Below are 144,179 nucleotides of genomic sequence, written 5' to 3' on the forward strand. Positions count from 1 at the left end.
TTTTTCATTGCTTAAAGCTATAAAAGAAAGAATATGCTTATTACCTGAGTTACGAGGATTAAGAAAGGGAATTATCTTCATTGCAAAAGACTACATTGAATTAAAAAATAGATTAACTGAACTTCTGAATTCTTAATATAATGAGATTTGACTTCACTATTAACCATCTGATGGCGTAATTTTTTAAAATCACTATTTAGATGCGATGTTTGCAAATAAGTTCAAATATTTTTCAAACAAAGTGAACTGATACTATATGTTACACGATAATAATCTGATATAACAAAAATCTGTAATCATCAAAATAAACAATTCCAAACTGTGAAAAACACAGGATGCAATAGGAAATGGACTGATTGCCAACCGCGGAAAACGCTGGGAAAGCAGCTGGAGGGTTAATGTTCATTCGCATAATAACAGAAAAGGTGTAAATCTACTAAGATGACATGGTTTAAACTCTATTAGAATTTAAGGCTTAAAAATAGATTTTCGAAGAAATCATGAAAGTAAAATTATACGTAAGATATTCAGATGAAGCACAACCAATATCCTCCGCGAACCAGAAAGTTATTAAAGGCTGCTGGTTTTAAATATTTTTGAACTATTTAGCATGTTTAGAGTTTTTTTTAATTTTCTAAATGATTATACGAAAACATAATGATAAACTTTAGCCAAATTAATTTTGATATATAAAATATTTTTCAGAATTTTTCCGCTACCTGTCGGTTCTACGGCGGCCAAAAAGCGCCAAGAAAAAAATTTCGCCAATTTGGCGATTTCAACCATCAAACTATATAGCATGTGATTTGCTTGTCGAGTATATTTTATAAATTAGAGAAATTTTTTCTTGGCGATTTTTGATCGCCGTTAAAACAGAATTGTTCCATTTTTTTAAGCGTAAAGTAATCAACACTGATATTTACTTTTAACGCAGTGTTAACTGCTGTTGTTCTAAATATCAGTCAAAAACGTACTATCATCTGTTTACACAATTCAAGACGTCGACCAGAAAATGTGGAAGTACGGGAAGCTTGAACAAAATTCGGAAGAAATAAAATCGGAGATAACAAAATTTTTAATTAGAAATTTTTTAAAAATTAACACAGCTAAAAAAAGTGTAAAAAAAATGGCAGAGATATAAAATAATTACCTGACATCAAGTATAGAAATTTATTCTTTTAGATTATTGCGTTTTTTGAGTTACGGTTTTCATAAGATCTTGAATAAGCAGTAGGAGAGATGGTCAGCACGTAGATGGACTATGTCATAAGTTTGACCAGATCTACAGATCTAACAGCACAGCAGCAAGTCATATTTCTTTTATATACATATATAAATTGTTGCATTTTCAAAATAGTGTTTTTACACGCACATAAATGAACATATAGATTTAAAGTTGAAAATTTCATAGCTGTCTACAATTTCGGTGTTAATTTTCGGTATCAAGTTTGTATTCAGGTTCAAAAGAGTTGCGAAACACGGCGATCGATCAAACATTTAAGTTCGGATATTTTGATTATTTTATATTTTCTCTTCAAAAGTGAAAAAAAAAGACATTTGTCATAATGTCATAATTCCTTTATCAACATTAAATGCATGTTGATAAAGGAATAAAAACTATTAATATTTTTTCTAGAAAACATATCATGTTTATATATTTATTAAGTTCCATATTAATAATGAAAGTATGCTCCAATCCACAACAAATACAGACATTGAACAATCAATAACAATTAAAATTGGATTTATGAATGGATTATTAAAATTCCATCATCCTGAAAGGTTAAACAAAAGCAATAATTATCATTATCTTTCTTGCTTTAGCCTTTATGGAATTATCTGTAACTCAGAATATTAAACTTTTAGCCTTCACACGCCTGATATGCTAATACTGTACCCATGGTAATATGGGTTCAGATGAATCAAGTTTAACTTGCCCAATTATTCAGTTAACATTGGCACACTAAAGAAGATTATTGCGGTTTGGTAGAAGATGGCAAATCGTGCGACCTTTTCACTCATCGTTTGAAATATGAAAAATTATTCAATCAAAAGAAAATAATAGTTTGTGAAAGATTTAAAAAATGGTATTTAAAATGACACAACAAAATTCCATTTATTTTGTTCCATAAATGAAATATGTAATTGTTTTTGATAATTTAATTTGTTGCTGAATAATTCAAGACGTTTGCAATGTCTTGGAAAAATCAAATTAAGAAGTCTTAAATTTTAACTCATATTATTTAAAAACTATCTGCAGAGTTCTCAGGCTCTTTATGTTACCCCACGTTGTAGCCTGAAGATTTTACTAAGACTGTTAAAAGCAGCAATAAACTTGGAAAAATGAGCGATATAAAAGCACGTCCTTCTTTTTTTTTTACATTTATTTTTTTCATTTTTAACACCTATAGCAAATAAGAATAGTAAAATCTCTGCTAAAAGTCTCTGCAAAGTCTTTGCTTATAAATGTGATTTAGGGTCATCGAAATTTTTGTACAAACATTTCATTTTGTATAAATAGAAAGTAATAGATGATTGTTTTCTCTAAAAATCAAGTTTCAAGCAAATATGTAATTTCGTTAAGTAATATCAAATTAACAAACGACGATATTTAGTGAATAAAATCAAGATTACTTTCTTAAATCCACTGTATAATATAAAAATGCAACTTATATACATGTTATTAAAGAGATCTATTAATATAATATTTCTTTTCTGTTTAGAACAAGAATTATTATATATGTCGAAACAAAAATATTAGTTTTGGTGTTCGTTTATTACTTTTAAAGAGGACAATTTCATATCTACTTATTTTATTTAAATTTTTAGGTCCATTTTGTTTTCTAAGATTATGCTATATTTAGAATAAGGGTCTTTGTCTCCTTTGTGTGCCTTTATTGTCCAAATGTTTCTATGGACCCGGGGACTTCGCAAATTGGCCAATTATAGTTTTAAATAAGATAAATTAATTATAATTATTGTTAATACATTTTATGGGGAACTAAAATTAGTACTTACGTTTCCTCGCGTTGTATTTCTGAATTATAGTAAACTTCAAAATTAAAGATATGATAAAAGTATGTTTGTATTTTTAAAATGAAAAAAACATTTTTATATAAAATATTAATAATGTAACTTCCAAGCTTCGTGAAACTTCTGGATAAAAAATCTACTATCTCTTCAAATTTACTAAAAATAGTTAATTTTAATAACATATGTAAATTTTTTCCAAATCTTTTGTAAGACATATGAATAAGCATTCAATTTTTTAAAGTCAGAAAATGTGCTGTTAGGGAAATCGTTCTGTGGAGATAAGGTAATTTTATTACAACTTAAATAATGGAAAATGCTTTATTCCCAGAAAAAAAAAAGCACTAAGCACAGGCAATTAAATTTCTCAAAATACAAAAAAACAGATCTTGTAGAAACTCACAAACAGACAATAAATTCCTAATTAAATAACAGCATTCTGCATTATCAGCTCGTAACGTGATCAGCATTCCATGGAGAGAATTACTGAATGGTTTCAGCATCTCGATTGTAATGTTTTTCGACTGGACATGATGTCACTTGGAATTCAGAAAAATCTTTAGCTCTGTTTCTAATAGAGATATGGCTGTAATTCTTGTATTTTCCAAAGCCTTCGTTTATATCTCCAAATGAGCGATAAGTTTGTCGATGGTCATTGGTTGAATTATCTAATTAGCTTTCATTTTTAAAAATCTCTGTCAATCTTACTTCTCAACTACAACACTAACAGCATAATATTACAGCATAAAATATACATTATTTTAATAAATTACGTAATAAAAATTTACACTAGACTAAAGGGTAAAATATGATACAGCAACATATAAATTACTTTCAAATATCTGTTCAATTTTTTTGTTATTCTCTTTATTGAAAGACTACAAGAACAGAATATAAAAATAATAATAATTTATAAAAAAAGTAGTTATCATTTTGAAAAAAACTTTCTTAATGAGCACCACAACCAAGAAATAACTACTTGCTAAATTTGGTAGATTTATGTCCAATAGCTTTCTCTGTAGATTGCTTTGAATGATTTTTCCTTTATCTTACATGTCTTACCACGCATCTCATAAGATGTAATTAGTAGATAATATGCTAAACTTTAATAACTATGTTAAAATTTAAAGAACTGATTCATGGGGAGGGAAGTGCAGCTTCTGTGAGTCAAAAGACTGGAGCACCTGGAGGTAGAAGACTGTCTTAGTTCCTTCACTAGATTAGGGATGAGGACATGAAAATAATTATAAGAACCTTTGAATTCTTACTGATATCCGCAACTCAATGGAACACCTTAACAATTGGACTTATGTTGGAGATAAAGCAAGTTTGTCTATTCTTCAGAAGTTGAAGCTGATTTCACTCCAACATGATATTCATTTCCAGTGAATCCCATCTCATGTGTGATCTACTTGGTAACGAAATTACAGACAGGCTTGCAAAGAAAGGAAGCAGCCTAGCGACTTCATCTTCTGCTGAGCTCACATACTTAGAACTGTTCTCTCAGGCGAAATTCCTAAATAAGAAGAATTGGATGGTTCACCCTACGCATGATTGGTATAGAGCCAATAAGCCGGGCCAGTCCTTAAATCTTCCTTGTGATAGAAAAACCAACACTTGCCTGTCGCGCCTTGCCAGTGGCCACCTTAAATGTCTTTTCTTTTCTCAGGGTGAAAACTCTTGCCCTCTTTGCCCGAAATGCTGCCAACATCGGGCCTCTGCTGAACATATTCTAGACTGTTTAGGACTTCTTTGGGGAGAAATTTGTTCTCCCTTCCTCGTTTTTGACTTTCTTCTTCTCAACGAATTTTTGGATTTGGTCTGACTAAATCAGGCCATGGTGATTAGCAACAACAACAACAATAACAAATTGAAAGAAGATTCGAACCTAATTCAATACATGTTGCGTGGAGTTGTTGCTTCGTTCCCCAGTCTTAATTTTATTTTTCAAATTTATATATTCTTTATTATATAATGTGTGCACAAAATTTTATTTAATAGCGTCCCAACGAGCATGAACATAATGTAGAAAAATAAAATAATGAAAAATATATTGTATATTAAAAACATTTATTATCTGTTTAGAATTACATTGAGGCCGCTACAGTGAAACTGGGTTGCATGCATACTTCAAACTTCATAATATATATATTTCCATTTTTCATTCGTGATTACGATGCAATTATTCTGATTGTCAGCCAAAGTTAATAATTGTAATATAAATAAGGGTCTGTCAACATTGTTTGAATAAGTAAAGTGAATTACATGTGCTTTAAACCTCAAATATGCATACAACCCAATGCCATCATAGCGGCTTCAGTGCAATCTAGGGAATAAAATTAGAAATAATATTAGCATCATTAAAAAGCTTATTTTTGAAATTTTAAATTAATATAAAATTGATTTTGAGTGATATGTTCCCCACTTACTACAGAAAAAATGTAAGATTTCAGTTAAATTTTAATTAAAAGTATAATTAGAATTACAAAATGACTATTTTACCTACCTACTCAAGAAGTAACAACGTGCCAAATTTGATATTTCTATGTACAATGATCTGCCTTGTAAAGTATTTTGCACCATTTTAAATTATATATGTTGCAATTTACAGATAGTATGGCATCCTGTAATCATTAGACATTTAAAATTATGCCAAACGCATATTTCTAGAAAGTAAATTAAATCCGAAATAATAAGCTATATAAATTCATGATCGATTTTATTTTACCATAGTTGAAGCAATAGATCTTATCTATCCTTGCTTCCTTACATAAAAATATAATTTTTATGTTCAAGAAACTCAGTTAATCGCGCCTAAATTCAACAATCATCATGTGTGATCATCTGGGGTCACATTAAAAATATTCAGTGATTTATATTATGATCTTTATGGTTCTCCATCACATTTATACACTTTTTTACATATTAAATAATTTTAGTAAACTTTTATAACTTCGCTAATATGACAATAGCTTGTAAAATATCCATAGATTCGGACAATAATTATATTGACATGTGTGCTACAATTCTGGAAAGCGAAATAATAAATAAAAATTCAAGATCTGTTTATTTTTGCAGTGGAAAATGAACTGACAAATATAATTTGATTCACTAATCAGAACTTCTTAATAACTCCAATCCATGAATACTTCTCTTCTTTCAACTTTAAAAAAGTGGGCTATGAAATTTATTTTATTCCTTCAAAATGGGGACTTTTATGATATTGTTTATTATAAGTCAAGCACTTTCATCTTTGGAGTTCAAACTCATTTGAATGGACACTAAACTGTCAAAACAGTGTTGACAAAATTAATGGTTTTTTAAGGCTTGAAATCTCTCAACTGAAAGTGTAAATTCCATGCCTAATTTCCTAATTAATTAAGTCTGTATTTCAAAGGCAAGTTGCAAAGGCAAAGTTTGATCTGCGTTGGAACCTAGTTTTTCTTTGATTGCTACAATCAGTACATCATCATACGCCAAATAGTAATAAAAGGTTTTTCGAATTTCCCCTCATCGACCTTTTGGTTTTTTTTTATGAATGAACTCGGATTTCGCTTGTGACCAGTGCTGGTAGCTTCTCGAGAAATAAGGCCATAACGCATTTACTATCAGACGATCACCATCTTCCTTCCGCGAATTAACATAAAAGGGAGAGTAAGGAATCTGGTTTTGGAGAGTCCGGACCTTCGACCTGACCCCACAACCGTCTGGGAACGTCCCTCCCAAGGACCTAATTTTACAAACACAGACTCATCTGCCCGCTGGAGAAAACAAAAACAATACGAGCGGAATAAAAATAAAACCACCTGCTCAAGGATTCTACTGCACTTCGCTTCAGTGCTCGAAGCATTTCCCTTCCGTATCCAAATTAATTTTCCATGCGCGTAATTTTTTTTCTTTGCATTCGGCAGCAAAGGAAGGAGGGTAGGGTCGTAAAAAAGTCTCAATGTGGTCGTAAAAGCTTCAATGAGATCTTAAATGTTCCGAATGTATTGAAATCTAGCATTTTTTTATATCGATATATTAATGACTTTCTTTATATCGATATAAAATTGCTTCCTGAAACGCAAGGTTACTTACTCAGTTCTATGTATAATTACGTGATGTGTTTCGCAAATGTACATAATAACCATTTCGTGTGTGTATGATAAAGTACCCTGACTTCCAATTCAAAAGGTTAAAACCTTAATCGAAATATTGGAACGTATCGATATTGAAGATGTGATGGTAAATCTCAAATGTATTTTCTTCATAAACATTTAATTTGAAAATTAAACTAGTTTTTAAGAGAGAGTTTTTTTTCAAATTAGGTCGAATAGTATAAAATTTATTGCGCTAACAATTTTACGACAAATATTCTATTCTAAATACCATCTTCTAGTGTATCAGAATTAATTTAAAGTTATTCAGATAAATTATTAAGTTGTTCTTTAATAAAATGAGAAAAAGAGAATCTAGAAAAGAAAAAAATGCCAGAAAGCATTAATAAGTAATTATTCTAACGTTTAAAAACGTGTTTACATAAGAAATAAGAATTGTTCTCAACACGTTAATTTATGAAATTTGATTTCTTGATTATTCCTTTTATTGTTCTGATAACAATGGTTGTTTTTTAAAAGAAGATACATTTTAATTATTTTTTGGAAAGTAATTAAATAAATTACTGCAATATTTAAATGTTTTCTAATTACTGTTGCAAATTAAATGTTTTCATAAAACTAAAAAGAATCATCATTTCATTATTTCTCACTACTATATTTTCTAGAAAATGTTTCTTTTTTGAAATCGTTTTATGTTGATCATAGTAAACTGCTGATAATTTTATAATAAAATTTATACTTTGTTACCTTTTATTATGCATTAGATACAGAAACAGCTTAGTGTATTAATGTAAAGTTGTACTAATCTTGTATAATCACCAAACTCAAAACAAAGGAGTCGTGACTTAACTGTTTTCTCTCTGGCACAATTATCAACAATAAAAAGATTGGTGTTCTTATAATCCTACTGTTTATTTCTTGTAGCCTCCGATTTAGTGTTAGGAAATTCTTTAATCGTATTTATGAAGATTGCTTTCAAGCATGAGTATTCAATTAAAATGGAATAAAATTTATAAAATAAATTTTAAAACTTCTGAATGGATAATAAAACTATTCGTGAATTCGAGGATTTGTGTTTCAATAACATTTTAGAAGGTTTATAATCGCTTGCTATTAATTTAAGTTTTAAGAATTAAATTTGTATTTCCTATGAATAATAATAAAGAGTCACAACTTTAAAAATTTCATTAAGAATGCAATAATAGCCAAATATTATGAAAATTATGTTGATATTTTTATTGCATTTAAACTTAATATTCGTGTAATATTAAATATAACTGACGATGATGATGTCAGAGTGAGTAAATAGCAGAACGCCTCATAATTGAGGATCATAAGACTGATTTCACAGAAGATCCAATCTGATTCTTATTAAATCTGTTGTCAACATCGTCCTGTGGATAGGGTGTGGAAATTTGGAAATGCAGTTGAAATATCAGGTATCGTCCTCATCATCTAATCTCGATGTAAAAATATTAAGTTCATGATAGGCTCCAAAATACAATGCCAATATAACAAACCAAACCAAATCGAATCAAATCGCAATGAACATAAAAATATTTTTTCCAAATTTCAGAATGTTAGAAAATTGAGAAAAAACATAATAATAATTATATCTAAAGTCTGCAAAAAATAGAGGAATTTACCTTCAAAAATAAAGGCATTGATGACAAATTTGATTCAAAAATACTTTTTAATAAAAAGATCTTAATTTTATCACGTTTACCCGTACAAAAAAAAAAATTTAGAGCTATATTAGAGGTGAATTATAATTAGAATTATTTTAGAGAATTTTTTTAGAGGTGAAACTTTCGATTCTCTTCTCAAGATTCCTTTTAGAGCACATTTTACAATTTTAATGCGATTTTTCAAAATTTATATAGGCAATTAAACATTCGTGGCTTTCTCTTTGAGCTTTATCTTTCTTTATGGTGATGTCAAAAAAAGAAATAAGCACTTACATTGCCTTATCTTCAAAATTTCAGCATTTGTAAATGAAAGAAATGGGACACGTCCTCAAACTCTTAAAAACCGAAAAACAGAATTGTTTTTGTTAAATACAAAATCAATCAATAACAAGTTTGAAGATGTCCTTTTAAACTAAAGATCACAAAGCTACCGGAAAACAACAATGCAGGTTAGTTTTCCTGTAATTATTATTATTATTTTGTTTTGGCATAATCCCAATTATTTCCTTTTTAGTTTTTCATGAGTAGGTCCTTAAATCGATCTTTATTATTCTTGACGAAAATTACAATGATGAATTCTATATTAATTGTTTTTCTTTTTACAAAATATATTATCTGCCATTTTTGCCATAATAAATTATCTACAAGTTTCATATGCAAATTCAACATTTAAGGCAGGTTTTTTTTCTTTATTTCCTTTAACTTTTTCTTTAGATTTTTAGTAAATAAACATTTCGAGGAAAAAACATTCTTTCTTTGTTTTAAATTCTAACTGAAAAACAGTAATCTTTCCTGAAAATATACAAATCCTTATTATTCATATTACCATCATTTATCTGTTTTAAAGAATTGACTGAATAATTAGTAATTCTTTTGATTTATGAATTCTCAAAAATGCCATCTTCTATGTTATTAAATGAATCGTCTTCCATCTTCTACGGTTTCATCTGTATGTCATCTTCGTAAAATATATAGCATACAAATGGAAAGAGAAGGTTTTTGTAATATTAAGTCTAACTTGAGGCTTGGTATAAAGAGTTAACTGTCAAATCAAAGATGTTTTGTCAAATCAAAATTCAGTAATGCCGCAATTCATATTTCTCAAGGGCTAGAATATATCTTCTTTACAAACCACTAGGAATGTTCTCCTTGAACTATTTGGAATGATTACTCGATCTGAATCTTTTTTGTTCTATTTTGTTATATCATTCTATTAGGTTTAAAATTTACGATTACGATATTTAACTTAACCCCATATCAAAATTTAATAATCATATTTACACCGTTTTAGAATTACCGTGTTCATCTACTCACAGACCAAAGTTCGATATTCAATTTATGGATATTATTAAAAAAAAATTAGTGACAGTCAAACCTCTCTTAGCAAGCACTTTGCTAAAGCAACAAATCAAAATGTAAAAATAATAACTCCCTTAATGAGCGAAGTTTCGCATAATGTGTGAGGAGGAGACATCATGACACCACTTGCAAGCCTTGCTCGTTTGTCTTAATCTGTATGTAGACTTGTTTATTGATATTTTCCTTTTTTTTAACTTAGAACCAGAACTATAAATACACTACTGGTCAAAAGTATTGAAAGTTTGAGAAATTTCGCATTTTTTCTCCCAAAAAGTAATATTTTTTACGTCAATATGCTAAATTTGCCTAAAGGCAAGATTTAATTAAGTTATTGAAAAAAAATTATTTAATTTCGAAAAGAATAAAATACAAACAAAATGTACATGCTATCAGTATTGGAATCCATTTTGATTCCCCGTAATAAAATGAAGTAAAGAAAAAAATTTCAAGCTCTTTTGGTGAGAAAAGATAATAAGAGTTCAAGTTAACTGAAAAGCATTTAATATTTGGTTGGGCCGCCTCTGGCTTCGATCACAGCAGTGGCTTTATTTAGGCATGGAATCCACTAGGTTTTGCCACACTTCTTACGGTATTTCATGGTGCCAAACCTTAATTTATGTTTCCCGAAGTAATAGTTTTGTTCTGGGATGATTATCAGTTATTTTCTTTCCCATTATACTCCACAAATTATCAATGAAGTTACCTGGCCATGCGAGAACATTAATACCATGTTTTGCAAATTCAGTCTTAACAAATAATGAATGTTTGTATATAGAGGTCAGAACCTAACTGAACTGAAATTTAAAATTAATTGTAAAGTTTGTCTTAACTTTTTCGATGTATGTCAAGGCGATAGATCTTGCTGAAATAACTATTTCTGCCTTGGGAACATGTCACAAGCACTACGAAGCAATTGATCCTTCAGCACACCATCATACTTGTCACCATTTATGGTTCCCTATACAAAATGAAGTCGTCCATTTGACTGATATGACATACGCCCTCACACCATTACGCTTTTTGGGTGTTTGATGTACGAACCAGGCATTCTGGCCCCATGCTATATCTTGCTTTGCACCAAACGTAACCAGGCTTGTCAGACAATAATGAAAAGTGATTCTCGACGCTGAATATGTTTCCATTCCGAAATACTCCAATTTATGTGTACCTTGGCACAATGGCACAATCGCTTTTTACTCTTTGATTTCGTCAGTACAATTTTTTTCTAGGTACTTGTGCCTTGTAACCAGCTTCACAGAGCCTTCTGCAAACTGTTCTGAGACTGGCAGTGACAGACGTTGACTCATTCCATTCTCTTGAAAGTGTAACAGAGCTTACGAATCTATTTTTACGATATAATCGTGTCAATGTAGCATCAGCATGTTTAGAAGATAACCTTGAACGACCAATTCTATGCTTTTTATCTACGGTTCCATCAGTTTTGAATCCCTTTATGAGGCGTGAAACAGTCGATACATTGCAATCGCACCGATGAGCAATCCTAACATTTGAAATGTTTTCTTGACGCAATAAAATTAGAGTATACAAAAACCGACTTTTTGAAAAACCTGTTTTTGAATTCCATATTTCCAAAAAACTGGTTTTCGCCGGTTTTCGAATTTTTGTCAAAAAATTGAGGAAATATTTTTCCCTATTCTAAGTGATATTTAATAACAAAAAACGAAATCAATATCAATGTCAATATATATATATATATATATATATATATATATAATATAAACATGTAATGATATTTTAAAACTTAATTTAATCCTAATTAATTTCCAAAATTTTTAGCCTAACTCAGCCCATGTCAAAGTCATTCTTAAATATTCTCTTATTTACTGATCCCATTCCACTTTTTCTATTTAATGAATTCAATTGAAGCTTTGTAAAAATAATTGCGTTAGTGGTTCCCACGTGCAGAGTGAAAACATAAAGAATCGTTGATGTAAACAAATTATTTTAAAGGATCCCTCTGTTTCCCTTGTCAAGGTCGACACGTGTGAGAAATTCCAATCAGAATCGACACGTGTCATAATCGACACAATCTCGTTATATTAGACCAGGGATAATTGATGTTTTTTCTTCTTCTTGCCCAATCTGTTGATGTGAGCGGACGTGTTTTGTCCCCGCCTTCTTGTAAATAAATTGTGCCTTCCCAGGATGAATTAAAGCGAATTTTGAATAATATTTATATTTTTTTCACTAATTTTAATTTCTCCTAAGAAAATAGGATTTTAAAAAACACAAAATATCGACTGAACGGTGGCTGTCTTGTTCTTATTGTGGACATATATTGCTTGAAATTGAAAATACTCGTTCACGAGCTTCTGAGCTTAGTTTTATAGTTTTCATGGCATCAAATAACAAATCAAAGATTTTTGTTCTTTTATTCGTTGTCTCAAATAATGAAAAGTCAGCTTTCAGTGTCTTTGGATTTTAAGTTTTTTTTTTTTTTTTTTTTTTTTTCAGGATCTTCAAGAAACGTATGAATTGATTTTTCCATGACTTCTTTTAAAAAAGCATTACTCTGATGAGCAGTTTCTTAGATTTTCTCTTCAGAATCGGTTTTCACATAGGAATTTGGAAATATTCTACACAATATCTTTCCAGGTAACTTAATAATTTAGGTTTTTGAAGCTAAAAAAAGTACACTAGATTTTCCGCTGACTAGAAATGTTTTGTGAATTTTGCAAATACAGCAAAATATTTGCTAATTCTACTTGTCTTCCTTTTTAAATTCGTTTTTCTAAAGCATATAATAATTTCAAACTTATTTCAGTGTTCAAATTTTTTAGTTCATTTAACAGAAATTCAAATATACTTTCACTTGTTAATAATTCGCATCTCGTCGCCTTAATCCCTCAGCTGCTAGGCGAATCGGTCCCAACGGCTAAAATTCAACTTTTTTTTTTTTTTTTTTTTTTTTGAAGAATTGGAATATTCAGACATTTTCGAGAACCGGTTTTCTTACTTTAAAAACAGGTTTTCGAATGTGACAAATTTGCTTAAAAACCGTCAAACCTTAATTAAAATAACAGCCTGGCGCTTCTCAAGAGTTAATTCATACATTTAATAAAAAATGAACAGTTTAAATTGAAAAGCAATGCACAGCGAATGCATTTTGACCACTGAACAAATGAAATGAAATCTTTCGCAGTCGGAGCGATTTTATAATAAACTACCAGGATGGCACAATCGTTGCAGACGATTGATTCACAATGGATGACGCAATAGCTAGAAACTTCACCCCCACATTTATACTAGAAAATCTCACTTTAAATGAAAAAATATTACTTTGGGGGGGGGGCTTATTATTGAAAAAACGTGAAATTTCTCAAACTTGCAATACTTTTGACGAGAATTGTATATAGATAACTGAATCGTCATAAAGATGCAGACACTTTAATAAGCATCTTCTTCATATCACATTGTGATAATATTGAGATATAAAAAATTACTATTTTTATAATATACGAGTATAAATACAAGTGAGTTAATTTTGGAAATTACAGTACTGCGATTTAAATATAGAAAAAAAAATTATATTCAATGAAACAATTTGGAATGTTTCCAATTAGATATCAGTCCGTCGGAATCAGCAGTACTCCTTCACATGGAATCTTTCTACCACTTGCGAAAATTGTATTCAAACTTGTAAATGTGTAATTTTCTTAATATAAAGTTTAATCATGTTTATCCATTTGTTTCCAAAAGAAATGCCATAAGAGGGCATAAATAAAAGAAGTAAAAATCAGTGTACAAGTCTAACGCCAAACCACTAATAATCAAGTACCAGGTGTGAGAGTGGCTGACTTAGAACTCACATAAAAATGTTTACTTGAACGATGTAACGTACCATGTAAAATATGCGAACACCTGAGTTTGGTTTGGTTTGGTTATATTAACGTCCCGTTTGAAGCAACACTATGGCTATTTGGGGACGGACCTCGTAATTTGGAACCGCGGTCAGATGACGAGGACGACATCTGAGCTGGCACCCCCCCTCTCCACACCACACCACTCCAGCGGGAGGACGTTTGGTCATGACGGATTTAACGTGCAACAGACCCCCTTACAAGACGGTTCTTCGGTGGAATCGGGTCACGAACCTGGAACCCACCGGTTCCGAAGCCGAGACCTTACCACCAGGCCACCGCGGCCCGCGAACACCTGAGAGAATTAATGAAAAGCAAAGGAGAAATAAACACTATTAATAAAAATATAATCTATGAAAGGACAAGAAAGAATTTTCTTGAAGACCTTATTGAGAAGATGTAAGGATCATCAAAGCTTGGTAAAAAAAAATTTAAAACGCCATGAGTAATTTAAAAAACTTAAGAAAATAACTGGCATCCACAGCATTCTGCGGCATTGAGAAATAGCAATCCCAGATAAAAAAGACAGCTGAGAACTTCATCAATGAATTCGACATGAATGACATGAACTTGTGAATTCTTTTGTTGCAATGAAATAAATTTATTTTAGAAAAACATGCCGAAGTGAGCTTATATTGCAGCATAGGAAATGGCGTCACTGAATCACAAACCAATGAAAACCCGTCTTAAGTTATTGTTTTGTGCAAATGTTTTTCATTTAAACCACTGCTCGTTTACAATTCGGACAATTCATGATCCTATTGAATCGAGAAGAGAAAAGTCCAAAAGAGCAGGCAGGTTAAATATCATATGGAGGTCCAAGAAAATGTCCTGAGTGACATGTTATTTTTTACAGATTGGATCAATAATATGTTTAGTTCATCTGCAAAAGAATATTTATTTGAGATAAATTTGACCATCTATTCATTGCTTACTGTGGGTAACTATTTTGCACATCATCAAAGCCTAGACTTTAATTCCGTGTCTTCCATTACCACTGCTTTACTGAAGTCCATGGACCGGCAGATTATCTCAATGTTTTAAAAAAGTGCTACTAAAGTACATTAAACTAGTACTACTAAAAATACATAAAACGTTCTTTGAGCGTAACTTTGAGGTAGCTGAAGGAACCAAACTCACTATCAAAAGGTTTTGGAAAGACCACTTTCACATCGTTGCAAGTTACAAGATAATCGACAAGGCTTGGACAGGGATCGCCAAGAGAATCCATTTTTCCACGTGGAAGAAATTTTGGCCATAATGCATTGCCGAACACGATTTTGAGATGTTTGAAGAAGTGGTTACATAGCCTTAATTGAAGAGATTCCGTTTCTAGCGAAGATTATTGTGGTTGAAGTGGATAGAAATGACATCGATGAGCTAGTGGCAAAACATAATGACAATCGAAGAGATTATGCAATTGTATTCTGTGTCACAGCAAGAAAGTGTGGAGGAGATGTCACTCAGGAGAAGAGGAAAAAATAGTCACAACAATCTTGCAATGAAATAATGGAAAGGAAAAGTAAGGAAAGTAAGGAAAACTGTTGCATTGTGGAAGATTGATATGAGCGGGGATAGAACCTGGGACTTTGTGGTTCGCAGCCGAGTAACAAGACCACAAGGCAAAAGTAATACTCATGTCTCGTAGTTATTTTCTGGCTTATAAAGTTCACCGCAGTACTCTCCCTTCAGTGAGTCGGAAGTGAGACGAACCATACGGCTGTTGAGTGATGATGTATTAGCTATTGAGTCTAATGTGCCTGTACCCATTTGAGCAGCGCCAAGCGTTATGGCGAGCGTGTGTGGGTGATTGGTTGCTGTTGCGCCAAGTGAGTCTGACGACTTTGGGTTGCTGTGGGTAGATGGCGCCTCAACAGCTGTACGAAGGTTAAATGTTCATCTTCCGAGGTCACTAATGAGTTATGAGCAATTGTTATGAGCAAGGATAGAACCTGGAACCTTGCTGTTTGCAGCCGTGTAACAAGACCACAAGACAAAAGTAATTGCCTATGTTCTGTGCCAATTTTCTTATAAAAAAAGCACAAATTTTAAATAATTACACAAATGCATTACTAACACATTATCCTATTTTACATTGATTCTTATGGGAAAAATTATTTCGCTAGCCGTTTCACATTATGAGCAAGTTTTGGAAACAAATTATCCTCGTCACTCGAGGTTTTATTGTATGTCTGCAATCCTAGAAGAAAAATGATATGCTAAAATTTACTCATCTATGTTGTTTACTTCATTTATGAAAAAATGGATTGATTGGCAAAAAGTAAATACTTCGATAGATTTGGTAAAAAATATGATAGAAATCTAGAATTCTAGAAATAAAAGTTTGTTAATTTTTTATCTATTTAACTCACTGCGCTTTTGAGTTATTGCGCTCATATACACGTTCACACGGACAGATTTTTATTTTTTAAGCTTTGTTCAGAGTCTACTAGAAATGTATAATTTTTGCTTTAAAGGCTGTAAGTTTCATCCACCTGTCTTGTAATGTTTTTGATCATCATGTTCTCAGACAAAATTTATTATTATTATTATTCAGGAAAGGCAAGAAAAAAAGCTCAGATTCATAAAAAATTTTGACGATTACAACTTTCTCTCTCTCTTTCTCTGTAATAAGAAAGTAAAAATTGCTATTCGTTTTTATTTATCCAAAAATTCAATACTTCTTTAATTCAGTATAAGATATTGATTTTTTTTTCATTTTAACAGAATTAAATGAGCTGGCTGCATTTAAAATTTTTTTTAATCTACTTAAATCTCTAAAAATGTGTTAATTCCTTTTAAATGATACTACTTTTTATAATTTTACTAGAAAGATGCTAGAATAAAGCTAGAGGTTCCTTTTTTCCCACCACGACTGATCAAAACCATGTTAGGGATGTTTGTTCTTGTAGTGAAGCTTATAAGTCAGATAACAACTTCCAGACACGAGTAATTACTTTTGTCTACTGATCTTGTTACTCGGTTACAAACCCCAACGTTGTGAGTTCGGTCCTCGCCAATTCTCCTCATTGGTGACCCTGACTCTGAACTAACAAACGCAACATTCAGCCTTCGTACAGCTGTTGTGGCGCCATCTACCCGCAGCGAAGTCGTCAGACTCGCTTGACGCAACAAGCAACCACACACGCTCGCCATAACGCTCGACGCTCAAAAAAAAAGCCATGCTGTATATTTTTTATAAACTATTTGTGAATGAATGTTTTTTAGAAGTGAATTTCATGCATACAAATGTCGCTTGCTACCCTGCATTTCGCCACCAGAGCAAGAGCAAATGTCAGTTGTTGACAAATTTTAATGTTTAAAATTTGCTTTAAGTTCTAATCCCAATATGGGAATTTGTTAAGCTTTTTAAAATTCAGATCCAGTTTACATGATTGTTGTTAATAACCCAAGTTTATATCTCAGTTAAAGCAATTCCACATATTTAAAAGAACCCCATCAAAAGGTCGATCCCTTGTTTATAGTAGGTTGTTTCAAAATAGAGCATTCTTTGACCCATTAGCAGCCATGCTTTGCAGGGTTTTTAACCACTAGACCATCGATTTGTCCTAAACACAGGATTGACGTTCTTAATCACTGAAGATGTTCGCATTCAATAAATAGTTTTGAATTTTTATAAATTAATATTTGTTTTAATCTGAATGTCAAACAAGCGAAAGGTTATTTAACACATTTCCGCTTCAGAATAATCTTAAAACTGGCAATGGGCAAGGACATAGTTTACATTCATCTAAGGAATTCGTGTTCGCTTAATTTTTCACGGATGCCTTTCACCGCACGATTGGCTATCAAAAGTAATGACACAATAAAACCGCACTCTCTCCGAATTATTTTTTTGTTTGTTTATTTGGTAATGATAATAACCAGATTTCCTTTTCCCCCATCACACTTTCATCAAGAGGAGCAGCTTTTTTCTTCCATTTGGAATATCGGTGATTGCCGAAGGCTAACAGATAATAAAAAAAAGAGTTGACCTTTCGATATGTTACGGCCACTAAGAATGCTGATAATGCTCCAGTCTTCCGTGATGGCAATTTTCTTTCTTCTTTCACATCTGCTTCCTTTCCTGTAACTAACATTTTAAAGTGAGTTGTTTAATATAACATAGGAAGTTCTTTGCTAAACAGCTATTTTACTCAAATAGATTACATTTGTAATCAGTAACAAGGTAACAAGCCAAGAGAACATAATGCAATTATAATTCCAGTTCTTTTATTCTTTTCATTGATATGCTTAATTAACAAAACATGATCTTTTCGTTCTGCATCGAAGCGATTTTTCAAATTTTATTTTTCAGGAGAAGCAGAAATTTCAATATCGACTTTGTTAAATTGGCCATTTTACAATTTACCATTTCTGAGATTCTGTTATAGATATATGGCTGAATTTTTTTATCTAAATAAAGAACACTTTCTAATATGCAAAAAATAACCTTTGTTTTTTTTATTCTAAATTCTTAATTTAAAAAAATTATTGTCCATTTTTTTACAAAAAAAATGTAAAAGATTTTAATTCTTAGTTTTCAGTAAAAAGTTGTTTCAGCATATATTATAAGCATTATTCAGCATTTATTATTGTCCTCATAACAAAACGTTATAAGGACGGGGAAAAAAACAAAAAAACAGAGTACGTATGGAAATTACATTTTGAAGAATATTCATTTTAATTTAAAAATATATATTCCTTTATCAGATTATTTCAGCTCCTAATACTGAATAAGCGCATTCGTTTAATTCTGCTGTCTTTCTTTTAAGTTCTTTCCATACATTCTTAGTTGTTTGTAAATTAGAGTAATTATAATTTTAATATTGTTTCATTATCGAAATGTTACATTGCCCTTTTCGTATAATCTCCAGGTTCTATACTTAATTTTTCTCAACATTTTCTTCTTTTGGAATTGGTTTTTTTTAAATAGTGATGTGCCATCATATGTACTAAAGTAAATTATGAACATACACATTTTTTGAAACAAAATAAAAAATATTAAAAAATATCAATTTTCGGCAATGTAAAAAATTTACCACGTTTGCTTTTTTTCTTAAAGGCTTTTTTAAGAGCATTGTTAGAGCTCTTGAAAATAATTGTTTTTTTTTTTTAGATCAAAATAGAAAACTTAAGGAATTTCAAAATTTCTTAGCTAAGATCGTTATGATTCATAGACATAAAAATAAAATTCTTCGCAAGAAATAGAATAAATATTGTAAATAAATAAATTTCCATATAAATTACACAAATGCAATTAAAATTATGTCATAATTTATAAAAAAAATTTGTTTTTAAGTTAAAGTTAAAATTTTATTTTCGTTATTTAATTGGAAATTTTTTTTCTCTCTCTTTGAATAAATAGCTAAATGGAACCAAAAAAAGTAATTAAAGTATGGTGTTTTCAAGTATATTACTAATGTAGTTTAAAATGATTTTATTTAGTTTTATTAAAATTAAAATGTTTCTCATTCCCTTTTAGGCCTAAAGATTAAAAATATTGTTGTATCTTGATTGAAAACATATAGCTGACGATTATATAAGATATGAATTTGCTTATTTTCGGCCTCCGGTTTTACTTGGCGATTTTCAGATTATGCTAAGACAATGGGATTACTTGGTGACTTTGAGATTACCTGAAGATAATGGTTATGCTTAGTGATATTCAGGTTACGCCAAGATTACCAAATTCCATCATATATAATATGCATGATTTCGCTAAAATGGCGAAGACTTACATTTTTTGGCAATTTATTGCTGGATCCATAAAAATAAGCAAAGTACCTAAGTTATCCTTATAAGGTTATTCACAGAACTTGTACTTCTATATTCAAGGATCTATTCTTTTAACCCTGGATTGGAAACGTGGAATAACAGTGACGCATCTCGATCCATTTGAAATTCTGCAATCGGAGATAGGGGGAGGAACGAATTAACATCCTTTGGCACCACACGCCATTCATTTAACCTTTATAATTCAGCTGTAGATTTTCAAAAATTATGAATCAAATAAACCTCACATTTTGATCCAAATTGAAACAAAAAATGTTTTAGAAAATTTGAAACAACTGATTTGCAAAAAATATCAATTTTCATATCTGCTTCATATTTCAACTTGAAAATGAAAGGTGATTCATTAATACAAATTTTTAAAAATATAATTGATATTTTTAATGTAAAAAAGGCCTTTTATTAATTGCTCTTATATAAGCAGGTAGCACAATATTGTGCGATATTTTATGATATTAATCAATATTCCCCAATAATATACAATATTGCGGATATTGTCCAATGTCATACGATATTATACAATATTTGTGTGCTACTAGAGCATGTTTTCTAAAAACGTGTCTTCTTTCGAAACGAACTAATCTTAAGAGCAAGAATCAAACTGAGTCTGTGTTTCAATTGAAGAATAAATTATGATATTAATCAATATTCCCCAATAATATACAATATTGCGGATATTGTCCAATGGTATTCGATATTATACAATATTTGTGTGCTACTAGATTAGTTCATGTTTCCTAAAATGCGTGTATTCTTTCGAAACGAACTAATCTTAAGAGCAAGAGTCAAACTGAGTCTGTGTTCCAATTGAAGAATAACAGCCTGTAAGTTCTATTCGAGGATTAAAAGTGCCCTGCACCTTTTTAAGTACTTAAGAAGAATCTATAATGCATATCATACATTTTCCAATGATAATGCATGAAGTGTTCATCTTCTTTGACACAAGCCATTTAATTTTCAAAAAAAGTTTACAAAAACAAAAGCTTAAATGCCATTAAAAGCGTTTCATCTTTCGCAAACGCCTTGAAATTCTTATTATCGCATCGGATTATTGCCTCACCTTAAAAGCTGCGGTCACTGATTGCAAAAATATCTTCAAACTCTCAGACAGTGGCAAAAATAAATTAGAAGTATGAGGCAGACATTCAGCTGGAGATTGTAAATCACCTGCTCATTGATAGGAAGTTCATTTTTCCCGCCTTTCATGGGCGGATGTTGATGAAGTAGTGTGTCGTGTTCGAAGACGTTTATGATATCAAATAGGACTTCGAACTGGACCACTGAAGACACAAAAATACGAAGGAGATTCTCGTGGGATTTAAAGTGTTACAATAAATCTTGCTTATTCAAACTTGAAGTATTTGAATTGAAAGGGAGGTTGTTATACTTTATTAGTATCCTGAATTAATTTCGACATTGAGATTCAGAATTATTTCTAAGCAATAACAATTGGTTGGAAAATAGTTTGAAGAAAATATTTTCCCGATTCTTTTAAAGTTATAAGCGTCTAATAAAAGGGTAGAATAATTTTTCTAAAGTCTTTTCTTGAATACGCTTTTGTTTTTATTTGAATGCTGGAGGTCGAAACAGAAACCATAATGAACATGAAGCTCTGATAAAAGAATTCTAAGCAAATTGGAATGTGTCAGATATTTGTAAGATATTTTAATTTTTAATAAGTATTTAGAAATGTATTATGAGATTCATAATATATTGATTTTTTATGAATAATTTTCATTCCATTCTTTTTTTACAAATTTTCCTTTTGACCCCCATATTTTTCACAAAAAATTCTGCATTTAAATACATTAAGAAATAGATGTCTTTTTTTACCTTTTAATTTTAAATAATTTTTAATGTTTATTTATTAACATTTTTTATTCTTCATTATTTCAATTATTATAGAGTTTTGTCATTGATTTTCTCAAATTCATTATCTTTCTATTATTAAATATTCATCTTTCATAACAAATTGCATTAATTCATTAATTAAAAATCACGTTCTGAAAATATTAAAATTTTTATTTTGTGATTGGATCACACACTTCTAGATATTGTATTAATTGGATACAAAATATTATATCTAGCCCTTCAGGAAATGAGCGAAAAATAGAATATAAAATCCATTCTTTATAAACATGAAACTCATAGATATGAATCTCATATAGCTAATTAGAAAAAGAATATTGAAGAAATTATATGCCTAAGGATCCTGTCTGTATCGAAAATTTGTGGGCTAAATATAACTTTTTGCAATAACTTTTGTTTAATTTCTTTTTACAATTATTTTCATTCGTTTATCAGTTTTCATCTTATACTCTTTTAATGCTCTTTAAATGTTAATTATATAATGTTAAATAAATAAAATTTTAAAAAAAAAGAATAAGAACAGCATCCATTTCACTGTAAGCAGCTTTAAAGAAAATTCCTAAAGCAAATATTTCTTTTTTAAAAAAAACCATACCAAAGAAATTGAAATAAATAAATAATCAATAATGTTTTCATTTTACTAGAAAACAAATTACATCTGAAAATTGATTCAAATTTCTACTAACAAAACTGTGATTTCAACTGTTAGATGAATGAAAACCTTCATACGTCGGCACAAAACCTGAAATAAACCTTCTCCCTATTTACTCAAATCTTATTATGACATTATTCAAAACTTTTATAGACTTTACAAGGCAAAAATGTCATCTTATTTATTTTATACATTAATAATGAACTACTACTAATAATAATAAAAGAATATCCGTAATAGCTGCAATAAGATATCAAATGTCTCAAAAATTCTTTTCTTCAAAACATTTATTTTTTAAATAAAAAAAATTGTGAAAATATGACCATCAAGATATCAATATTCCATATTTATAGAACTCATATATTCATTTTTCACAGACAAAAGAAATGATGAGTAAACATGAAAGATTAATCAATTTCTCATCCTGAAGTATATATTTATCTATACTCAATCAAATTTAATTACTGTTTTGTTTTTGACTTATTAACTCGCTTAATAACTATCATAAGCGTATCTGTCCTTGATCAGTGACTTGTTAAGGAAAACTACGGAACACACATTGCATCCTATTATAAACGCCGATTTTAATTTCAACTTTTTTGGACGTCAGTTTGGTTAATCATGTTGTTATAAAAACACTAGGAAGCGCTCTATCATCCAGATATTTCTAGGTGCTTTATATGATTCCTTCGTCACTTAACAGGTTGTCTAATCACCCTCTTCTTATTTGTTTTAAAAGGCAGATTGGCTTTCTCATGCGTTTATTCATCTTCTTGAAAGATCGTGAAAGGTCGATAGTGGCGAAGATAAATACAAGGAGGACGATCTCTTGTTTACCTTGAACTGAATGAGAGCTCGCATAACGCGCGTAACCTAACCAGGTATTACCCACCGGAGAAATGTGACCCGCCCCTCCCCAAACACCTGCAAATCTCTCCCCACAGACAGGATTTGCAAACGACGCGACCAAGAACAAACCGTTCAGCATTGGCCTCTTGGGTTAACGTGTAAGAAAAAGATCGGCACAAAAACCATAACGGCTTCATGAATCTTCCTTCTGGTGAAAAAATTCGAATTCAAATTTAATGATGCAGCTGGCAACAACCAGTTAATGTCAGTTGCGATGGTTTTAATCAGGCTGGAAGGCCATATAAAAAGGAAAAACTAATCAGGGAAATAGTTCTCTGCATTGAAGATAGCCTCCTTGTCAAAAAGGCCGCTACATTTTTCATTAGATTATAATGCTTGCACTGGTATTTGTTCATTTTGCCGTGAATTATAGTCACAGCAAAATGAGCAAGAGGTGATTATATTCATCTTTTGTTCTTTTTCATCAGTCAAAGTGATTTATGATTTACACAAAAGCATTCAGATTTCTTGGGTACTTCATACATGACTATCTAATACAATTGATTATGGCAATTTCAAATTATCCTGTTCAGTTTATGCCAAAAATCAATTTTCGAAAAGATTGAATAGGTTTGAAAATAGGATTGAAAGGTAAGAGAAAATGGCAATTTTCAGGCAAAGTTTGGCAGTAAAAATTTGTATTTATTGCCAAATAATGACTGTTATGATAATAATTAATACATTATAAATAAATATACAATATTTTTAAGAAAGTGATAATAATTAAACAAATTTTAATGGATTATTTTATCAAGCAAGAAAACACTTCTTGAACACTGCTTAAGTAAGTGTTCAAGCATTACACAATGCTTCGAATACAGCAATTCTGCAGTAAAATTTAGAAATACTTCTGACTTACTCAACTTAACTTACTCAAAATTTGCAAAATCGTGCTTTAACGAAAAATTTCATTTTCTTTTACGATTGCATGTACTGCCAAGTAAAATAAAAAAAAGGCGTGGTAAAAACATAGCCATATTTTTAATTCAAGATATGGATTATGGTGTTGACAATTCGAATATTGAAAGAATTAAAATTAAATTAGAATTAAAAATGTTCGAATTAGCTTATTTATCTTGTAAATACAATTATAACAAAAACTTTAAGAAAATTGAATGTGTAGCGTATAAGATTCTTAAATTCTGATATTATTCAAGTGTTAAATTTCGATAAAAAAATATTTTATAGTAAAAGACTTTAGTGTAATAAAAAAACATATGGAAGATTCGACTAACTCAAAGTGTCTCTTATTAATGTCTTAATGTATTCGAATCCCCTTCATAACTGTATTCCAAATGTTATTAAAAAACTTATATTTATTAAGAGTTTTCGCATATCAAAGCAATATTGCCATTACGAAATTGAAAATGTCATTAAAGAGTATAAAAGGAAGATCTAAGTTAGTATCTGCATATCTGATTGCAGAATCTTCCTTTTATAAAAAAGAAATCTGAATAAAAATTTTAATGAAAAAAATGAATAACTCTCTTTTTCTAAGGACTCGTATTGATGGTTCATAGTATATTTTCTCTCTAAATGTTTTTTCATTTCATTTTAATATTCCTATTCAATTAGAATATTTTCTCTCAAAATATTTGTTCATTTCATTTTAATATTCCTATTCAATTAGTATATTTTCACTCAAAATATTTGTTCATTTCATTTTAATATTCCTATTCAATTTATTCTGTGGACACGGTCTTCATTTGAAGATGGAAAATCATCCAACTTTGAAATCGTATCAACAAACAGATTATTAAGGGAATAGAAAAGTATATTATGTGTAGAAAATTATGAGTCTGGTAATACTCATCATTTTTGAAATTTCGAAATTCATTCCTATTTTAGATTGTTGTATCGAAGGTTTGCTGACATATAATTATAATGAGCTTATTTTATACTTTGACAATTACATTGAAACTAATAGGCTAATAATATGTTGAAAATATTCTAGATTTGTTTTCAGGCACTCTTTACTTGGAAAATCGAAAAGTAAAGGAAAAAACCGAAATCTTTAGAACCGAAAAGTAAAAGAGTTAAATCTTATTGTTTATAAGTGTGTAATTATTTATTATACTTATAAAATTCATGCCTTAATATATAAAAATCCCCAACCTTCAGAGCAGTTGAAAAGAGTGCTTTAACTTTCAAATTCTTTCCCGATAGAGCTATTTCTAAGAACTTGTGTAGCATTTCAAAAATAACTATTTAAAATACAAGATAATGCATTATGCTTTAATTTAATAACAATAAATTACTTTAAATTATATCATGTCTGATTTAAAATTGAGTATAAAAAGAGAAACAAGAATGTATTTGCAATCTTGTCTAGTTTATGCTCGTATAAATGCTCTGTTCGTTTTCCGTATCCTGTAAGTACCACTTTTTGGCGAATCTTCCTCGCTAAGGGACAAGATATGGAAGGATGACCGCATCTCAGGAATTTTTCATTATTCTTTGACTTTGATTAGATTACTTTTTCTACTCGATACTTTTAGATTAAATACTTTGCATACCGTTAGATGCTTTTTCGTTTAGTTTTTGTCCCCATGTGTATGTGATAGTCGTGCCATTTTTAACCAAAATTTTTAACTCAAAATTGTGTGTTTAATGCTTATATGGCTAGTTCAGATGACAAAAAAGCTTTCAGGAGTGGCACGAAAAATATTAAAAAGTATATTCTGGTGAACATGAATTTTATAATATCATTGAATGTAACCAAGATTATCTACCTTTATTAATCTCAAAATATTATTTGAAAAATTTATTACCGAACAAATAAAAATTTTAATATAAAAAGATTACATTAAACACTCCCGAGTATCTGGCCTTATGTGACGGAAGGGCAGGTCGGAAAACAAAAAAAGCCAAATAGGTCGGAGTTTTATGAACTCGTATCTTTACTCACCAATACCAGAAAACAAAGTTTCTATAACAAAATTCACTGTTATAACACGTATTTTTTTACACTTCTTATTGAGTACTAATCCCTCCATTTATCTCAAACCACATAGAATGTGAATTTACGAATATTGTACTTATACTGTGCAATTATCATAAGGAACAGTGTCAACAATTGAGGCTGAGGACACGATGACAACGAGCAGAATGCTGTTCTTTTATTGTCAGCAATTGAGGCCCGGTACGCACTGATGACACGATGACAACGAGCAGAATGCGGTTCTTTCATTGTCACAACTTCAATTTTGCTCACGACTTGTAGAAGGATCGTAGCAAACCCCCACTTCCAATGCCTTGGCAATGAAGCCAATGTAACATCTTCCCTTCCTCGTTTAACTGCGATAAAAGAAAATTAGGATAGTACGGGAACCGGATACTCAAAAGTGTACAGTTTTTTTATTTTATTTATTTATTTATTTATTTTTTTTGTCAAAAAGTGAATGACCAAAGTTTTTGAACAAAAATCTTAAATCTTCCATTTATTCACCATAATTTAACAACTTGACCCCTTATAGTAAACAAAAATTGCTCTAATGTATATTATTGTAAATTTTTTTTCGAAAATACGAGCTATCCGCAGTTTTTAAGCCTCCTAAGTTGACATATAAACGAGTTCACCTTATCGTTAAATGTAAACATCTCTTTCTCTATCTATATAAAAAAAATATTTTCCTCTTCCCTCTCACCCGCATTTTGTTTGAACAAACGCATTCTGACACATGCGCAAAAGTAAAAAATGTAAAAAAAAAAAAAAAAATATTTTTGAATATAATAATTTTTGAAAAAAAAAATTCTTTTATTATTAAAATTAGTTGTTTTTAACTGTGAGAAAATCAAGAATAATCGAATTTTCATAACTGATTTTTGACAGCTTGAAAGATGAACCTACATCTATAGAAAAGAATTTATATTTGCCCTTTTTGATTTTTTTTTTTTCAAAATCTCCTTTCAAAGCTTGAGATCACTAAAATTGATGCGGTTGTCTCTTTATTTGATTACCTTATTGCAGGGAATTCTTCTATAATCAGTTCTAATAATCGTTCTTCTTACGAATGCATTGAATTTATTAATATTGAAAGCCCTCTTTTCAACAGAATAACAGATACAAATAGTTCAGTTAATTGCACAACTTTGTTCCTCCATAATGAATGGGAAAATTCAATTCATACATCGAGAAAAATATTTACAAATGATTCTTAAATAACATTTATCAGCCCACCCACAGAAATAGTTTCTGATGTTTACAAAAAAAAAAAAAAATCCCATTTTTTCCACACTGCTCTATAACCTTCACGTGCTGTATGCTTCCACGGCCTTGACCCACAACTATGGAATCTCCCAGCGATATTGTATTGGATAATTTACCAACACACACACCTATAACTAACCTTTACAAGTAGATTTTAACGATAAAAAAAAACTATTTCATGCCACTCCTACGATGAATGCTTATCGACGGTAATTCCTCATAAAACTCGTATAACGGGAACAAATATGCTTCATATTTCACCTCTTCACTGTATGTTAAAAAGAAATTAATCTCGTCCTCAGTGCATCTAAGTAAATGATTTTTTGGTTTCAAGGTGAAGAGCGTGAAGCTATATGGTTTGTCTGCGTTATATTAATGCATTAGATTTAAATAGCGTTATTTTTTTTTTTTTTGCTTCAAGGTTTTAGAGGAGAATAGAGGAGGATTCTGACTAAATGGTATATGAGAATCAGATTACTAGATTTTGGAAGATGAAACATAGTTCTTTTTCCAAAATGATTCTCACAACATCATAAGTTAATTTCACTTCTTCGTTTACGATGTTATCGAATACTTGTTTGAGTAGATTCATTTGTTTATATGTCAAGGATTCACTACTTCTTCGTAAATAATATATTTTTAAGATATCTTTCAATGATATTTAGCTAAGTTTTTCGTAATTCAGGCAAGGGAATTAAATCAAATGTATTTGGCAGAAATTAGATAGTAAAAGTATTTTTAGATCAGAAAACATTTTTGAAATAAACAATAAGACATATTTCTTGAATATATAGTCTGCTGGAGATCTAACATTTTTATACTCTTTCATCTTGTTATTTTCTTTTGGAGTAACTTACTATTTCATTATATAATTTCAACTAGCTACCTCCAGTGATCAGATATTCCAATATTAATAGAATTAATTTTATCAATCAATAAAGGTTTGTTTACTAGATCAAGTTTTATACGTGTTAGTAATAGAAAATTAATTAATAATTAGTAATTAATGAATTTAAAACAGATAGTAACTATACAGATAATTTAAATTTTGAATAAATTTTACTGTACCATTTGAGTATTGGGATGAGGTATTATATTTTCATTTAAATACTCTACAATTCAAATCTTATAAATAAAAATTCATCATTGAATGTAATAATTTTCAAACAAATGTTTGTTTCGTGAGAATATTTTTGCTGTGTTTGTATCCTCTTATGAAAAAAACAGTGCATTCCTCGAAACCACCAGCAATTCACCCTTTCTAACAACCAGCAGGAGTTTTATCCCCCAAACTTTCTCGTACTGTCTTATAAATGTACTTGCATATTATTAACTGCCATAGGTGAACAATAATCACGAAATTGCCTATTAGTGTTCCGCGTTTGCAGATGTGGGGTTGGCGTTTAATCGCTGGGATGCGACTACTACACAAGTTTCAGAAAACTGAATGTGTATCTTGGGTGCCTTTTTTCTGATTGATTAAAACTATAATTTGACACAAAACTATAATTGTAATTACAAAAACACATACCAAATTTCATAAATATAAATCTTGCATTTTTGAGCTATCTTATTTATATGTGTGTGAAAATACTGACGGCAGGCGATCAACTTTTTGACTTATTTAGTTCCAAATATCATTCATATCTACATTTTGGATGTAAAATCTGTGTGCCAAATTTTACTCGTCTAGTTCTCATTTTGTAGTTATTGTATTCATTTGTAATCGATAGCCGGAAAGGCATTTGAATGAATTCCAATGAAAATTTAATAGAAATCCTTATATTTAAAGTAAAAGTCACGTATTAAATTTCATTTATCTAGCTCAAAGCGTTTTTGAATTATCGTGTTCATAGGCGGACATAATTCCAAAAATGTGTTTATGCTTAAATACTCATTTGGATCCCTAGAGTGTCTGAAATGAGAAGATTAATCAAAATCTTGAACTTCAATTTTTGATGATTATAGTACTTTCTTTTCGTGTAATATGAGAAAACAAAATAACTGGTAAATTATTTTGAAACTTAATAAAATCAAATATTAAGCCTCCAATGTATTTTATGCGAATCAAATAATCAGTGTAGTTATGCTAAGAATACATTTAATTCAAAATTTGAAAAACCAAGAACAAAGACTGCACCAAAAACAGAATTTTCTACCGAAATCTATACTACTATTATGAATGTGAAAGTTTGGATGGATGGATGTTATTCAATCACGTCAGAACAGCTGAACGGAATTAGATGAATTTAGCACAGAGGTAGATTATAGTCTGGAATAGGACATAGGCTACTATTTATTCCGTTTAATTGAGTGGTTAATTGTTTATTAATTAAAAACTAACTTTCCCGCCAAAAATCGTCAAATGAGTAAAGCTTCAGGGTTTTTTTCCCCCACGCCAATGAGATTAGGCTTAACATGATTTTGACTATTATTTCAAACGATTCTGTTTATTTTCTTGGTGTTCGATACATTTAAAATTAAATATTGTTAATTAAGCGATCTTTCGGATTCATTCTGAAGTACTTTTGAATTAAAATTTATAATATATATTGCGTTATTCCAACTGGCGTAGAAAATTCATTCATTTCTGTTGCCCCAATTGGCGTTGAAAAAATACGCATGCGCAGGAGTAAATAAATATAAAGCCATTGATGCTATAAATTCCTATCTATTTCCACGCGTACGAAGTCGCGGGTAAAAGCTAGTCTTATAATGAATCCAAAAATTGTGAAAATTGAGATATGTGGAAATATACCCTCTGAAAATAAAATTACTGTTTGCCCTTCCGACAAAATGGGTAAATACCAACGAATATTTGATAAGAACACTTTTATTATTCACGCTTCCAAAGTGAGAAAGTGCAAACGATTCTTTAACAGCTGTTCCATCACGAATTCGTGACTCGATTATTGTTCGTGGCATCTGATCGTACTGTTATGGCGGAAACCGATTCTCCCACTCATTTGAATCAATCTTCATCTTTATTAAATGGCATTCTCGATTGTTTCTTGCGAAAGCTGCTGATGCATTCCAACCTCCGAACAAAGGACGAAAGCTCATCTAATTGTGATGTCGAGATGCGCTTTCAAACTGGAATTTTTAATACTTGTTAGTGACTTACAAGAATGCTGTGAAATTGAATGATGAAAAATTCTTCTGACTTTTTTTGAAAATATTCACTTGAATTAGAGGTCACTAATATCATCTACTTAGAAATTCGATTATGTTATTCAATGGGGAACTATAATTTAGTGAAATCCAAGCTCCATATTTTAAACAATACCTGTTTAATTTACTATACAAAATTAATCCAATTCCATTGGTTGCATGACATGATATTTATAATTAATTTTTGAAAATTCAGTATTAAAATTTCTGTTGAAATGCATAACAAAAAACAGTTCTATCTTAAGATTTTATTTTGGAGAAGTTTTCAAGGATATAGAAATCACATTCACTATTGAGAATAAAGGACCATAAAGGTAATACAAAAACTAAAATTAACTCTTATTTTGATTTATCTGTGCATTTAATAGCAAAGATGAGGATTGTAATTTAAATATTTTATGCATTAGGCAACCAAGCAAAACCGCAACTCTTTCATTGACATTGTGCCTTTTAGGGATTTAAAGTCACTACAAATGCAGTTTTCTTGTCCAATTTACAAATTTATAGATTGAATTACCTTGATTTCTATTTCGAAAAAAAAAAGAAATTTTCATTTTTCCGTAGAAAAGGATTTTGATTTGAAGACTAAAACCATTTGCTGTGAAGCATTTTGAATTGAACAAAGATGAAATAGACAATTTCGTAGTCGAACTTACTTAAACTAATAAAATATTCTAAAAGGTTTTTTTCCCACTACATTAGCGTAGGGATAAGATTCTTTAATACCTACATATTCTTTTAAGGTTACTTACGATTCCCTTTCCTAAGTCAAGACATGTCAAAGAAATCCCTATCAGAATCTCATAGTAAAATCACTGAAGAGAAAAATTTCTGTCCTTTTGCTCTTACGCTCTGGTGCGAACATACGCATTTAGCCTTTCCTCCTCTTGTACAAATTATGGCTCTACCGTAATGAAATAATCTGAAATTCCTGAATGAAATTTTAAATTAAGTAGTAGTGTAAATTGTGATTCTTATAATTCTTTCAACTTACAGACTCATCTTACATGTCTTACACCTTATAACCTTACAGTTCGCCTTATAACCACATGTTTCAGCCGGTGAAATAAATTGCACTTTTTTTGTATAAATCGAAATATCAAAATCGGAATAATATCTGGATTAAATTTGGTTATATCTTGCTGAACATAATGTTTTTTAATCAAGATTCAAAAATTTTTCGTTGTGGTCATTCTGTATATAATCTGTTTTTCCAAAACTTTCTAAAATACTACAAACTGTTTAGAAAATCTTTTTAAAAAATTTCAAAATTCTTTAATACCCAATATTCAAAATAATCTCATAATGATTTATTTTATAAACATTTTAAATTTTAAAAGGGATAATTAAAATTCATATAAGCGTAGGCTTCCTTTCTACTTTATTTGAAACTTAAAAAGTCAACCAAAGATTTTTTTAGTAACGTTAACTGTTTTGACTTTTTTCAAAAAATGCTTATCGAAATTGTCATATACATGTAACATTATTTGTTGTGAAGCATGATGCAGTTTGAAGACAGTGAAAAGACTTTTAATTTTTGTGACGTCGTTTTATTTCATTTTGAAGAAGCAAGCATATGTACAAGCGATGCGCACACAGAGCGACACAGAAACAGAATGAGGAAAAAGCTGTTGGACATTTTATCCCTGGTCTTATATAACCTATGATTTTGATAGGGAAAATATTTCTTTACAGTGCTAATGTATTATGAGATTTCGATAGGGATTTTCATTACACGGGTGGACAAGGTAGGGGAAACACAGGGAGATTTTAAAAAAGAATTTGCATGATCAGCGGTATGTTATCTCTTCACGCGCGGTGTGGGAAAGTTAGATTTTAGCTGATTCAACAATTTAACAAAGCTTCTCTTGAATTAATTAAGTAGAGACAGTGGAATTGGATCACGAAATAAGAGAATATTTTAGAATGAAGTTACTATGGGCTAAATTAAGATAAAATCTTGAAAATTAATTAAATTGAAATTAGAGTTAAAATATCATTACATACATATTATATAAATATAATAATTAAACAATTATTATATAAATATAATAATTTTCATTGAATAAACTCGTCATAACATAAAAATGTTTTACATTTTTCATGACTAGCATGCTTGTCAAATTCAGTTAACTGATTAAAAACAATTCTTCGATTGTATAAATGCATATGCTTCCAAATTAGACTAAAAGCAATTTTTCTTACTAATAATTTGATCTTCAGAATTAAATATTTATAAAGATGAAATTCTTGCATAAATCATATACTAAAAGCTAATTGGATTGCGTTCCATTGTCTTTGTAGCACCATGGTAAAAAATATTTGAAAATGTCCTTTACCTTCCCTATTTTTTGATATTCCCTTTACAAACTAAATATATAACTCAGTTTGATTTATATATTCATTCCAGCAACAAGATAATTTGGATTCTTTATCAAGAAATAAAGAAGCGAAATTATCGAAAGATTTGTACATTATACTACCATCAAATATTTGCACCATATTTTCCAATTCGCGCACAGGCGGTCTTCCCACGTTCTTGATGAAAGCTATAAGTTCCAGATTGCTGTCCAACATTTATGTAATTAAAAGGATTCCGTGACTCAAGATGATTATTCTGCTCACGAAACTTTCACATAATACCAGCATCGTGACTTTAAAGCATTCCGACTTACAACATCATATGAGGATAAAACATTTGTACGCAATTATTCTCGATGTCATATTAAATAATTAGCCTATATGCAGTTATATAGGAAGTGAATCCTTATTGATTTGCTTCTACGATGCTTGGTTCTGTATGAGCTTCATGTTTTGTACAGATCAGAAATATAAAGTAAATCTTTTAGTCATTATTTTTTTTGGACCAATAAAGTTACAGACTAGTTTGAGTTTATTTAGCTATGATGTTTCCAGTTCTTTATGTCTTGAAAATCTATCCATTTGCTAGAAAATCTGTTGTGTTTTAAATAGGTCTAGAAAATAGTATAAAGCAACAGCTTATTTCATGCTCATCAAAATAAAATTAAAAAAACGGCGGGGGTAATCTCCAGTATCTCCCCTTTCTCGTACACTCTCTAATAAACTTGTCATGCCAGAGAACGCCTTACATGGCTTTGGCGTACAATAGTTAAGAAATATGAATCTCTAGCCTAAATTTAGAATTTTGACTGAATCTATGTCATCCTTGGCGAGTTATTTGGCGATTCATTCCTGGCATGAGATAGAAAGTATCTAAAAATGTAATTTGTGTTTTAGACACGTTTTTCTCAACCAACTGGGACAAAAAAGGGATACAAACCTGTACCTGTAGTCACAAAATTCCATACCAAATTCGATATATTTAAGATAATATATTTATTTGATATATTAATATAATATAACAATGATGATATATTATATGATGATGATAATATAAGATAATATATTTGAATTATCATATTTATATGTTTCTGAAAGTACAGACAGACAGACAGTCAACCCGTAGCTGGATTTCGTTCAACATTTGGCTGGTGTCTACATTATATCTGTTAAATCTGTTTTCCAAATTGTATCTATCTAACTCTCTTCGTTTTGTAATTATCGTGTTCACTTATATTCGAACAGCCGGACAGACGGACTTTCTCAAAATTTGACAGAAATCTGCTAATTCGGTGTAAAGACAATATACCGAATTTCAAACATCTAGCTCAAAGCGTTTTTGAGTTTTCTTCATCACAAACAGACAGACAGAGGGATTTTTCCAAAAATGTGCTTTTTGAAATCAGGTAGGTCTGTGGCGGATTGAATTGAGCGAGGAGAGAACCTGGGACATTGTGGTTTGCAGGTCAGTAATATGACTATGATACAAAAGAAATCATTCGTGCAGCGTAATTGTTAACTGGCTTATAAGCTTTCACCACAGACTCTCCCTCCAGTGAGTCGGAGTGAGACGAACGATACGGTTGTTGAGTGGTGATGTTTTATTGGCTGCTGAGTATAATGCGCCTGTACCTATTTGAGTAGCGCTAAGCGTTATGGCAAGCGAATGTGTGTGTGAGAGTGGTTGCTGTTGCTGCGTCAAGTGAGTCTGCCGACTTTGGTTGCGGGTAGATGGTGCCACAACAGCTGTACGAAGGTTGAAGGTTCATCGTCTGAGGTCACCAATGTAGCGGATTGTTATGAGCAAGGGTAGAACCTGGGACCTTGTGGTTTGCAGCCCAGTAACATGACCATGATACAAAAGCAATTGCGAACCACAAGGTCCCAGGTTCTATCCTTGCGCATATCAATTCGCCACAGGTTTAAAACGTTGAGATCCGCCCAAAATCTCGAATTTGAATTTTTCGACGATTACTATACTTCCTCTACGTATACCAGAAAGTAAAAATGCACCGTATTTTTATTTCCTCATAAGTGAAGTATGCAAAGAGAAATTATATAATAGTCAAAAAATTAGATTCGTCAGGATTTTGACGAATCTCCACGTTTCAGGCCCTACCTGATTCTAAAAAACATATATTTTGAATGCCTGTGAACAAAATTCAATGTAAGTTTACACTTGCTTAAGAAACTGAGAGATCGGTTGATTAATGCACAAATTTAATATCAAAAGTGTAGATACGTATCAAGTTTGAAAGTAAATCTGCTCAGAGAAGGAATTCAATTCATAGAAAGTCTGTCCTTCGGTTGTCCGAGTACAAGTAAGCATGACACAACTGCACAATGTAAAAGAGCTAAATAAATAAACACAAATGCTGAATTTGGTGCACAAATTTATCATCTAAATTGTAAATCTGTATCGAATTCGTCAAAGGAGTGACCTTCTGTCGATCTATAATTTTGCATGTATGCTAAACGTAATAACTCAAATATGCTGTGACCAAAATGCATTAAAGTTGGTATTTTGATCTTCTGGGCCAAATTGCTGTTCAAAAATGTATATTCGACTTTATTCACTTTGTGTTATGAAGTACATAGCCATCATTTGCGGGACTGTGAAATTAAAAATCGAAATATGCGTAGTGTTCGCGGCCTTACCCTACCTAAGTCCACAATTTTATGCAGAATCGGGTAGAACAAAACTTTTATTTAAGAGCGTGTGAAGAAGTATGGTGAGACCGCCTGCCCTTAGTAGTAATCCCTCATCAGAAGCTGTGGCCAATTATTCAATCTATTTAGTCAAAAATGATCAATCTTCGCAACGAAACTGTATTAAAAATGTTGTTCTACGCATCAGAGACGATAATGGGATTGTTAAATACGGTGAGTAAAAATTTATTTTTGTAACTATTCACTCAGCAGATATTAATTGCATCAGTTTACAGAATATTTCATCGCACATTTATTGAGCCACAAGCCCTTCTTAGAAATATTGTAGTTATTTTTCATACAAATACAATATTAAGCTATTAACCCTTTCTAGGGCCATGGGAAGTATGCTTCCCACCAAATTTATCAATCTTTGTATGAAATTATGTAGGTATAAGTTCTGACAAATTTTTTTAGTAAGTAAGAAACTTAGATGCTTCAGTTCTTTATCTCAAACAAAATGATGTGTCTTGATTTGTTACTTAATTATTAATTAACCAAATGAATTAATGAATCAAATTAAACTTATCTAACAAGCTAAATGAATCCCTTTTCTTATTCTAATTTCAAGCCTAAAAATAGTTTAACATAATATGACTAGAAAAAAATGGCCCTTTAAAGGGTTAAATTATAAATGTAGAGAATATACAGCCTTATCATTATTTTTGTCTATATCCTTGTTTTGCCACGTCTGCTCAAAATGTTGATTTCTTTACTAACAAACTACTAGATAAAAAAGCAAATGCGCAAGCTATTATTTTGTAACAAAAGACTATTGGAAAAAGATAACCCTTTCATTGAAACACATGATTACTTAAGATTACAACATAATTTCAAGTATCATTACTTCGTATATTCCCTGATAGACGGGTTTAAATGACAAAAGAGGATTGTGTGCTTCCTTAGAGATCTTTAACAAATAAATGTGTATTGTGTAATTTATTGTGAATTTTATTCTATTCTAATATTGAATATGGATCTTTGATAGATTGCTGTTATTGAGAACAATAGGCATCACAGATATGACAGTTAAATTATTAGAAGCTACTGAATTGCAGCTTGTTAGTTGAATGACTGATGAAATAATATTTCAAACAAATACTAAAATTATTTGTTGATAACGATAAAATTCAGAGAATGAAATGATATAATAATGGTTGGATAAAGTAAAACTTTATATTTCATTTCAATGCTATGGCTAAAAACAAATCCTTCAGGAAATGAAAAATGAAATCAACAATCGTCACATACGTCAATAGAGAAATAAACTAAATAAGTAATTTTATTCAAGAGATTTCAATGAATATTAACACAAGCAACTGGAGTGAATAAAAAAAATGACTAGAGTGAATAAAAATTCAAATATGAATGAAATAACAAATAAAAAACAGTAGGAACATTCTTGGACGAATGGGTTTGTCTAGAATAATTTTCGCTTTGAACAATCGCCAGGGTTCAGTTGGACTATATATTAACCTGTTATGCAACCGAGTCAAAAATTTTCAATGACTGTCTTAAACTTTTAATGAAATATTTTTGTTCTAAAAAAATTTTTTTAATATATTTAGATTCTAAAAAGTTATATCCCGTTCTTCTTAAGCTTTTTCATATAATCAAAATTGATGCTTGTTTTTAATTGATTTTATTTCCACATATTTAATTATTTAAGTAGAAGATTTGAAATGAAAATTTAAAATATTAGGCTTAAACTCTATTTAAATTTAAAATATTTTTGTTTTGGCGTTGCCAAAACGGAAGGAAAAATTTTGAATCTAGTCTGGACTTCAAAAACTTCCATAAAAGACAATCTACAAAGCCTTCTAAAAATATTCCCTCTCAACATTCTTTTTCAAAACCAAAAAATTCTCGTAACTTCGAAGTCACAAAAAATAAAACAGAATGATTTCATTAACGATAACTAAAACAAATTTTAAATAGTTATTCATTATAAACTTAATGAAATTTTTTGATCAAGATAGTGTTCTTAACAATTTTTTCTTGTAAATCTTGGGGAAAAAAAACCCTTCAAAAATAATGCACTTTACAAATATTACGATCCCTAGAGGGGTCGCAAGCCACTGTTTATGAAGCTCTACTCCAGCAAGAAAACACTTCAGAACAGCATTTCATTCTCCCGCCTGTCTGATGTGCCCAGCATATGTCCTGTTCGGATTCGTCTCAAATTCTACTTTGACCTTCATCATCAACTCAGAGTCAGTCATCAGATCCAAAACCGTTTCTGCCATAGATGCAGCGATTTTCAGGGATGGCTCCTGGGCCTCTGCTGATCCAGCAAATACTGCGAATCCGGGAGTGTGATTCACGTGCGGCGCTCGAGCCCCGATGCAGTATTCTGGCTGGATGGCTGGCACGACGTGGGAGACATTGCCCATGTCTGTAGATACTGCAGATTCGCAGATACTGGGATTGCCATCTTGAAAAATTATACCTGAGAAGATATTTACAAAGTCTATTTCACAAAATGAATTGCAAATATTTAGTAAAAAATGTAATTATAGAAGGATTTATGATAAGAAAAACAAAGGGAAAAAAGAATAATGAATTTAGTTTATGCTTGCAAATTAATTCAATCTTCAGGGAATTAATCTTTTGAAATTCACAAATAGAAAATTTGATTGATTTTTCTTATTTAATAAATAGTTAAGAAAAAAACGAGTACATATAAAAATTATAAAAGAATAATTTATAAATTTATCTCATTTATAAAATTAGAGAAGTGGTGTGATTCTGAATCCAGTAGAAAGGACAAATAGTTTACATTTTGGAGCACGGTTGTATGTTGTTATTTTTTTCTGTCAAACGAATAAAATTTTAAAATATTATCAGTTAAAGAGACACTGAAAAAATTCCCTGATGAAGATTTCTTTTAAGTTGAAGTTATTTGAGAAATTTAATTCCGCTGATATCATAATTAATATCAGTCGAGACATTAATTTTCTCAATATAAAATTTTTAGAATAACAATAACATTTCTTTAGAATAACAGTATGCTAAAGAATCTATTTATAAACTATTGTTTGCATTTTGATATACAATAAATATTACCTTTGGGGTTTTTTTTCAAATTAACGCTTTAATTTTTATAATTCTTTCTCTCATCAACATTACGAATATTTATGAAAAATTCTATGAATACTCTTACAATTTCGTCTAGATTTCGTTAATAAAATATTAAGAAAATAGCTAAAATCATTAAAAGAAGTATGAAATTATAGATGAAAATGATTTCGTAAAGGAAATGCATGACGTTACAAAACCAGATAATAAATAAGCAAACATAAAGTTGTGGAAATATTAATTATTCTATTTATACCTTTAGAACATCTTTCTAGTACTCTTCAAAGCAAATACTTTATGCATTTTTTTCTTTAAAACCTTTTTGGCTAAACTAAAAATGCAGGAAAATTAATTAATTTTAAAAACTGTAGTCTATCAACATTGTTTTTAAAGCGGTTTAGTTTATATATATGGTATTAATTTCTAATTATTGAAAATTCAAAAAAAGAAAGAAAGGAAAAAGAAATTTACCAATAGATTTATAATTTGTTACAAACTTAAATGTTTTTAGATTTGAATGTAATAAGAAAACGATATGAATCAGGTCTATCTTGATCATTTCCTGTCTTTTTTTGTGTTGATAGTTCAACAGTGTTGGATTTTCGTAGGGTATATTATTTGATACACATTGTCTGGACTTTGAGAGGTCAGAAATAAAATAAAATAATAATTTTTAATATATATATATATATAATAAACTTTTAACGCCAAAACTATATTATGTGGATTATGTCCTATTAAAAGAAATATTACCTTTTGCTTCAGCGTGTCTTGCAAACACTTCGGCCAATTTCTTGTTCGCAATCATGCCCCTATATGAATTTTTTGCATCTTCTAAAAAAGTGTACTCGCATATACAGTCCGTTGTTTTGGCGGCGGCTTCGAAACACTTTTTAAGCTTCTTCTTTATAGTCATCAGTTCTTTTAATGTCGGGGCTCTGTAACTAAAACATAGTTCTGTCTCCTCCCAAGCGCTTCGTTTAATAATACCTGCACATTTACATATAACTTTAATTAATATTCACAGAATAATTTAATATATCGAACAGTTTTTTTAAATATTGTTAGAAATCTTTAACTCTGCTGCCCTGCGCAATTGCATAAAAGAAGAGAAATTATCAGATATTATTAATGGAGGATAGATGTCCAGTTAATAATCATTGGAGACAAACTGGCTATCATTTGGCAATTTAACAACGAATTTGGCGACAAAATGAAGTCGCTCGAAAATGGACTGAAGATCCTTAGTTTCTTCTAGAAAGTTCCATATTCCGTCAGGAAAATTATATTGATACAAGGGAATTAAAGGGAGTCATTCTGGCGAATTTCTTTTATGAGTTTTGATTTCAAAACGTGATCTTTAATGACTTTTTTCTGGATTGTTTTTTTTTATTTATTTATTTAACGATCTACTATTTGTTTGTGCGTTGCTGATTTCTGCATGTTTTTGTGAAAATTTCGGCTGTGTGTTGCTGCCTGCGATCTGTGTTTTCTTTTGGGATAAGATCACATAAAAGAAGACATACATTTATTCAATATGGGGCTTATTAGATTTCTTATTCCTTCATCTATTTGATGATTCCTGTAATATATATGATTATAATCTACGTTTGAGTAGTTAATGTACAAATAGTCAATTGTTCTTGCGTGAAGTTTCGGTAAATAACCCGTAAAAAAGCATGCTGTTAAATAAAAAGCTTCATAGGAGCCAAAATGTCTGAAAATAGACTTTCCAAATATCATTTACCAACAAAGGGGGGGGGGAGGCGATATAGATACTCCATGTGCCAACCTTTTGGAGCGCCATGAATATTTTTGCTAATTGTTTTGCATTTTTAAAGGCAGAAATAGAGAGATGCGACTAGAGAGGAGGGGAAATATTTGCTATGGCTTAGATACCATTTATTCTCAATTTCTAGTTGAAACTAAAATTAATGTATTTTTCTAAAAAAAAAAAGAACATCTACTTAAATAGGATAGGGCAACCTTTCTTTTTTTTAAAAATGAAATTCTCCCCAGCATGTTTCACAAAATATGCAATTATTAGATCTAGCATTCCTGCCAAATATGATTTGTAAGATTATAAGATTTTGTATTTGACCAATGAATATATTAAGTTGTAAGTGATGGGCAGAAGTACTAAAGAAAGAGGGAAGTGCTTCATTTTATAACAACCTGAAGGATAAAATCTATCATCAATTCTATCAAACAGTAGTAATACAAATCTTATTTTCCTTGTCAATAATGACATCACATATATAGAGGAACAATAGATATGAATTAATATTATCTACAAGATGATTAGTGGGCCCCTATATTAGTTACGAGAAGAGGATATAATTTTAATTATTTAAATATGCGATAGTTATACTGAACTTTACACAGAGAGGGAAAACATCTTCCATAGTATTGGTTTTGTATTTGAATGGAGAAATAAGCTTCAGATTTTCTTAGGTGTCCAGCTAATGCAGTGTTCAAACACTTATTACTTTCCCTTATAATTGTGCAATACTAAATTCTTTAATAAGCAAATTTTAGGTAGCAAAAATTAAAAGTTGTAAACTTACCACTTACTCTCCATCTAGGATTAAATCCCTGCCTAATAATAGCGACATTGTTGTAACAAGCAACCGCAGCATCATTAGCATTGACATCTTCCCATGGATCAAGGTCTTCCTTCATTTTATAAGTCACAGTAACCTAAACAAACGAAGTATATATATTTTTTCCAAAATATAACCAAAAATTAAATCTTTAATTTTAGATTTATTTCTTTAATAACGGAATTACAAGGTCCATTCCAAAATAATTCTTTTCAATTTCAAACAGAATCGTTAACCCTTTAATTGGCAGGTGGTAAAAAGTTCTAGTAAAAAATGTCGGGGTACTAAATAAGTAGTATATGTATAAAATATTTATGCTGTCAGAAATTTAATTGATTAATAAAGATTTGTTTTAATTATTACTCCCAAATCTATGTACGAATGTAAAATGTTTGAAGTTGATCTCCTATAAGAGCCATTGAAAGCATATTGTTACTGTGCAATCATACCAAATAGAGGGCTAGTCTAATAAATCAGTCAAAGAGCTTTGCGATGGAAACATAACTATAAAAAAGACTGATCTCAAGCTGAATGGGAATACATATGAATTACGTGAAATAATATAATTAGTATCATTGATTTGAAAATTATGCTCTTAAATATAACTCCAAAATAACACCTGCGATGCAAACTGAAATGCTAAACATTAAATAGCAAATGAAATTATCGTGTTGGCTTACAAGTACTCAAAAGCTTATAATTCTCAAAAAATATATTTGAAGCATTTTAAGCTAAAATTCACTGTTTTTTAAATCCTTTCAATTAAGTGGGGTTACATTTTTTTTCTTGTTTTTTCAACTACAACATTTTAATAATCCTTTAAACACAAAACTTATAACGGTGAATTTAAGCACTTTGCGATCCTAGATTATGTACAGTATAACCCCCGCCCCCCTTCATTTAATTAGATGATCAATTTAGTTTCGCATTTCAGCATATTTTAAACTTCGATTCAAAGCATTACATCGATATGATCTCACGGCTTGAAAATGACGTAACTGGACCTCCCTTGGGAAAACATGTTTCCACTGAAAGACTTTATACGGAAGGCATCTGAAACTGAACCAAATAGTATATAGAGAACTCGGTTATCGACTTTCCCCAGCGATAGCGATAAGATGATCAAAATTGTTCGCTAGTGTCTGAAGACTTACCCTCGCCAAATCTAGAATAAGAGGATAAAGAATGTTGTTCATCTGAGGATGAGCCATCAGTGCAGCATCTATGTCTGTAAATGCACCATTCTCTATCAACTTTATCTTGCCACCCCCGCCCTCCTCGGCTGGAGTTCCCAAAATAACAACCTGAAATAAAAATTAGCGTTTTCAATAAATGCAGAGAAAAAAGTGCAGCAAATCATTACATTTACATTGAATATTATCGCATTTTTTTCAAATTGCATATTTTTTTAATTACAAAGCAACGTTTTGGAAAGCTATCTTTTGAGAAGAATAGAATAATTCATATTTTTCATGTGAGAATGTATTTATCATTCAAAATCTAATCACTTTAAATACAAAGTTACCATAAAATATATTTCCATGTTTGGAAGTATCTGCAACAAAATCTAAAGAACGGAATAGTTTAATTATACTAACGTCCCGTTTCAAAGCTACGTTAGGCTATTTCAGGACGAACCTCATGATTTTGAACCGCATTCAGATGACGAGGATGACATCTGAGTTGGCACTATCCCTCTCCAAATTCCGTACCACACCAGCGGGAGTACGGATTTAACGTGGACCAGACTCACTTACACGATGGGTCTTCGGTGGAATCAAATCTCGAACCAGGAATCATCGTGTCCCAAAAAAGAGACTTACCACTAGGGTAAGTGGTAAGTGGTTTCATTCATTGGACAAATGGAGCCCAATGAATGGAATGAGACTGCATTTTATATATAGACTGTGAACGGCATTGGAGGATGAGTTCCGTAAAAAATCATTTACTAGTGCATGATCTTATACACAAAGGTTAGAGTAGTAGTTGTTGCTGTTGTCGTGTCTATGCATACAGTGCTAGTGCAAAAGATTAGAGTCCTCCAAAAGCCTTGGTGACAAAATCTGCAAGTTCTGGAGCCCGATGGCTATGGAGGATTTCGATTGGGGGTGCTCCAAGTTGAAAGAGAGAACCGATAATAAATAGCCTGGCAGTAAAAACATGATCTGGAGACAGTACTTGAGAATGGGAACAGTACTTGCAGATGGGATAGGATTTTATATTGGTTCGTGAGATCTTCATGCCTTTGAAATGTCCCGTACGTAGCCTAGTTATTGTAGAGGAAAGGTTCCTTGGGCAGTTTAGATCGGGGATTGGTGCCTTGCTAAGATACTTGTTGTAGATCCTTCGCCTGGCGGCAGCATTCGCATCTGCACAGGTAACTACTCAAGGTTGCTCTTCGTCGCGTGCTTCCTTTGCAAGGGCATCTGCACATTCGTTCCCCTCAATTCCAGCATGATCATAGAAGAGGGGTGCCATTGCCTCCGTAAAGGTTAGAGTAGCACCTTGAAAATGTAACCCAAAGCTTTGATTAGTAAAAAAATTTCTTATGAATTTTATACTGCTGTTTATTTATTTCTGTATGTGTATTTTTTATTAATCGAACATTAATCACATTTTCTATAATCCATTTTACGTGTTGCAATCGTTTATTTCAATGTTTTCATTTCCAAAAGCGTCAAAATCTCTCATATCGGTGACTTTTATTACTATTATTATTATTTCTTTTGCAGAAGTATTTTTTTTTTTCGGAATTCGTCTCACATGTCTTCGGCAGTCTGTTTATGAAATTTTATTTTATTCTGTTTAAAAGTCTTAGATGCAGATGTCTCCTTAGATAAAATGGCAATAAACATAGGCAATCTGACTTTTGAATCATATATTTGTGTAACCAAAATGAAGCATTTTCATCTACTTAAGTTAAATACCAACAAAATATTCTGATTATAAAATGTTGTTAAAAATTATTTATCTCTTAAAACATACATTGTATTTTAATTATTTTTATATATAGCTTAGTAAGCGCATCTTCTTGCACATATATATTAGAATTAGGTTAATTTCTTATATATGTCTTAAAATTTCCAATAAAGTACTTTATTAAGGCAGCAAAGTAGAATATTTTAAACTAGTTAATTCTGCTCATTTATTACTTTGAATGTTATTTTCATGTATTATAATATACATAACGAAAGATATACAACTAGAATTGAATTCTTCGGATATTTCATTTGATTTCTGATTTCCTTTAATTATGAAATAATTACCTTTCCACAGATAGAAGAATCACTTTCCATTGCGGCCTTCACAGCGATTCCAGCAGCTAATCCGATTTCAGCTATCAAGTTGTGACCACAAGCATGACCCATCTCTGGTAAGGCATCGTATTCACAAATGATGGCAATTGTCGGCCTATCTATAAATCATTAATAATAAGCCAGAATTCATTTTTATTATGATAAATATTTATATTATCTCAAAAAGACGTGTGATATACTAACAAGAGGAAAAGTATAAATGAAATGCAAATCGCGAAGAAATAATAGGTTTTTAATAATTACTATTACGTCGAACTCGCCACATTTTTTCATCCATTTCTCTTCACTGCATTTTAGGAAAATTTTGTACTATTGTAGTGAAAGCTTATAAGCCAGTTAACAGCTACGCAACCTGAGCAATTGCTTTTGTATCGTGGTCATGTTACTGAACTGCGAACCACAAGGTCCCAGATTCTATCCTCGCTCATTGCAAATTCGAAACACTATGAAGAAAAGCAATTCAGTTACATATGGCAAGTTTTTTTTACCCTGTCTTTTCTTAAGCCGTCCCGTATGATATCATGGGATTCGTATGTCATACCCTGCAATTTTTCAGTGGCAGATTGTTTGTGTTGTTATTGTTGTTTGTTTGATTCCAAAAGGTGTCAAACAAAAAAGAGATCATAACTCAGCATGCTGCAAAAACTTAGGCTTAACAATTGAAATTGGTTCATAGTTTTAGCATCTAAAATTTAAATCTTTATCAGATATGAAACCAAATCCCTCAAAAAGTTGACCATATGTCAATCTGTATTTCCGCTTGCATATAAACGCTATGATTTGAAATCAAAAAAATTCTGTATGTGTTCTTGTGACTACAGCTGTAGTTCCATGTTGGCTTTAAAACATGTAAATGCGATAACTCAAAAATGCAATGACTTAAATATATAGATATTTGGTAGTTTTCTGATTGCAATTTTATTTATGGGTCAAATTCAGATTTCAGTCGATTGAGTAAAAGGTATCCAAAATACAGCTGGAAACCTTTTAACATACTATTATTATATCAGCATATATTAATCGTTAGGATTCTGTTATACTCAAATTTCCTAGTATTTGAGTTATAACAGCATCCCAGCGATTAATCGCCAAAAATCGCACACTAATGAGATCTTTCGTGACTATTGTTCACCAAATAGATGTTCAAACTGTATATAAAATGGGGCCCTATTTAACATTTCATTTTTGTTATATAAATATCATAATCTTGACTCTTCCTTCCTTATATTAGTTATAAGGAAGGAATTAACCATTATATATTAACCATATAACAATTACCATTAACCATATAATAATTACGGCTCTCGGGTGAATTTAATTATTTTTAAAAACAAGAAAGTTACTGCAATACCAACAATAAAAAAATTGCAGAAAAATGATCTATAAGTTGATTGGATAGATAACTGAATATAAAGAAAAATATTTATAGAACTTGTTAATAAGCTTCCCCATATTTGCCCTATTTTACTCAAAATATAGAAAATAAAAGTTTGATAAGATGTCCGCTTTTTGAAAAAAGATAAAGCGAGAAATAAAAAATTTAGATATTTCATGTGACAGAAAACAAAGGAATGAGTTCAAACAGATATCTTACGCAATTTCAGGTTAAAGAGAGGAGATATGAATATATGTCTATCAAAGCGATAAGATTTTTAATATCTTTCAACACATCATATCTTGGCGAAACTAGATTTTTATCCAAGTTTTTTTTATCTAAATATAAATGGCTTGGTTGCGATTTTAACTGATTTAATTTAAAAAAGGAAATAGGCTTAGTCTTCAACAATAACAAATCTAATATTTGGTATTATGTATAATTAACCACAGTATTACAATTAATCTGCATTATATATATAATATACACACAATTAAACTACATTATATAAATAGAATATTTATATTTTAGGATTGCCACCAGCTGCATCGCCGGAAACATTGGTTATATTTTATTTTAGTTAAATCGTTTGGATATAGCTTCATGCCCATGGTTCCGCCAAGTTGTCTGATATTAAAGTTTGTCTTTAATTGTCTCAGATATGGTCTGCTTATTGTATGCAGGCACCTTTCTAATGGGAACAAGTTCCATGATATCATAGCTCTATTAAAAACATAAATGTTTTTTCATCAGTTCACAAGATGCATGGCTACGTAAGGTTCATCGGCATAAACGCTGTAACTAAAAAAAATCTAAAGCATTGATGTAAAATATATTGAAAAATATTTCAAAAAATTTATTAAATTAAAAAATTTGAATGTGACGAAAATGTATATTCCTGAGAAACTTGTTTTTCAAATATTAAAGGAATGTTCAAATGGTTCATGAGCATTAATTCGCTCACAAATTAATGAGAAATGTAATAATTTCGATTGGTCTAATTAAAAATCCAATTATAATTTTGGTAGATAAATTTCTTAGTGAATATACCCTACTCATGAAGTAACAAAGAGCCAGCTTTGATGTTCAACTGCTTGTTCTACAGAACGTTTGGAACAATTTTTCCATTATGCATGTCGCATGACACATTTAATAGATAGTATGTCAATTATAAACATTATCATTTAAAATCCATATTTAATTCGAAACATAATCTTAATATAATTTTAGGTATGATTTTTATTGTAAATTTAAGGAACATACAATGTTATTTGTAAAATATATTACCTATTATTTGATATGACCGGCTTTACTCTGGTTCAAAAATCTTTTCATGTGAAATATTTTTACATGAAAACTAATTTTGTTTAAAATATTATACAAAATCTTTTCATCGCCTGATGTTGATTAAAATGACAATATTAATTAAACCAAACGATTTATAAAAAAACAAATTATTTTTCTCCATAAGTTATTTATCGTTATTATATTAGTTTTGCAATTTTTTTCACAAATTCCGAAATATAATTAAAAACGGCTGTCGTCATCTAAACGAATGACTTAAGCTTAATTTTAATAATGGTTCAAATCACTATTTTAAATAACCAAAGATTATGAAAAGTCATATCAAAATACAAAAAGAAACTAAGAATAATTTAAAGTCTAAGAAAAAAGAAATTTTGTTAAATTTCTAAGCAATTAAATACTTAATTAATTTTTGTGCTTACAAAAATTGATAGTATTCTTTCTCATGTTTATACGTGTACTAAATTTAGTTTAATAGTTTAATAGCCACAATAACTTTTATTTATATTGAGATATTAAAAAGAGGCAATAAAAAAACGATCAACAATCAAGCATCAAGTAATAATTTCATATATACTTGAAATGTTTTCAATTCGAAACTTTAACAAATTTCATAAATGATTGGAAGTCTTACCTTTGTCATTACAAAATTCAGCTCGAAAGGCAGTGGGCAAAATATATTGTTTCTCAACAACAAATCCAAATTTTTCAAGCGTCGTCGTCAGCAAATCGTGAGCATAAGTTTCATGAAAAGATAATTCAGGATTCAACCAAATTTTTTCACTGATATCTCTTAGCAAAGATTCGTTTTCTTCAATCACTTTCTCCACGAGACGAGACATAAGGCTCAGCTATCAACAAAGAAATGCAAGAAAAATACAGGTGTCTTTCAACTGCTCCTACGCATTCTAAAATTAAAGAACGGAACGAATTCTAAACAAAAGCTATGCAAACATGTGATAAGCTAGTGTTCTACATTTAGCAAAACATTTATTTAGGACAAGATTGTTTATCATATCACTATCGCATGTGTAATCTAATTATTTCTTTTTCCTCCTGGAACTGGAATAAAGAACTGGAACTGAATTCTACAGCTGATACAGTTCAGATGTAGAACTGAAATATCAAGATTGTACAAAAATACCATTCGATTCTTTATCGCAATATCAATTCGCAATATTAACCCTAAAAGAAATTTTAATTTTCAATCTATTCAAATATTAACAAGAACATGAAATATATAGTAACATAAGACTAATTATTTTCTCAAATATAATTTTTTTAAAATTAATTGCCAAGTCTTAACTGTTTCAGAATACCTTAATGTTACTGATGTTACATTTTTTCGAATTGATTCGAACTTCTGAAATAATACATCTTCTTAGTGTTTCAGTAATATTTGCAGCAATAAATATATTGTTGATTTCATTTTTTTTGAAGTTTTATTTGTACTTTATTCATTTTATAGATATCATGATGTAATTTTAATTTATTTACTTAGTATTGATAGACAGCCTTAGCCAAATAAATATTAAAAAGTATTTGCGTCAAATCTGGCGACCAAAAAAACTTTGAGATCCATAAATGTTTACAAATTCTCCTTAAAGCGTTAATATAGTAGAAAAAGGTGGAAAAGGAATTTATATAATAAAATTCTAAAAAAAGGGCGGGAATGAAATTTATGTATTTATAGCAATTTAAGTTGATTTATTGTATGGATTTAATTTTATTACTGATTTACATATAATTTCAGTGCGATCTGAATGCTAAATACATTTTGCTACAAAAATTTAATTTTTGCTTTATATCGAATGTTAGAGAAAATCTTATAAAAACGATTCTTAATTCAAAATCAGGATCAGGAAATTACTTTAAAAATCATCGGAATATCATTTGCAATAAAATCATGTTTGAGGCTGTTATAATAATTTAGTGTTATAAGCATTTCAACTTTGAGATATTGATTATTTTAGATTTCTCCGAATCCGAAAAAATAACTATATCTTGAAATTCTATCTTTCTCTGAACGCGATAACGCAGAAACGTAACAGGCTAGACGTATAAAATTAGATATGCTTTCAAACAAATATTTCATGCCAAAAATTGAATAAAATCTTTTTTAAAAGAAGTTTTATTTGTCCGTCGATTTTGTACTTGAACTTAACAGTTCAAAAAAGCAACAATTTAAGAAAGATGAAATTTAGCTTTTGGCTTCTTACTAGAATTGCACATCTCTATTAAATATTGGAAGAATCAGCCTTTGGATAAATTGTTTATCTATTCTTGCTTATTTAAAAGTAATAATTCAAAAATGCAAAAAACTAGATTAAAACTTCGGTATATAACCTCTAAATAATCACTAAAGACATATTTATAATATTATATTTAATCTGTCAGTGGATAAACTGTTTATTTATCAATCCAAATATATATGAATACAATAACACAAAATTCAATAAACAAGATACCTGAATTTTAATATGGTATCTTGGTACCTTAATTGAAGATTTACAATAGAAATTTTGGACCTAATCAGTCAAAGAAAAAAAATCCAAGATATATACATACTCGATTCTCTTCAATTTGTTACAAAACTAAATTTAAAATATGGCATACTGAGTAAGAATACGAAAAAGCGGACGGGAAATATCCGGCTGTTTTTGATTTCTTATCGTAATTCTGAGCTATTCAATAATCATCAGCCTGTTATTCAGTTAATAAAATCATTCATTATGCTTTTTTTCCAGTAATATTACTGATTTATGATTTCTAAAAAGTGTAATAAATTTATTTCAGATTGTCAGCATAATCATAACTAGATAATGATAATCACATTCATAGTTTCTTGAATAATTAATTTCTTAGTAACGCAAATTGCATATTACAAAACTATTCAATATATTAAAAGAGAGCCAATTACGCATAAATATATTATTTTTAATTCTTATATATATTCAATTAATAATATCATGCATATAAAATGTGGTCAAAAATATAATGTTATGACTCTTTTCATATTTTTAAATAAAAAATTCTTCATTTGATAAACAAATAGTAAATTTTCAATACTCAATATGTTAAAAGAACATACAGGTAATTTTATATCTTAAAGAATACATATACAGAGAGTATTTATGTAAAGGAAAAATATATCCATTTGGCGAATAAATAGCAAATTTTTCATATGCAGTCTGTTAAAATAAATATTCAAATAATTTACCTTACGTTCTGAAGTGAAAGGAGGGAGTAGTTTCGAAAAGAAATGAGATTTAAATTTTCACAATTTCGACGACACAAAAATAGGCATATCAACAATCTTTGCACTCAGAACAGCCTTGATTACCGTATCAGCCATTTTTTCTTCAAGATACTTGACATTTTTATCAAGAAGCTTATCTTGTTTCATAATACAAAAATTGTCATGAATCTGCATTTTAAATAATTTCTAAAGCATATTTATAAATCGTGTACATTTGTTCAAAAGAACAATTTCAATTTCCATGAATTATTAATACAATTTTCTTTCAGTTGACTGGTTTTTCTTTTTTCCATCAGTTTACAATTTTTCATAATGATTTGTTTGAATTTACATAGTGTGGTAATTTATGGAGAGAGCAGTTTTGATGTCACAAAAATGTAAAAAGGCATCTAATGTATAACTTTGAAACACAATTGTGGTTTAGATTTATTTACAAAAGAAATAAGTAAAGATATAAACTTGTTCTATAAACATTTCAAAATGATTGAAACACAACTGAATTAGAAGAATTCGTTCACGGTGCCAGTAAATTGTTAATGTCAGTAAAATCAAAATTACAATAATTTAATATAATGCCGTAAAATCGAAATAAAAAAATTTAATGATTTTATATTTTAAATTTTCATGAGAATGATATCGTTTGGTGGATTACAGTCGACAAAAATAGAAATATTTGGAAATGAAGACGTTCTAAACAATCAAATTTGAAAACTTAGTGCAAACGATGCTAATAGAATTTAAAATACAGGAGAATAATTTTCATGATTTCTTTAATTTTCCCAATTGGCTCCTTGCCAAATCAGCGAAGAAAAACTTTACCTATGGATTAGCGTTTCTGCTGCGAATAAGCGAATTAAGTCATAAGGAACACAATTATTTAAAAACCAATGAAAAAAGATATTTTGATTGTTCTTGCTTTAAATTAAAGAAAAAGTTCAAAAAATCATCTCAAAATAGTTTAAAAAAATAGCGGAATTCGAATACTGAATGTAAAAATTTTAGTTTCGATTCTTAACATTTTTAGGAAAAAGTGATTAATTTTTAATATTTTCTCAAAAATCAGTAAATTATGTAAAAAAGATTTCTTTTAAACGACAATTGTTTATTTATATTAATCCTAATGAATATTTGTTTTCTATAATCATTAGAAACAATACCATGGGCAAATATGTGCAAAAAATCCTCTAAAACAAAACAAAAGATTTAATTTTAAAAATTTCTATGCTGAATTTTAGAAGTTGGGTTTCCAAAGGCAATGAGTCATCATTGCGACCAAGTTTCATCACTATAAGTGTGATAGATTTGTCTGATCATCTCAGATACAAACATACATAAACATTTTCGTTTATAAATAAAGGTAAGCAATTTGGTGTAAAAGGGTATACGCAAAACATCCAAAAAAATTTCGCCAATTTTGTAAAATCTTAATTTTACATTTAATTACCCCATGGTGAAAAATTCATAGTTTGTATTAGTTTCTACTGTCAGCTTCAGGAAAAAACGGGAAACTTCATTTCAGCTCAGTGAAAAGACTATAAAATGAAACTATTAACTTTTGCTCGATTTATTCAGATATCGCCAATCTTATTCAAAATGTTCTCCAATCTTCCTTTCTGCATTTAAAACTATGCCTTCTCAAAATCTTCGCAAGATTATACTTTTCGCTAAAGAAAGTATTTAAAAAAGAGGAGGCTGTATTACAGGCATGATAAAGAGTTTAAAATTCAATTAAAAGAATTCATGATTAATTAATGCCTTTAATTTCAAAGGAAATGTAGATATTTGCTATTTACTCACATGTGATGGAAAGATTTTTTTTTTCCGAAGATGGGTAGTTAAAAGAAAGATAATTGGAAAGCATAGTTACAGAAATCAGCCTTACAGTTATTTAAAAAGATTTTTGTATGTTCCATAATTCCTTATTCGGTTATTTTTTTTATATCACTGGTTTCATGTGAAAGGTATCATAAATGGTCTGTGAACGCGAATTCGCCAAGAATTATAATTTAATGTTGTAGTCAGTTACAAAGAAAACATATTCTTCCATTTGAACTGTTAAACATTCCTGGTTTCTATTTTATCATTAATACGTTCATTGCCACGGTTCAAGCCTTATATTCGGACCACCTATCTAATTAGATGATATTTCTTTGCTGTCTATAAATTATAGTAGAAAAGGGGTCATCTAATCAATTAAATGATTCGGCACAATTAGGAAGTGTGTGTGACCCACGATTGATACTCAAGGCAGTGAACATGTTAATTAACCATTTTCATTTTGCTTTCAGCGTTAATTGAATGCGCGTCTTATTGAAATTAATAACAATTAAATTTGTTGGAACAATTTTTTACTAGGCTGTCTGTCCTTTCATTTTCATCAAACTCCATGTACACTCTCATCAACAAGAGTTCTATTTTATATTAATTCCTTTGAATCATTCCTTTGTTATTGTTGATTTCTTTTCAGAGAAAAAAAACTAAAGGACATAAAGAACTTATCTGCAATCTGAGATAATTTTGGCATTTTTTATCTTATCATTTATAATTTATTCAGCTGTTTCCTTGATTGCAACCATCTCTGTCATAAAAATTGTGCAATATTTGTTCAATCTAAATATTTTAGGATCCCTTTCTTGATTGTTTTGATAAAAGGCAAAGGCATAGCCAATTCTGTTACTTTGTTTTATTCTATGTATATAAACAAAGTTATCAAAATTTTCATTTGATTATGTATGCATCCCATGGTCTGATCAGTTATTAATCATCAAAATTCTATTATTATCCAATAAAAAACTGCGTCACTTTGTTTCCTTTTAGTAACTTTGTCATTTACACTTTTTCCTTAATCTTTATATCAATTATAATGCATCCATGTAGCTTCGTTTGGAGCTTTGCTGTATACTTTCATTATTAACAGACTGAATCCCTCAAGTCTCTTGAAATCTTACGTACTTATTTTTTTACTGAATTTTATTTAGAGAGGAAGAAATTCTGCATTAGAATCAAAAGTGATATTCAAGTATTTTGGGTATGAAATTCTTTAGCCTTTGAGTGAAACATTTGGAAACCTCTAAGGTCATTTCTATTCTTGATAAAAAATAAATTTAGATTTATTCTAATTAAATTTCAAGTTGTATTCTTGAAATTTAATCCAAATCTCTAAGATTTGTTGTAAGGTTTTGTTGAAAATTTTATATGTGATATAATGAAATATCAGTGATATTGCATTATCGCCAGCATAAATAATTTGATTTTATAAATAAATGACAGATCTTTCGATACTAGAAAATCTTTATGCAATTATTGTTTCCTCGCAATTGCAAATATTACAAATCAACAATTTTCTTAAAGGTTTATAAATAAAACTCAAAATAGATGATAAATGTATTCTGATTTCCACAAATGTATTAGAATACATCATACTTTTGAAAATTTCAAAATGCCCAAATCTTTTCGCAGTATTACAATGATCTGTATTATGCCGCCATATGAAAACTTATTTAAAAAATATTAAAAATATTTATAATAATTATGTGGTATGTTAATCATAAAAATAAAGACATTTGTATGGAAGAAAGAAATAAACTGACTAACTAACGTCCCGAAATTTACTCACATACTCTATAATAAAGACATTATTCCCGTCCCCTCCGCATAGACTTTGTGCAAAACGTAATGCCACAAGTACTCAGAATTTTATTTTCATAGTTCTGCACATGAATTTTGGTACTTCGCAGTGAAAGATTTCAAGAGAAGAAATCCGAGGTTGCATTTTGGATGCTGTTTTACAACAGCTTGAAACCATGATGTGACACATAACAGCAATTTTAGTCGTAAGATCATATACCATATTTCATCTATCTAAATCGTTGCAGTTTTCAGCAATCGGGACCGACGACTAGTCAACCCGTGGGCATATTTAGTTCAAATTTGATAGAGACCTACTCTTTAGGTGTTAATTCTATGTCCACGATTTTATCCATCGATTTTTTTTTTTAAATATTTTATTGTTATCGTGTTTTCTTGATCTTAGACTTACAGACAAAATTCCTGTGAATGGATTTCAATCCAAATTTGGTAAAAGGCTAAAGCCATTAGTGTAAGTAAGGCTATTAAAAAGGTAAAAGGCTATTAGTGTAAAGACCACATACCAAATTTCATCTGTGTAATTGAAAGTGTTTCTAAATTAATTTATTCACAAGAATAATGACAGACAGACACACTTAATTCCAAAATGTGTTTTCCTGGGACTCGTAGAAATCTAAACAGTAAAGATTCTTAAATTCTTGAGATCGGATGTTTTCTCTTTATATAAGGAAGTAAAATTCTTATACAAGGAAGTAAAAAAAGCTGTATTTCATGAAAATTTACCCATACTATTTTCAGATAAAGGTTATTCATTTCACAAAATAGCTATCTATAGTTTTAATTGTCTTTCAGTTTCTATACGTCTACAAAATTTATACACCGGAAAGAAAAGCTATTGGCAAAAATATTTTCTTGAAATTTATGGTATCTACGTTTAATGCTTAATAAACAATTTACAAAACACAAGACTGAAAATTTAACTACTATCCCTTGTATTTCAGTGAGGTTTTGAGGATAAAAATGTTACAAAAATACTTCATCATTAACTAAATGTAAGATCTCAAGTAGTAATATATTTATTTTAAGTGCTAATTTTCCTATAGAACATTCAATATTTTGAAAGAACCATTTAAAGACAGAGACTTCTTGCCCTGTATCGAGAAAATTGCCGTGAATTTTTAGCGAACAGTAGATTCTTCCATCATATTAATCGTTTTAATTAAGTAGCTTTATTTAGTGCAATAAACACATTTCAATTTGGCTTTTCAACTTATTCATTTTGTGTATATTGAGAGCATTTATTTTTATAAAAAAACAATAAATATAAAGAAAAATACAAAATAAAACAATGCATTAATAATTTATTGATTGGCATTTCGATTAAATTTTTATGCATGTACAACATGATAATGTAGTATATATTTTGCAGAAAATGAAGATAATGATTTAGGAATTTGAAGTATACTGTTCAAAAAGTATTAAGATAATGAAGTATTAAAATAATCACACATTAGATGAATGATGTAAATTAATTTCTACGTATATTTTTATTCTGAAGATAAAGAAGTTTGCAATTTTATTATGAAAAGTACAAACAAATATATACAGTAAATTTCAAAATCATTGCAACCAAATAAATCCTTCATCTATATACAAAATTTATCATTTTTATAATCCTAAAGTATAATTTATCAAATGCTCATTATAAAACTCTCATTGAGGGGGAAAAAACTATAATATTCATAAGCTGCCATAATCTTAAAGGTAAAATTTTTGACGAAATAAATTTATTTTTGAGGTTTTTAAAGAAAGCTAAAGATTATTATAATAATTTTTATAATAATTATATGGTTTTATTGATTAGAAATTTCGTATTTATGTTAGAACACAATTGAATATATTTATAACCTTGGAGCAGACCTTTGTATCCTCAAAAACTTTTACTTTAAAAACAAAATTTGTAAACATATTCGTTTGAAATGCTCAACAAAGTATATCTATAGCTTTAAATGTTATAAGAATCGCCTAATGAATACATTTAAACCCAAAATACGTCACATTGCAAATTTAATCTAGAAACTAAAATCTTGTGCTTAAAGTCCGGCACACGGTGAGAAAACATTTTTAACATCTATAAGGTATAAAATTCCACACGTTTTTTCATTAATAAGTATCTCCGAAATAGATTTTACTTTTATTAAGAAAGTAAAAAGAATTTCTAAACGCATTACGCATAAGTATATTTTTTAAATATATATAAATTAGGAAAAATTTAATAGTAAGGAATTTTTACAATTGGAAGTATAATTTGTCAAAGATGTGATAAAAATCTTCTGTGTACTGATATTTTCGGAAATTATCATTGAAAAAAAATCGAACATTTATTTGATTTTAAATTATTAAAAGATCCAAAAAAATCGCTCCGAGAAACTTATTTTCATCTCACCTACCTTCCAAATTTACATTTGTTATTTATACCAAATTTGGTAAATAAGGATCAAATTATCTGCCTGGTAACCGATATATATACATTCACTTTTACTCTTAACCCAAATAGATCTTAATTTTGTTCATATGAACTGATAATTTTTAGGCTTCTTATGAAATATTTCACAAAAAAATGCAATTTTTATTAAGTAAGTGAGAATTCTAGTTATATAAATACGAAAATTTCGATTCAGATTTCTAGTCATAAAAAAAATTGTTCTATGGTTAAGTAAAAATTCATTTGTTGCATTGTTATTTGCATTCATGCCAAATAAATTTTTGTAAAATAATCAAAACATTTTCTGAATACACCGAATTTATTAATTCGTTGAATAAATTTATAACTTCTAATACATCGTATCTATCCCACCAGAAGAGCCAACAATCACACCAGAAGCTTTTCATGCCCATTCTCATTGAAACTTCTCCTCATTGAATGTACAATTTTGAGCCATATCCTACACGGAGTTCATAGTCTGTTGCATACATATAAACAAGATAATTTAAAAGTGCAAAGGCTTAAAAATATGAATTTAAAGATACAATTCTAGCATGTAAAATGTAGATATGTGTCAAAGTTAGAACGAAATCTGTCAAAGAGCTGCTATCGGTTTGTCTCGTACACAAGTAAAAGTGATGATTCAAAGGCGTCTTTTAATTATTTCGTTTATGATTATGAATAAATTTCGTATATTATTTTATCACTAAATTTGCAGTAGTGATTCAATTTGGGTTTCATTCAGATGTAAAGAAAATCTCCCAAATTCATAATCAATTTTTCTTTACTATACTATGAAGCATGCAATTCTAATGTACAGAACTGAAAAAAAAAAAAAAAAAAAATCTCAGTACAAGTGGCATTCCCGGTTCGAAATATTATGCAGATGTGATTATTAGCCTTTATAAAGAATTATGTAAGAAAGTTTCGAGGGTACCACTCTTTCTAATTCATAAACGATCGAATCTATCGAAAAACTTGTTGCATTCTTGGTTTTTGGTATGGTGTCGACAATATCATGCTAAAGATTTTTGTCATAAACGTCAAGATACCATTTTTTTTATCTAATTAAATTTTAATCTTAAATATATGAATACATCAACAATTGGAAAATTCTCGTCTCTATTACCCCATGATTAAGTGTAAGTGCACACAGGTCTTGCACTTTTCTAACAGATTCAAAAATTAATATATTGTATCGATTCAAAAATCAATGTATTCTTTTATTGATACTTGAAATAATTAGAATATTACTTTTTCAGACTGAAATTGTGAATTACTTAACAGCTCCTTTTACTAACCCCTTTGCTAAATTGGTGGCATAACACATTATGGCATAAACTTCTCTAATAATTCAGTTGTTAAACGCGAGAAGAACTGAAGTGAATAAAAATATTATTTATTTATTTACTGTGAATTTCGTGCAATTACAGCTGGAAATTTCTGGTACAATTAATAGAAGTTTCTTAATTGACCTCGAATATGTCTGAATATGAATCAGTGACTAAAACACCTTTGAGATTGAAGAAAGATTCTGGAATAAAGAAGTAAGTCTTATTTATTTAAATAATTTGATGCATATGTTGAGAACATTCCGGAACTGGTATGTTGTCAAAAAATACAATCTTATCAATTTTTATCTGTATTAATAAAGACCGTATGCAAAAAAAAACACATTTTTTTCCCCTTGTTTAAAAATATATTATTATTTATTTTTAATATCATGACTTTCTGTTTTAGCAAATTGCACGTTATATAGATTCTTAAGTAATTAGTTCTCAACATAACTATCGTATTTCCACGTAGTAATAAACTTAAATAAAAATAAAAAAACAGTTTTTAGTAAACAATTCAGCATTTTTTAGATGTTTAAAGGAAACTTTTATATGATAAATCAATTTATGTGGTAAGACAATTAGCACTTTGTTTGAACTCCAGAAGGGAAAAAAATGTCTTAAGAGATATATATTTTGCCTTATATGCATCATATTCTGCTGATCATTAGTTTAGCTAAGTTTTTGAATAATGAATTTTCATATTCTAAATTATTTAAATGTATGTGTTGTAAGGAGTGTTTTTAGGGAATTAATATAAACACATTGCATTTCACATTTTTGTACTATTTTATGTTAAATAACTCATTTGGTTTATATTAAAAGTAAGGTGATTAAAGATATGGTGTAGTTTTAAAAAAGTTCTTGTAATTTTTACATATTAGATGTAATATTTTGCTAGATTCTAATAATTATATTTCTTGCTGATTCGCATATGCATTTTAGTGATCAGTACTCATTAAAAACAGTTGTTCAGCTTAATAAAGACTAACATTATTTCATTTTCAATAAAAGGAAGAAAATTTTAAAAATATCTGTTTTGGTATTGTAGTTTTTGATTAAGGAACCTAAAAAGAATTGTGTATTTGAGAGTATTCTGTTCTAGGGGTTTCTTGTTTCATATTTAAAATATAATACTTTGGACGATAATTTTGTAGCTGGACATGTTTTTAGAAAAAAAAATCAACATTGTCTGAATGTTACATTATGTAATAACTTAATACTTTTAATTTACTTTCCCAACCTGGGAAGTATAAAATGTCCTAAATTACATGCTATATTATCTATTGTAAAAATTATTAGCATCTAAAGTTTTTTTAAGTTCTTAAAGATTGTAAATCTTTCATACTTTATTTTAAAATTGAATTATTTGATTTTATTTTTAAAATTATATTAGTGTTTAAATATAAATATTAATCTTAAAATTTTACATAGAAGTAAAATGTGCTTATTTGCATGTATTTGAAATCTCTTTACAAAATGCTTTGTTTGTCCATTATATAATGAAATACCTGGAAAATAGTATTGGTGATTTATCTTAAAAAGTTATGGTTTTTAGATATAACATGCCATTTACATTTTTTTCCCTCTAATTAGAAATTCTAATTTTTAATTGCTGGTATGATATAAACTGATTAATTATATGTTCTGCCACAAGACATTATAAAGGTTTGGCTATTCTTGCAGCTTTTTTCAACAAATAACTAGTCAGTGTTTGAAATTCAAGGCATTAATTAAACTTTGCGAATCTGCCATTTATATTTAAGAGACATGCACGCTTGTTGGTTATGTTTTTGCTGCATCTTCTTTTCTTTGTTATTTTAGAAAAATTGTTTTAAAACTAATATAATTACAATTAATAACTACATTACTTATTTGATGACTAATAAATGAAAACTATATAGAAGGAAATTTTTATAACAGCTGGCAAATTCTGTTATCTAAGAATATTTTTGAGCAAAGAATAGCTACCTCTTTACAAAATGAGTTGAAATGAAAAATATTGAAAGGAAAAGCAGAACTGGTATAAAAAATTGAATATGTGTCACCAGGTGAAAAAGATAAGTCTGACAGCACAACAAGCATAAATTGTAAGGTTTAGATATGACATTCACCAAAAATTTATATGTTTGGAACATTCTAAGCATATCTGCATGGGCTTGAAAGATGCTGCGAAATGAATATGAAAATGATTTCTTTCTTTCTTTATCTAATTTCAATTGATTTTTTTTAAACTTCCATACTGTTTTTACACCTTTATATACAAGTGTAAATATTTCAATTGAATATTAACATTTGCATATATTTTATTTCCATACCGTTCAACTAATTTTCGGTCATTAAAATTCTGTGTGTGTTTTATGATAAGATTATTTATGTTTCATTTTAATGTTGTTTAAAACAATTGTACTTATTAGCCTATATCCAATTACAATATCAATCTGTTGAAAATTTATATTTTATAGTAACAATTTTAACAATAAGTAATTTTATAGTATCTAAGAAATATGCATTATCCTTTATGTTGTTATAGAGGATGTTCTCGCTTGAAGTTTAGCGTCAAAATTCATCCTCGGTAATTTAGTGTTAATGGAAGTATGTGCATATGTCAACTATTAAACAAATCAAGGCATCTTAATTTTTTTTCGAAAGGATATCACTGAAATTGTTAATGAAAATGTTTTTTGATTTGTTTTGAAAGAAACTAAATATCCAATGAACCTTTAATATATATATTTTTACACAGGCAATATTACTTTTCTTCTAGATGATATTTACTTTTAAAAATTGGCATTAAAGTAAGTATATGATATAATCAGTATTGTGATTAAAAAGTGAATTGAGTAATACAAGTTAAATTTCTTGCTTTACAGTTTTTAAAATCTGCACAAAAAAAAAGGTATTTATGTGATTTGTATTACTTCCATTATAGGAAAAAGAAAAACAAGGAAAAGAAAATTTTAGAAACACTTGCCAAGGTTGAAAAGACTACTGGAGCTGAAAATACACAAGAGGAAAAGCCTCAAACAGTACCTCTCACTAAAGCAGAAAGAGCTTTTCTTTTAATGAAAGAGAAAAAGGTATACATTTTCTTTCTTTTATTATAGCTTGTTCATTTCCAATTATTGATTCTCAGATTTTTTTACTGATTAATTAACTAAAATTAATATTGTATATTTTTTTTCTACAAATAATACCAATATTACAAATATTAATGAAGAATTATGTTGATGTAATATAGAGTTTTGATGTGCAATCAATGTTATAAAATATTATTCAAGACTATGAGTGTATAAAAAATTTATGTATAGGATGTAAATAGGTTGACATATTAACCCTTTGCACTCGAATGGTGCCTCTCACTCTCCATTTAAGACTATTTTGATGTTTTATTTTTGATTGTTCAAGTAACTGTTGAATGGTAAAAAAGATGTAAATTAACTTTTCAGGGAAATTCAACTTGAAACAATTATGTATATTTTTTGGAGCAATAAACAAGCCCTTGTATTAAATGAATAATTATACATCGAATTTGTTTTTAACACTGGTGCAGTAAAAAATATGTATATGAAATGTCTTTTACATCAAAACATTTGTTTGAATACTTATAAATGTAAGTTTTGAAAAAATCATGCTATGTATCGTGCCAGCTAGTTAAATGTCTTGAATGTGATTTGAATGTATTCAAAATTGATATTCATGAAAGTTTTAAATATCACCCTTCCATAAATGTATAAAAGTCTATAAGTCATGATGAAAATTATGCAGCAGAAATTATACATCCTTAAAATGTATAGAAATATATATCATTCATTGTAGACAATTCTTATTTGTTGGTGGATGTAGAAAGAATATTAGTTTATCACTTGAAAATAATTCTATTTTTTTCATTAATTATGCAGGAATGATGTTGATATATTTACTTGATTTGTAGCTCAAATCAAACATACTTAAACTATGCTGTTTTATTTTTTAGCAAATGGAACGAATCCTCGAAAAAGCATCAAAAACACACAAGCAAAGAGTTGAAGTAAGTGATATTTTAATAAGCTATAACATTTTATCAAGCTTAATTTATCTCTTTAACAAATTTACTCTTAAAACTATGCTATGCAATAATCTATTTATCTGAAAAATGTAGTATAATACATTTTTCTAATGGCTAAAACATGAAGTACATGTCAATTATTAACGAATATATGTAATATGTGTTGTTTTACTTATCTAATGCTAATTATTTATTCTTCAGGAATTTAATCATCATTTGGATTCCTTAACTGAACATTATGATATACCAAAAGTCAGTTGGACCAAATAATCTGGTTACCTTCAAGTGCTTGTTAAAGAATTCATCGTACTGTTCAGTCATTTTCAAGATTTCCATTTATATTCATTTTATCTTGATGTAAATAAAATTCATTGGGAAAAGTTGTAAAATAAGGTAATAATTGGAATCTTGCTGTTTATCAACCACAAAGTATTTATTAGAACAAATTTATTTTTAAGATGGTTGAAGATATAAGTTTATTTAATAGCTTCTAAGGGTTAGTACCAGGATGTCTAGAAAGTAATATTTCTTTTCAAATTGAATCTTATTTTAGATCAATGTAAAAATGAATTTGGCATTTGTTCTCCCATTATGCATTATATTATAGATTAATAGATCTTTTCTAAAATATAACTTAGCATATTATAAAAAAGTAGGCATCCTAAATTATTTTTACACATAAGATATATATTATGGATAATTCGTAAGGTTTCCATCAGTAATGAAACCTTTTAAATATACTATTTGATGAAGTGGAAAAAATTCAATGATTTTTATGCGTTAAAACATTTGACATTATTATGTGCTGCAATTCTAAATGATAGAATTGTTAATTATTTCTAGAAGAAAATTTGGATGGCTTAAAATAAAAACCCATTAAGAAACAAAATGGAATTTTAAAAATTGGAAGGCCATAGCTTTATAGGATGGCACTTATGTTGAGTACACATGCCACTGGCAAACATAGTCAGTTGACTATGCTGATGAAATTCATTTGAAATCAATGTATGCATAGAAAAATTGTTTCTCTGTATCTAATTTTTAGCAAGAAAGCAAAGATCATTATACTTTGTAAATGTGCAAATGATTACAAAATTCACCAAGGTTTTAAAAAATAATTCTTATTTAATTAGTTTGCTATTATTGATTTCTTAATGAAGAATTTTTTGAGTAAAGTAATATATCTTTTAGAAGAACATCAATGTTCATATTTTCAATATTCCGTTTGAACATAGAGCTTTTAAACACATAAATATGCTTTTTGTAAAAGAGCTTTATCTTGAATTTTCAATTTGACCTCAATCTTCTGCTTCAATTCCTAAAGACAAAAAAAAAAAAAAAAAAAAGTATATTAATAAAAAAAGATTTTAAAAGAATATTCATATGTTACTTGAAACATAAATGTTGTGTATACTTCAAAAATTGGGTTTCTTAATTCTTGATATGACAGACCATGGCCATCACAGTAAAATATTTCTTGGAGTTGAGTTAATGTTTGTAAAGCTGCCACAAAGGCAGTTTTTCTCCTAAATATGAGAAATGAACAGCGCTGTAAAAATAAGACATCGGTTATAGTTTAATAAAGACATCCTATAGCGAAACAAAATAACAGTAAACCAGTGACACTTTTCAACATAGAAAAATGCTGTTATACACAAAAATTATAGCAAATTAAGATATTATTACAAAATGTAGTATTATAATATATATCAGATTATAATATTATTTAAAAATTTGCTTTTATAATTTACTATAACATTTATTTACACTTTGTGTTGTAAAAGTTAAATTTTAAGAATTTAGAAACTGGTGAAACATAGTTAAAAAAAAAACCAATAAAAATACAAAATTATTCATTTTTTACTAGTTTTAGAAATATAGAAAAGGATTTTGAGATTTAACTTATGTAAACGAAAATTATCTTAAAATTTAATTAATACAAATGAATTTTAAAACGATCATTATTATTCATTTTGAAAAGAATTAAAGTAAATGAATTAATTTTAGAGAAACAAATGGGAATTATCTACCTTTTCCATACTAATAAATTTAGCTATTTATTTGTACAGAATGGTTATTATGTTCTTTTTGCCATTATTTAATTCATCACAAGAACACATTATTTCCACTTACACCAAATAGTGCTTTTATTTCTTTTGATTATTAGAATCGTGCTAGAGTCATTTGATATTTCCTATTTTGTAACAGTACAGAAGCCCAAATTACTCTATCATTTACAAAAATAAAATGATTATTTAAAAAGTACATAAGGATGACATTTGATATTATTATGATGACAATAGTTCAGTATAATCATAACTAATGAAAAAGAATGGGTTTGAGGAATTTTATTTTATTTATCAAAGATTCATGCTTTGTGCCTGTATCAAATTTCTGATCGCTTCTTATTTTTTGCTATTCTGTAGAGAAATGGCGAACAATAAGTGTGGTTTTGATGCTCAATATTCTTATTAATAACCCAAATGTAAGATATGAGATAAAGAAGTATTTCATAAGTTTAAATTATTAATAATCATTTATGCTGTTAAGCAATATATATATATAATTTTGAACAAATGTAATTTAATAATTCTTAAATACTTTGGAGACATAAAAAGATTGCTTTTTAATTGAAATCTCCAATTTGCCAAATTCTTAATTATATTATTTTTAACATAATTTATATTTTATGAAGTAAATACTCAATTTAAATCATTACTATTTTTATATTTATTAATCAGTGCTTTTCTTATTATTTTATTTAACATTTTAAGAGTATTTACTATTATTAAAAGTATTTACAAATTTTTTTAAAAAAATTATATTTCCAAAAAAAAAATAATAAATAAATAAAATTGACATGTACTTGTAATAATAATTTGTAATTTATCAGTAACCAAACAAACTGTATTATACTTACTTTATAATATCCCAATCCACGTTTTACACTGGAAATAGCAATTATCCATATATGCCTTAGAATAATATAAAATGCTTCAGCTTTCAAATTTAAGTAAAATATTTCTAGAACCTTTTCTATGTAAGCACATGCCTCTGCAATTATCTGAAACAATAAAGATAGCATTTCATTTCACTATATAGATTTAGAAAAGTTAATGCATAAGAAAGAGTATTCATAAAAACCAAATCTTATGTTATTTTTAAGTATTGCTTTTTCATTAAATATTTGCATATTCTTTATTTCATTGCAACATTTATTTTAAACAAATGAGAAAAAAGGTATAGATATTGGAGAACATATGAATTTTAAATACATATTATTGGAAAGAAGAACAATCGTCACAGAAATCCAATTTAGGTAGGAAAATTATATTACTTACTAGAAATTTAAAAAATAAAATGCTTCATTATATGTTTGTATTATTTTAATAAAAACATGTTTTGATACTACAGTGATCAAATAATGCTAAAAATAGTTTTGCTACAAGAGACAATTTGAATATAACTAATACAAATCTACAAAATGTTTTCAGAAGATTTGGATTTAGAATATTAAAAAGTGGAATACATATATTCAAGTCTGTAATTATTCTGTTATTCTTAAAGATGTTTAATGACATTATTATTTAAAATTCTATAATAATTATAAAGGGGAATGATAATTTTTTTTCCTGCTTCCTAATTTTATTGATTGATAAAACTTTTAATAATTTAATCAAAGTTTGCATTCCCTCAACTCCTAAGATTCTGATTAATGTAATTTAGCCCTATATTTTAAAAATCAGTTTCTTCTTTCTACAATTCATTTAATTAACTTACCAATTTATGAAAGAAAATGGTGAACTATGAGGGGAAAATTGTATGGTATCAAATGTTTTTTTAAACAATCAAAATATGATTTCTTTTATCAATACATTCATTCTATTTCATGATTGAATATTATTCATGTAAAATTCCGCCTTGGTACATCTATTTAAAGAAATTCCTTCTCAATTTAAATCTAATTGTTAAATTTTGGAATGAAATAAGATGTTTTTTTATGCAATGTAAACAACAACAAAAAAAAATTATTCAACTATGTTAAGTATTTCTTAGTTAAAAACTAATGTAAATTGTTAGCATTTTACATACTGTAGAACTTGACATAAAAATATCCAGAGTGCCTCTTAATACTCTTTTAATGAACTTTTCAAATATTTTCTTTATCTGTAAAAAGAAAATATTCATTTGTATTTCATTTAATAAAATAAAAAAGAAAATTAATATGTAATATGAGCAATTAAAAATTGGAAGAAAAAAAAACTTTATTAATATACATTTAATTGGAATCAATACCTTATTCATTGTTATAATGATGATTATTTTAACAAATATGAGTTCAATCAATGATTAGAACCCAAGATAAATCATTTCACCCTTACTAAGTATTTAAATAGAATTTAATTTCATTAAAATATTTAATTATTAAAGTACACTTTCCATCATTACAAATTTCATGTTTAAAGAAGTGTAGAATAAATTTTGACAATAGTTTGTTTCAAACTTTATTAATTTGAAATACTTTGCAGATTAAGTTATTATAATTAAAAAAAACGAAATTAAGTACCTTTTTTATTTTGGTTGAAATTTAAAGATTAAATGTAGAAACTGTACAAATGTATTCCAAAATTTGAAAGGATTTAAAAATCTAGCCAATGTTTATTGAGTTTTTTTTTTTTTTTTTTTTTTTTTTTTTTTTTTTTTTGTACATTTACAAAATTCTTACAGATAGTATAATAAATTTTAACTAGAATATTTTAAATATAGGAATTATAAAGAAAGAAATATTTATGATTCATAGCAAAAATGCAACAATTGAACAAGTTTTATATACATTTCAATTTTAAAACTTAAACCATGCTAAAAATGGAGCTTTTCAAAATTGCTGAAAATTAATGAATTAAAAATATCAATACAATTATACTTTCTTCATCTAAGATAATCAAGTAAATAGCCGAGATCTCTATCTGCATTTGATTCCCAATGCTGGCCATAGGATCCATAATAGTGAAACCATATTTTGATTCGGCAATTCTCAGAATTCCTTTAATTTTATTTTTGGTAGCATAAAGATGTTCAAATACAGCATAAGTATTACTCATGGCCACACAAAGCTGAAAAAAAATTTATATGATCAGAAAACATTTAAATAAATATTTTTCAATAAGTATCTCTCATGCAAATAATATTCATGGATCACAAATTTCAATTAACTTTTAATTAATTATATTACTCATATAAAGACAAAATCATTATAAGCATGAAATATAAAAACAACTGTATATAAAATAAAAATGTGGTTTATCACTGACTACTTTAGACTCATGCAGAACTTAAGCACATTTTACCACCTTTCCACCAGGTTTCATCTGCTAAAATAATTAGTAGTAAGTACTGCAGAATAGTTTTCAAGTTTTTAAAATATCTTTTTAATAAAAGATATTTTATCTATAAATAGCCTAAAATTTTTAATTTCAAATCACATATGAAATTTAGTGCATTTTATTATTTATGGTATTAATTCCATGTAGTTGTCAATAAAGAATTATGTGAATGGTGAAGTGATAATTCAACAGATAAAAATCTCAGTCTTCCTCACTATTCATACTTCCATCTTCATCCAGTCTACTTGATAATGTTCATTCCAAAATGAATATCAAATACGATGTGCAATAAATGATCTGCAACATTTATCATTTTTTACATGCATAATAATTGATCCCTCATAAATTTTTTGTATCTGAATAATATTTTGCAAAATTATCTATGTACCTTTTTCCCAAAAAATGGCAATAGCCACTATTAACAGGAAATTTAAAAACAGTCACATATATAAAAAATGTGGAATATCAATTAAAAACTCAAAAGATAGAAAATGAATATTCAGTAAAGTATGTATTTCTCTTAAAGCAATAAAAATCACAACTCTTTAACACCCAATAAGTGAGACAGGGGATGAGAAAACAAAAGCAGATTTTGAAAGAGAGTGCGAAGGAAATTACTATGCTCCAAGCTGGGTCTACTCTGATTGTCACTCAAGCATCTTTAAATTCAAAATTATATATATATATACAGAGAGGGAGAATGTTAAAGGCATGAATATTCTTAAAAAAGATTTTTGTTATAAAGTTTATATTAAAGATTTATTGATTTTTTTATTTGTAAAGTGATTATGCAGTTTTAATAATTTAAATGCAAAGTTGAGATATCATTCTTAACAAAACTCTTAAGAAAGCATTCAAATAAAAAAGAAGCAAATTCGAGAACTTTCAGGCACATAAAACAAATTTAGAAACTTCAAAAAGTTTTTAGAAAATTGCAAAATTAAATGACAATATCTATGCTAAAAACTATTAATAAAAAATAATGAATTTTTTACCTTTTGATTAATTCCTAAATCAATTTTTGCTCCATAAAAGTCTTCTACACAAAGCTTATCATAAACAGCCTGGACATAATCCATAACACAAGTTTTCACTGCCTGGGAACATATAATTAATACAATTGCTTTTAATAAAACATTCCAGGATTCAAGTTCCAAAATTTTACATTTTATAGGATATTTCATTAAATATAAGTTAAAATATTCCAAACAGTTTCATTAATAATTATTTATAAAATTAAGGGTAAATAAGATGAAACAGAACCATACATCTAATAAAGCAGCATGAGTATAAAATTGTTCTTCCCATGACAACTTTGTCCAGACATCAACAACCTAAAATGAATAAATATATTTTTCTAAGTAAAATTTCAGATGAAATCATAATTTGGCATTAAAAAAATCCCATTTTCAAAATATTTATAGTACCATTAGTTAGCTTAAATAAATGAAGCTCTGCTACTATGAGACTTTACGATTCAGTTTAAGACTGAGCAAAGGTGATACAATTAAGGATTAATTTTACAATTAGCTATAAAATGGCATATGCAATGTGTTAAATAAGAATAAAGTGTTTTAAATATAATAGAACACCAATTATCCAAATTATTAATTATCAGTATCGTTTTGGGAGAAAAAAAATTTTTGTAACAAAATAATTTGCCACATAAAAGCTGCAAAACAAATTACTTTGACTCTTTTACTTTAGACAAACTCTTTTTTGTAATCATAAAATTTAAACATTAAAAGCAGATTTTTCAAGAAATAACTTTTTTTGTCAGTCATCTATTTATCTGTATATTTGAATATTCAGGTTGAGTACGGTCCCAATTAATTTAAATAGCTAGAATTCTACTGCAGTTAAAAACAACATCCATTGCAAACATAGTTTTTATATTGCTTAATATAAAAGAAATTTTATTTTAACAGCATTAAAAATTTTTTTTCTATGCAACAGAAGAAAAAAATTCAATATATATTTAAAGAAAAACTGTAGCATTTAGTATTTATTTTTCTAAGCAAAGGTAAAATAAAAATTCAGTGCTAAAATTAAATAAATATAACATACCATTTCATCAATTATAGATACAACATCTGGCACAGAAGTTCCATGGGGAATGTTATTGTTCAAACGTTCCATCTATAAAATATCATAGAATGCAATATATTACAATTTAAATCTTTAAGGTTAAAAAAATATATATATTAAAATTACTTGTTTTGAAATTATGAAGTATAAATTAATAATATTTAAATGGACAAATACATAATTGAAATTAAGGTCAAATATGAAAAAAATTACAAAGCAGAATGATTACATTATCAGCAACAACAGCTCTTTTGATGAAAGGCTTTGTATACATATCACAAAGTAAAAACCATTCAAGAATAAGATCTTCTCCAAACCATGAAGAAAATTCATCCATTGATAATACAGCTCTGCAGGAAAATTTTCAGTTAGCTTAGAATAAGAAAAATTGCTGCTCAAGAAGATTTCAAAATCACATTTTATCTAGAAATATTTATAATTAAATTATATGCACTCCGTAATGAATTTATATATTATTTACTTAACGTTACGCTCAAGACAATTCATACAGGGAAAAAAATGAATTTCTTTTGATGTAAAGCATTAAATGTTTCATAATGCATATAAAACATTTAAATAAAAAAAGTAGATAGTAAAAGCAGCAGATTTAAACATTTTGTGGCCCTACATAGTGAACATTATGAGACCTACCTATTAATAAGATGGTCAGTTTAGTTTTACATTTTTAATGCTAATGCACTAATTTTAAGTTAATATTTTTAATGATGTGCTATGAAAAAAATATTAACTTAAAATTAGTATTATTTTATTAGCTTTTTGAATATACATATGTTTATTCTTTATGATTCCATAAAGCTAGGCATCCATATTTGTATACTATAATGAAGTAGATGTTCAGTTTCATAAATATTCTGACAAATGAAACATACAGCAATCTAAACAATTATACTTGATAAAGTGTTGAATCTTATCCTAATTTCTTATCATTCATAAAATTTATTTTGCAACCAAGTACATTTTTTTATTATTATTTATTCTTTTGCTTAGCAGTCCCTCCTCAACCAACAACCCTGGACAACTGCCCTATGTACCTAGCTGGAAATTCGCCTCTCTTACTAATTCATAATATCAAATAATTTAGCAGACAAACTTCAAGCTAACATAGAATATATATATAATTTGATATTTCTAATCTCATATTTAAAATTAATGATGCATAAATTTTGATAAATGTATTTTTAATGTGATGCTTAATGCAAATTAATCTAACAATAACCAATCTAAGTTGAATATAAAAAGCAAGATTAACGAAAAAAATGCCATTTAATTGCGCATAATTGCTTCAAGTAAAATTAATTTCTTATGATAAGTAAGAAATATGAGTAAAATGAATTTTTTAAAATTCTCTATCATAATAATAAAAGAGTAGAAATATATGCTTGCACACAAGAGTAAAAATATAAGCAAACACAAGGAAACATACGTTGAAAGTTTGTTCGGTATTTGTTGGTTGTAATTGCAAAAGCCAGTCAAAATGAAAGCAGCATTTTTTAAAATAACAAAAGATAACTCAATTTCAGGAAATATTAGCTTTTATCTCAGGTTTTGCTTCTTTAATTGTTAGAATAGCACACTTAGGTAATGATTTCAAATCCTTTTAATGATTAGTCAAATTCTAATGACTAAAGAAGTATTCGAATTAAAGTTTCTGATAGGTTACAAGTAAATATTTGCAAATCAAGAGAATTGTATTTGATTTATTTATGTCTATGTGATATAAATTCCACTTAGTAATTTTTGTTATAATATATGGCTGCACTATTGGTTGGACATGCACACTGAGAAAAAATACTTGACACTCTGACATGAATATTGATCAGCAACAACCTTCCCTGACAGTGAAGAAATTTCTATTCATGGACTTAATATAGAAATTCTTATTCAATATGATAATATTTAACATTTATGCAAAGATAAGAGAGAGTTTTTATATTCAAGTCAGATTTTCAATAAAAGATTTAGAAATGTGTATTGTTTATTTTTAAATATTATATATGATCTATCAGGCTTAAAAGCAGAAAGTATTTATATTAAATATTTTTTTAAAAAAAAAATATTAATATTTGTGTTAAATATTCTAAAATATTAATATATAGTCTTTAATATGAAATTTTTTTAAACTATTGAAATAATTCTTAATGAAATATTTCAAACAGCAGAAAGCAATATAAAGTTACCTTTCAGAAGGCAAATCATTAAGCACATACTGGACTAAATTTCTGACATTATGGTATAATTGAAGTAACTGCAAGGATTCTTTTATTACTCTTTTCCTATCTGGCTCCCTCATGAGGACCATTAGGTGTTGAATGATTGGCTTTATTGTATCATTAATCTGCAATTAAAATTATATTTGATTGCAAATATCAATACAAATTAATAGGAAATAGAACACTAAGAATATATATCCCATATTCTACTGAAGTAAAAAGTCGTAATCAAATAATTTGCAACATCTTTGAGTTAGTAATATTATAGAAATATGCCACTTAGTAACAAAAATTAGAGAATTCATTAAAATGCTTTATGTTATGGGTACTTAAATATTAAACATTTTATTAATTTTCAGACTAATTCTATTAATTACATTAAGGTGACAAAGTTTATTTTTAGAGATCAATGCAATCAAATTTAAGAAAGGACTTTCACAAATATATTTTTAAAGCAGTGAATGCAGATTTAAAACATTTTATGCATACCACAGCATCCAATTCATTGAATGTAATTTTTGAGTAGCTCACATTCCAAGCCCTATAATAAATCAAGTTACATATAAATTTAAAAAAAATATATTAACTGGAAAATAAGAAAAAATATTATAATTTATGTATATTATGTGATACATTTTTCATTTATAAAATACTACAGAATATATTCTATTTTTTCATAAACACAAATTTCATAATTTTAATCTGTATGAAAACATTTGATAAAGATCCAAAAGATAAGTTTTCCATGGATAACTTATAATATAAAAGCTGTCAAATATGACTTTTGTCTTATAGGTTATTCAAAAGAATCTATATTATTAATACTTTAATCATCACATAAAGCTAGTATGTCTCACAGTAATACATGTGTTTGGATTGCATGAATCAAATGTGCTTCATGTGCTTGCATACATAATGAGTCAGTTATTTCCTGTGATCCAGCAAAAATCAAAGTTTTGTGTTGTGGTGATTAACATGTTAAAATTTATTTTTAATATTTATTTTAACATATTTAAAATATAAAGAGCTTTATATTTAAAAAAAGAATTAAAATTAAATGCTTTTATGAAAAAATTAAAGTGAATTGAACAAATACAATGAATGACTTTTACTGAACACAGAAAATATATAAAAAGGAAAATTTTAGAATAAGGTTTATGAAAATAGGTTTTTAAGTGATTTAAAAAGATGAACAAAATACAATATTGTATTATATGTCATCAATGAAAGCAAAGCTGTCATATTATTATATAACAGCATGATATTATATGAAATTTTCAATTTTTTATACACATTTTAATTGAAATAGCTATAAGAATGCAAATTATTCCAGAAAAATAATAAAACTAAAAAGGAAAAACAGTGAAAATTTAATTTTAGAGACAGAAAAAATTAAAGTATCTCTAAAATTATTCTCTATATTTGATCATAGTATATAATTATTGTTTTTTGTCTCTGCTATGAAATTCCTTAAAGTTTTAATTAAAAGAAAAATTAACTCATTTAATAAGATGAGATAACATAAAATGGATATTAGGATATATGACCAAAATAAATATTTTGCTTTATTGCTAGTCACTTAGTTTTTCTAATGAAGAACTTAAAATTTTTATGCTTTATTTTAAATTTTTTAGCATCCCAAAAAGAAAAAAAAATCAAATATTATATTAAGGAAATAATTTACAATGCAAAATTCTTCTCATTAAAATTCTTACCCAAAATATTATGAGATCACAGCTTAATTGGTTAAAATATGTACTCTTTTTTTTCCCATCATCATGATGAATTCCTAATTCAATAAAACCTAATTTATCTTACCTAGTAAAGATATCATCAAGTATGATTTGATTTTTTAAGAAAATTTTTATTATCTTCATTAGAATGTCACACACCATTTCAACAGAAGTGTCATTTTCCTGTGTTTCAAAAAGGATAATAATTTCAGTGAAAATTTTAAAGCAAAGAATATTAGTTATTAATACATTATAAAAGAAACGCCTAGATAATTCTTAGAAACATTTTCAAGTGTAACTGTAATTTAATTTGAAAGGATATGAAAATTCAATTAAATATTATGGATATGTAATTAAAAAGCAGATCTTCAACATTCACATTTGAATTCAATACTCCTTATTTTGTATCTCATTATTTCTTTAACACTTTTTTTTAAATTCATTATTGATAAAAAAAAAAAAAAAAAAACCCTGGAAATTAATAGAGTGCAGATAATTTTGTATAATTACTAATTTTCATCACCACGTAATAATTAGTAATTCGAATCACAGCGTAATAATTACTAATTCTAATTACACCAGCTTCCTGAAAACTATTTGTATTGAAATGATGCCATAAGGAAAGTGGATAAAACAAAATCTTGAAAATTTCCAAACCAAGAGATGCCATTTGACTTTTCATGAAAAGTTAATAACAAAACCATTATTAGGCTGCTGGTAAAGCATTGACTTTAAAACTATATATATTTCTCAAATGATAGATAAGTTCACAAGATTTTAAATATAAAATGTTTAAACTGACATTTAATAACTGTATTTAGTATCTATTAAAAAATAGTGAAATTATAATATTAATTTCAAAAACTTTTATCAAATATTTATTCTACACTATATCCACAAATTATTACAAAAACCACAGTAGGTTGCTTGAAAAGAATTGACTGCAAAAATATTTTTATTTAAAAATATATTTCTCTCTATATAAAATTCAATTATTAAAAAATAATATCAAGTATTAATGAAATTAATCATCAAATGCATGCAATAAATTTATTGCAGATTTTTTTTTCTCCATATTTTAAAGTTTATATTCTTAAAATTTCCAAGTTTGATTTAATAATTTAAAACAGCAAATATTTTTTAAATGTTAAGCAAATCCAAAATATGAATTAAAGAATACAATTTTTGTTCACTTTAATCATCCAAGTCCCAATGAATCCATTGAATTATTTAAAGAATAATAGTCAAAAAATATTAAGCAATACAAGAAGTTTTATTGGGAAAATAAATCAAATGCTCTTTAGTTTATTTTCATAAGAAAACGTCATGGTTGCAATACTTAAGATATGAAATTAGAATAGCATGAATCATAATACATACAAAATTAGTTTCACAGGTAGAGTGAATAGAGGTAAATCAAACAAAATTTTAAAGTATTATTATCTTTATAATAAATATATAGAAAACATAACAATGTCATAGCATACCTTTAAATCATCTTGATACTGGGCAAATACACTCAAATACCATGTATGACTTTCTCCCTGAAAGATATTGAGTTTATAATTAAAATTTCATGATTGTCTTTTTAAAAATAACAATGAGATGCTACCTTATACTTACAATTTACATAAAACAATAAAAAGCAGTATTATATATATATTATGATGATAGGATTAATATTGTAATTCAAATATAATATATATTGGATAAGATCAAAAAATTAATTATGTTTTTATTCTTAATAATACATGAAAAATATTAATGCTCTTTCCATATTGCTTTAATCCAAATCTAATGAGCTTTTCACTAACTGAAATATTTATAAAATATACACAAATGGAACAAGAGATTGAAATTTTTCAGCAAAATTTAAGTAATTTAATATCTAAGCATAAAAATATTTAATTCTGCAAACTCAAGAAAATTAAAAATAAGCAATATGAGTAGACATAAAAATTAATAACTGCATTCCAAAACACATTCTGTGCAAACTTTTGAATGAGTTAATTCCTGTAACTATTGAAAAAATGTCAGAATTAAATAACTGAATCTAGTTTCAAAATATTTCTAATTATGTTCCTTCATAAAGATGGAATCGAAATTAGAATAATAATTAATTGATGGCTTATTTTGGGAAATAACAAAATTAGTAATAAGCATTAATTAAGAGAAATAGTTCTGTTATGAATATAACCAAATTAATTCCTTATCTATTAAAATTGCATAACAATTATTATCATGAAATTTTAGTTCTTTATCACAAACAAGCTACCTTATTTTCTCAGTTAAAATATTTTTTAGAGGAAAATTGAAATTTTTATATTTTTGTGGAAAACAACTTACAGCAATAACTACGTATGAATCCAAATAATTACTATATGTCTGCATTTCCACCCCACACATCGCTCTGTATGAAAAATATAAAAATAAACAAATGAATCAGCAAGTGAAAGCCAAATATTTACAAAATAATAGATAGCAAATTCCTTTTTTTTTTCACATTTTGTAATAAAAGATTTTATTTACATATTTTTTCTTTAAAATAATAATAGACATTACCTTATACTAACAACTTATATAAAATAAAAAAGCAACACATATTATTTACAGAATGTGTGTGTGTGTGTTATGATGAGAGGATAATGGCTCTTATTAATTCACATGCGACCTTTAAAAAAACATGCACATCTTTGAACATGCATTGGGATATCTCCTTCCTGATAAGCAATATACATTCCAAGTTATTCTTTTGATTTGTTTCCTTATTTTTCTTCATTTTGCAATGCACATTTTTATAGTCTGTGTATTTTCTGTAGGCGGTTCAAGGTCACATTTTCTACTGCGTTACTAGTGCCAGACAACCAATAAAGAGGTAGAAAATGTGACCTTGAACTGCCTACAGAAAATACACAGGCGATAATATGTGTTTATCGTTATATATTTATATATTGATCTCCATTGTTTTATTTAATGATCATTATAAATTACTTTATTTGTGTTTCCTTTTAATATAATCATAATACATGATCTAATTATTTTTCTCTACCTTTATAAAAACAGTGAAGTTATTAACATGAATGAATTGCAAAAAAATAAATCAAGATTTAATATGTATTTTATAAATGAAATGAATATTTTTAAAGAAGATAACTTGTTATTGAATATAATAAGACATGTATATAAAGATAACTTGAATGAATATAATAAAACAATTATATAAAGAAGATAACTTGACTCCGTGTTTTTATTTCTGTAATTCAAAAATAAAGTTGCTTTACAAACATTTAAAAGAAATATTCATATCAAATTGCAATTTGGCAACAGAAATTGCAAGTTTACTATTTTATTTCATTTATGTCAATTTTTTTACTAATTTATATTTCTTCATAAACAGATAAAAAAAATAAGAAACATTTAATTAGGCTAAAAAGTGTAGAATTATGTTTTAAGATGTGATTCAAATTTGATTTGTGGAAAAGAATGGTATGTCATTTCAATTATACATATTTTTTATATAAAATTATTCTTTTATACAAATTACTGTTATATTGCAACCCCTTTTTTTTTTCTTTTTAATAAAGGGCTATTTTTATTTAGTGCTTGCTTAAACACATTGTCAAAATACTACACCAGCCAAGCTACAAAGAATAACTGAGATAATTTCTGTAGTGCCCAAAACATGAAAGTTTAATATTTTCAATAAATTAAATCTTAAAATTCAGCTAAATTAGCAAACATTTTCATATGATACTGTCACTTGTTTGATTTTACAAAAGTGATCCATACTTTAATAAATAGAATAATTCATCAGCTTCTTCAATAATTTGAACTTCAAAACTGTTATGAAGATTTCCTAAAGCTGATTTGTTGTATTCGGCAAATTTTGCAGCACCACTACTCAAAGCTTCTTCTAGATACGGTTCTATAGGATCATCATAAATATCAGCAATCAATCCTTCTAAAAGTGTATACAAGAAGTAAAAACTTATACGGTCCTCTTGATGGATCTTCAGTGATGAGGCAACAATCCATGAACTGTGCAAATGTTAAATAAATTACATTCCAATTGTATGATTTTGAAAGATCTCAACAAGATATAACATAAAGTAAAGTAGTTTTTCTTATTTTATTGATTTCATAAGACTAAGAAGATGAATATATATTCCAACATATATTTCTTAAAAAGTTGAGTTTCCAAAATTTAAAGCGTATTTATAAACAATTCAAAATAAAGCTATTTTATAAATTTAATAATCATTATTTCAAATGTTATTTAATTCAACCAAATTAATATATTAAGATTACATTTTTCAATTCAAGTATTTACTTAGTTTTAATTTGACTCAAAATTATATGAATATTGCACATTTCATTTATATATCATTCAAACTGTATTTTGATGAACATATAATTTTAATTAATTAATTCCAAAAGAAAGTGCTTAGTTAAAAACAATAAGTAATTAATTACTATTCATTTTATTGAAGTGAATATCATTCATTCATTAATTTAACTTAAAATTTATTTAACTATTTTTGAAAAAAATTAACATTAAAAATGAGATGAACAATATTTAGTTGATTTCATTTTTTGACAGTGTATCAAAACCAACAATAAAGTATATTTCATACTAAATATGAACAAGATGAAAAAAAAAGTTTCCAAAACCTTTCAACATGATTATATCAATAGATTATACAACTAACACTTATTTAATAATATTTAAAAAAAAAAAAAACAATCAGCTATAATGTTTTTTTCTCAAAACTGAATAGCAAATTTGTTCTATAAAAGAATAAATCTGATAATTCATTGTCTGATAATCATTTGAAAAGCATTTATTAAGTTTCAATTGCAAAAGTATTTATTTAAAAGTCTAGTAATCAAAAATATGAAAATCTTTTAAAACAAATTGATTAATTTGATAACGAATTTATAATATTAAAAAAAATTAATCTAATATGAATTTTTAAAAAATACACCTAATACTATTGAAATTTTACAATAAAAAATATCAAGAAATTACCAAACACATTGCTCAGTAGGAGTAATACCATGTTGCAAGGCATGCTGTTGTAGCAATGTCACAGCTGCATTTGGAAGAACTTCAAGCCAGTTTTTCCATTTTTTATTAATCTAAGTTAAAAAAGAATGAATGAAGTTTGATTCAAAAATTATTATTTGATAAAAATAATATTACAAAATTGGTAGCTTTATTTATCAGATTATATTTTCTCTAAATATTATTTTAGCAACTTTTAACTGTTTTGCTTATTTGAATTATTACCTATCATTAATGAAATAAATTTCAAAACTATGCATATAATTTCCAATGTTTGTTTCTGACAATTGCAACTAAAGGTAGTCTTTATTCAAATATGGATGAGCCTAGAATTATCCTAAAATGAAAATTTGCTAGCACCCCATGATAAGTTTTTGTTTAAGTTTCAGAGTTTGAATTCAAATTTTTCACCAGCTAACAGGAGTGTTTACCTTTCAACTTTCTGCAAAGTTAAACAATCTAGTGGGTTTTTTTTTTTTTTTTTCCTGTTTTCCTTCTATCCTCCTTTGGTCATAAAGCAGAGATGGGGCAGTGTAGGAAAAGAGACAACAAATCCTCAAAGTTTGAGCCTTCATTTTCACTAATTGAATCCAAAATTTGAAACAGGTCTGCATTTTCCTACAAGACCACATACTAATTTTCAATTATCTAAGTCAATGCATTTCTAAATTCCCATTTTCACATACAAAAAGTTCAGATTGGCAAATAGTTATCCTCCTCTTAACCAGAGTTGGTCCAAAATTTAATAATAATTACAGTTCTGATGATAAATCATAAAATGACATTTCAACAATATAGCTGTTTGTGATTTTTTTATTATTATGCTCACATATATATGGGCAGACAGTCAAATTTCTTTTCAATGGATTTTTCTCAATTTTTTATAGAAAGCTAAAAACTTGTTGTTAAGCTAAAAATACAGAGCAACAAAATTTCAAGTTTTCTCGGGAAGATTTGAAAGATAAAAATTTATCAAAATTTCAAGGTTGAATTTTTAAAAAATAATACAGCATATAAATTATTTGTTATTTATATAAGGTTTCTCCCTAGAAAACATTTTTAGAAATTTCACAATAAAGTTTTATCTTTCTTTGTAGATGTATTATTTTTAACATTATTATTTGACTCCCACTTTGCTTTCACTGTATCTTATTAAACTATTATCAAAACAACTCGTTTTAATTTATTATTATGTATTATAATAATTCAGTATCAATATATCAATATCTTAATGTTAAATGAATGGATAGTAACATTAATTCTCAATTTTAGAGCAATTATACCTGTAATGATGGCAGCTGTTTCACATAGCACTGTTTTAATATTTCCATCTGCATTATAACGTGCAAAACATGATCTGGTCCTTTTGGTGTACCTAACTGAACAAATAAACTCAATTGCCCTCTAGTATTCATCCTTCGAGGTCCTTTTCTAATTGTCCACAGCATCTCACGTCCAACACAAGGAAGATTCTAATAAATAAATACTGATAAATTAGAATAAAAAAATGATAGCTGAAAATGAAAATGAAATAAAGTGAAATCCACATTCCATGAAATATATTAAACTCCATATTTGAAACATACTGAAATCTGAAAAAAAAAAAAAAAAAAATCTGCATTTCATAATTGAAAATACTTAATAAGGATCAAATAAAGAATGTCATTCTGATTTGCAAAGAGAGAATTATTTATGATGATGCATTAAAAAATAAAAAAAGGAATTCAAAAAAGAGGTTCATTTCTTTAAATATGAAAACTCTAAATGGTACAGAATGATTTTCAAACAGAGAAGCTTGGTAATATGTATCTGCATATTGCCAAGCTTCTCTTTTTACATTGTATTTGAAACAAGCATTACAAAAATCCAACATACTTTCACTGGTTCTGTAATACTTCCAATGCGATAACGTGTAGCTGGAGCATCCACAGGTTTTTCACTAAAAATTGCAGAAAAGTACTTATAGATAATTTAATTAGTTTATACAAATAACTTTTTTTTTCATTTTATAATATAAAGAGAAATATGGCAATGAAAAGAACTTAGATTTCTAGATAGAAAATTTTTTGAAATATTATTTTCTTTTCATGCAAATGCTTTAGTTTCAGTAACTGATTTGCAATAATACATAAAATAATAATTTTTTATAATCAAATTTTAAGATTGGATATTGCAAGATTTCTCACTTAACATTTGTGAGGATATTTTACGGCTACGATAAAAGGAGTATGCTTTTTTTTTTTAACTATAATGTTGAATTTCACATCATGAAAAATTATTATAAAGTACTAAGAATATTAACTATTAAGTAAAAGTACTAATAATATTAAGCAAGTTTTATTTTTAGTAATTTCTAAAAATATTTTAAAGCATTTCAAATGTTAAGTGCAATTATTCTTTACAAGCAAATATAATTTTTGAAAAATGCTTTTTTTTTTTTTTTTTTTTTTTTTTTGTAATATGCTGCTTTTTTTTTAAAAATTGATTTAAGAAAACTTTATTGAATAATCTTGTGACATAATGCATAAATCAAAAAATATATTCTTATAGTACATACAAAACTTTAAAATTGAATTACCCTTTTTTTCAACTGCTTTTCTTTATATTTTATGAATTTAATTCATCCTTTAATTTAGCAAACATGTTATTGGATTAGTTGAAAATTAATCACTTCCAATTTAAAATTAAATTTCAAATTTTAGGTAAAATGAAAGAATTTTTTTAAAAATGCAGAGCAAGATGGACATAACTGTGTGAAGGATTCTAATATTGATATTACTTACATGACTGTAAATTGTTGATTAATAATATTCTACAGAGGAAGCTATTACAAAAACAATAGAAAATAAATTAAATTTGAACTATCTGGTTCATCAAAGGCAGCTAGTGTGAGATAAATGGAAGTGTTTTGTATTCTGGAGATTAAAAAAAATAATTACTAAGAGATATCACATTTTCTTCCCATAAATAAAAACATTTTAAATATGCTAATATTTTAACAATGAATCATAAATTTATATATTATGCATATTTAAATAATTATACATTTAAAATTTTACAAAACAAATCACCTAACCTTTTCAATAATCTAATAACAGAAAAAAACTTAAAATATCTTTGATCTGTTTGTTATCATGTTTGATAAATAAATATTAACTGTAGTTATGATTTGTTAAATAAAAATGTGCAGAACAGAAGTAAGAGTTCCTTAAAATTAAAATATCAAAATCTGTACAAAGTGCAAAAGTAAAACATTAAAAATTAAAATATTACATAATTTTTTAATAAATGCTTCTAAAAACCTAATAAAACATTTTCAAAATGACTGAATAAACTATAAAAGGAAATTAATAAATAAAGCGCAAAATAAGCTTATCGTACTCATCAGCAACTGATGGTGTCTCTGTTGTTTGTTGGGGATGTGCTGACCTAAAAATTAAAGAAAGTAAATAACACTTAAATGACATAAAAGCAGGTTACCCATATTTTATAATAAAATGTGTCATGATTTATGAGTTTTTATTTTATTAAAAAAAAAAAGTATAAATTCTCCTTACCAAACTTCTATAGTTATTGCGTTATTTTCATATGAAGGCACATCCCTGAAAATTGCAGAAAAATTACTATGACTTATTAAAGAACAGTTCAGAAAAATTTACACATATTAAAACTATCACAAGTACAATTAATACTTTAGTCCTTAAATTACTACTTCAAATATCTACATAAGGTAAGTGCAAAATATATAATGATAATCTATATTTTAATGTCCAATTCATACTAATTTTTTTTAAATTTAAGTCACTTCATTCTGCTTTTTAAAAATAATGTCTCTAGTTTATAGAACAGATTACTAATATATATATATATATTATATATATACATAAATTTAATTATAAAATAAATCAGTCCTAAACTAGCATTTTAATAAGAAAGTTTTTTTAAAAATTATTAAAATATTTTTTTTAAGTTATAAGAATTTTTCTTTTTTAATTAAGCTTCTCAAAGTTATGGTTAAAGCTGGATAGAGATCTTTAGAAATAGTCCTAAGAATCCCATCACTGTTAAAGGTTGCCAAATTATGATGTCAAGATGCAAGATGGTTACGAATATAAATAATTAATTTGTCTTCATTGACTGTTTGCCATAACGACAAAAAAAAAAAAATCCTCCATCGTACTGCCCCAGGCACTGTAATCATACCAGAAAGTAGAATTGAAACAAAAGTGAATACTTACAATTTAAATACTTCGTCCCAGAATAAATTTGTTTCATTTTCCTTAACAGAAGTATATTCTGTACGTCCATGTGATACTGAAATCTTGCAATAAACACGAGAAAAAGCTACATGAAAATTCAAAGGCAATCAGTTTCATTGCTTTATCAAAAAGTAACAAATATATGGCAATAATGACTTTTTATTTAATAGAAATATTTAAGGATATTATTTAAATATTGTTTAAAATCAGCAAAATAAAATGATGAAAATATGGCTTTAGGTAGAATTAAATCATACTATCAAAAGTTAATAATGAAAGATTTCAATGTATATTTAAGCTTATAAATATGCATTTAATTTTTTAGATTGTAAAGTACAAGTTGTAATGAAAAAAGTATATTTTCAAACAATGTTAATTTGTTATAAAGCTTTCCTCAATGCTGATTCTTTCCCTTCTTTTTAACAATTGATTTACAGGAATAATCAAGAAGATTCCGAGGCATTTACATATTGACATGTCATTGGTGAGCCTCACTATTAACCATATGCAGCTAGCAAACATAGTCAAATTTTAGTTATGAAAAAAGAGGATGATCTCTTACAGTTAATTGCTGACATATGGTTAAAATATAAATACCATTTTTTTCTAAACTATATACTATTATCTATAACAGAAGTTCCCATATTTTTAAACATTTATGCCCAATTTTTATAAACAGAATCTATAACAAATCACTTTATTCTTGGTACAATGATTTTTTTCAAAGAGAAATAGCACATGTTCTTCCTTAAAGAGATTTATAAAAAGGACTTTATGGAAGTAGAAAACAGTAATTAATTAATAAAGAATAAATATTAATAAATAATGTTCCTAAAATATATTTCTAATGTATAGCTTGATAAAGATTTTAGGTCTATTTCATATTTTTGCAAATTGCAGAAAGATACATAGATATTCAATATCTTGCAGCAGTGTCAACTAAAAGATTCGCAACCCACAATTTGGTAACCAAATTTGTCACATCTTCAATTATATTAAAAGAACAAAATATAAAATTTAAAAAATATTTTAGTTTAATTTTTAATTTAATAAGTTACTCAATAATATAAATAAGTTACTCAATTTAATAAGTTTTAATTTAATAACTTTTTAAAAATAATTATTTTAATTGACATTTTTTTTTTCACATTCATGAAAATTTTCTAATCTTACCAGAATATTTAGGGTGAACAATCTTTCCTTCTCTTAAAACCAATGTCACATAAACTCTTTGTATCTAAAAAAAAAAAAAAAAAGAGGAAGGGGGAGATCAGTGCAGAAAGTAAATAAAGAAAAAATCCACTGATTGAATTGTTTCATAAGAAAAGTCTCAAAAACTGATATTTGATAAATAATAAATAAATTTTAACACTATAAAATGTAAAGCAATCTGAATAAAAAAAAAACCTGAGCAAAATATAGATAGTCATTCATCAAATTAATTTTTCGCATTTAAACAAATCACAATTTTACAAATTTTAAAACTATAACATTTTATAATATGCAGATCTTCCATTTTCATAAATAAGCAAATGAATAAGTACTCTCTATTCTCAAAAATGAATAATAAAATATTTATTCCTCAAAGCAAAAATAAAACTTTTGGATTTTAAAGAATGTTCAGACTTTTTTATTTACACAATACATATTTTTTTTTTAATTAATGGAAAATTTTCTAACAGGATATTTGTGTTAATACTTAAATTCCAAGTAATCAAAATCAATATAATACTGAAAGTAAGATTTTATTTTACAGCTGAAGTTATGAATCTTTAGAGATCAAGAGTTTTAGGACATGATTCAATTTATTAAGAAAACAACCTTTAACCACAGAGATAAAAAACTGTTTTTATTTTAGTCAAAAAAATGTGACATATAAATAAAGCAATACTGATAATTTTACAATATAGAAATTACATAAAAAATATCTTATAAAAGTCAAAGTAATAGATGCATTAATATGGCTTTCCTTTAAAATAATCCAAAACTTTTGAAAACATACTTCGTCCTCTAATAGACCACTTTTTGTAGATACATTTTCTTCTCCACACAAATATCGTATATATGGATATAACTGTCTTGGATAGGTTAAGAATGGATAATATGGCTGGCCAAGATAATTTTTCATGACATTGACAGAAACAGCAAATATATTTTTAGATTCCTAAAATCACAAAGCTAAGACTTAAAATCCTTCAATTAAATAAAACGACAATCTTTAAAAGCAACAGGGATTGAAAAGTAAGAGACAAGGTAAATTTATAAATATTAATAAAAACAGTCAATTTTTTTATTTAAAAGAAAGAAAAAGCACAAAAAGATAAGTATAAACAATATATTTACAATAAGAAATATTGTTCATAAAAGGAATAAATAGGGTGTCTGTTCTTATTGTGACCCAATATACATAATTTCTAAATCACTCAAGATAAATATATAATTGCAATTAGAAAAATACTTTAAATGATGTAAATAGCAATATTTTATATTGTTTAATTCAATAAACAAACTGCTAAGAAAATTAGAGTCTAAATCTGCATAAGTTTCCCATTATTTTTTTTAAATATTTTTTTCACACAACAGTTTAAACTTTAAAAAAAAAGGGGAAGGGGGGATCCATTCTTATATAATTCTGAGACTAAAACTAGCTATTCCTATTTTTTATAAGTTAATAGCAAAATAAAGCAAATATTATCCATAAATTGGTGAATCTTCCTTGCAACTGCCATTAAAACTATCTAAAATAATGATAGTCAAAACTTCATAGCTCTATTAATTTTAGCCAGACAACTTTTTTGTTTAAAATGTTAGCAAGTCCAGAATATTTTATTAAACATGGCTAATAAGACAAAAGAACTGAAAGAATTTTTAGGCTTTGTAATTGTTTCAGCAATCCATTTGCTGTTTCAAAAAACACAAAATATAATATTTTACACAATTTAGAAATCAGTATTGTTTGACAATGGAGTCTAAAACCCTCCAAGCTTTTATTTATGTGTTAGGATGGGTTTAATTTGTCAAAACAGGGGTGAGAGGAAAGATAAAAGGAAGGGATGTTTATATTTAACAACAAAATAAACTTGGATTACTCACAGACTGAATTAAAATAATACAGTCATAAATGACACAATATTCACATATACGTGGGGGGAAAAATTGGACAAAAAGTTCTAATAGGGTGAAAATCAAGATCAGAGACTGACGAAAAATTCCGGAAAGGCACTCATCCTGAATGAGATAGAGTTGCCAAAAAGTGGTCATTTCAGATTACTGAAATGAACAGTAATTGGGCTACAATTATATTGAAACATATTTAAAGGTCTCTGTAAAAGAAATATATTTACTATCCCATAAAAAAGATTTATAATAAAAATTGCATAAAAATATACTGAGATAAAAAATAAATCATTTGTAAAGGAACATTGTTCTAAATAGAATACAATTTCATTAATATTAAATTAGGTTCTAGAAAATCAATACCTGTATTTTATTTTAAAAAGACCTTTTCATTCATAACATGCATGGAGAATTGCTGAGTTTGGGATTTAAAAAAGTAAATAAAAGTTGAAAGAGGATATTTATTAATTTGGGTTTAAAAAAAAAAGGCTGCTTAGATAATTATGATAGCAGTCATAGCATCTGTTACATAAAAATACAGGTAAGATAAGTTTAAGATCTCTTTCAATTATTTTTATCCCATAAAATTTAAATATTTTACTAATAGATATAAGCATATTTACATGTCAAATAGTTTGTAAGTTATGCAGAGTAATAAAAAATAATTTTTGCTTAAATAGATTTGTAGAAATCAAATGAAAAGCTTATGATTCATTTTAAATATAATTAATAATAATTACCTGACAAACTGTGGCTATGGCTGTGTAAGGCATGGATTTAACACTCCTAGGAGAAGGTAAAGTAACTTCATTTTCTGGCTCTCTATAAAAACAAATTTTGAAAATTAAAATGAAATTTATAAATCTTCAGAAGTATATAATATAATAACCATATTTTCTAACAAATGTTCCTACATAATTCTGCAAATCATTTATTTTTAAGAATTGAGCTATGACACTATATTGAATCATTTGAACTAGTTAATTGAGTTTTTAAATTCATTAGTCAACCAATAACAGCAGATATTTAATTTTTTTTAATTCCATTTCTTATTACCTTATTAAATTATTGATAGCAGTTACATGGCTAAATATTCCAACAAAAACAAGGCAAAAAGCAAAAAAAAAAAAAAATTAATGATATTGGTAATACAACATTTGTTTGTATCTATACAGATCACAAATTAAACAAGAATTAATCGCACAAGAATTTACAAAGATAAATAAACAAACTAGTTAAATATTATTACCATTACAAATTAATAAAATCATTTGGCGACGGAAAATGGTTCGAAATTACCATTTTTAATTATGAAAAAACTGTTAGAAATTATTATTATATTCATTATTTTCTCGAAATTATGAATATTTTTTTTTACTAGAGAACGAAAAATGTATAAAAAAGAATCTTTCGAAAGAATCTACGCAAATATTCAACTGATAACTTGTACTTTTAATCGCAACGGAAAACAAAAACTAAACTACAAGGGATAAATAATACTTTGTTTCACCAGCCGGGTCACAACAACCACAGCAATTCATGATGGTCAAAACAGTTTACTTTTTTTTTTTTAATTTCTAGACCAATGAATTAGAGCAAAATAAAAAATATCATTTAAGAATATTTTTACAAACTTTTTAAAATTAAAATTCAGCGCTTTTTTCGCTAGACGTTTCATCTACGGAAGAGTTTAGTAGTATTAATCTTGATCCGAAAATTATGTGACATCATATGACATCATAATGATAGCTCTAGAGCGATACCAAATTGTAATAGTACTTCAACTAACAGCAATATAAAAAAAAAAATTTACTTTTTAAAATCTATTCTTGCTTAGTAATGAACTTTATTATCACAAAATACTCAACAACATTGTTAGAATAACTGCATGATGTTCCTGGAATTCAAAATATGGAACTTAATCGGAAAAATATGGATTACGAAAATATCGAGCAACCTGCAGACTTGTTCCTCTTGTTCTTTTTTTCACATCGGAAAAGCCGTAGCTTCTCTTCCAAATAATTTCATTTTCTGTAACATGATGAAGTTTTTCCCTAAAATGTACAGTGATGTATTGTTTTTTCGATTTATCTCGGTAAATGTTAGAAGGCAGAGCTGGAGACCCTTGACGACCTAACAATAGATCATGAGCTTTCATGAAAAATTAAAATTGTAGATATTGGTTCAGCAACTTTGGTTAGCTGACTTTGTTACCAAATTTTTCGTACAGAATATATACAATCAAGCAATGAATCTTCAATATTTCTCGAAAAGGGAGAATAGGGTGGAAGGGGATAAGAGACACTTGATTAAATATCTGAGGGTCAATAAACTTCCGTATGGAATAAAAAGTATCAAAATTCGTTCAATGGTTTTGCAGACGAATTCTGTCGTGAAATTTCCTCATAGAGAATATATAATGAAGTGTTTCTTCAATCTGCCTCGAAACTGGAGGCAGAAGGGTGGAGAGGAGCAAATGATCCTTGATAACATATATAGAATTCATATAATGACATCTATAAAGATTAAAAAAAAATTAGCGAAATCAGACTAGTGTTTGGGGTTGGGTGGCTATTTCATTGTTTTTCTTTCTTATTATTTTAAATATATATGAAATATTTATAGGATGATATGTTGTCTGCAAATTGGATCACACGATATGCATCCTGCCCATTGTACCTTGAGTTACCAAATTTAGCTCATAGTTATTGTGAAATAGTCGAAGTTCTTAAGAAAAGTATTGAAACATTTTAGTAATATTTTCAATAAAAAAATTTATGAACATTTAAAAATTTCTCCTTTAATAACATTGAGGCATATTATTGCAAGAAAAACTAAAGTTACACTTTTTTTTTTAAATAAAAATTTCTTAGAGGGTTTTTTTCGAATCTTAATATTTTTTTTAAAAATAGTTTAAACTTATTTTACAGAAATGCTTTTAATAGTTTTGCTATTGCATTTAACACCTGCTCGTTAATTTGATATCAAGCCTATTTTTTGTAAACATGCTATTTTCTCAGGTTTTTTTTTTTTAAATTCTTTTGCGACATGAATTAAACATACAATTCGAGGGGCTAAAACATTATTATGCTAAGACATTTTAGAGTAGATGCTTGAATATTTATTATTTTTTAATGATCCGATCGTATAACCTTTTGAACTCTTTTTAATATCTGAGCTTTTCTATAATCAAAGTAAAGTATTTGAACATCAACCATTTGTCTCCAAATTTCTATTTATATCCTTTTAAAAAATTAAATTTCATTTTGAATGGATAAATCTTGCCTCGTCACCGTCATATGACAAGTGTGATTACATCAGATCATCTAACATTTCCTTTATATTTTATACTAGCCGCCTTTGGCGACCGGCCGGTTCACCAGTATTACCGCTCGCTACAATTTTCAATTAAATATTTTAAGTAACTGGTCTTTTAATAGATTCTCAAACAAAACATTTTTAATCTTCAAATTTCGATAGTCATACCAAACTTATACTGTTGTTTAGATCGTTTCGTTCAATTTACTATATATATTTTGCTAATGTGTTGTCAATTCCAGTAAAACTTCAACTTTAATTTAAAGTGGAAATGATGAAATTGCAATTAATATAAAGATATTTTTTAATAAAACCAAGCGTTGTATTTTATTTATCATCTTTATTGTTATTTATTTATTATTATTATTATTATTTAATATGAGTATTGCAAACAGAATCGCTCGGTATTTAAGTCTTATGTGAACTACAAAATATTTTTCATAATTTATGTAATATCTCAAAGATTAATTCAACAAAAATTTCTCAGATTTAGCATAAAATTCAGTTTTTAATTTTGCTTTCAAAAGGTTGAAATGAAATCAATAATAATATTTTGTTCCGGCCTATATATATATTTCAAAAATTATGAAGTCTTAATTTAATGCTGTAAGGTATCATATTCTGAGAAATATTCTGGACTCACCAAATTTTAAATAAATGAATGAATGTTTCTATTTTCCAAGATCAACTAAGACTTATTTATGAAGTTTTGAATGTTAAAAATTTAGAAAAACTCAACATTTTCATAATCTTAGGCCAATTAATCTTGAGAAACCTTCGCGCTGATTGGCGTATTTTATTCGAAACGATCGATGGAAAATCTAAAGGTATCCTTTTTTTATTGAATAGTGATATTCAAATTTTCATAAATCAGTCAGTTTAAGTGATTGATTTTGTTGATTGGAAATTAACTCTTTTTATTTAAAATATTAGTGTTTCAAGAACATTTTGCTAATTGTGATTTCCACAGCAGAAGCTTTATGTAAAATCAAAAATTCGTTATTTATTAGAGCATTTATTGAATCAAGTTACATAAAATATAATCATTTTCCATTTAGACCATTTTAGCAGATCTGTGTCTTACTAAAGGTTTACAAATTAGCTGTGTGGCCCTGATTTGAATGGATATCCTGTTCATATTAAACAAAACTTGCCTTAAAATAAAACTGATTTATTGGATTAATAATATAGAGAGTGTAAAAGATCATAAAATAATTTTTCTTGAATTTATTTTTTAGAAAAAATTATATTTCATATTTGTTTCATTTCCTACAGACACTTGCCGAAAATTATATTTTTGCAGATTTCATTTCCAAAAAGATTTAATTTATTTTTAATTGGAGCTTTAATCAATGTGATGGCAACACTTTGAAAAAAGCTAATTTTCCCCCATGAATGCGAAACGTGCTCGTGCAGCTTAAATTTTATTTTTATTTTGTACGAAAAAAATTGCTGAAAAATATAGTTAAAATATTTATTTAAAAATTCATTAAAAATAGAAATTTAATTTTAAGGTTAAAACATTGGTATCATTTAAAAGATAAATTTTTGATCTTTAACTTCATGTAAAAATCTTTTTTGTGCGATAATATTTTCGGAGTTATAGCAGAAACACGCCAAAATTTCGCTTAATTTTTAAATAAATAAAATTCTAATTAAAAATTCGAAAAAATAACCCCCAGGTGCACATTCCCGGCTTCCAATTTATACACGTGCCAAATTTGGTAGCTGTAGGTTAAATGGTCTGGCCTGTAGAGCGGCAACACACACACACACATTGAGCTTTATTATAAGTACTAGCCGCCTTTGGCGACCAGCCGGTTCGCCAATCTTAATGTTCGTTAAAATTTTAATAATTAAATATTTTATGCAATTCCAACTTTAATAGATTCTTCAGCAAAATATTTTAAAACTTCAAATTTTGATAGTCATATAATTCACTCATAATATTATAAAGGCCTTCAGTCATAACGTGATATGTATCTGTCTAATTTTCTGTTAGTTCTCGTAGAATTTATGCTTTAAATTAAAGTGGAAAGAATTAATCTTCAATTAATATAATAATATTTTTTACTGAAACAAAGCATTTTTTTTTAATAATATGATTACTGATAATAGAGTCACTGAGCGTTTAAACTTTATGTTCACTAAAGAATATCTTTCTTAATTTATATAATATCTCAAGAATTTGTCAACAAAAATTTCTCAGATTGATCATGAACAGATCGATTCATTAACAATGTTTAAATTTAAATGCATCAAATACTAAGAAAATAAAACGAAGCGTTTAAAATAAACGGTTGAAAACAGGTTTTAAAAAAACTACTTAAAAAACGATGTACTTAAAACTATAAGCATATACAAAAAATATATAACTAACATAAATACAATTTACTTACAAAAGCATGCAACTAACCCAAAAAGTAATGTAAATCATCCATTGATAACGTTGTCATGGCAACAATCAGAACAGAATGCGCATGTGTGAATTTTTTTCGCCGGTTACGTAACGCAAATACGTGATTTTTTCTACGCCAGTTGGGGTAACGCTATGCGGATTAGACATTTTTAATTTCCTTTATTCTGTTTTATTTTAATTCAAAAGTACTTCAGAATGAATCTGAAAGATCGATTCATTAACAATGTTTAATTTTAAATGCATCAAACATTAAGAAAATAAACAGAACCGATTGAAATAATCCGCCGAAAAATTTTAACCCTAGCCTCATTACTGTTGGGAGAAAAAAAATCTGAAGCCTTTCTCGTTTGGCGCTGGGGATAATGGAAGATTTTTTTGGCGGAAAAGTTGGCGGTGGGGAAAATGGAAGATTTTTTTCGGCGGGAAAGTTAGTTTTTAATTAATAATTAAAATTGTAATTAAAAATTCGAAAAAAGAAACCCCAGGTGCACATTCCCAACCTCCAAGGTATACATGTACCAAATTTGGTAGCTGTATGTCAAACGGTCTGGCCTGTAGAGCGCCAACACACACACACACACACACACATTGAGCTTTATTATAAGTATAGATAGATAGATGATCAGATGTTTTTTCTTCACTTGTATGATATATGGAGTGTTTAACAAATTAATTGTTATGTAATTATGAATACATCTAACTGTTATAATATGATAAGGTTACATTCCGAATACTGTGCAACAGGGCAAAAAAAAAAACGAAGTTTTCCAGCTCTAAATACGATTAGATTTAATATGGACCAGTTCCAAATACAAGCTGAAGCTAATGGTGCCATACAAGGGAAGCTAAAAAAATTGCTTGGCTCCACTTGAAAAACTTGAATAAACAAAAATTATAGTGTTTCTTACTTTCTCATACACGTAGTATAGATAAAGTATTGTAATAATAAAAAAATTTGAATACGAGATTTTGATGAATGTCCACATTTTCGAAAACATGGAGATCTCCCCGAGTTCGAAAAATACATTTTTGGAAAATGACCATCTGTCAATGACAAAAATAACTCAAAAATACTTAATACTCAAAAATAACTCAAATATACTTAATAAAAATACTAGTGTAGTTTAGTTTAGTTATATTCATTAGTTATATTAGGGTCCTTTTTTAAAGTAATATTAGGGCTGCTTTGGGACGGACCTCGTAATTTTGAACAGCGGTCAGATGACGAGAATGACCTACATATTCTGTTTGGGTAACACATTCTATTTCACAATATTATGCATTATTATATTTTATAATTCAATATTTAACAATATTATACAATATTGTACAATATATATGTGATACAGGAGGACGAATTAAGCGGGTGAAATTTGGTATGCGGTCTTTACACAAAATTTGTAGATTTCTATCAAATTTTGAGCAAAAGTTGTTCAGAAGAAGTCAGTCAGTCCTGGCTGTTCGATTATAAATTAACATGATAACCATAAAATAAAGAGAGCTGGATGAATAAAATTCTGTACATATTGTTACAAATTTTTTTCTTCTACAACAAATACCGTCAATTAATCTTAATGACGCAGCGCATTTAATCTCTAATAGTTCATTAGTTCAGCAGCTTTCTTGCTGTCTAATCCTCCAAGATCTCTACGTGTCGGCGACTCCGACTCTCACCACACACCGCCTCTTTTTACGATCCACACGACTTCTTCTTCCGATACACACGACACGACTTCCTCGTAGCTTGATGGTTGGGTTGACGGGGCGCCTAGCCCCGGCAGGGGCTTATCCCCGGTAAGGAGAGACTTCACAGTGCTTTGCTGTCTATACTTTGCCGTGGCCGTCTTCGACGAAATTTGGAGATGACGAGTGTCAGGACTCATTGTGATTGTCTGATATTGGGGGGGGGGTACGCTGCCGTTGGGCTTAGTAAGTTTTTACTGCTTGTGAGCTAAAATTGGCTATTGAGAAACAGTATAATTTGAGTTTGAAAAAATAAAAGTTAGGAAGAAAAACTAAGGGGCTGAGATAAATTAAAGTAGTATATTACGGGGTCTTCTAGAGTTTGTAGATGGTTTATATTTAGGGATTTTAGCTATTGCTTCATTTTCATTCTTATCCATGTTTTTAAAGAAGTTAGTGGCTAGATTTTTAATGAATTTTTTAAGAGGGGGATAGTCTAGGCATAAGTACATATTTGTATTGGGCATGTAGTATTTCATATTGCAGAAATTTCTAATTAAGTTATTTTGCTGGCGTTCAATAAGTCTAAGATTAGTCTTGGCAGCATATCCCCACACAGGGCAGGCATAAGTTAATACTGGACGCAAGTAGGCAGAGTAAATAAGCATTTTATTTTGTCTACTCATTTTGGAGTTTCGAGAAATTAAGGGATAAAATTTACGAGTTAGGTCTCGAAACTTTTTAGCTGTGTAAATAAAGTGGGGTTTCCAAGTTAATTTACTATCTAGAATAACACCTAAATATTTGCATTCCTTAGACCACGGGACAGTTTGATTTTTAATTTTAACTGGGGAGAAATTCTTTTTACAGTTATTTTTATTAAAAACTATAGCTTCAGTTTTACTAGCATTTATTTCAATTTTCCATTCGACGAACCAGTCCTCAAGAGATTTAATATGTCGGTTTAAAGCTATGGTAATGAAATTTTGATTTTTGTTTCTAGCTAGTATTGCAGTGTCATCAGCGTACATGCACAACATAGTGTTAAATTGCTTGGGGATATCATTAATAAACAAGGAAAATAAAATTGGCCCTAGTTTAGATCCTTGAGGTACACCTGCAAGAATAGGTTTTACTTCCGAAAATTCATTGTTTATCTTGATTTTAAAGGATCTGTAACTGAGGTAAGAAATTATAATTTTGATAAGGTGAGGGGGTATGTTGTAATTAATTAGCTTGTATATAAGACCATCTTGCCAAACTCTGTCAAAAGCTTTCTGAATGTCAAGGAAAACCGCTGCAGTTTTTTGTTTATTTTCAAAACCTTCCTCAATGAATTCTACTGCTCTAATTAATTGGTGGGTTGTAGATAGGTTACGGCGAAATCCAAATTGTTCAGGTGTTAGTATATTATGTTCTTCTAGGTAATTATTTAATCTATTGAGAATTATCTGTTCAGCAATTTTGCTGACAGAAGAGAGTAGGGATATGGGTCTATAACTGCAGGGATCAGTTGGGTCTTTTCCTGGTTTTAATATGGGGATAACTGCAGCTGTTTTCCATGACATGGGAAAATATCCTAATTTGAGAATGCTATGAATTATATTAATTAAAAATTTTAGGTAATTGCCCGGAAGTGTTTTTAACATTTTGTTGTTAATACTGTCAAGGCCAGGGGCTTTTTTGATATTAAGTTTTTTAATATGATCCTTTAATTCATCAGTTGAGGGAGGGGGAATATCAATAAATTTTTGTGACAATGAGTCGAGAAAGCCTTTGACTGTATTATTTACATTATGTTCTGTGGTGAAATTGCTCAATTCATTAAGTTGAAATTGTTTCTCAAGGCTAGCCGCCAGGCAGTTTGCTTTTTCTTTATCAGTTATTGCAATACTAGCAGGGCCTTTAAGGGCCGGAATTTTTTGTTTTTTACTTTTAAAAGATTTGACAAGTTTCCAGATTGATCCGTCTTCTGTGTTAACACTAATTAATTTGTGTATAAATTCATTGCTTTGGATTTTATTGTTAAGTTTTTCAATTTCCTTATTAATTTGGTTCATTAGTCTCTTGAAGACTGGGTCTCTGGTTTTTTGAAAATTTTTTCTGGCAAAGTTCCTGTCCCTGATTAGGTCTCTAATTTTAGGGTCAATAAAATTTTGACTATTTATAATGGGGGTGGAGGCTAGATTTTTTGCATTAATAATTTGCGATTCGAAGATGTTTACAAAATGGTCAAGTTTATCTGGGTTTGTAAATTCATCAATGTTTGGGGTTTCTGATTGACTGAGGGTTAATTTAAAATTATTCCAGTTTGTTTTAAATTTATTAAGATTATTGGGCAGGGAATATTTAAAGAAAAAATTTAATAAGATGGGATTATGGTCAGAGCTAAGTTCAGGTAAGGAGTGAATTTCATATGGGTACAGGAAGTCTTTAATTAAGGTGAGGTCTATTGTATTGGCTGACTGAGGCCCAAATCTAGTGGGAGTGGACGGTGCTATAATGTCTAATCCGGCCTGAAGGGCGAATGATTTTAGGGAATTACCTTTTGGGCAGTTACGCTTACAATCCCAGCTAACGTGGTGAGCGTTAAAGTCTCCGCAAATTATTTGATTAGGTCCTGTTTGCATCAGGTTTTCGATGTCGAAAATAAAATTGGAATTATCTGCACTAGGGGGGATATAAATAGAGATTAAGGTTATTGGATCTTGATTTTTAAAATTTAATTTTACCACGCTAGCTTCTACATGTTGTAGTAAAGGTGGGGGGACCTCACTGTGAGGTAAACCATTTTTAATTAAAATTGCAGTACCGCCGCCAGCCTGGTTAGCTCTGTAACTGTAATATGAGAAATAGTTTGCCAGGAAAAATTTTCTTTGTGGTCTAAGGTGGGTTTCTTGCAGTAGGATTACATCGGGGTTATACTTATTTACAAAATTACGAAGGTCAATTATTTTATTGTTAATGCCATTTGCGTTCCAATAGACTATGCGAAGGCTATTGCAGGAGAAAACTAGTTAGTGACAGGTAGACTTGGGTTATCGAATGCCTTCATGAGTATATCCAGTTTTTCCATAACAGTGTTTGCGGTTTTTAGTTTTTTAAGCTGTGAAAAGAGTAAAGGGTACTCGGTCGTTAGCTTTTTCAGTTCTTTCATTGCTTCTATAATGTCAGCGAAATCATTGCCTTCTAAAACGGTGTTGTTGGCTTGTTTGTGACCATAGGTTTGTGGCGCCAGCTCTGGTGGGCTTGTGTGGTAAGAGTGTAATGGAGGCGCTATCTCATGATGGCTTGTGTTTTTAAAAAGACCTGCAAAACTGACATTTGGCCTGATCAGAGCTTGGTTTTTGTGAAAATAGTTGTCCCGATTTTTTCTCGCAGACTGAATTTTTGGGAAGGCCTCGCAGCCGCGGTAAGATGCTATGTGCCCTTGTTTGCCGCAATTGATGCAAGTTGGCGTTTCAATTTTTTCTTTTATCACGCAAGCATTAGTTTCGTGGCTTTCGCCACACTTCAGACATCTGGGCTTTATGTTGCAGTTATTCGCTGCATGGTGAAAAAAGTTGCAACGATAACATTGCGAGACTAGGTTGCGACCTCTGTAGGGCTCTACTGTGATACTAAGGTAATCCAGATGTTCTATTTTAAAGATTTCCTCGGCTTTTTCAGTTTTATTAAGTTCAACCATATAAAATGGAAGAGGTCTCTTAGTTCTTAGCTGGGTAAGTTGAACAACCCTAGTCACTGGGAAACCACTATCAACTAGGTTTTGAGCTATTATTTTTGTGTCGTATTCATGGGGGAGCCCTTTGATGACTGCTTTTAATGGTCTTTTGTTTTGGGGGGTTATGATATAATAATCATAACCCTGCTGCCTGCAGAAATTTTGAATGGCTTTGTGTTGATCAGCCGATTCTGGGAATATTTTTATGAACCCTTTATTCAGTTTGTTGACAGTTTTGCCGCAAGTTTTGGCAATTTGGGATAAAATTTCATTAAAGTTATCTGCATATTTCAACATTATTGGTGGTATTTTATGTTCTGCAGTGTTGGGAGTTTCATTTTCAACTGGAATATTATTGAGGACTTGAAATTTATTGCTTATGTTAATTACATTTTTAGGGGGTTCCGGTTTATTTCTGGCAAGTTTCCTCTTTGTTGGAGAAACGAAATTATCATTACTCAGGTTCAGGGAGGGTTCCTTAGAGTGTTCACATTTCGAGTCCTGACAAGAACTAACAAGGTTCATCTTACCCAGAAGGGTCTCCATCTCCTGAATCGCTTGTTTTCTTCTAGACTCCATGGCTGCAAGATGCGGGTGAGCATAATCAATCTGCTCCCTCTTGGCATGCCTTGTGGCTTGGTTGATACCTTCAATTTCAAGTCTTAGGACTTTTACCGCATCGCGGATCATCAATCTTTCCTTGCAATGGATGCAAGTGTATTTCTCTTTAGTTTGAGGCAGATCACTATGATTGCCATCAATGATCATTTCTTCATTCGTCTCCGCGCATCTGCGCTTTCCACCTTCTTCGCAAACACTACCGTTCATGACGGAAGCTAACACGAGAATGACTTGACTTCCTCGTAGCTTCTGAGTGCCCGTCTTTTATAGTTCCGGGAGGCGGGGCTGGAATCTTCGGACCAATCAGGGCGTACCTGGCTGTATCTCGGGTCTTAGTGGATGGATCGTGAAAGTTCTCGAACTTTTCAGTAGTATCCATTTAGTCGCCAAACTAGCCAAATTCGTCGCCAAGTCGCCAAATGGTCGCCAAGCTCACAGGTCATTGACGCACAGGACAGATCTTACAAAGGGTCTTTCTTACGGTGATACTAGCCGTGATGGGAAGCAAATTACAAGTTTGTAACAATATAGATGCAGTAAACCAAGGTAATATTTCGAAACTATTGGACACTATTGGATGCCCGGCGTTCACTAGGATAACACATTTATTAGATAGTATGTGAGAAAGGTTTGAGGAAACTACTCCCGCTGGTGTTATTTCATTTAAGTGCAAAATTAAATGATATGCTAAAAGAAAAGAATAAATATTGAACTTCTGAATTTCAGTGCCATTAAAATAACATCTCAGAACCTTCATTAGATGTTAAACTTGGAAGGCCTTAAAAAAAGACCTAAAAAGAAATTAGGTGATGTCACTTCCACTCTTTTCTAAAATATCTTCCAAACAGTCATATTAAGCACATTTAGAGCTAACTGCATTTTTAGAGCTAAAAATTTGCATTTATGGGACGAGAACACGGCACTAAATATACGAAAGTAGTTTTTAATATTTAAAAAATCGAAGCTATTGACAATATCTTTGGAACACAATTTATCGCCTATAATACCTAAATTGCATTGAACTGACTATCTTATTCAACAGATATTGATATCATGATGAAAAATATATATGATTTTTTATTTTTGGTATCATTCGAGAGATACGTTTCATGCGATTACTCCACGTTTCAAACCTCTCTTAGTCCAAAAAAACATATTTTTGGAATTAAGTTTACTTGCACACAAGCTAACTAAAAAAAATCCTTGAGCTAGTAAGATGAAATTTGGTACATAGACTTCATACCAAATTGTAGATTTTTATTAAATTTTAAACAAAATCTATTAAGAGGAAATATGTCTACCTTGCTGTTCGAGTACATTTGAACTCCGTAACTACAACTCGTAAAAAAGCGTATACAAAATTTGGTACACGAGTTTAGCATCTAAAATATAGATTCTTATATAAAAACAAAATTGATGATCTGTCAGTATTTTCGCATGCATGTAAAAGAAGGCGAAAACTTACGAGTGATTTAAATAAACGAAATTCGGTATGTTACCTTGTGATTGCATTGAATACCGTGTCAAAATTTGATTTTAATCGGTCCGAAAAAAGACGTCCGAAATACATATTTGCAATATACAATAAATAAAAAATGCAAGATTCGCGCCAAAGATATGTATTTGGCACTTATTCACCAAAGTCATGCAAGGCATTCGTGATCTTATTGAAAGTCCACGATTTTATGACTTATTACGAAGTAAAGTCTTATAAATTATTATTAATAAAGATTTTTTATTAGGGAGCACGTGAGAAAGTTTCGAAAAGACCACTCCCATCGGTTTTAATAAGGAAACCGGAAAAAAATCAGCAGAAGGAAGTCTCAAACCTGAACTGAGCATGCTCGAATTCCATATATCCGAACTTTCAGGTGGTTTTCAGAGTATGATAAATAATTTTATAATTACAATATTGTTACGAAATTTCCGGGGTTCGTTTGGATAGTGGGAGTTATATGGTGTGGAGAACACTCAATCAGCAGGCGGCAGTAGAAAATGAAACAACGACGTTTATTCACACGAAGACACACAGGACAGCACAACTATATGCAGCACAGAAGCCGATTATCTTCAGCCGAGACGTGCAGCATACAACAGCATACACATAAGCATACAACGAGACTCTACTGCAGACAGTAGCGCACAGCTTAGTTCAGCACTAGCTTGACTCCGTCGCTGCTCCGCTTATCCCTGGAAGGCCAGTTCTTCACCGTCGATTCCGACTACCCTCGACTCTGACTTTTCCGACTACGACTCTCCGATATGGTTCACGACGACTCCCCGGCAGCTGCAGCTCCTTTTATAGGCCTCAGGAGGCGGGGCTAGAAACCTCTCAACCAATCAGGAACGTTCGAGGCATATCTCGGTTCCTACTGGACGGATCGGGAAAATTCTCGATGTTTCGAGTATAATCTATTTTGGCGCCAAAGTCTCCAAATTCGTGACCAAGTCACCAAATGGTCGCCAAGTTTGTCGCCAAGCTCTGGGACCTCCTATGGAACGAACTATGCTGGGAAGCCGCATCACAGATTCGTAACAATATATTTAAACAAAAATTGTCACTTAAAGATATCGAATTTTCATTAGTTAATTTTGATTTAAGTTTATTATTTGTATATAAAATTTTCTTTTTTCACAAGGCCCATACTTTTTACTAATAACAGTGTATTTGGTCAAACTTATTTGCAAAATGGTTATTTCTTAAATGTACATCCACATAATTACGATGTATTACAGAAAATTTCATGCCAATCGGAAAAAATTAATTTTAACTGCTATGGGTTAAGAAATCAATCCAAAAATGTAAATATTAGTTACAATAACGCACTCGTAAAAACTTCATTGCCTCTGTTCACAATGAATTCATTAAGATAAAATGCACAATCACAGTAGTTTGATAGAATAATTAGAATACGTGTCATGATATGAACAAATTTAATCTAAATTGTCATACTTGCACTTTTCAATTTTTCTTCTTTTTTTCCATTTCTAAGAGAGGCAAATAATTGTTCATCCAAATAAGTAAATTCAAATGATAGAATCTCATCCGAAAGAATAAGAATGGTTGCATGATGAAATGTAAATCCTTCTAGATTCAAGCGAAAAATTCTAGAACTGTGTAGGGATTTTTAAATGTAGCGTTTAAATTAAGGAAGAATTTTACTTTCAAATTTTAAAATTGTTTGTCTCAATCTGGCATTACCTTTATCTTCAGTACTTTTGAAAAATAATTCAGCGCAATGAAGTTGCTTTTCAGTCATATTTCAACAAACATAAGCGATGATCAATCGGATAATTAAAGTTGCTCTTTTCTCTCAAAGACTGTGATTGATATTTGTGATGTTGCAAAGAAATTATCTCAATTTGAGTTCTGTAGAGTAAAAAAAAGTAGATAAATAATTTTGTTTTGCCTTTTTAAAATTAACTATTGATTATAATTTAAATTGAACGTAATCCATTTTTTTTTGCATTGATTTTCCTTTATGAAATATGTTTTCTATTTAAATTTTTAATTTTTCTGCATACTTTCCAACCCTTTGTTTGTTCAACATCATATTACTTCCGAATGTCTTTCATTGCACATGCCACAGAAATAAATATTGCAAACGATAAAATCTCATAAATTTTAACAGAAAATAAAGAATATTACTTATTAATACTGTACAAAATGATCAAATTTTATATTAAAAGTTTTTCGATAGTTGCAATTGTCTGAAAAGTGATTTTCAGTTTCTAGCTTTAATTAATTTTAGCATGATCTGCATAGCCATTTAAATAAATAAAAGAAATTTTCTACATTTTCTTTCTTTTGAAAATTTGAGATTATTTAAATAAACTGGACTAATGTTTTAATAGCTTGAAAAACGCCGATTCAATAAAAATAAGCGAAAGGAAGCCTTTATTGGAAATATTAAGTAAAAATGACCAACCTTAAAAGATTTCAGAGATTCTGCGTGATTTAGTTCTTTTAAATGCATTGAATTATGACAATTATGACAATTTATTTAAATGTGGTAATACAGATCGTTTTAAATATTTATTTTGAAATTATTGCTGAATCATTCGATATAAATAAAGTCTTACGTATGGTCGCTTTAATATGTAATATTTAATCCTTTTCGCCTAAATATTGAAAGGAATTTGAAAATATTAACTTGGATGTTAAGGAATCTATCTTTACCTTCCAGTTTGCAGAGTTTTTTTTCTTCTTTTTTCTATGCATATTTGTCTATATTTGACGTTTACAAAAGGGGAATTTAATATATTCATTAACCTTTTACTGTTCTATTATAACTGGAAGATTTTCAGTTTCTAAGGAAACGCCTTAATTAGGTTTAATGTTTCACACACTTCACTTGTCAGCACTTTGAAACCTTTTAACCTTCATGTAACTCAAACTATTGACATGGATGATGGAAAGTTTCAGTTAAAACGCAATTTTCTATGCATTTCTAATAGAAGCAATTACCAGATTATTCTCTAACTTTATTTCTAGACACATTTGACGTTAATATAAAGAAGTCTCATAGCTTTCTTTTTCTTTTCATCAATTTCATTTTAAAAAGTTTCTCTCTCTCTCTCTCTCTTTTTTTTAAATCTATTTCATCTATATAGACGAAAAAAGATTTTTAAATCAAAAATTGATTCACCTTGCTAAACTGTTCTTTACTAAGACGGCGGCAGGAGGAGGGTGGGGAGGGAGAGGTAGGGAATAAACGAAAGAAAAGATCAATCAATCTGTATTCTTCGTCAGAATGCGAAGCACGTTTTCTTTTAACGGATAATTTCTGTGGACATGGGAAATGTATTCTTTGAGATTAACTGATAAACAACGAATTTGATTAAGATCTGATAAGAATTATCTTTTAATCAAAGATGAGATAAATTTGTTTTTTATAGTAACAGTAAAAGAGATTTATTTATAAAGTTTTGTTGAGTACAATGTATCAGTTCGTCTTCCTATCTTATTTTTAATATCCTTTTTATGTTTTTATTATGCAAAATATTGCAATTATCAAAAATTTCGACCTCGAGATTTTAGAGTATCTCCTCTTTTCAGACGTTCCTTATTTTGAAAAACATATTTTCGAAATTATATCTGTTTGTCTATAGGTTGATGTACATGATAATTTACAAAGGAAAAAAATCTATATGCATGTAATTTGGTAGTCTGTTTTCCATCAAATTCGGAGAAATCTATCCTTCTATATTTATGTAAAACACAATAGCTCAAAAACGCAGATGGCTAGATGAATGAAATTTGGCATATAGATTTATCATTGGAATTGTAGATTTGCATTAAATGACTAGCACAATTGTCCCAATATCCATCTAGAAAAAACGCATATCCTTTTTTCTTCATAGCTTATGAAGGAAGGAGATGCTGTCCCAATTATAGCCTACTATTCCTTTAAAGAGACGGTAAAGGCAGATTTCTAAAAAAACATTTTAGGCAGTAGAGCATTTTTTGGGGAGTCTGAAATCTTACTATTCATAAAAACGTTGGGTAATTTTGGTAAACAAAAGTCAATTAAAAATATTCTACTGCGATAGACTTTCTTAGTTCACATTCGTTATTCCAATACTATCATTAGTCTGACGCACATGTTGGAACATGTTACTTAGTGATGAGTCTTTTTTTTACTACTTTCTCGTACACATACAGTACAGAGAAAGTATAGTAATCATCAAAGAATCTGAACACGAGTTTTTGTTGAATTTCCATGTTTTAGACCACGCTGAGTTCGAAAAACCTATTTTTAGAAAATGTCCGTTCGAAATATCGTTGTCTTTCTGTGACAACAATAACTCAAAAAAGATTTCAGCTAGATGGTTGAAATTTGGTATCCAGTCTTAACACCAAATTTGTAGATTTCTATAAAATTCTGTGTAAATTCTGTTTAGAAAAGGTCCGTCTGTACGGCTGTTCGAGTATAAGTTAACGATATTTGCGAAACGAAGAATGCTAGATAGATATATAAGATTCAGTACACAGATTTAACATCTATAGAGTAGACACATGTCAAATTTTGAGACAAATCCAACTAAAAGTTGCTTGTCTGTAGGTGTGTACTTTCAGAAATAAGTAAACGCGATAGTTCAAATAACTTAAATACACTCATGTCCAAAATTAAGGTCGCAAACATAAAATCTGCGAAAAATCAAAAACTATTCACTGTGTTGCCACAAAATTTGGCACAGAGGTACATTACCATGGAAGAAAGAACATAGACACATAACAACACGGAAAAGATTTTAATTGAGAATTAAGAAACAAGGTATATCAAAAAGTGTTACATTATGAATCAGAGATACAGCATTTATCTCGAGGAAAGCCTGTCTAATATGGAGTGTGACCATCATGCACTGCTATACATGCTTCGCAATGAGCTTTCATGCTGTTTATGAGGGTGTCAATAAATGTTTAGGGCAACAAAGCACATTCTTCAAAAATAGCGGATTTTAACTCTTGGAGGGTATTAGGAGAAGGGTTAAGCTGTGCAACGGCTCTTCCGAGATCATGCCAAACATGTTCAATAGGATTGAGAACCGTAGACATCGAGGGCCATTCCATACGTCGAATATCCTCTTCCTCAAGAAAATCATCAACTACCTGGGTTCTGTGTTTACGCGCGTTATCGCCCATAAACATGAAGTCTGGGCCAAAAGCACCCCGGAACAGCCACACATAGGCTTCAAGGATCTCATCCCTTTAGCGATATGCATTGACAGTATCCGCATCGAAGACGTGCAGTGGTGTACAACTGCCCAACATTATGCCACACCAGACAAGAATTCTTCTGCCACCAAACCTGTCGATTTCTTTTACGTAGGAGGGATGATAGCGAGCTCCTCGCTCTCTCCAGATGAATATTTGACAAGTGCCACTCTGTGTGGTAAATCTCGACTCATCACTGAAAAGAACACACCCCCATTCTTTCTGTGCCCAAGACTGATGTGTTCAGCACCACAACAACTGGGCATTTCTGTTGGATGCAGTCAAAGGGACGCACTCAACTGGTCGCCGGGCATAAAGGGCCCTCTCTGCTAGACGTCTGTATACTGTTTGGCTGGAAATTCCTGGCTTATTCCAGACGCAGCAGCAAGGTCACGAGCAAGTTGAGGAGCCGTTGTCAGCCTATGCCGTCGTGCGCTTAATAGAGATCATGTGCAGATGTCGTTGCTTTGTGAGGACCTTGGCCGGCCTTCCTGGTTACAGTACCACTTGTTTGGAATTGATTCCACAACCTGGATACCACTTTCGGTGCCACTTGTAACCATCGAGTCACCTCCGCTTGAGACTGCCCAGCTTCAAGCCTGCCAACGGATCTCCATCTCAAGGCATCGTCTAAACGATTATGAGAACTGATTCTCACTGGAAACAGGTTAAATTTTTTGTTTTAATTCAATATTCACAAAATTGCAGGCAAAACTCCCAGATGCTTAAACGGTCTAATTTCAGTAGTTCCTCAAAAACTAATGCTAAACAACATTTTTTTCCCACAACAAAGGTTAATATCGTGTTACAGCTCCTTCTTCACAATATATAAAATATAATTTGTTTAAATTTTACTGGTAGCCATTTCAAATTACTTTGAAAAACACTTTTGTGTCCTTAATTTTGGACATGAGTTTATATCAAATTTGGAAAGAGAATTTGTAACTACAATGGCAGCTTTGTATCAAATTTTTGCTTCAATCGGTTGAGAAAAACATGTTTAAAACACAAATTTGATTTTCGGATTCTATTAACCGCATTCATGTATTTTTGTATTTAAACGGCCAGTTCATATATATTTAAGATTGAAAAATATTCATATGTAATCAGCATTTTGTGATTCGTATCTAAATATTTTCTCTAAAAAAACACAAAACCACATGCCCAGCGAAGCTTGGTCCTCCATATCTTTACAATATTTATTAAAAGATGTGTTTGTGACAAATAATATATATATATATATATATATATATATATTATTTGCAACACACTTTACATGTAAATATGCAATAGCGTTAGAAGATTCGTTTCTATTTCCTTCTGTATCCATAATGTTCATACCAGAAATAAAATAAAATCACTTCACTTCATTAAAATCGAAATTAAGTGCTAAAATCGAATCGAAACAAATAGAAGTCCACTAACAGAAAAAAAAAATGCAATGCTGAATACAGAATTAAAAAAAAAATGTTGAAAGAAAATATTAGCAATAACCTGCAATTTGGTTATTCAACGGTGAATATAATGAATTTATATTCATATTTAACTTTATTCGCACACCGATAAATCAATCAGTTTACAAACACACACACACACACACACACACACGCACACACACACACACACACACACACACACACACACACACACACACACACACACACACACACACACACACACACACACCTGTTTCTGTAGCTGGACGCCGAGACAGAAGTTGGGATTTTGCATCCGATAATGATGCAGACAAAAAGGGGTAGGAGTACTTTTAACTCCGTCCAAAATTATAGACGGCAGTGGACAATTATATACTAATAAAGTCTAATTAATTGCAAACGCAAGCGTCAATTCCAGGCAGTCACGAATCCTAATAAATGCATAAAAATATATGTATTTCATATATTTATTTTGCATATATGCAAAAAATGCCAAATACATGCACTCGCATGTTAATTAAGTTAAAAATGTTTTCAATTACGAGGCTTAATAAAATAGTTATTATAGAGGAGCTTCATCATGAGCAATGACTAAGGTAGCAAAATGCATAAATTTGCTCCTGTCTGCAAGATCGCTAAACGAAACTGCTGCAACAAGAAATGCTCGGGACATATTTGGAACTTACGAAAGTGTAATTTTAAATTGGCTACTCCAATCCGCGGAATGCACACGGAAAAATAATGACCCGACCGCCACAATACCAATATTGACGGGTCATCACCAACCTCGGTACAATCCTTCCCTTGGGAAGTATGTCCCATCATCTATGAGAGGAGCCAGACCCCCACCTTTTTCTGTACCCAGCAGGGCGGCGAAAATCAACCATCATGCCGGAAGCTTCTCATTCTCAATTACGAGATGCTCCCCTGGGGGAGTTACGAAAATGTAAGGAAAACCATGCGCTGGCTACGTGAAGTTTTTGTGAGACTTGGAGTCACTTTTACTGATTTGCTCAATGACATATTACATTTAGGTGAAGCCTAAATAATCCATGGGGAAAAAAAAATTAGATATTTATTTTATCTACTAAAAATTAATAACTGAAAATTATTTATTTACAGCTAAATTTTTCTTAAGAGCTTTTTATCTAATGCCAGAACCACGGCTGTTTTTGAAAGCAAAGAACTAAAATTTCATTTCAATGAAAAATATATTCTTACGAGAATCCGGAAGTGAAAAGCAAGTTTCTTTTGTTCTGAGATGTACGTACGATAGCAGGGATTTTGTTTTCACTCACAGTCGATATTATCAATAAAGGAAACACTACCAATCACTGAAATTAGCATCACAGTAAAGAAAAACAAGTTAAATTGTAAACATACATGTTTTATTTGCAAAATTGTCACACTTCAAGACACGTGTTGATTCCAACATTCCATGTTCTGTTCAGATGAATTTTTAACCTTCCAAAGGACGCACGCACCCTCTATACTAACAAAGAAAAGATCGCGCATATTTCCTAGATACGCTATTATAAAGTATAAATTTTTAAGAGGTTAATTATTAAAATTATATTGGAAATAAACATGATGGATTGAGATTTTTACCTGAGTACACTTTGCTTATTCCTTCAAAAACTAGTTGTAATTTTTTCAGACACTTTTGATTTTAGCTCGCTTTGTAAAAAAAGTAAAGCAAAAGTAAAGCATCAGCTGTCTTATTAGATATTCGTCTCTAAGTAGCATTATTATTATTGTTGTTGTTTGTCCATTGAATAATATAGAAGTTGATTGCAGTTGCATTATTTTTTAAAACAATAAAGAAAGATGCAGCAAAAAAATTAGCTGAAAGGTCGCGCGTATTTCTGAAATACAAATATCAGATTCAAAGTTCTGTTAATGTCTCAAATTCCAAATGTTGACTAATAATTCGTCAAAAGGAGGTACAAGAACAGCCAAAGTCATGCTTCCGTAGAGCTCTGTGGTAAAAGAAAATAAATAAATTAAAATGAAAATCTTGAAAGAATGAAAAATTAATGCACATATGAAATTAAAAATAGTGCCTCCCTCACATATGGTTGCAAGCTGGAGATAAACAGTAGGGTATATGAGTATTACAGTTGGCAATGAAAACATCTGACCGAACAATGTTTTTTTTTAAAGAACATTTTAGCTCTCCTCCGTTATTTCTACATACGATTTCGTAGACATATGAAAATGTAAGAGAATTCAACTAGGCAATCTAGATGAATTCCTAGGGAAAAGTTGCAGGCAGATCAATTAAGAAATGTCAATATTTTTGCCAAATAAATTTATAAAAAAATATAAATTCGATAAATTACGAAATATTAGAACGGCAATATGTATTTATATTGAATTATTAAAATCATTGTTAAATAAATTACAATTAATTAATTATTTTTATAACACATTGAAATATTAATTATTAATTTAGCTGATGTGTTATATTTCACTTGAAAGGCCCTGTAAAATATTATTTTGAATTTTATAACTGAAGTTCTGTGTTTCCTGATAAACTAACATACTAATTAAGTGCTTTTATTTATAAAAATGGAAATCATTAATTAAAAATTAAGGTTACATTTCCAATAACTTTATTACTCTACTTATTTTTTCATGATGTAGTATAATATATATATCTTTTCATAAAGCTACTAAAATAACTGAGTGGGAGTAGTCTTCTTTAAACTTTCTCGCATATTCTCGAATAAATATGAGGTCGCAGTAACCTGATGTTAAGATCCGGATTCGAAACCTGGTCCCACCAAAGAATCGCCATACAAACTGATCTTCTGTGCTTAAATCCATCAGGGCCAAATGTCCACCTGCTGTGCAGAAGTTTGAAGGGGGGGGGGCAGTGCAGATATCATCCTCGATAACTGATTGCATTTGAAAATAAGGAAGTCGGTCCTAGAGTAGCCCTAATGTTACTTTAAAACTGGACGTTAATATAATTAAATAGACTCTAATAAATACTCTTGTTTATTATTAACCATATCGCTCAGTTACGGTTAATAAAAAAAAAGCACCAGAAAACTAAATATGTATTTTGAACACCATTTTTTATTGAATAAAAGCAAAATTTTTCATAGAACTTCAATTGTAATTGCAAAATTTCATACCAAATTTTAAAGATTTAAACCATTTCGTTTTTCAGTTGTAGTGTTTACATGCTTGTGAGTATATAGACGAATAGATAAGTGATCAACATCTTGACTGATGATGTTTCAAAACTGATACATATTCAACATTTTGAGTGTAGATATATGTACAAATGTTTTCCCATGCAGCTCTTTTTCGTTTACATGCTTGTGAGTATATAGATGAACAGATAAGTGATCAACATCTTGACTGATGTTGTTTGAAAACTGATACATATTTGACATTTTGAGTGTAGATATATGTACAAATGTTTTCCCATGCAGCTCTTTTTCGTTTACATGCTTGTGAGTATATAGATGAACAGATAAGTGATCAACATCTTGACTGATGTTGTTTGAAAACTGATACATATTTAACATTTTGAGTGTAGATATATGTACAAATGTTTTCCCATGCAGCTCTTTTTCCTTTACATGCTTGTGAGTATATAGATGAACAGATAAGTGATCAACATCTTGACTGATGTTGTTTCAAAACTGATACATATTCAACATTTTGAGTGTAGATATATGTACAAATGTTTTCCCATGCAGCTCTTTTTCGTTTACATGCTTGTGAGTATATAGATGAACAGATAAGTGATCAACATCTTGACTGATGTTGTTTCAAAACTGATACATATTCAACATTTTGAGTGTAGATATATGTACAAATGTTTTCCCATGCAGCTCTTTTTCGTTTACATGCTTGTGAGTATATAGATGAACAGATAAGTGATCAACATCTTTACTGATGTTGTTTCAAAACTGATACATATTTAACATTTTGAGTGTAGATATATGTACAAATGTTTTCCCATGCAGCTCTTTTTCGTTTACATGCTTGTGAGTATATAGATGAACAGATAAGTGATCAACATCTTGACTGATGTTGTTTCAAAACTGATACATATTCAACATTTTGAGTGTAGATATATGTACAAATGTTTTCCCATGCAGCTCTTTTTCGTTTACATGCTTGTGAGTATATAGATGAACAGATAAGTGATCAACATCTTGACTGATGTTGTTTCAAAACTGATACATATTCAACATTTTGAGTGTAGATATATGTACAAATGTTTTCCCATGCAGCTCTTTTTCGTTTACATGCTTGTGAGTATATAGATGAACAGATAAGTGATCAACATCTTGACTGATGTTGTTTCAAAACTGATACATATTTAACATTTTGAGTGTAGATATATGTACAAATGTTTTCCCATGCAGCTCTTTTTCGTTTACATGCTTGTGAGTATATAGATGAACAGATAAGTGATCAACATCTTGACTGATGTTGTTTCAAAACTGATACATATTTAACATTTTGAGTGTAGATATATGTACAAATGTTTTCCCATGCAGCTCTTTTTCGTTTACATGCTTGTGAGTATATAGATGAACAGATAAGTGATCAACATCTTGACTGATGTTGTTTCAAAACTGATACATATTCAACATTTTGAGTGTAGATATATGTACAAATGTTTTCCCATGCAGCTCTTTTTCGTTTACATGCTTGTGAGTATATAGATGAACAGATAAGTGATCAACATCTTTACTGATGTTGTTTCAAAACTGATACATATTTAACATTTTGAGTGTAGATATATGTACAAATGTTTTCCCATGCAGCTCTTTTTCGTTTACATGCTTGTGAGTATATAGATGAACAGATAAGTGATCAACATCTTGACTGATGTTGTTTCAAAACTGATACATATTCAACATTTTGAGTGTAGATATATGTACAAATGTTTTCCCATGCAGCTCTTTTTCGTTTACATGCTTGTGAGTATATAGATGAACAGATAAGTGATCAACATCTTGACTGATGTTGTTTCAAAACTGATACATATTTAACATTTTGAGTGTAGATATATGTACAAATGTTTTCCCATGCAGCTCTTTTTCGTTTACATGCTTGTGAGTATATAGATGAACAGATAAGTGATCAACATCTTGACTGATGTTGTTTCAAAACTGATACATATTTAACATTTTGAGTGTAGATATATGTACAAATGTTTTCCCATGCAGCTCTTTTTCGTTTACATGCTTGTGAGTATATAGATGAACAGATAAGTGATCAACATCTTGACTGATGTTGTTTCAAAACTGATACATATTCAACATTTTGAGTGTAGATATATGTACAAATGTTTTCCCATGCAGCTCTTTTTCGTTTACATGCTTGTGAGTATATAGATGAACAGATAAGTGATCAACATCTTGACTGATGTTGTTTCAAAACTGATACATATTTAACATTTTGAGTGTAGATATATGTACAAATGTTTTCCCATGCAGCTCTTTTTCGTTTACATGCTTGTGAGTATATAGATGAACAGATAAGTGATCAACATCTTGACTGATGTTGTATCAAAACTGATACATATTCAACATTTTGAGTGTAGATATATGTACAAATGTTTTCCCATGCAGCTCTTTTTCGTTTACATGCTTGTGAGTATATAGATGAACAGATAAGTGATCAACATCTTGACTGATGTTGTTTCAAAACTGATACATATTCAACATTTTGAGTGTAGATATATGTACAAATGTTTTCCCATGCAGCTCTTTTTCGTTTACATGCTTGTGAGTATATAGATTAACAGATAAGTGATCAACATCTTGACTGATGTTGTTTCAAAACTGATTCATATTCAACATTTTGAGTGTAGATATATGTACAAAGGTTTTCCCATGCAGCTCTTTTTCGTTTACATGCTTGTGAGTATATAAATGAACAGATAAGTGATCAACATCTTGACTGATGTTGTTTGAAAACTGATACATATTTAACATTTTGAGTGTAGATATATGTACAAATGTTTTCCCATGCAGCTCTTTTTCGTTTACATGCTTGTGAGTATATAGATGAACAGATAAGTGATCAACATCTTGACTGATGTTGTTTCAAAACTGATACATATTCAACATTTTGAGTGTAGATATATGTACAAATGTTTTCCCATGCAGCTCTTTTTCGTTTACATGCTTGTGAGTATATAGATGAACAGATAAGTGATCAACATCTTGACTGATGTTGTTTGAAAACTGATACATATTCAACATTTTGAGTGTAGATATATGTACAAATGTTTTCCCATGCAGCTCTTTTTCGTTTACATGCTTGTGAGTATATAGATGAACAGATAAGTGATCAACATCTTGACTGATGTTGTTTCAAAACTGATACATATTCAACATTTTGAGTGTAGATATATGTACAAATGTTTTCCCATGCAGCTCTTTTTCGTTTACATGCTTGTGAGTATATAGATGAACAGATAAGTGATCAACATCTTGACTGATGTTGTTTCAAAACTGATACATATTCAACATTTTGAGTGTAGATATATGTACAAATGTTTTCCCATGCAGCTCTTTTTCGTTTACATGCTTGTGAGTATATAGATGAACAGATAAGTGATCAACATCTTGACTGATGTTGTTTCAAAACTGATACATATTCAACATTTTGAGTGTAGATATATGTACAAATGTTTTCCCATGCAGTTCTTTTTCGTTTACATGCTTGTGAGTATATAGATGAACAGATAAGTGATCAACATCTTGACTGATGTTGTTTCAAAACTGATACATATTTAACATTTTGAGTGTAGATATATGTACAAATGTTTTCCCATGCAGCTCTTTTTCGTTTACATGCTTGTGAGTATATAGATGAACAGATAAGTGATCAACATCTTGACTGATGTTGTTTCAAAACTGATACATATTCAACATTTTGAGTGTAGATATATGTACAAATGTTTTCCCATGCAGCTCTTTTTCGTTTACATGCTTGTGAGTATATAGATGAACAGATAAGTGATCAACATCTTGACTGATGTTGTTTCAAAACTGATACATATTCAACATTTTGAGTGTAGATATATGTACAAATGTTTTCCCATGCAGCTCTTTTTCGTTTACATGCTTGTGAGTATATAGATGAACAGATAAGTGATCAACATCTTGACTGATGTTGTTTCAAAACTGATACATATTCAACATTTTGAGTGTAGATATATGTACAAATGTTTTCCCATGCAGCTCTTTTTCGTTTACATGCTTGTGAGTATATAGATGAACAGATAAGTGATCAACATCTTGACTGATGTTGTTTCAAAACTGATACATATTTAACATTTTGAGTGTAGATATATGTACAAATGTTTTCCCATGCAGCTCTTTTTCGTTTACATGCTTGTGAGTATATAGATGAACAGATAAGTGATCAACATCTTGACTGATGTTGTTTCAAAACTGATACATATTTAACATTTTGAGTGTAGATATATGTACAAATGTTTTCCCATGCAGCTCTTTTTCGTTTACATGCTTGTGAGTATATAGATGAACAGATAAGTGATCAACATCTTGACTGATGTTGTTTCAAAACTGATACATATTTAACATTTTGAGTGTAGATATATGTACAAATGTTTTCCCATGCAGCTCTTTTTCGTTTACATGCTTGTGAGTATATAGATGAACAGATAAGTGCTCAACATCTTGACTGATGTTGTTTCAAAACTGATACATATTCAACATTTTGAGTGTAGATATATGTACAAATGTTTTCCCATGCAGCTCTTTTTCGTTTACATGCTTGTGAGTATATAGATGAACAGATAAGTGATCAACATCTTGACTGATGTTGTTTCAAAACTGATACATATTCAACATTTTGAGTGTAGATATATGTACAAATGTTTTCCCATGCAGCTATTTTTCGTTTACATGCTTGTGAGTATATAGATGAACAGATAAGTGATCAACATCTTGACTGATGTTGTTTCAAAACTGATACATATTCAACATTTTGAGTGTAGATATATGTACAAATGTTTTCCCATGCAGCTCTTTTTCGTTTACATGCTTGTGAGTATATAGATGAACAGATAAGCGATCAACATCTTGACTGATGTTGTTTGAAAACTGATACATATTCAACATTTTGAGTGTAGATATATGTACAAATGTTTTCCCATGCAGCTCTTTTTCGTTTACATGCTTGTGAGTATATAGATGAACAGATAAGTGATCAACATCTTGACTGATGTTGTTTCAAAACTGATACATATTCAACATTTTGAGTGTAGATATATGTACAAATGTTTTCCCATGCAGCTCTTTTTCGTTTACATGCTTGTGAGTATATAGATGAACAGATAAGTGATCAACATCTTGACTGATGTTGTTTCAAAACTGATACATATTCAACATTTTGAGTGTAGATATATGTACAAATGTTTTCCCATGCAGCTCTTTTTCGTTTACATGCTTGTGAGTATATAGATGAACAGATAAGTGATCAACATCTTGACTGATGTTGTTTCAAAACTGATACATATTTAACATTTTGAGTGTAGATATATGTACAAATGTTTTCCCATGCAGCTCTTTTTCGTTTACATGCTTGTGAGTATATAGATGAACAGATAAGTGATCAACATCTTGACTGATGTTGTTTCAAAACTGATACATATTCAACATTTTGAGTGTAGATATATGTACAAATGTTTTCCCATGCAGCTCTTTTTCGTTTACATGCTTGTGAGTATATAGATGAACAGATAAGTGATCAACATCTTGACTGATGTTGTTTCAAAACTGATACATATTCAACATTTTGAGTGTAGATATATGTACAAATGTTTTCCCATGCAGCTCTTTTTCGTTTACATGCTTGTGAGTATATAGATGAACAGATAAGTGATCAACATCTTGACTGATGTTGTTTCAAAACTGATACATATTTAACATTTTGAGTGTAGATATATGTACAAATGTTTTCCCATGCAGCTCTTTTTCGTTTACATGCTTGTGAGTATATAGATGAACAGATAAGTGATCAACATCTTGACTGATGTTGTTTGAAAACTGATACATATTCAACATTTTGAGTGTAGATATATGTACAAATGTTTTCCCATGCAGCTCTTTTTCGTTTACATGCTTGTGAGTATATAGATGAAGAGATAGATAAGTAATCAACATCTTGACTGATGTTGTTTCAAAACTGATACATATTTAACATTTTGAGTGTAGATATATGTACAAATGTTTTCCCATGCAGCTCTTTTATGGTTTACAGTTATCCTGTAAACTTATATTTGAACAGAAGGATAAATGGATTTACTCTGAATGGATTTAGTTCCAAATTTGGAATTTTGTATAAAGTTTATATAAAAAAATTCATAATTCTAAAACTCAAAGCGTTTTTTTTTTTATTAAATTATCTTCTTCACAGACAAATAGAATATTTCTTAAATGTGTTGCTCAAACTCTGGGTGATAGGTCTGAAACGTAGAGATTAGTCAAAATCTCGAGTTTAAAATATATTTCATTTACGGGAAATTTAAAATCAAAACAAAACAAACCCCTAGATACACGAGTCGAAATCGTCATTGAAACCGAAGGGCTTTAAATCTTTTTAGTCAAGATTCGCCTAAAAAAACAAGCCATATCATTGTAAAATATCACAAAAAATATCAGCAGCTAATCTTTAGAATAATTTTTTAGATGTGCAAGCAGACCAAGAGCAACAATTTTCACACAGAAAGCGAGCCAAGGACGAGCATTAATATTAGAATTCTCTCTTCGAAATACGCAAATGATCGGTATTAGGTAAGTAGTTGAACTTCCGGTCACGACGATTGGAAATTACTTAGCACGTGTGTTTGGAAGGACATATTTTCTAGAGTTTTCTATGCATTGTTTTTGTTGCTAAGAATTTGCGTTTTAATATGAATTCAATGTTTTATTGCGAGGATCAAATAGCAACAACCTTTGGCGTAGATGTTCTAGACACGTAAAAATTTTGATAGAAACATAAATGGTTAAAATGTGTATAAAAACTTTAAAAGAAAAGTCACATGGCAAAGAAAAAAAACATATGAAGGTTTTTGTTCTTTCGATTCATAAAATATTTTAATTTGTTTTCATTTATTTAATAAAAATTGTGTCTAACAAACAATGAATATTTATCGTTTGGTTAATTTCGAAAGATGCTTTTGTATTTGTTGCCAGTTTAATAATTCTCTTTTCAAATTAAAATTAAAACTTTAGGTGAGAATTATGAAAGAAAAGAGGTTAAGAAAATTGACAAACAAATCGAATCAATCGCATTCAATTACATAAAAATGACCATATGTCACGGATTATGGAAATAGATACGAATTTTGATTGTATAAGTGCTCCGAATTTATCCCGAATATGAATTAAATGCTCCGAATTGTTTTAGATTTAGCTTATAAGCAAATAGGCCATAACAAATGCAAATATGAATTAAACTATTTGTAATTTGAAAATATTATCAAAATTATTTAAAAAGTTACTGTCTAAAAAATTCTCTTTTCCAACTTTTTTATACGTATCTAAAATCTGATAAATTTTATATAATCTAATAATTATAATATCTGATCTTTAATAATTATAAAATCTGATAAATTTTATAAAATTAATATAATCCATTTGAAATATTCAACTTGGAAGGAAAATAGTAGAGATAACAGCAAAACATAATATTTACACTTATTTTTCTTTTCTAGTTTTTTATGGAATTTTTCATAATTTATAAGTGATTGTTTTTAATCATTTTCATTTATTTAGTTATTTTGATTCCCTGTCTGCCCCTGATAATGCGGGTTTAGTTTCTAAATAGAAGTCTAAATAATCTGGCCATTTTAATTGATCCTCTTTATCTAGGCATTTATATAACCTTATGCTTAGATTAGATGACAAATTCTGTAGACATTTACTGTTAGAAAATCTGACCATTGAAACAATACCCTTTAACTATAAATTTATATAACCTGCTAATTAGATGATGGATTCTGAGATATTTATTGCTATACAGCTAGTTCATAAAGGATACTAAAGACGCTTAATCATTGTAATAGAGATTTTGCCGTTTAAATTTACTTCGTTACAGATTTGAATATCAAAAATCCTGCAATTCGATGCTCGACACATTCTTATGCAAAGAAGTCAAAAATAAAATTCCCATTCCTCCAAATGGTGAAAAAATTCCCCCAAAACGATAAAAAGAAAATTACACATACTTTTGGATGGATCGGTCCCGATCTTTTTTTGTCAACTTTTCTTGTCAATTGAAGAACTTTTGTGCATATCGTTGCTGTTATTCACATTTTTTTTCAAAGAATTTGATGCTTCTGAAAACTTTGCCTGGAAATTGAAAGAGAGTAGAATATCTAGAAAGAAAATATATAAATATAAAGCAAAAACTGCATGCAGTTTTTGGTCCGATTGTCACAAAAATTCCTCTTAAACAGTAAAAAGAAAACTACACATACTATTCAAGGCCTCATTTCTAGATGAGCCATTCATTTAAAACTTTAAAGTTACTTATTTTCGAACGATATTTAAATTAAAAAATAACCAAATATAGGCCTTGTTGCTCAGCTTTGTTGTTTATAAATTCTGAAAAAACTATCTCACTAAATTAATTTATATACAGTCTTGAGAGAAATAAAAAGTTAATAATAATCTAATTACCATATAAATTTTTCTTTAATTTTCATAAATTTTTAAACATTTACTTTAAGTGTTACAATTTATACCAATATTTCCCTTTGTTGTATTTAGATTTAATTTAATTAATTTAATCTTTTTATAAATTTTTTCACTCACGTGTTTTTGTGAATTATAATGTTACGATAAATCATTGCTTTCTTTCCAGATAAAAATTCCAAACTCTTGCTAGGAAACAAATTACTGCGATATAGATCTTTCCTCGGATCACTGATTTGCTACACTTCCCGCTGAAGCAGCTAAAACGCATGCTAGAAAGATAGAGATATTGCAATATCTGAAGATGCAACAGATTTGTCTTCCCCCTGTACATTAAAAATACCAAAATCTTAAACTATATCACGCTTACTACAATCAGAGAATATTTCCAAAAAACTGCTGTTATATTTTTTGCAAGCTCGAGAATAGTAAAAATGCATCCATATAGGGAATTCTTGTATGGCTTATATGGTAAAACATTTCTGGTTATTGTCAGATTTTGTTTGAAAATTGTTTTTAGAAATGATAAAAAAAAAAAAAAAAAAAAAAAACGTGATAAAAATAATTTAAATTTAGGTGCAAATCCTTTTCCATATTACTAACATTTACCTTACTGAAGGGGAAGATGAAAGTTCTCCGAGTCTATGTAAACCCCTACTCCTGCATCATTGATCAATTATTACTTTCTTCTGACCTTAATTTCAAGGTAGAATCTTCTCTTCTGTTTTTATTTCGTAGTATACATATCTTTCAATATGAACACGCAGTTTAATTTAATTACCAGACAATGTGTGTTGAATTTTCACAAATTTTTACAATTCAAGAATAAGGACATTAGGGAAAAAAAAGAAGAAGCACTGTTTGGTCAGATATACACGTAAACTTAAAAAAAGAAGAGAATAAGAAAATTCTATCTACACCAGCGATTCTCAACCTATGGGGCGCACCCACTAGGGGGCGCGAGCACACTAGAAGGGGGGCGCGAGAATATCCAAAAGAAAATATTATTTAAAAAAATCGATTAACTGACTGTAAGGATAGCACACATACACATAGAAAAGAAAATACATTTCGACACATTTAATAACTTATTACAGCAAAACAACTTACTTACTCAAAACACTAAATTAAAAACAAATTTAATAATAATTATTATTAGTGACTTCCTTGGGCCTGTCTTGCAAATCAAAGTTTTTCGAAGGAAGGCTTAATATTAGAAATAGCCACTCTCAGTTCTGTTTCCATATTTTGTTTTGAAAAACGCCACAGCAGAAAATCCAGTTTCACAAAAGTTGGATGTTGAAAATGGTAATAGAATGTGAAATGCCCTTGTTTTTAGTGCAGAAAAATCATCCTTACTCCTGCCCAAAATTCAAATAGCGATTTATTACTAAATTGTCTTTTAGTTTCGTCACTTATCGTGAAGTCTATGAATGTTTCTTCCTCATCAATTGAGAGTCCTTCGGAAGTCTTATGAAATGGATCCTTAGCCCACTCGTAACTTGCTATCAGTTTGTCGTCAGTAAGAAAATACTTCTTAAAATTCTTTACCAGCATGGCTAAAAGATTTTCAATGGTTACAAACCAACTTTTACATGTTCTTCTTCAGCCTTGTAAGTTTTAGTACAATCATCCATGAAAATTTTAAAATTGGTTTAACACAATGTCATTTATTATTTATGAATATTATAAAGGAAAAACTATGACACAAATTAAATACTTAAATTCAAAGAATAAAGAAAATGCCACTAATAAAGAACAAACAAGTTTCCGTATGGTATTTATATAGTACATGAAAAACCTTTTTCATGCTGACCAACTTGTCTTTATATAACGGTAGACCTTTCTTTGGCCTTTATCACTTCTCTCAAATGTTGTGGCATAATCCCTATCAGTTTTTTTTTGTTGTTGTTTCTGGAGAAATACGACTCTAAATGTTTTGAATGACCCTTTTGAGTTCACCCTTGTATCATATTTTTTTAGTTCACGACCGATTTCTTCCAATAAATGTCCTATAAGGATCAAATTGGGTGACTGGGAAGGGCTATGAAGCTGTATTTTAACATTATAGAGATATTACTCTTGACAAATCTTGGAGGTGTGCTTAGGATCGTTACCCTGAAGAAAAATAAAGTCTATTCAAAGGGACAGTTTATCTGTATTGGTTAAAACGTTTTGTTTTAGAATGTCAAGATATATGTACCTATACATATTTCCATTTATAAAACAGAAATATCCGACAGCAGCAGCACTTATGCACCCTCATACTATCTTCCAACCATCACCATGCTTCACAGTTCCACAAAAATTTTTAAGTAACATATGCTGTTTTGATTCCCTCCAGATCATAACTCGACCATCTGACCCAAGGATATTAAGTTTTGATTCATCACTAAAAAGGACCGATTTCCAAAAAGATAGAGGCTTGCTTATATGCTTCTTTGTAAATTTGAGACGCTTTTTCTGTAGCAGCGACATGTAACAGACTTCTTACAGGCCCCACATCCATTATAACCTTTTTTTAAAATGACATTTCTTACAATTTAAGATGCGAATTTAATGTTGTAATTACCGTTAAATCAGTTGCAAGTTGAGGTGCACTAATCTGAGGGATTATCTTGCACCTTACACATGATATTTCTTTTATGCAAGCGATTTAACTTCGGAGTTCTTCTGGATCGATCTCTATCCTCAAATGTTTACGCATCACGGTATCTTTCAATAATATACTGCACTGTAGACTTTGGTTTGTAAGTCATTTCACTGATATTTTTCATAAATACTCCATTTTTTCACAACCGAATCACTAACTCTCGAATGGATTTCTGAATTTCCATTTTAAGACGATCAGCGAAACATTGGAATTACACAACTGTTGTTATGTCGTATTCTTTCTTCACTTTGACAAACCATCAAACTTCAAATATTTACTGTGGATTAGTTGTAGAGCACGTCAGGAGGAATTTGCATATTGCGTACGGAAACTTTTTTTGCATGATACTTCGTCATTTACCTTAAAAATTGCAAACGGACTTGCTGAGTTTTGCAAAAAAGAGAAATTTATTATGAAACTCCCTTTTAAGACTCATATTAACAATATGTAACTAGTTTATAAAGATAAAAGGCAAAGATTAGAAATTATGCTAGTTAAAATATGTTTCAAAAATTTCCCACGTGATAACCATCTTGCCTCTCAATAAAATAGTAATGCTGAATATATTGAAACCCATGTCTTTACAAAGTGCGGAAAAGATTCTCAATTTCAGGGGTCTCATTTTTATATAATTTACTACAGTTACAACCGTAGTTAACACAATATTCAGACCAGGACTCATTGCTTTCGAAGCCAATGCTTCTCTGTGTCACGCAACTTCGAGAAAAGCTGACACTGTACATCTTCGGCTATATCGCCAATTCGACGAGAAACAGTATCATTTGAAAGAGGTATGGACTGCAATTGTTTTGAAAAATTATCTCCAAACATAGTTTCTACAATCTCAATTACTTCTGGCAAAATAAGCTCTTCACCAATGGTGTGAGGATTTTTACATCTGGCTATTTTATATGAACTTTGTAAAATGTAATTAAAGCTTTTTTATTCACAAAGTTTCTTTAAAAATTATTTTTGCTTTTTATATCATTTTAATTTTAATTCGAAGAATTCTCTGGGTTTGTTGACATACTCACTATGAAGCGTTTCCAGATGTCGTTTAAGTTTATTAGGTTTCATGCTATCTGCGGCCAGCATTTTTGAGCAAATGATACACAGGGGCCTTTCTTCTTCATTTACTACAGCACTGGTAAACCCATAATTTAAGTATTCTTGAGAATATTTTCTTGATTTTATTTTCGGAACCACGCTCGTCTGTGTACTTGTTAATGCTTGACTATCGTCTAAGGCTTGCTTATTTCCGCTTAAAAATTTATCCATGAGTCTCCATAAATCTACTGCGGTGAATATTTAATATGGTGAATTGCAATTAACACGAAAACATATATAACATACACATTCACTATAGATTCGATAGCTATAAAAGGATCGACTCGAATGAGACTGGCTGGAATTGAAACTTGCGTTATCGAACATTTTCCTTCTTCCTATGAGAAAACATTTGCTCGGCTCATACTCAAGACGGAATACGTCGTGTGGATTCCCTTCCACAAACATTGCTTATTTTTTTCACTTTTGTTTAGTTATGCTTTTGTTTTATTTCTTTTATTATTCAAAAAAATGTATTCCCAGTTTCTAAATTTAGCTATCCCATCTAGGTTAACTTTCATTAACGATATTTTTTTTTTTACTTTCATATTATTTTAACGTTATTTCCCTGTTTGGCTTTCATTTCAAATATAATATTTAAATTTCCCCCGCTTTCATTCATTTCATCTGTTTACTGCCGGCTTGTCCAAAATGCAAGATGTCGTTTCTCTCCAACGTTGGCTCGCTTTTGCTCTTGTTTAGGCAGTTAGTCAAAAATAATTTGAAAACAGAATCCAAAATACTCAATATACATTATTGTTTTATACATTTTATTGTTAGCGGGGGGCGCGATGAAATTATGATTGAAAACTGGGCGGCAAATACTGAAAGGTTGAGAAAAGCTGATCTACATTATTGCATTGAAGGGAACAGAAAAAATTCAAAGTACAGAGACAAAAAAAGGGGGGGGGGAAGAGTCAGAGAGGGAAGGGGGCTTAGCTGCTGGCCGAGGGGTCGGACGACGCAGAAGACAGATCGAAAATCAAATGAAAATTACTAAAATAAAAACTATTTATTAAGATTAAAGTATTGTAAGCTTTGCTCATCTGCTTACGAAATCTGCAAAATCATCAAAGCCAGAAAGATCACATGATACAAGGGAAGGAAGCCAAGAGAGTGATTGGGAGGATATGGAAATATGGTAGATGAACGAATATCAGAAGAGATCTCTGTGTGGCGTTGTTCGCCATGAATCGATGAAAACTTGTTTTTTGATTTGGGATCTATATATTAATACTTCTGTGTGTGGATGCAGAGTTATGTTAAATACATTAATCAGAAGCGAATTCACTTTCTTAATATGATTTATTGAGTTTTCATTTGTATATTCTAATCAGATGAGAGAAATTAACAAAAAGCGATGGTTTAGGTTCAAAAAGAAATTGTAACGCCAGTCGCAGTGAAGCTCTAATATGAAAAAGGAAAGAAAGACCCTTGACTATTGTTATAATTATTTAAACTTGAAAAATAGTCTTTATCCCGAGAAATGTTGTGTATACCATCTAACAATTTAAACTTAAATAAAAGAGAGCGGTAAATAACAAATATAAAAATTTCAATCATTTTTTTGAAACATTAATGACATATATCAAAGTAATATTTTAAAACTTATCGAAAGGAGAATTTTATCAATAAAGTAAATGCTTGCGATGTAATAATCTAACGAAAAAAGTCCCAGCAACATTTGTTTCTATTTTAAACTGATAAAAGCAATTTTACACAATGGGGTGATGAACTGAAAATGAGATAACTCTTCAATTATCTGATCAAAATGAAGAGAGGAAAAATTTGTTCGTAGGTAACAGGTTCTGTAAACAGTAAATTGCGATTACCAGAGTGCAGTTTAAACTAAAAGTGTCGCATTAGATCGAAAGAATTAGAAATGCTTTTTGAAATGTGACTGTGGATTAGTTTATTGCTTGGCAGTGCTTCCGAATTCCATCATGTGCTACTTTTGCTATCCATGTTAAAATGCTGCTGGAATCCATGTTTATTGAAAATAATAACAAGTAAAGATATTAATCTTCCTGGAGTGCATCTCAACCGCTTTTAAACGAAAAGCATTAGAGAATCAATAGAATTTTTGCAAAATTCAAGATTCTTTTGAAATGCAATGGTGAATTCTACCATTCCTCCGTCTGACAAAACTGTTAGCACTCTACCCACAAAACTTACGTTGAATGGTCAAGGGTCTGAAATGAGATTCAATTTTGAGAAAAGACCACAGTGCAAACACATTTCACAATGTGCAAGTGTGAAATCAAACAGTGCTATCTTACCTGGTAGAGCATATTTTATTCAACATCGTTATTTATATATCCAGCAGCGGTATGAATGGCGTGAACTGAAGAAAAAGTTGTGGTTTGTACCCAATTTGCAATTCATATACGAAGAACCCGATTCACATTCTCCAGTATCGACTGTCGAAATTGCAAATGTGAAAACTCCTGAAACAGACCAAGAATTGCTTGACAATTCTTGGAGTGAAATTTCCATGGAGGAGAGAAAAGATTCTGCTGATTCTTGTCAAAAATCATCAGGCAGTTTCGCTGAAATAGATGGTGACCAATCAGATGTTTTACCGACAATCGACTACAGTAAGCATATACGTCGTGAAAAAAAGACCAAAGTATTGAAATATAAACATTTGAAAAAGAAGATTAAAAAATTTCAGTCATTTTGTAAGTGAAATTAACTTAAAAATGTATAACAGATCGTCATGAAATTTTCAAAGTTGTAATTATATACTATTTACTGTATATTTTCCTGAACAAAAGATCTTGAAATCTTCCGAATTGTTGAATTATTTCTCATAATGTTTATATAATTCTATCTCTATAAATCAGTAATTATATTTTGAATCATATGGTAGAATTATTCAAAAATGTAATCCTTTAAGTGATATCATTTTCTTCAAAACAATGAACTGCTCAGCTATTATTAGTTCCGTTCTAATTCGTTTAATGGAACGTTGGATTCGTTCTTTTAAAAACTGGATTAAAAATGCTCGTAAATCCTTTCAAATTAAAATTTCAAAAATTTACAATTGAAATATATTCTTTAGATATTGCATAATTATTTAAAAATAAGCTGTAAATAAAGAATGGCCACTTGAAAATCTTTGATTGCAAGAATTGAGACAGGAAAAAAAAACTATATTATTTTTATTATTATTTAAAAACTATATTATATTTTGAAAAACAATATATTTATTTTTAAACTATATTATTTTCAAAGTTGTCAAAATTAATTTGGAAAATGCGTATAATTGATACCAATTACTATAAGCTTTATTATAAGTTAAGTCGTATTAAAATAATTAGATTTGATAATATAGTAAAGGTAAGACTTACGAAAAAATAATATAGAAATAAGAATTTAATATTGTAATAATCCTTTAAAATTTTATTCAAGTAATTTATTAAATTTGAAATAGCTTTCTTCGAGATTTTGTTTATAAGCATTGGTTCAAAAAGAGGATTAGCAGCCACTTAAGTTTCTATTCACAGAAATAAATTTTAAAAAATGAACCATTTTTTTATTAGTTTTAGACTTAAATTCTCCATGAGCCTTTTTAAAAAACTTTATTTCATTTAACTTCTTTGTTGTTTTCAAAAAATACTATATAACAAAGGCTGATCATTTTAATTTATTGTAATTTGTGTTTTATTATAGTTTGTTAGATAGGATAAGTTTTAGAAATACTTTTAAAGATATTTTCAATATGTAACAATAGTTTTTAAAATACGAAGTATCTATTATTAATTAAATGCAATTAGCAGTATAATTATTTTTAAGGCAAAATTATTATTAATTTTTGCTTTCTAATCCTCTAATGTATAGATTGTTATTTAGATGCAATGAACTCTAATTACTATTTATTTGCAACTTTAAAGTAAGTAAGGGGTTTACTAAATTATATAAAATAACTGAGATGCGATTTCTGCATACTTGACATAAAATGGTTAAAAAATAAAATGCTATAAAATCTAATAGATAGGGATTGCAATACCGGTATTCGGTATTTTTTAGATCTTAATACCGGGATACCGGTTTTAATACCGGTATTAGAAATTTTAGAAAAAGAAAGAAAACACACGTGTTTCTTTGTTTTATTTGCCAGTTTTATTAGAAAGGGTAAATATTACAAAAATAATTTGTAACTTATAAATTATAACAGTATCTAAAGAATTACAAAAAAGTAAAGGAACAACTTATTTATTTAAATCACAAAAAATTGAAAATATCACTATTCAGTCTGTGGTACTAATACAAATTTTTGAAATGTGATCTTAAAAAAACATAATGCATCGATTGTACTATCATTAAGCCTGAAAAGTAATTTTGTGCAAAAATTACTAGCTGTCCAAGTATTTACCTCTAAATCCCTCATCTTCAAATCGCTTATCGGATGGTTTTGGATGTAGCTGATTTCTGTATTGTATTTTGGTTCGTTGAAATTTTCTTATTTATCGCTAATTCTAATTTTTGTTCAAGAGACAATTCCTTTTCACTATCGACATGAGTGTCATCATAATCTTCGATAACTGAACAGAATTCTTTTGAATGTGGATAGGTTTATGGGTAACAAATTTTAAGAAAATTTACTATAAACTTAATCAGATTTGAATTGGTTATTTACTTTTCTTCTTTTTCATTTTTATTTTAAAAATCATTATAATTATGTAAATACCATAAGACATTTTCTATTTTGATATGCCTTTCTTCTGTGTGATTTTTGAATGTAATATATAATCTTCAGGTAGTGATGTGTGCTGTTCTAGTGTGATGTGTGCTGTTAGGAGTAAACGGTGCCAACGTGTTTTAAAATCTAATATTAACATATATTCTGTTTTATTTTCAGTTAGTATGTATTTTAATAATATGTCATCTTTTATAGAGGAACGTTGAAATATCTTAACAATTTTCCGAACTTTATAAATTATAGGAAGCAATACTTGATGGGTTAATATTTCATCCTCATTAGCAATAACTTCTTCAACAATTACATTGTTATTATCTTCATTGTCAATATCACTCTCACTCTTTTCAAAGTTGGAATCCGAAGTTTCTATATCCACAGTATTTGTATTCTTCTATTCTTTATTTTTTTGGTATAATACATCTATTATTCCTAACAGAATTCCATGAGCATAGCACAATTACTGATTTGCACCAATCAACTTTCCAAATTTTCTTAATAACTGTTGCTTCATCAGTCATTATGGATACAATTTCTTCTTTCAGGGATAATCCATGTTTCGCTAATTTAGATTTAAACAATTAATTAAGCCATTAATTTGTTAATTAATTTCGCCCGTTAGGGAGACATAAAAACAAAAACCTATACTATTTTTCTATGTTGGCGATACCTGAATATATAGTGGAGACAATTTTAAAAATTTCTAGTAAATACCGAAAAACCGGTATTTAAGCTTGTGAATACCGGTATTACAAAATTGTACAAATGGCTCAAAATACCGGTATTCGGTATCCCGGTATTGCAATCCCTACTAATAGATAATAAAAAAGTTTTAAAACATTGGAAAATTAATGCATCTATTTACCATTTGTTTTATTTTAAAAAGTTAAAAAAATAATAAACTCATTATATATATTGTTGTTGAAATAAATATCTTAACTATTTTTGGAAATAAGGCAAAAAAATTTTCTAAAAAAATGTTAAATTCAGGAAAAATTTGCACGTTTATCAAATCGATATAATTAAAACGATAATTTTTGAATTTTGAACACAATATAAAAATTATTTTATGCTATTATATTTTCGGGAATTATCTTTAAAAAAACCCCTCAGAATTCAATTTAATTTCTAATTAACTAAAATTCTAATTAAAAATTCCAAAAATTGCCCTGACATACACATTCTTACCTTTCGAAAATATATATGTGTCAACTTTGGTAGTTACAGATTAAACGATCTGCTCTAGAGCGCCAACAAACACATACACATTTATTTGTATTAGGTTTTAGCACTCCTAGATCCAGTCTGTTTGGAGGCCGCGGTGGCCTGGTGGTAAAGTCTCGGCTTCGGAATCGGAGGGTTTCAGGTTCGAGACCCCATTCCACCGAAGAGCCGTCGTATAAGGGGGTCTGTTGCACGTTAAATCCGTCCTGACCAAACGTCCCCCCGCTAGTGTGGTGTGGAGAGGGGGTGCCAGCTCAGGTGTCGTCCTCGTCATCTGACCGCGGTTCAAAATTACGAGGTCCGTCCCAAAATAGCCCTAGTGTTGCTTCAAACGGGACGTTAATATAACTAAACTAAACTAAACCAGTCTGTTTGTTACTGTGCTGGATGTAGTATTTTCACGTTCTTGTTGGATAATGATTATTGTAAAACCCGTATAATAGCAAAACTTTCCAAAATAATTTTTAGGAATTATAATAAACCTACAACAATGTTCGAGATTTCTAAGCACTAAAGGGAATTCCCAATTATCACATACAGTCTGTCAAAAAAGTATTGGGACACACTACAAGTTCACAGATTTTATCCTAATATTTTACATAAATATACAAATGAAACCAAAACAAAGAAGTAAATATTATTTTGATCTATACAAATCATAATAATTGAAGCAAAACTCTCATATTAATAGCAATTATTGCTATAATTAAAATTAAAACCAAGTAAAAACATGTGTTCAAAAAAGTATTGGGACACTTCCCAATAAATTAAGAAAAACAATGCAAACTTAAAAGTTTATATCTTGTTGGGCCACCCTTGCTTTTTATGATCTCTCGTAGTATATTTGGCCTGGATCGGACTAATTTTTGCAAAATGATTCATCGATTTTGGCCCATTCTTCGACAAAATGTTTTTTTAAATCCTGCTTATTAGAAATTTGATGTTCATACAGATATTGCTGCAAATAATCCTACCCATGCTGAATGGGATTAAGGTCTGGACTTTGTGCAGCAGTCAATTACACTAGGGCAGTGGTAGAGGACCCATAACTTGTAAACATAAGCATAACTTTTAAGTATGTCTCAGGTCATTATCTTGATCTATCTTAAAATGTCTTGAGATTCCCAGCTTGCTTGCATTCTGCTTTAAATTTCGCTTGAGAATGTCAAGATAGACATATTTATTCATTGTTCCATCAATAAAATGTAAGTTCCCGGCAACAATGTTTGCCAAACAACCTCAGACTATTTGATTGCCACCTCCATATTTGACAATAGGCCGTAAATTTTGGACATGCGTTGCTGTATTCCGTTTCCGCCAAACTTTTTGCTTGCCGTCCGATCCGAAAGTGTTTTATTTGCTTTCATGAAGAAAAATTATATTTTCCCAAAATTCTTTTGGCTGCTTTGCATACTTTTAGCAAATGCCAGCCTAGCTTGTAGATTAGCTTTGTTGATGTAGGGCTTTCTTTGAGGTATTCTGCCATTATACTTAGGTTTTCTTAAAACATTTCTGACAGTTTCAGGATTTACAGATTTTCCTAACTTATTTTTACATTGCAGAGTCAATTTTATTGCATTTGTTTTTGGATTAAAGTGAACTTGTTACACAATCCATCTCTCTTTGCGTTCATTAAATGTCCTTGGAAGCCTTGACCTTTGCTTGTTTTCAACACTATTTGTTTTTGTTTTTTTTGAACCTTGAATAATGTTAAAAACAGTAGACTTACTCAATTTCAAGATATGTACTATACAACTAACTGTTTTTCCATTTTTCCAATGATTTATTACAAGATTTCGCACATCAACCGATACATTTTTGTTTCTCCACTTTTTTCTATAAGTAATCTTATTTGTTAAAACTTTTATGTTTAAAATTATAGTCTAAATAAGTAATAGTAAATTCAATTTTATTGATGAGCTTTATATTTGTTGAATTTCTTATTTCAAAAGTGTCTGAATACTTTTTTGATTCCTATTTACTTTTGAATTATATTTGAAAAGCTATATCAAATTATAATTCTAAAATACCAATTAAATTTTCCTTGTAAATTGTACACCAAATGTTAAAATATCTGTTGATTCACTTTGTTTTTACTTTAATGTGATAAATAGTTTTATAAGTAGCTCTGCAGATATTCACGCCAAGTGTCCCAATACTTTTTTGAATGACTGTATGTATAATAAAGCCTCTCATTACTTTTCGTAGTGGTAAGTTTTAGTAGTAAAAAATAGACATAGATGCTAGACATTTTTTCATTCTACATTTATTATTATATCCACTTCATAAGATTTTTTTTATACAAAAATAAAAATACTCCTTTCTCTTTCAGCAGGTATTAATTTCTGAAATCAAAACTTTTCCGAATAATTTCTTTGGAATACAGTTGTACATACAGAAAAATAAATGGACCGACAGCTACAAATATACAATTGACGATATAATTTCTCGTAATTGTAAACCTTAAGAAAACTACTTAAAATTAAAAGAAAAACAAGATGAAAAATTCTACATTTGCTGAAGGAACAAAAAAAAAAAAAAAAAATTCTAACAGGTGTCTTAAATATTTGAACGCATTCAAGCTTGTGATTTGAATACGATTCTCCCTTTTAAGAAATAAATGCTGTTGAAGACTAAACACTGTAATCAGGAAATAAATATCCGATTGTTACGGAAATAAGTAGTAGGTTGATCGCTATTTTAAATAAACGGCCGCAAGCTTTCTTTTTAAGGAAATAAAAATGACAGTGAATAAATGAACTGGGAAAATCATTAGTTATATATAAACCTTTTTAACTTCTTATTACTTTTTATTGTTTTTACAGCTAAAATTTTTGGTTTTTATTAGAAAAATTTAATTATGTTTGGCTTAGCATTTTATAAATTCCAAGGGTAGAAATAAAATAACTTGACCTGTTTTTGTTTTTCCTTATCTTTCCTTTCAAATAATTTTGCTTTATCAATTTTCGATTTTTTTAAAAATCTTATTCATGTTTTCAACGACAAATTTTTAACATGAGATGATTGTTTTAAAAGCACTTTTATTTAACTTGAGTTGTTTCATGTTTGTTAAGATGGAGTTTTATTGTTGTCTTTTCACCCATTCTCTGATATATTATGATTATGAAATTTCGCATATTTAGTAACTGTTGATGAAAATACAAATCTTGAATGTCATTAGAACATAATTATCTTTTATTTAATAATTTAATTAAATTTTGATTAAAATGAATGATACCATCTAGTTGTGAATTTGAAAAACAATGAATCCTTAAATAATAAAAAGAATTTTTAAAAACTATTGCTTAGTACTCTAACAAAACTGCGCTTTTAAAACCTATTAAAATACTTTTATTTTTAATCTTGCTTATTTTAGGTTCAATGAATTTTGTCAGGCATCTAATTTTTCTGCCGTATCGCTTTATTTATAAACTTATTAAACTTTTGATCATTTCTGTATTCTTTAATAAACTTCATGAGAGAAATTAGGAGTCTCTAGATTTGTTTTTATATAATATATTTAGCTGAAAATATTTATATTATTATTAATCTTATACCATATGACTCATAATAAAAATCTCGTAATTACTCATATTATATATAAGATCAAAATCATTGTTGATAATTAACCCTTTTCCCTAATGGTCGGGTACCTTTGAAGACGGTGCATTATTTTGAAGTTTTAATTATTTATTTTTCAATTTTGATTGTTAAAAACACCTACAGAATGGTAAAAAAAATATATATATAATTTTTTGGGGAAATTCAACTCGAAACAATTGTATCTATATTTATTTATCGGAACAATAAAAAAGCCCTTGTATTGGGTAAGTCAGCCATCTAACTCTCCGACCCGCCACGAATACACACGGATTTAAACAATAAAAACTGAATGACCGGACCGCAGCAACATCAACATTGGCGGGAACTGTGGTTGAGTCCTAAGGGCCGTCACTGGCCACGGTACAACCCTCCCCGAAGGAAGTACTTCCCGTCATCGATGGGAGGAGTCAGATCCCCCACCTATTAGTGTACCCTCCAGGGTGGCAAGATCTAACCACCATGCTGGAAGCATCTCATCCTCATTTCGAGGTGCCCCCTCCCGGGGGTACCTTGTATTGGGTAAATACTTTTGCATCGAATTACTTTTCAGAGTGCAAAGGATAAAAGGTTAAAAACTTCGATGACGTTGTGTATGAAAGCGTGCAGGGCAAAGAATCCTTTTATTCCTGCTGACCATCAAGTTTTAATGTTAATTGATGGTAAAATTTAAATAGTTCCCATTATACAAAGAGGTAAAAAAATATATAAATTTCGTGAACACTATTGTAAAATAAATGGTTTGGTTGTCAATGTGATCTTTGTTAGGAGTTTTCAAACATCTGAACATTATGATGCACTTTTTAGAATTCGAATCTGTAGGACTTACTAGATCCACGAGGTAATAATCTTTTTATTGAGACGAACAACACACTTTTTTTTTTTTTTTCAAAAAGGTATTTTTAAGCCCATAAGATTTTTTTCAAATTGTGATATACTGCATATACATTAAAAATCTTGTAGCGACCCACTGAAACTTAATTCACGATTTTCCAGCGGCATAAATAAATGCTGTAGAGTTGTGTTTAGGGATTGCAATACCGGTATACCGGGATACCGAATACCGGTATTTTGAGCCATTTGTACAATTTTGTAATGCCGGTATTCACAAGTTTAAATACCGGTTTTTCGGTATTTACTAGAAATTTTTTAAATTGTCTCCACTATATGTTCAGGGATCGCCAATATAGCAAAATAGTATACGTTTCTGTTTTTATGTCTCCATAACGGGCGAAATTAATTAACTAATTAATGGCTTAATTAATTGCTTAAATCTAAATTAGCGAAACATGGATTATCCCTGAAAGAAGAAATTCTATCCATAACGACTAATGGAGCAACAGTTATGAAAAAAATTGGAAAGTTGATTGGTGCAAATCAGCAATTGTGCTATGCTCATGGAATTCAATTAGAAGTAATAGATATATTATACCAAAATAAATAAAGAACAGAAGAATCCAAATACTGTGGATATAGAAACTTCGGATTCCGACATTGAAGAGAGTAAGAGTGAGAGTGATATTGACAATGAAGATAATGACAATGTAATTGTTGAAGAAGATATTGCTAATGAGGTTGAAATATTAACCCATCAAGAATTGCTCCCTATAGTTCATAAAGTTCGAAAAATTGTTAAAATATTTAAACGTTTCCCTACAAAAAAATGTCATATTACAAAAATATATACTTACTGAAAATAAAACAGAATATATGTTAATAATAGATTCTAAGGCACGTTGGAACAGTTTACTCCTAATGATGGAACGATTTTCGAAATTTAGAAATCGAATCCAAAAAGCAATAATCGACTTAAACCTGTAAATTAATTTTTCAGATCGTGAATTCGACTTAATATCCAGAGCTATATCAGCTCTACTTCCAATAAAACTGACTACAGAGGCATTATATCGGAGAAATTAATTTATTAACAGCTAATGCAACAATAAATTTCATGTTGCAGTCATGAAAGAACAGCACACATCACTATCTGAAGAATTATATATTACATTGAAAAATCGCACAGAAGAAAGGAATACCGAAATAGTAAATGTCTTATGGTATTTACATAATTATAACGATTTTTAAAATGAAAATGAAAAAGAAGAAAAGAAAATAATCAATTCAAATCTGATTAAGTTTATAGTAAATTTTCTTAAAATTTTTTACCCACAAACCTATCCACATTCAGAAGAATTCGGTTCAGTTATTGAAGATTATGATGACACTAATGTCGATAGTGAAAAGGAATTGTCTCTTGAACAAAAATTAGAATTAGCGATAAATAAAAAAAAATTCAATGAACCAAAATGCAATACAGAAATCAATTATATCCAAAACCATCCGAAGAGAATTTGATTTATTTGAAGATGAGGGATTTAGAGGTAAATACTTGGAAAAAGTATATCGCGCATTCCTAACAGTATCACCAATTATCGTAGATCCGAAAGAGTGTTTCCGACAGCTGGTAATTTTTATACAAAATTACTTTCCAGACTTAATGACAGTACAATGGATGCATTATGTTTTTTAAGATCACATTTCAAAAATTTTTAATAGTACCACAGACTGAATAGTGATATTTACACTTTTTTTTTGTGTGTAATTTAAATAAATAAGTTGTTCCTTTACTTTATTGTGATTATACTGTTATAATTTATAAGTTCCATATTATTTTTTGTGATATTTACACTCTCTTATAAAACTGGCAAATAAAACAAAGAAACACCTGTGTTTTCTTTCTTTTTTCTAAAATTTCTAATACCGGTATTAAAACCGGTATCCCGGTATTAAGATCTAAAAAATACCGAATACCGGTATTGAAATTTTGGTCCGGTATTGCAATCCCTAGTTGTGTTTAAAGAGTAACTATGAGCGTTGTTTTCTCACATTATTAACATTTAAAATTAATTTTTGTAAATCTTCTTATAATACATTAGTTAATTCTATCCTTGTAATGCCGAAAATCTTAACAGACCTCAAAAAAGTTTCATTTCCACACCAGCATCACTAACGGTAAAATGCCAAATAACTATAATCATATTCATGATGAGTTCATTCTTGTCAACATTTTAAAATATATCGATACTTTTACGTAATTGACTATAATTTTAACGATATTGGAAAGAATCAACTGAACAGTTTCAGTGTGACTTTCTCTCCCAAACCGGATGTCGTCCTCGTCAACTGACCACGGTTCAAAATTACGAGGTTCGTCCCAAAATGGCCCTAGTGTTGCTTTACAACGGGACGTTAATATAACTAAACTAAACTAAAACTTATATTCCAAACGATGAATAAATTCCATTCTTTATTATTTTCAAACGCATTTGCGCCTCTTTGTTTCTCAATGGATTCGGAGTTCTTCAGAAATAGAGTTTGAAGAAGCTGCATACCTGCTTACTACCTGAAGACGGTCCAAGAGATGAAGCGATTTACAGGGTTATGAAAGATGGCACAGATTAAAAATGTCAGGAAAACAGAAAAAAAAAAAAAAAATCTCAATTGTTGCACCATCTCGCACACATAAGGGTAAAAAAATTTGACAATGCAACTGTACTTCTCGTAATAAAAACGTTAAAAGCTTTCAACTCTAAGCAATAATGATACAACTATTATGGAGTTTATAAACTTCTTCTTTGTAATGTTTTATGTCCATAAAATAAGATGTGAAACACTTTTCCGGAAAGTTTTCTTTCAGCATGAGTAGTTAAATTTCATTCATAATATATCGCAACTCTTCATTTATAACATCGACCCATTTTGTCTACGAGCTAAAAATCAAAAGAGAAAAAAAAGGGACAAGAAATTGCGGAACTCAAACCCACGCTCATTAAATAGCAAGCAGTAAGCGATATCAAATCCCTGAGGCTTTGTTTGTACTTTCAAATTCCCAAACAAACCTTGAAAATACGAATATGACACAAACAAGAACAACTCGCCTTGTTCTTTACACCTTTATTAAGGTTGCTTTCCAGTTTATCACATTTGGCGTGTATTCGCTCTTCAAGAAATTCAGAAACGGGCGAAAAAATGACTTCATTTTTGTAGGGAAGAATCGTCTACACACTTTAAATTGTGTGAAGTGTTACTTACAAAATATAATAGCTGAAGAGAAGACAGGGGAATCAAGCCTAAAACATTATCATGCTGTGATGTTACGGATTAAATATTCGAATATACACAAGCAAATTTCTTTTTTCATTGTATTTTTTGTGTTCCTTAATATGATTTACACAATTTTTAACCATTTTTTTAAAATTATAAATTAAAATATTTTCATATGCAGCATGATGTTTGGGGAATTAAGTTGCATTAGCAAAAGGTACTCAAGATATATACAGAGAGAGTCAAAAGAAAGTAAACACCTATGATTGATATCGAAAATGTTTTATCTCAAATATATTATAGACTTATAAAATAAAATAAATATATGCAATTGTTAACTTATTCATGTAGGATGTAACAACATGTAAACATTTAATTAAATCAAAATGCAGAAAGAAATAATTCAACTAAAAAAGAAAAGCACCACATTTCATGCGTCAAAAAAAAAAAAGTAAACAGAGAACACTGGCACAGACAAAAACAACTAAAGCTGCAATATTAATATTTTGTCTGCAGTCTTTTAGATTTTATCACTGCCTTTAATTGTCTAGGTACAGCTGTGACAAGTTTTTTTGCTAGTTCGTAAGGTATTTTTTTTTTTTTTTTGGCCATTTTTCTATGACAATTTGTTTCAATTCTTCTTTATTAGAAATGATTCTTTGTCTATATTTTTTGAAAGATATGTCCATAAATTTTAAATTGCATATAGATGAGGTGACTGTGGAAGATGGTCAACTCGGTCAACTCTTCTTTGCGACTCGATAGAGTTACTATTCTTTCAAAATCTTTTATGTGTGTTTGGGATCGTTATGTTGGAAGATCTAGGTTTGTGACAATCCCAAAGTCACAACACTAGGGACAACATTATCTTTTAAAATATTTAGGTTGTCCATTTTGTTCATTGTAGATTCGACAAAAACTAAATAACATACCCCTGCTGCCACCATACACCCCCAGATCTTTGCGGATACAGCCCCTCCTCCCCCCCCCTCCCCCGTGTAAATGTCTTAACTGAATACCTATAACTGGATTCTTCATTTTTTTGGTTTCCATTTGTTGAGAGCTTCTGTGTGCGAAATAATTAGTTTTTTTTTTAATCATTACTAAATAAAATATTATTACAAAAATTTAAATCCTTATTAAGGTACTTTTTGGCAAACAGCAGCCGTTTTTCCTGGTTCCATTTCGTGATGAATGATTTTTTACATGGAATCCTACCATGTAACCCATGTGCATGAAGGGTCCTCCTTATAGTGCTTGCACTTACTGCCTTCTTTGGTCTTTGTGAGATGTTTTCAGATATTTTACCAGCACCTGCAGCTGGATTAGCTTTGATCTCTTGTACTACTGCTCTTACCTCTATATCAGCAAGTCATCTTGGTCTGTCTGTTCTCTGAAAATCTTTCATCTGCTTGTATTTGGAATATTTGTTAAGAATTTTCTTTTCTTGACTGTGCAAGGGCTACTTTAAACAATTCTTTTTATTTCATGTAAGGATTTATTATTTTCCTTTAAGTTTATTATCAGTTTTTCTGTTTCTGGTCTTATTCGTTTCACCATCGCAAAATCTCCCAGATTTTTCTAGAAATTTACATAAATTGAAGCAGAATATAAAACTTTAATTTATATCAAGACCCTCCAGGAAAAAAGTGGTAATATTTATAAAATTAAAACATTTGAAGGAGAAAAAGTTATGAGTGTTTACTTTTGTTTGGCGCGTAAAATTGGATGTTTTTGAATTCAAATTGAGTTATTTCTTTATGTTTTTTTATTTTAATTGAATGTTTATAAATTATTCAATTCTGCTTAAATAAGTTAATAATTGCATATATCAGCTTCATATTATAACTCAATAATATATTTGTAATAAAATATTTTCTAAATCTGTCTGGGGTGTTTACTTTCTTTTGACTCTCACTGTGTATAATTGAATTAAAGAGATATCATTGGAAAAATTATATATAACACAATCAATGGATAATTTGAAGAGAAATATTTAAATTCATTGGTCACAATTTAATCAGTAAATTCATGGTTATTTAAAATTATGCCTACTTTAGAAAAAAAATTCTACAATTCTCTATTAATAATAAAGATAAATGTATGTGTGTGTTGGCGTACTGCAGGTTAAACCGTTTGATCTATAGCTGCCAAATTTGGGACATCTATATACCTTGGAGAGCGGAAATCTACACTACGGTGTAATGTTTTAGAAATTTTAATTAATTAAAAATTAAACTAAATTTTGATGTTTTTCAGCATTAACTTCCGAAAATACTATTTGACAAAAATAAATTTTATAGCGTTTCCAAATTAAAACGAAATATTTTTTTAATAATCCATTACTAAGTAGTTGTGTGGATTTTTTCGGAATTTTTTTTTGCATTGCGTTTCATTGTTTCGTAAAATATTTAATCGCGGGGCTTCTTCCATTGGTAAAAGGTAAGGAAGAAGAATTCTGTTTAATAACTGTGTAGTTTGTAAAACAAATAAAGAAAGTGAAATTACAATACTACGAAATTTAGAAGTAAATGAATCAGATATTTCCGCTTTTAATAGCGCCATGATGTCATGAGTCTGCTCTTCATTCGAAAGGTACATGTATCCAATAAACAGATCTTAACAAAGGTAATTAATATCAAAATATTTGAAAGAATCATGGCCATAAAATTATAACTAAAAAATTTATCTAAGAACAAATATTCCCAACGAACCACTAGTATGACTAGTTTCTTAATAAAAAATTTGCCCGCGTTTCGCGTTTCAAGTTTGCATTCATTCAAGTTGCACCTGATAGTTCAAGTTCAACTATCTTGGTTTACGGTCCATTAATTATTACTCAACCTTAACTAATTCTTTATTGATTATTGATATTAACATTCCAAACAAGTTTGTTCGATTGTTCCGAAAGAAAGAATAAAATGTAACATGAAGTACATGTTAAAAACAAATAAACTTGAATTCACTTTAAACGAAAGAGAATAAAGCACCGTTTCTCCAAACAATCTATATAAAATTTTTATTCAAAAGTAAATTTTTTTGGTCTCAGATGGTAATTTACTAAACTGATTAAAAAATTAAAAATTTTAAATGGCCGAATCACTAGAATCTGAACTTTAAAAAAAATTCTAGAAAATCGAAATTTTGTAAAAGTTTTCAGCATTATTAAAATTTTTACAGTTAAATAACTTGGATTGTTGCATCTTTGTAAAGATGGAATTTTGTATTCGACTTCTATTCCCTCTTTGATGTTTTACGGTTTTAAAATTTTATATTTTTTTAGGTGTTACTAATGTCATCAAATGTTTTATGGATTTGAGAGGGTAATAATTAATTAATCAACTGATTTGACAGAATTTCAGCTCAATAAGAGAAATGTTTATCAGTAATGAAATTTGTGAAAAATGATTTCAATATAAAATAATATTTTAAGTAATGAATAATATATTAAACATAAAGATATTTAAAATAAAACATTTATTTTTTTACATTATTTATAAATTATTTTGAATTTAATATCATTTTTCATATACTTTACGTCGCCATATTAATATAAGTTTGTTTTTAAGAATTGTTTTATTCAGTTTATAATAATTGGTTTTAGTCTATTTGGAAGATAAGTAATCAAAAGTCAAAATCTACGAGTATCTTCTTTACCCTTCTGAGTTTTGTTGTTGTTACTTATGGCTCTTTTGTCATAGACAAGCCCGCTGACAAAGTCAACGATTTAAGCCGAGTTTGCGCAGTAGCTTCTGAGAGTAAAGGCCCCTGAGCACCCGACGACAGAAGTCTGACTTCTAGCTCATATAAAGATGACACTCACATGCTCGCTTGCACAACCCCTTTTTATTTACAGGGGGACTCTTTCACACCCCTTACAGATAGAATCGAACAAACATGCCCGAACCAGGGCTCGAAACCGGGTCACCCAGACCACGGGGAAGACGCGCCACCCGTAGGCCAGGACGCCGGCTGGAGTTTTACTATATGCTGTTTAATCCACATTGGAGTTTCGAAATCGTGAGTTCGAAAACCAAGTCCATTCACAATTTACCGCGCGCGTTGATCTGGAGAAAATTAAATCAGCTTGTAAGATTCAAATAGCTTCTCTGTGTTGTGGCATGGAAGTGAAATATCTGCTCAGTTGTTGTCTTCAATTTCTGACCATGACTCGAAACTACAATATTCGAACCGAAATAGTTTTCAAATAACTTGCAAACGATACATTAATGCTTCTAAATCAGTGTTTCCCAAAAATTTGTAATTCGGCATTCTGGAAGGTCATGCCTTCCTCACAAGAGCGTTATAAAATATTAAATGATCTCATATTTTTATTTATTTCATTTTGAATTTTATTTCATTGCCATATACTTTATGCTGGCATCTATATGGTACATGGCTGTCTACAATTAAAGATTGTTATTATAGTTATGGCTTATTCAATTTTCAAATTATCAGGTCTCTTCACCCCATTTTACTACCAGGTGACGGGACCAGAGTACCAAATATTAGATATCAACAGTGATTGTAGCCTGTAGTTATCCTTTAGTTAGCAATTAAGTGTAGGAAAGAGATGTTTTTATTATCTGATCTTATAAAGGATAAAGACAATATTTTTAATTTAAATACCAAAGTATATTTCACGAAGAGGTTCATGCTCCCACTGATTATTATATTCATTAAAATTCGTTTAATAAGTTTTTATGTGACTTAAAAAAAGTTGGTTATTTTTACTTCATTTTTATAAAAGTTATTTAGTATTCTGAAAAAAAGTATATAGTAATCATTTTGTAAATTAAAGTGAACTTAGCTTAGCTCTGAGCTTGGCCTCCCTATAGGAAAGAAAGTTTCTGAATTTTACCCAAATTGAATCAATTACCAGTGATAGGTAATCTTAAAATATTATCATTAGCACAGTCTGGAAGTGCTGTTTTTGAAGGGAGTGTTTGATAAAATTTAAAGGGAATTCGGACCCCTAGTTGAAACATTGTCGGATGATAATGTTTTAGGCTTAATTCTTCTACCTTAGCTTTATTTTTAACATTTACTACGTACACAAATAAGGTTTTAAACGACGTTTAATAAACATTATTTAAAATGACTTTAAAGTTTTAAAAGCTATTCAATTTTTTAATTACATTTAGGATTTCATTACATTTGTTTTCTGTCTGTTCCTTTTGAACTATCACATCTTGATTTTTAATTATGTTTTACATGTACTGCCGGTTTCATTATCTTAAAAATTTTATAAATATCATTGGTTTTATATCTAAACATGTGATTGGTGCAGTTTAGCCAAGCTTGGCTCTTGCGCCAAAAAACACCAAGCCAAACTAAACATCGTCGCTACGCACATGAATAATCCAGAAGTCCAGCAATTATAAAACGCTGTCGTGAAATATAATACAAATATTTTTAAAAATTTACAAAAATTATAGAAGAAATTGTTCGGAAATAAAACACTAATAATTAAAAAGCTAGATTTATTTTTTAAAATTTTGCAGTGTTGTAAAAATATGTTTTAAAATTATTGAGCAAAAACAAAATTTTAATTAATTTTTAATTTATATATATTTTATAATTTGAAAATCCCTTTTTTATTGAGTACTTCTTGCCCAAGAAGATACTATCTGTCTCTTTTAGAAGTTCTAGCACCAGCAATCTGCTCCTGTAAAGCATTTTACATAATTTATCATCATAGAAAATTTCATCCCACAATATCCTATGTACATCGGTCTATAAACATTATTAAGCTAAAAGTAGATGGTACAGAACGATGAGATGGCTAGACACTCAACTAGACTTTTAATAGGTCACGGCAACGGTTGCTACCACTTCCGCCTGAATCAATTCAATATCGCATTCGCCCTACTGACAATGTTTTACTACTTACATATTTCTCTCATTAACTGACACTGAAATTCATGCGTAAAAGCTGCATGGGATTACTGAGGACACGTGCCATAATATGAAACATCATCACGTACACGGGCAATATCTGAGTCTGTTTTTGTCTACAGCATCAGATTTAAGGTGCAATCGAACATGACGGAATTAGAAGTAGAATCGGGTTCTGAGAATCAAGAGATCTTGAGGAATGCAGGAGCTCTCGATATTGTAACCGAATCTGCATTTTTCTGAAAATAATTAGTACATTGATCTTGGCTGATTATTAATATATCATTAAATTTGGTTGTCACTGTTTTGATGTTTTCTTATTGATATTTTTGATACAAGATTTTAAATATAAATACGATTAAATCTAAACGCGTGTATAATTTATGTTTGATAGAATATTTGAATTTAGTTTCACTTTTAAAAATTAACGAAACATAAGAACATTATGGCTGATTCCAATATATATATATATATATATATATATATATATATGTAATGATATTTTAAACTCTTAATTTAATCCAAATTAATTTCCAAAACTTTACCTTAATAAAGCATTCCTAACTTCATTCTAAAATATTCTCTCATTTCGTGATCCAATTCCACTTTCAGTTTAATTAATCTCTTTGTAAAAATAATGGGCCATCAGTACTACGTATCAAATGAAAGTGATACTTTTACCCTTGTCTAAGGTCACTCCAGCGGCGCGTGGCCGGAAATCCTATGTTATATAAAGCAAGTCATCATCTGTTCGTCCCTTTTTTCCCTTTTCTTACTTCTGTGTGTGCCGCGCTGCGTTTTCTTGTGTATAATCATGCCTGCCACTCGGAATAGAATAAAACGTAATTAAAAATACCAAGTCTCTTCACTGCTTTGAACCTGCATTTTAATTAAACAAAAAATGTTACATATATATATATTTTAAATGATAATTCTTTCAGGTTGGGTACTATCTGTATAGTTCTATATGCATAATATGGCAAACATAAATCATTCAATGCGTACTACAAGACAGTTCATTAGATCTAGAGCTGCCGGCGTCCTGGCATAGGGGAAGCGCGTCTTCCCCGTGATCTGGGCGTCCCGGGTTCGAGTCCCGGTTTGGGCATGGTTGTTCTTCTGTTGTTCTATCTGTGAGATGTGTGAATGTGCCCTCCTGTAAAAAGGGGTTGTGCAAGCGAATGAGTGATGCGTGAGTGGCAAAGTCGTACTTTTGGCCCTAGTTGGCGCTGCTATAAAAAATAAGAGACGTTCCCCCTCAGGCTTAAATCGCTGTCTTCGTAACAGCGGGCTTGTCAGTGGCAAGTGCCATAAGAAACAAACAAACAAACAGATCTAGAGCTACTCCATTTTTAACTATTTAATCAAAAATTAACCAATTTTACCTTTGATAACTTCGGAGAATGTTAGCATATAAACCATTTTGACACATTTCAAAATATAAACTTTTCAGCGATATCAATTTTTTTCAATACAATTTTTTTTTCTATCTTTAAAAAAAGTTTTAATTACATTATTTAACAATACTTTTCTTTGTTTTATTTACTGAAATTAGGCTCACGCTCTTTATGACTACATTAAATATTTTTTTTTTTTTTTTTTTTTTTGCGAGAACATTATACGAATATGCAGAATACAGAAGAATTGCACACAGAATTTATACATATGTTATAGAGAAGAATTTAAAAAATAAAATAAAGTTAGGAATGGATCAAGCATTAAATACTATCATGTCACGATATTTCGAATTGGCGATTCGAATTTCATTCAATTCTTTGTTGTTTTTTGGTGTCATTCGTCTGTTTTGGACAAACCAGATGCCGCAATATTACCTTATAATTTTACAATCATTGCTTATTGACTCATATAAATGATCTTATTTTTAAACTTCTAAATTAAATAACCATTTAAAATAATACAATGCTCTACAAAATTTAGATGAAATCAATACACATCTAAAGTTTTCAATGAATTCTTAGTTAAATCTATAAGACAACACATTCCCAGACAGGTGTCGTCTAATTAGATAGTTGAGAAAACGAACTAGTTAAGAATTGCTTTCTTAGTTAATATGTGCAATGAATATAGACCAGGAACGGAAACTTCGAGTAAAACGATAACAAAGTGGGGAAAATATGGGCGAGGCTAACGCTGTGTCACCAAGGTAACATGTGATTCTTTAACACGTGCCCTCTATTAAAATAACAACTACACAGACTTCTCTAATGATTGTAATATTTATAACAACGTTGGCGAACACAAATGAGACTGTCGAACAAAACTGATTCTGCTGATAGCACTTTTAAAAAGTAGGGGGGAGGGAGACGACAACAAGTTTATAAAAATTCATTATCCATTCGGCCAAGTGGACCGGATGACCTGCTGCTGCCACAGCTCGTGTTTTTCAACCTCCTTCCCATACAATAATGATTCAGAGGCGGAATAGAATTTTCAATGACGTAATTTGTCATTAAGTCGCCGTAATATTAATAATTAAAATGTAAATAACACTTTTTTATTTGGTACACGTTATTTCAAAATATTTTAAATTCTTTATAAAACGAAAAAAAAAGGCTGGGCTATCCTAGACTGACCGGAAAAGTCCCAATTTCAAGCTTCTTCCTACATTCGTCTATGTCTATAAATGTAAAAGAAATTGTTTAAGTGCCCATGTACAGTACCAAAAAGTATTTGTGGCATTTGTAATTATAGAATTTGACAGACAAGTAGTCGTATTAGTGATTCAATGCACATCGAAACTCGGATTTAAAAAGTTGATTTTGAAATAATCAGAACGAACGAAAATCGAAATTTCATCTTTACTGTTTCATCACCAAAATATATGTTTATATTCAACTAAAATAAATTTATAAAATGCATTATCCAATAAAATGAATATTTGAAGAGCCTACAGAAAAAAATAAAATTTAATAACCTTTCTCAAAATGATATTCTAATTATATTTAAATATCATTGAAATGTTGTATCTTAATAGAATTGATAATAAGATTCCGATTAAACATGAAAAGAAAACCGGGTGTTTATTTTATGTTTTGAGTTTTTCTTAGATAGTTAAAAGTCAATTTTAGTTTAGAAAAAGCCTAAAATTGTCATGAAAATTCAGTGAATGTGCATACAAATATTTCTAAAAAAATTACATTTAATTGGAATTACAAAATTATTTGGAACAGAACTGTGCATAAATTTATATATGATAATAAAGAAAAAAAATGAAAAATTAAATCGAAATAAATTAGAAT

General features: G+C 29.2%; 3 protein-coding genes across 4 annotated transcripts; 1 reads left to right on the forward strand and 2 right to left on the reverse strand.

Annotated features, from left to right (window-relative positions):
- Positions 1–36,984: 36,984 nt before the first annotated feature.
- On the reverse strand, positions 36,985–50,739 carry LOC129964148 (peptidase M20 domain-containing protein 2-like). Of its 2 annotated transcripts, none has more exons than XM_056078857.1 (7): positions 50,631–50,739; positions 48,045–48,261; positions 44,680–44,828; positions 42,568–42,717; positions 41,378–41,510; positions 39,564–39,800; positions 36,985–38,181 (listed from the first exon to the last, which is right to left on the reverse strand). In XM_056078857.1, exons 2-7 carry the CDS (start codon positions 48,250–48,252, stop codon positions 37,859–37,861), a joined length of 1,200 nt encoding a protein of 399 aa, XP_055934832.1. In that variant the 5' UTR covers positions 48,253–48,261; positions 50,631–50,739; the 3' UTR covers positions 36,985–37,858. The 2 variants fall into 2 exon arrangements, with proteins under 2 accessions (XP_055934832.1, XP_055934831.1); XM_056078856.1 differs by having other exon boundaries at positions 48,045–48,318; positions 50,631–50,719.
- Positions 50,740–58,135: 7,396 nt separating this feature from the next.
- LOC129964218 (protein FAM32A-like) lies at positions 58,136–63,315 on the forward strand. Its single transcript, XM_056078939.1, has 4 exons — positions 58,136–58,289; positions 61,009–61,156; positions 62,053–62,106; positions 62,326–63,315. Exons 1-4 carry the CDS (start codon positions 58,225–58,227, stop codon positions 62,392–62,394), a joined length of 336 nt encoding a protein of 111 aa, XP_055934914.1. The 5' UTR covers positions 58,136–58,224; the 3' UTR covers positions 62,395–63,315.
- LOC129964217 (uncharacterized) lies at positions 63,282–87,690 on the reverse strand. The gene is made up of 25 exons (XM_056078938.1): positions 87,636–87,690; positions 86,742–86,823; positions 84,887–85,048; positions 84,058–84,121; positions 82,864–82,969; positions 82,183–82,227; positions 82,007–82,054; positions 80,501–80,564; positions 79,909–80,097; positions 78,590–78,699; positions 77,350–77,598; positions 75,907–75,970; positions 75,048–75,104; positions 73,646–73,743; positions 72,317–72,368; positions 71,795–71,952; positions 69,826–69,946; positions 69,576–69,647; positions 68,777–68,842; positions 68,504–68,605; positions 67,053–67,238; positions 66,217–66,291; positions 65,045–65,188; positions 63,539–63,673; positions 63,282–63,442 (listed from the first exon to the last, which is right to left on the reverse strand). The coding sequence occupies exons 1-25, from the start codon at positions 87,677–87,679 to the stop codon at positions 63,365–63,367; spliced, it is 2,571 nt and encodes an 856-aa protein (XP_055934913.1). The 5' UTR covers positions 87,680–87,690; the 3' UTR covers positions 63,282–63,364.
- Between the last annotated feature and the right edge of the window lie 56,489 nt (positions 87,691–144,179).

Source organism: Argiope bruennichi, chromosome 3 (assembly GCF_947563725.1).
Source record: "Argiope bruennichi chromosome 3, qqArgBrue1.1, whole genome shotgun sequence".
Classification (NCBI taxonomy): Eukaryota; Metazoa; Arthropoda; class Arachnida; order Araneae; family Araneidae; genus Argiope; species Argiope bruennichi.

Coding starts and splice junctions, on each gene's coding strand:
- LOC129964148 (XM_056078857.1), bottom strand. CDS start 48,252: ATGTCTCGTCTCGTGGAGAAAGTGATTGAAGAAAACGAATCTTTGCTA. Junction 42,718..44,679: donor ATTCTTCTATCTGTGGAAAG/GTAATTATTTCA, acceptor TTTTTATTTCAG/GTTGTTATTTTGGGAACTCC. Junction 38,182..39,563: donor AAGACACGCTGAAGCAAAAG/GTAATATTTCTT, acceptor ATATCTTCTCAG/GTATAATTTTTCAAGATGGC.
- LOC129964218 (XM_056078939.1), top strand. CDS start 58,225: ATGTCTGAATATGAATCAGTGACTAAAACACCTTTGAGATTGAAGAAA. Junction 58,290..61,008: donor AAAGATTCTGGAATAAAGAA/GTAAGTCTTATT, acceptor CTTCCATTATAG/GAAAAAGAAAAACAAGGAAA. Junction 62,107..62,325: donor CACACAAGCAAAGAGTTGAA/GTAAGTGATATT, acceptor TTTATTCTTCAG/GAATTTAATCATCATTTGGA.
- LOC129964217 (XM_056078938.1), bottom strand. CDS start 87,679: ATGAAACGTCTAGCGAAAAAAGCGCTGAATTTTAATTTTAAAAA. Junction 78,700..79,908: donor AACAGCTGCCATCATTACAG/GTATAATTGCTC, acceptor TTTTTAACTTAG/ATTAATAAAAAATGGAAAAA. Junction 69,947..71,794: donor AATGATTTGCCTTCTGAAAG/GTAACTTTATAT, acceptor ATTTTCCTGCAG/AGCTGTATTATCAATGGATG.